The sequence below is a fragment of the Sceloporus occidentalis genome, unplaced genomic scaffold (genome assembly GCF_023333645.1).
Source record: "Sceloporus occidentalis isolate IW3139 unplaced genomic scaffold, rSceOcc1.0.p SCAF_4, whole genome shotgun sequence".
NCBI classification, from domain to species: Eukaryota; Metazoa; Chordata; class Lepidosauria; order Squamata; family Phrynosomatidae; genus Sceloporus; species Sceloporus occidentalis.
In genome coordinates this window covers 70,404,859-70,514,213 of record NW_028316984.1, presented here as the reverse complement: position 1 = coordinate 70,514,213, position 109,355 = coordinate 70,404,859, and the positions used below count along the sequence as shown (strand labels likewise).

Below are 109,355 nucleotides of genomic sequence, written 5' to 3'. Positions count from 1 at the left end.
TCAGCAACAGTATGTACCTGTTAGACCATTTTTAAATTAAAAAAAATCTTCTGCCCCACTATCTTTTTCTAGAATCAACAAATCTCAGAGCCTAGCCCCAACTCTCCAGCTTTCATGGGTCATCTTCAAGTGGGAGGCAAGAGTGCAAATTTTCCAATTTTGGTGTGCTTAGCTCTGGGTAAGAGGGTAGAGATGCGTGCAAATCTCCAGCTCACCTAACAGAGCAGAAGCTTACCACAATTTTATAAGGATTGCTTTGTTGCTGGAACTTGCAAAGATTCCCCAGTGGGGTCCAGTTCTAAGAAGACACTGATGTTCTAGCTTCACAGTCATGCACCAAACCAAAGCACCTATACCTGTCTACTTGCAATGCCAGGTTGCCTCAGCAATGGATCAATTCAACAGTCCAAATTGCTGTAGCTCTTAGACTGAGGGAAATTGAAAGAGAGCCGCAGGCCTCAGTTGTACTAAACTCTACACAGTAGCTGAGTTACAGTTTAACTCCCACCTGGAAGAAGGGGCCAACAGGTGAAGCGTGTAGGCTGGAGAAAGCAACCATCTCCACGAGAGGAAAACCATTACTTGGCATGCTACATAAATTGACATTCTTCTCTCAATGAGAGCTTACAACCTGTGACACACAAAAAATTCAGGTGGTCAATGACATGTCTAAGGCATGACAGTGCACAATATGTCCTCTAACTAATCCAAATTGATGGGAGTACGGATCCCTGCTTTCCATTTTCTTTTTCAATAATGTTCTGGGAAAGATTTGGACCAGAAAACAGTACAGAGTAATTGGGCTGTCAAACTGAGTCAACACAATCACCTTGGTCTACTAATCAGTTGTGCTAGGATTTAAAATAATTTAGTTAGCTAGTATTGTCAGATTACAACTCTGTGAATGCGTATTTGAAGGCAAGTCCCACTAAACAAAAGAGACTGAGCAACAACAACAAAAAAAACCTTTGGGACAAACTGCATTTCAGTTTATTTCAATGGAGCTAGGTCAGAGCTTAAAAGTAATAAGTTACATATAGGTATGTAACAAATATCATAAGCCAAGATCCTAGATCAACTACTTGGTTAAGTATACTCAACACAGTGGTTTTTGGTGGGGTTTTCAGGCTATTTGGCCATGTTCTTGAAGAGTTTATTCCTGATGTTTCACCATCATCTGTGGCTGGCATCTTCTCAGAAATAAACTCTTCTAGAACATGGCCACATAGCCTGAAAATCCCACAAAAAACTATGAATGCTGGCTATGGATGCTGACTTCACATTAACACAGTGGCATCACTGGGTGGGGGTGCGGACCGCACCAGGTCACATCCCTGAGGAGGGATAACACTTGGTTGGTCCTCCTCTCCCTTCGGTGCAGGAGGGGTGAACTGTGAACAGTGGCAGGCTGTCTCCTTGGGGAGGAAGCCTGAGGACAGAGCAGCAGGAGAGGTGAACATGCACTCTTCCCTCCACACCAAGTAGCACCCTAGCTAGTGATGCCACTGACTTAACACAGGGCTTATTCAACAAGGAAAAAAAATCCTTGGAACTACTGAAACGTTCCAGGGGTTTTACCTGCATATTCATGACTGTGCATCCAAACTCTTTCTTGAAATATCTTGAAACTCGCCTCCCACCCGACGTCTTCCTCCTCCACCCCCCCAACTGATCCATGCATCACATTTAGACTCAGGCCGTGTTTCAGAAATTGATTTTCACCAATTTCACTGAGCCCTTTTTAATTATTACATAAGCAGTATTGTCAAAGTGTTAAAGGGCTTCAGCAATATTGCACTAGTTGAGTGTTAGGATCATTTTCTTTTATTGCTAGCATTCCTCTTTCCCTTGCTCAATCTCTGTTGAATGTGGATCCTAGAGACAGTGGTGCCCTTAGTGTTGTTATCACCTGATGCAGATGCCTGGTGGTGCTGCTGGTGGGGGGTGCTAGTTGCCCAAATGTCCACCGAGGGCTGCTGCTGGTGGGTAAGAGAGCTGAGGCATCAGGGAAGGATGGGCAAGCTTAGTTGAGCAAGCCAAGGCAATAGGAAAGGAGGGGTGAGCATGCAAGCACCCCTCTTCTTTCTTGTTACCTTGGTTCAGTAGGCCCAAGGCAGTGGGGAAGGTGGGAGGTGTGTGTGAGTCCTTCATTTTCTGCTACTTTGGCTCTTTGAGGGCCATGACAACAGAGAAGTGGCAGGTCCTGGCAGCAGCACTGTACCACCACAAATCCACAGTGGGAGGAGGAATCAACCAGGTGTCACCTCTCCTCTGAGGTGTCACCTAGTGTGATCCATACCCCCCACACCTGCCTGCAGTGATGCCTCTGCCTGGAAACAATCGCTATGTTTCTTGATGGTGGCCATGCTAACTAGTTCTGGTGTAACACAAATAGATAGTCAGGGAGAGGTATATTTCATTTGGGAAAATACTGGGTTAATTTAAATTGAGCTGAGGAATGAGACTGAAAAGTCCTTGCTAATATCAGGAATTCCAGGCGAATATTTTGGGATGGGGAAAATAGCAGCAATAGCAGCTTTATTTATATACTGCTTCATACTGCCTGAACAGTCTCTAAAAATGTTGTGTAGATCAAAATTAAATTGGTTTTTACAGGAGCAAAATCTGGGACTTTCAGAGTGTTCTCTTGTCTGGAAAGGTTATAAGTAGCATCTCTGACTTCCCAGTCTGTCTTACCAATGCAAGCAATGGAGGTCTGTTGTGCCCATTAGGGCACTGCTGACTGATGTTTCCACCTGCCTCCCACTAGTGAGCTCTGGTGCAGCAATCAGAAATGGAATCCCTGCTGCAATTCCTCCTGACACCTGAGATTGCTAGAGGGAGGGGGTAGAAATGTCAATATTTTGCTCCCAAATCAATCGTTGCTCACAGTGGCTGATGCCCAGTAAAGCATGATTGGGGGACTTTTATGATCATGGCAATAGTACCACAATCATGAATACACAAGGACTATGAATATGAATCACCTACAGATGTATAACTATAAGTTTCTAATCTATAATTGCCAACAACTGAATTCTAATCAATTACTTCTAAAGCATTACTTTTTTGTTAATCATACCATATTAATATTACATTTACAAAATATTGTAAACCAAGTGTGAATGAAATCACTTTGTGTCATAAGCAGCATGTTCTATTTACTTTGTAGTCAATTTAAAGGAAGCTCTAGGCATTCTGAGTGAATTTATTTCACCTTTATGACATTATCTTATCAGTCCTAAGATTCCCCCCCGCCATGAGTAATTTAATAGTTACAAAGAGTAAAAAGTAATGGAAGAAATAAAACTGCAGTTAACAGTTTAAAACACTGCAATTAGTTACATTTTTGTAAGACAGTGACTAGCAATGGGAAAAATAACTTTTAAAAACTTAATATTGTAAGCTAGTTTATAGACCAGTAGGTTGAATCAGTAAGACAATGTAGACGAGCAAAGGCATTACAGGATGAATCTCCCTTATCCAGAATTCTGAAAATTCTGAAATCCAAAATATTCCCAAACCCTAATACTTTTTTGAAAAATGGCTGAGATAATGACACCCTTTTTTCTGATGGTTCAATGTGCACAAACTTTGTTTCATACACAAAATTATTTTTTAAAATGTTGTATAAAATTACCTTCAAACTATGTGGACAAGATGTATATGAAACATAAATGAATTTTGTATTTAGACTAGGGTTCCATCTCCAAGATATCTCATTGTGTGTGCGTGTGTGTGTGTATGCAAATACAACTATTCAAAAATCCAAAAATATCCAAAATCCAAAACACTTTTGGGCCTAAGCATCTTGGGTAAGGGAGATTCAACCTGTAATATCAGGCATCATACTCTCCAGCTGTTCCAATTCGACAGGGATTGTGCAAATTAATCTTCTGTCATCTCACTTTTTCAGCTGTTTTAAAGTATCTCAGGTTCTCTTTCATCCTCCCAGTTTTGCTAGCTGAAAACTGAGTCCAAAGTGCAAAAGTAGTTTGTACTCAACTGACCCTGGGGAAGATGACAGGACAGGGCAGCATTTTACCCTTCTCTGTAGACACGGGAAAAAGGAAACTTTTGTAGCCAGCCCCTTCACTAATAATTTTTGTCACCGTGATGATGCTCTGTTGCTGCTTGGCCTCATGTGTCCCAGTTTTCATTTGTGAAATGTTGGAGGGTATGAGGGCATATAGAGCATAATGTTCTGAATATGTAGCTCTAAGTTGCCTCACACAAAGCATCAGTCAAGCCTTGGTGGTGCTGCCATGGTCATTTACTGGCCAGGAGAGAGTCAGCAAGGCAGTGCCTAACGTCAGTTCTGAAACAGTATGTAGAATTTGAATTGCCATTCTCACATGCCTATGGCATACATATGTCTGTCTTTGGCTTCCACTCCACCAAAGCATCTAAGGAATTAGACTAAAGTCTATGAAAGCTCATGCTGCCAACTTCTTTCTTTCAGTTAGTCTCAAAGTTGTTACAAGATCTCTCTACGTACTGATTGTACAGACTAACATGGGCATATCTTTGCAGTTCTGAATGTGAAGGAAGAAAAGTGAGGACACTGTCTCAGATCTCCAGCAATTTCCTTTCTCTCCCCACCCAACCCCTGGGCTACAGAACTGCCCCAGGAAGTGCACTATCTGGCGACTTTCCCTTCCTTCTCTTCCCACTGGCCAGTAAAGAGCTGTGGCATTGCCCCCAGGGCTTGACAGATGCCTTGGGCAGAGAGATTGGATGGCAGACAAGGAGTTAATAAATAACTCCTTGCGGTGGCATCACTGAGGTTGGTGTGCACAGGTGGAATTGCCTTGCCCTTCCTCCCCATGCCACCTGCCCACTCAGACCACTGCAAAGAGGGTGGCACAGCAGCCTCTAGAATGCCCATTCAAGGTCTGGCATGGAATCCTCCCCCCCCCCACCCGAAGGCCTTCAAAGTCCAGTAGGTCCACTCCTAGAGCAGCCACAAAAGACTTTGAAGGCACCCCAACCCCCCGCCCTGGAAAGGCCTTCAGAGTCTGGTGAGACTGTTCAGAGACCAGTCACACCAGACCCTGAAGGCATTACTCTCCCCAGGAGCCACTGCTGAAAGGGATGACAATGAGGCCTCCAAAAGGCCCATTTAGGGTGCAGTCTGTGGTGTCACCAAGTGCGGTCTGAACCCGCACACACACACCCTGAACTCCCTGCACTCTCCTAATGATGTCTCTGATTTCTTGCACACTATGCCAAAACATACATAGGTCCATGTAATTCTACATTATGTGCATCTATGGTACCAACAAGATTCACTTGTAGGCTGGAATGCAAAATAATGCCCTAAATGTGCACTAGAACTGGCATGGTGTACTCATTTGAGCTAGGATTCCAGGGGACCAGATTCACATCCCTGCTCAGTCATGGAAACCCATTGTGTGACCTTGGGCAAGGCACTCTGTACATACAGCTGGTACCTACTGGAGCTCTGTCCAGTCATACAGAGCTTCCTCTTCCTGTATCACCTTCATATGCCATCTGAGCCACATCCTGCTTTATGTGGTCTCCTCTTCAGGAGAGGTAAGTAACACTCTTTCCACAACTCTCAGTCTCTGTATCCAATTTCCATACCTCCATGACAGTCAGTTGTACAGCATGTCTGTTTGAGTTAACTGTTGTGTGTTTGGTTGTACTCTTGCATTTTTCTAAAATAAAAGGCTTCTTTTTGCACCAAATCTCGAGTTCTCTTACAGTTAATATCAGTATGCACAGGTCAAAATGACCCTAAGGTTACCCAGTCTCTTGCAAGCATCCTTTGAGCAAAGCAATTGTCCAAATCTTAAAGACACTGACACTGTTGGTAGGGACCCCCCAGTCTCCCCTCCTTTTATGGTAACAATCTGCTTCTGACCTCTGCTGTAGAGCACCTAAGGTCTTCCCTTTCCCCATGAAGCCTGCATTACACCATGACTTGTATCTCTGCTCAAAAGGCAGGCTCCTATGTGATGCATTGGCTAGATAAGTCATTTCATGGAAACCAAGACAGTTATTATTCATCTTTATAGTATAGCCATAGGCAGCTAAGCACCTCTGTGGATGGTACACTAGAGCTTCATTTACTGTTTTATAGGAGAATTTCTTCAACTGTTGCCATAGATAGGCCAGGTGCAAATATAAATCACCTGCCTCAATGTACCTATATAAAAATCTTTAATGGTGTGTTACATTCCCATAAAAGTCAGCACTTCTTAAGAAAACTTTTACATGTTCCCTAAGCAGTTTGCTTAAGAATGAATGATGGGTTATTTATTTATTTTTTTATGGCATCTGGGTCAGAAGACAATGTTCAAGTAAGTTTTTCACAAGGCAATAGCACCGCATGAACCGTGGCAGTCAATATCCAACACAAATACAGTTTCAAGCACCTCAGATGATCTTTTTATTTGTTCTGAGTCTAGAATACATTGACCTATAAACATTCCTGGAAATATCAACTTCCCAGAATTCTGCCCAGTTCATCACTTTGCTTATACATGTGCTCTGCTCTTTTCAGCTGAAGGAGGACATTACAGCAGCCTTTCCAAACCTGGTGCAGTTTATCATTGTGAGACTCTGCTGTCTCTCATTCACATTCAGTAATCAACATGCTGACTGGGGATGAAGGAAACTGTAATTCAACAGGCAACAAGTTGGGAAAAACCATTCTAAAGGCAGTCATTTCTTATTCATTTATATGTTGGGATGTAATGTAGAAGATGGAGCCAGCTTGTTTTCTGCTGCTCAAGAGATTAGAATACAAACCAGTGGATTCAAATTACAAGAAAAGAGCCTCCACCTCAACAGTCTGTTGTTGTTGTGTACATTCAAGCTGTTTCTGACTTATAGAAAGATCTTTTTTATTGCAAGAGCTATTTGACAGTAAAATTTACTGCCATGGAGGATGGTGGACTCTCCATCTTTGGAGATCTTTCCGCAGATGTTGGATACAGATCTTTCAGGTGTGCTTTAGCTGTGCATGGCAGGGAGGTAAACTGGATGGTCCTTGAGATCTTTTTCAGCTCTATGATTCTAAGATGAATTGCATTTATGTCAAGCAGATGATGCGCTCCTTCTTCTCTCTGCACTTTATCCTCACAACAATCCAATGAGGTAGGTCAGGCAGACGGAGCGAGCGAGGGAGGGAGGGAGCAAGATAGATTGGCCCAAGGTTACCCACTTAATTCATGGCTTATTGGGGGCTTGAACCTGGATCCCCTGAATTTCAGCCCAGCAGTTTGATCATTGTGACAACATCATCAACAAGTTTTCCTGAACCATAATCTAAGATCTAAAGGACCTTGCCTTCCTCCTGCTTTTTTCCCTTCTGTTTTGTTGTTCATACATGCTCAGTAAGGAATTCTGGAGGCAGCTGCTGCTTACCTAGCCTGTTGTAGACAAGCCCACATGGCTAGAGTAAGATCTATTAGAACATAATCCATTTTTTTCCAGCCCAAGATTTATTATATTATTTACTACAGAAATGCTCCTGCAACCCAACACTTATTGCCTATGTCTTTCAAGCCCTCTGTCACCATCCTCCTAATACTGATGCTGGGTAAAAAAAAATCCAGCTAGACATCTAGAGAACAAGGAGAAAAGTGAGAGGGACCAGACAGTCATAAAAGACTTCATAAGAAGGAGCTTCTTTGTCCGAGGCTTTGAGAAATGAGGTTTGCCTGCAGTCATAATCCCTCTTACTGGTCTACATACAGTAGTAACTGCAAAATTTATTATGAATGAAGGAGGGAGCAATATGACTATGGGCTGCATTTTGATTGATGACTGAGCAAAGGTATATAAATCCTTAATAATTTTGATATCTTCGTCATCCATTTTACAGTTAAGTAAATCTTCTGTGGTGATTAATTTTCTCCTTTTAACTCTGCAGCTGTAATCCTGCTTTATCATGTTCTTCCTGAACTTTCACCATATGTTTTTCCTCCTCTTTGCTCTATCCTGCTAGTAATATGGCACTATTTGCATATATTCAATTATTATTGGCGTTTCTTCCCCTTCTTCTGAATCTAATGCCAATTTCCACATATGTTTTACATATAAATTACACAGAACAAGTCATAAGATGAATCCCTATCTGAGACTCTTGTTGATTGGAAACCATACTATTTGTCCATATTCTGTGCTAATTGTGGTTTCTTGTCCAGAGTGTAGGTAATTCAATCAAATGTTGTGGCACTCCCAACTGTTTTAGAGCAATCCTTAGTTTTTCATTCTCTATATAAGCAGGTCTCTTGTGCTTGTTTGGGCTATGTGCTAAGAGCATGTAGTTATCATATACATTATGTGCCTTGTGTCCTTATTTAGGCATACATACATAAATGTATATACTGTCCATCTAGTCACTAGAAGGATAACTTCACTGTGTATGAATGGGAATTTTTTGCCCTGAGACCTTCCAAAGACTGCAGAAGCTGTCCAAAATATCTGGAATATAGAAGCTCCAGAAATCCTACAAGCATTTTTGAACAATGTGGCTTGGAATTCTCTATGAGAGTTATAAATGTGTAATCTAGAGTTGTGCAGTCATAACTCTTACATATTCACAATCCCTACATAGAATCTAGTTTGGGAGACGCACTGGGACCATGAAAATCCCCCAATCTCCATTTAGCATCTAGCTAAAGACACTGCCACATGAGTGCTGTTATCTCCACAATTGCCTTTGTTAATGAAAATGGAAACATACCAGTTTGATAAAAGCCATTATTGCACCTCTCCACAATAGCACAACTGGGGCTATTTCTGCCATCACACTCTCTTCTGCATTCCCTCTTAACCCTAAAGTTTTGTCTATATCCTACCCAGTGTGCCTTTTGGGATTTATTTATTTATTTATTTTGCTTTTTAACAAAATTCCAGAGTTATGCTAACGTGAATTTAGTTTAAAAAGAAAAGAAATAGAAAAAATAAAATAAAGGAAAGGCAATCAGCTTGCTTGGGAATAGCAAGGCAGAGTAGGGACTCAGGGAGAAGAAGAAACACTGACTTCATGTGACTGCCAATATTGGAACTGCCATTGCAGTGATATTTTGCACCTGAGGATTAATGAGACAGCAGCACAACTGGGAATTTATTGATGTGTTTGCCTCATCAGTGAAAAGAAATCTGCTAACAATTCTTTAGAGACACAGCAGCTATGGGTCAGAGGTGACATTATCCAATATATATTACCAAAGGTGCCATTTTCCCACTGTAAAAGTTGTCTGTAGGAATCTTCTGAAGGTCCCGCTGACCCCTTCACATGAGCAATCTCTGGTACTAGTTGTGACAGGGACCCTGCTTCTGCCTGTTGCACTGGAGATTGCTCGTGAGAGAAGATGGAAACAGCAGTCAGATGCTTCCCAAGTGATAGATAAGAAGACACCACTTGATCACAGTGGCTGCTTTCTAATTTGTGGAGACTTGAAGGACTCAGGCCAGGATCCATAAATCCCATACAGGATTCCTGCTGACTTTAAAAAAAAAACTTTAAAGAATACATGGGGCCCTTTCCCTATTGAAAAGGTAAATGGAGATGCCTGGAGGTTTCCATGAGAGGCAATTCACCATTTTTATTTTCCTCCCCACCCTCCACCCCAAAAGCATTCCTGAAATGTCTAGAGACAGTCACAAAAAACAACCTCACAGCCCCACATGCAGTCTGAATGCTACAGTTTGCACATCCCAATTTTAGTCTTTATTGCAATAAAAAGCAATGAAATGACAAATTATAATAGAAACAGATTGATAATTTAAATACAACATTGAATCAAAACAAAAGGAAAATACCTACCTAAACAACAAGTGCTTGGCCATGCAGGAAAATATATTTAAGAAGCACATCACCTTAATACCTCAGGGCAAGAAATTTCAAAGGTTTGGTACAACCAGTGAAAAGGACATTCTTCTTGTACTAATGCACCACATCTGGAGCACAAAAAAGCCAAAGCCTATCCTTCAGATATTAGGTCCTCTTTGTTTCTTGGAACAAATTGCTTCTTGCTATTGATACTTAAAACCTTGAACAATTCAGGATCCAGTTATCTGAAGGACCAAACATACCGAAACAATCCATGCCTTCAGACTGTGTTCCGAAGCCTTGCCTAGAGGCCAAATAACAAAAGTTAATTCTGTTGGTTGATACTAGGGACAGGATCTCTCCAAGAGTGGCCCCACATCAGCAAAACTCTCTCTTATAGCATAGATGTATTTGTTGTTGTTAGCTACCTTGGAGTCAGCCTTGACTCATGGTGACCCTGTGAATAAGATGTCTCTAAGCTCCTGTATCCTCCACCTCTCTGCTCAGGTCCTGCAGGTTCAGGTCTATGGTCTTCCTAACTGAGTCTATCCATTTGGCATGGGGTTTTCTTCTTTTTCTACTATCCTGTACCTTCCCCAGTATCGTCGTCTTTTCCAGTGAGTCGTGCCTTCTCATGATGTGACTGACGTATGACAGTCCCAGTTTTATCATCTTGGCTTCCAAGGAGAGTTCAAGCTTGATTTGTTCTAGGATCCAATTGTTTGCCATTTTGGCAGTCCACTGTATCCGCAGCACTCTTCTCCAGCACCACTTCGTTTATATCAGTTCTTCAAGTAGGATACATTATAAACTTTTTAAAAATTTTATTTAAATATTCATAAAATAAAACAAACAATAATCACATAGACAGAATACTGAATAGGACATTCATCTTAAACATAACAACATATATAAACTCAAACATATATACAACATTAAAATCAAGCAAAAACTTCCTATCCTTTACTGTGACTGTTTGTTTTATAGCCAGTAATAATACTTGGGGGGGGGGGGGATAAATTTGACCTTCTATAAAATCTGAACGTTTTGAAGTATGATGTGTAAATAAAACTATATATTTTAACTGTGCTGCTATTTTTTGTTTTCATTTGGACTTTTCCTATCTCTTTTTTTAAAAAATTCCAGTCTTATGTGTTTTAGGTAAATTAACTTGGAAGGCCTTTGGCATATTTATATCATTTTCATAAAGTAGTTCATTTCCAAAGTTTTGTGTCTGCCTTTGGTTTTCCAGCAAAAGAATACCATTCTGCCTACAGGCCTAGGTTTCCAATGAGTGTTATCTAAGATTTGCATCTCACGTTCATGACCATTGGCAGTTTATCACTAAGATAATTTTTAGAAGAGAAACTTAATTCAAATTTGTATTTGTTTGTAGATGTACTGAAATACTTATGCAAATTCCATGCATGTGCACTCATAAATCTATCTCTCAGCTTTTGCATTGTTGAGCACATGCTTCTTACTTTTCTCTCAGAGTTCATAAAACAGTTTTACAACAGGGTATTTGGAAGTTCATTGTGCTTTTCAGCCTCCATGATGCACTTTCCAAACAAAGACACTATCGTTAACATTTTTAACAATTATGATTTTATTTGCTTGTCATTTGTAGATGAAATTTGACAAAAGGTGCTCTTTACAGAATCAGTTATAATTCACAGTTTGGAGTACCATAGAGCTCAGTCTCAGGCAGAGTACATTAGGAGAGGCAAGGCAGAATAGATCCAGTCAGCAATTGATTCCTGAATGGATGCCAGCTATTGTCTTTTTTTGTACGGTGCATCTACACTACAGAAATACAGTGGTCCCTCTAGATTCACAGGGGATACATTCTGGGGGTCCCAGTGAATCTGAAATTTCACAAATATTCAAGTCCCATTGTCCCCAATTGTGTCATTTGGGACAATGGAATGACTATTTGTGAAATTCCCTCCCACCCTTACTGGCATCTTCCCCCTGGCCCTGGGGACTGTAATAGGAGTCCAGGCCACCAGGGCTTGTAATTGGTCCAGCAGCCATCAGGACTCTCTTTCCCAGCAGCAGTCAGGGCCCAGTGTGCACATGCCTCACCCCCTCCATCGTAGCCAATGGGCATGCAAAAAGTCAATTGGCTGCAGTGGAGGGGTGAGGTGTGTGCACACCGGGCCCCAAGTGCTGCTGGGAAAGAGAGTCCTGATGGCTACCGGGGCCAATTACAAGCCCTGGAGGCCCAGTTTCCAATTAAAGTCCCCAGCGCCGGGGGGGAAGATGCTAGTAAGAGAGGGAGGGGGGACGGAGGTAGTCACCGCCTTGACTTCATGAATGACCAAAACAACAAGTGCCAAGGCCGCAAATCTGTAATGCACTTTGACCTCATTTTAAGTGTTGTAGTTCCATTTTATGGATTTCTAGGGTTTGTAGTTTTACAAGGTCTTTAGCCTTCTCTGCCAGTGGCTAATACCACACAAAACTACAAATCCCATGATTCTGTAGGATGAAGCCATGGCAGTTAAAGTGGTGTCAAACGGCACTATTTCTACAGTGTTGATGCATCCAGAATCACAACTGGCATCCATCACATTGAGACAGATTGTATCTAACAGTCATGGCAAGAGAGTATCTCACTATAGCTTTTTACAACTGATCAAACAAGGCTTTGCACTCAAAAGTTAATGGCATGTTGGCAAGGGCCAAATGGTAATTAGCTACTTTGGGGAAGTACTATTGCTTTAATTTCCCAGGCAAGCAAGTGATGCTCAGAATTCTACAAAAAAGGCTTTCAGCATATAAGAAAGCAAGAAAGGCCAGATGTCCATGCTGGGTTTAGGAAAGCAAGGGGCACAAAGGATTATATTACAAACATATGGGCCTGTACAGACAGGCCAAAATAAAGCTGTTTTGGGTCACTTTGGAGGTATGCTATTTAAATGACACACACATCTTAAGAGGCCAGAAGCTGCGCCAAAGCTATGCTGGAGTCCTTAGGAATGGAGCATGGCTTTGGGGCAGCTTCCAGCCTCTTAGAATGCATGCATCATTTAAACAGCCTACCTCCAAAGTGGCCCAAACCAGCTTTATTTTGGCCTTTCTGTGTGGGCTCATATGTTGAATAATGGAACACACCAAAGAAATTCAAAACAAAATCAGCCTGCACTTTATAGATTATAGCAAAGCATCTGTTTGTATAGATTATGAAAAACTATGTATAGATTATGAAAAACTAAAGAAATAGGTGTGCCAGAACATTTTATTTTCCGGAAGCTTAAACTATACTCAGGAAAAGAGGCTGCTATAACGGCAGAATACAGAGAAATAGAATGGTTTCCAATTTTCAAGGGGATTAGGCAAGCCCACATTTTATCATCCTGTCTGTTTAATTTATATGATGAATATATCATATGCAAAGCACAATTAGAATCAGGGGAAGGAGGTGTGAAAATTGAAGGAAAGAACACCAACAATTTAAGATATATAGAGATAACACCATAGAATTAGCAGAAAATAGCAAAGACTTGGAACATGTCCTGAAGAAAGTCAAGGAAGAAAATGCAAAGGTAGGTTTACAGCTGGGCATTAAGAAAATGAAAATAATGACAAGAGGTGATTTACATAACTTTAGAGTAAACCAGGCGTTCTCAACCTTTTCGACTCACAGAGCCCTTTTTAGAATCAATTTCTATGGTGGAGCCCCTAAGAGGCCTACTCTGTCTTACAAGTTAATGGTTTTCTTATTTTGATTCTTCTTTTTGTTTCTTATTCTGTGGTTTCATTCAATATTTATTTCTTTCATTTTCCTAGAGCAGCTGGTGAGCACCTGGGAAGTACATGTGGAGCCCTAAGGGCTCTGTGGAGCACAGGTTTGGAACTGCTGGAGTAGACAATGATGACACTGAAATAGTTCAAGTTTTTCCATACTCTGCCTCTGTAATTAATCAGAATGGAGCCTATAGAAGAATACTAGGACTTAGAAGGGCAGCTATGAAGGAACTAAACAAGATTCTAAAAGTGTAAAGATATATAATTAGACACTAAAGTTAGAATTGTCAATGTCATGATATTTCCCATTTCTATTGGTTGAAAAAGCTGAACATTAAAGAAAGCTGATAGGAAGAAAATCAACTCATTTCAGATGTTGTGTTGGAGAAGGATTCTACAGATACTGTGGGCTCCTAAAAAAACCCAAATAAATGGGTCCTAGAGCAAATCCAGCCTGAACTTTCCTTAGAAGACAAGATGACTAAACAGTGACTGTCTTAATTTGGCCGTATCATGAGAGGACATGACTCACTAAAAATACCATGATGTTTGGTAAGATAGAAGGCAGTAAGAAAAGAGGAAGACTGCATTCCAGATGAATAGATTCAATCAAATAAGCCACAGCCCTGAGTCTGCCAGAGATTTAGAGGTCTCTCTGTTCCTAAGGTCACCATACCTCAAGGTCAACTTGACAGCAGTTGTCAACAAACCCTGGATCCACATGTGATTGAATCATATGAGATGGTAGAACTTATAATTACATTTGGGGCCACTGTGTTTTCAGAAAAGCAACTTCTTGTTTCAGTCTAAAAAGATTACTGTCACTGCTGCTGCTGCTGCTGCTGCTATTTGATTTATGCATTGTGTCCAATGGACACTTTCTTTAAAAGAGACAATAGTTCTTTTCAGCCAGCAACCCATCATGAAAAAGCAACAAAGGCAGGTTTATTATGCTCATGGGCCCAACCCTGGCCCATTACATATTCATCCCAGCATTTGGAAAGTTACTTTTAAGTAATTGGTAACTGTTACATTAGAAAGGGCCAAAGGTACTTAGTTAGTTACTATTATTGAATCAACTTTCAAAATATCTTTACATGCCTATTTCAAAAAAGTAACTAAAACAGTTGCTTTAGAGGCCTTTCAAAAAATCTGCCCAGAATACCTTGCAAATGCCCTCAGGCCCTGGGGATGAATTCCCTAGGGCAAGGCTAGTCTCTGGAGACACCACTAAGCTAAGGAGGACTGTAAAGCTTGGCAGTGTTCTATCTCATTCATCTTCTGAATATTCCTAGTCACAGCAGGCAGAACCAAACAATGCATGGCAAACAGAGGTGGGCAGCCTAAACCCCTTTAGAAGTTTTTTCCTCTAACTCTCATCAACTATAAGTAGTGAAGAGGGATGGGAGTTGCATCCAAAAACATCTAGAAGGTCACAGCTGCAATGACCTAGAACCCTACATGGCAGTGGTTCTCAGGCTTTGGTCCTTCATGTGTTTCAGACTTCAGCAACCAGAAGCTCCAGTAAATTGTTCAAGGATTCCATGAGCAGAAAGCCAAAATATTTGTAGGATCAAAGTTTAAGAATCACTGCTATATAGCATGTCTGTGGCTGGGCTCCCACTTAACCATACTGTCCAGCTGTCCTGACTTTGCAGGGCAAACTCTGAAGTCCAGTGCTGCTACAGACTGGAATGGTATAGCCCAGTAGATTGGCCCCATCAGATTTGTCTTCCTTTGTTTCAGCTTGTAGCCATTTATAAACATAGAAATGGCTTTTCTTGAACAGCAGTCTTTCTAAATCCCTGCCATATTCCCCCTTATGACCACCCCCTCTTTCTCAACACTCTCTTTCTCCCAAGAGCATACCATGTTTTCAAATTAGTAATTATGTTTGTAAAGGAACTGGTCCCATCCAGCTGACTCTGGTTAAAATACAACTTTCCAATCAGAGCCATCAGCCTTTTACAGGTTAAGCTGAAGGGAAATGATCCTTGAAAATGTCATTATATGAAAATTATTATAGTGCTTCCCAGTTCTCCAAAGAGAGACAAAAAGTAGAAATTACTTCTAGACAACCTTGTCCTCCATCCTGAAATGCTTCACCATGGTGAGATTAATCAATGTGTTTGGACGTCACCTATCTTAAAATGTCAAAAGAGAATGATTTCCTACCAGAAATATAGTCAGAAGTGTTGAAAGTGGAATGGCTGCTGAGATTCATATACATTCATAACAAAAGATGAGACATAAATCCTAGGGATTCCCTTGCTGAAATGATAAGATTTCAAGTGAAAAATGCTCTATTAACTTTTTCAAATGCTTATGTAAATATCTAACTGTGGAATTTTTAAATCAGGAAGAGAAACTTGCCATGTACATTACCACCAACTGGGCAAACACACACTCCATTGGGAACCCCCCCCCCCCCAAAAAAAAACCCTCTTTAGTATTTGTGTAAAACCAGTTATTCAACAGCTTTCATAAAGAATTGGATTTGGGTTCAACAGATGAATGAGATCAAAATCCTCAATTGTTAACATTCTGGAGAATTACTGACTGTAAACATATGATGGCTAACATAAACATACAATGGCCAATGGAGTGCACCAAGGAATTTCAAAAGAAAATCAGCATATGCTTTATAGACTATAGCAAAGCCTTTGACTGCATAGATCATGAAAGGCCATGGAACGTTCTTAAAGACATGGGAGTGCCAACACATCTGATAGCCTTGATGAGGAATCTGTACTCAGGACAAGAGGATACTGTCAAAACAGAATAAGGAGAAACAGGATAGTTCCTAATTGGCAAAGGAGTCAGTCAAGACTGCATCTAATCACCTTACCTGTTCAACTCATATGCAGAACATATTGCAAGAAAAGCAGGCTTGGCCACAGAAGAAGGAGGAGTGAAAATGGAAGGAAGGAATAACAACAATCTGAGATATGCTGATGACACTATAACATTAGCAGAAAGCCTCACCGACCTTGAACTACTAAGGAAAATCAAAGAAGAAAGTGCAAAGGCAGGCTTGCTGTTGAACATAAAGAAAACAAAAATAATGACCACGGAGAACCTACACAGATTCGACCTAGACAATGAGGAAATAGAAATAGTAAAAGAGTTCTCATATCTGGGATCAAACATTGATAGGAACAGAGACTGAAGCCAGCAAATCAGAAGAAGATTAAGAATGGGGAGGGCAGCTATGAAAGAACTAGAAAATATCTCAAAATGCAAAGCACAAAAGTTAAAATCATACAAGTCATTGTGTTTCCCACTACCATGTAATAGGAAACACAGCTGGACAGTTAAGAAAGAAGCTAGGAAGAAAATCAATTCATTTGAGATGTGGTTCTGGAGAAGAGTACTGAGGATTCAGTGGACAGCCAAAAGGACAAACAAATGGGTCCTAAAGCAGAGCAAGCCAGAAATCTCCCTGGAAGCCAAGTTGACAAAACTAAGGCTGTCATATTCTGCACACATCACAAGCAAGGCATGAATCACTGGGAAAACAATAATGCTAGGAAAGGTGGCGGGAAATAGAAAGAGAGGAAGGCCACATGCTAGATAGATGGACTCTATTAAAGAGATCACAAGTATGGGTTTACAGAAGTTGAAGAGAGGCAGGGGGTCTTGCAGATGTCCCATCAGTAGGGTTACCATGGGTCAAGATTGATGCGAAGGCAGTTAACAACAACAACAACAAAAGAATTACTGAAGATGTCAGTGCCCTGCCCTATTCTTCATTGGAAGGCCAGATGTACAGACCATAGAAAAGACCCAGTTCACACCCAGAGGACTATCAATCAGTCTGTACAACATGCAGATAGAAGTAGTCAATGAGCAGTATGCTGTGGAAGAGGAAACTTAAATGGCCAGGTTTGCTAGAAAAATGAGTCTTGAAACTGGAGAAAGCAATGCTTTCAGGAAATTTTTTCCAAGGAAAGGGAGGAGACAAAGAGAGACAAGATGTGTGACAAAAAAAGGTAAGTGATACAGAGTTCGTGAAGCTGGCACAGGATACAATAGGTGACCATGGTAATGACACATAGTGTCATAATAATACTATGAAAATCTGTCAGCTTTACAATCTTTTTCCTACTTTTGAACATGAAGGAAAGTTATCTTGAAATTATAGGAGAGGGCAATATAGCAAGAGAGGATCATCTGTAACTGTTTCATATACACAATTGCTTCTTTGGACTTCATCACACAGGCCATAAAGTAGAATGTTAACAGGATAAAAGCATCTTTGACCAGTGCTTATCACACAACATTGTGTCCATCCTGCTGCTGCTTTGCATTCCATTTTTTTACTGTATTTCATCTTTTCATTGATGGGGAAAACCCATCAATAGGCTCTTAATCTCACTGCTATTCCATTACTGCCTTCATGCTGTAGTTGCACTTCTCAAGCAGTCACATGGTGTGAGTGGGTGTGATCCTGCTTCTCTCTTTCCCCCTTGATTTTTTTGTGTCCTTCAACACTATCCCAAAGCTGGCTGCTGAATGCACATTCACATAGCAGCCAAGTTCAGGAAGTGGTTGGAAGCCACTACTGCTTGTTCCCTTCCCCTCGAAGTGTGGTGCTTTTGTGTGAATATGTACCCAGCTGCCTTGTGCTTCAGAGGTGGGGAGAAGCAGTGATTGCAGCTGGTTGCAGAAGGTGGTGTTTGGTAGTGCAGAAAATAGATCACACAATCATGGTTGCCAAAGCACTATCATGGAGGAAAATGTGATATGAAATGATGCCAAACTGGTACGCTTCTTTTCTTAGGCTAGCACAGTTGTGGCAGGATAGCAGGTTAGTATGATAAAGTCCTTGGTCACAATTTTGACACAATTATTATGATCATAAGCCTCCCTCCCAACCAGCATTCCCAAGCATGAGCTACATGGGGAGAAGGAGGTTGCTTCTGCCAGCAGTCAGAGCATGGGTGAATTATGCTTCTATCAGGTTTGGAGGAAATGAACCAGGAGAGGTTACTTAGAAGTTACTTAGTATACTTAACTAAGTAGCAGATAGAGAATAAAGGCTGCCTTAATAGCCTTTATAACAGGGGTGGGCAACTATGGCCATCCAGATGTTTTTGGAACCTCATCTCCCATAGTTGCTCACCACTGGCTTTGTTGGCTAAGGCTGAGGGAAGCTGTGGGGGGGGGGAACCTGCCAACATCTGGAGACCAAAGTTGCCTAGCACTCCTATACAAATAGGACTTATGCATAAGCAAAGGCTCTGGCAATGGATATACACTTGGCAGAGTGCCATGGAAAGAAATAGCAATGGGATTCTGTGATTTGAAATGATGGGCAATCATAATATCTTAGTACTATGTTCACAATGAAGAACACAAAGCCTGCCATATTTGAGTATATAACGTATTACACAGTATTATGCGGAAGCATCCTAAACTTGTGAAGTCAGAGCTGTTAGCCAAATAACAAAACCTGTTACCAAGCAACAGGTTGTTCCATTGTAGAATTGTCCAGTGCTAAGAAAGTACACATTGTCCCCGTTCTCACCATAAAATCTTTGTAGCTGACACTCAGCGGGCCCTGCCTTTAACACCCATGTACTTGGAAAGCTAATGCCAGTTTTCAAACTCTGTTTTCATAGATCAAGAAAATTACACTTTGATAGAATAATTTGGTTTGTAAATCAGTATGGATTAGTTATGCTTGTATGTGTGGAATCTGCAACACAGTTTTGGATGCAATGGACAGGGCCCTCAATTAGGGCCTGCGGGGGGGAGGGTACTCCTGCATGGCAGAAGAGGGCCTTTCCCCACTCAGGAGACATTTCCACTGTAGCAATAATACAGTCTGACAGCACTTTAATTGCTGTAGCACCATCCTATGGAATCCTGGGATTTATAGTTTTACCAAGTCTTTAGCCATCTCTGCCAAAGAGTGCTTGTGCTTCACCAAACTACAGATCCCAGAATTCTGTAGGATGGAGCCATGGCAGTTAAAGTGGTGTTAAACTGCATTATTTCTACAGTTCAGATGCACCCTCAGAACTATGAATGACCAGTACTTAAGGAGCCACACAACCACTTTCTTAATCCATAATGTTAAGCGCAGTAACACTCATAGGAATTCTATTCTGTCCATCTAAACTCAAGTTCATCAGGAGAGCAAAAGGGTTCTAGGCTCAGACATTGGAAATATTCTCAGGGGGGACTACAACTCCCAGAATGACCCAGTCACCACTATGGGGTTTGTAGTCCAAAAATGTAATTTTTCAAGCTCTCGTTCTAAGACCACTGCCTTCACCATAGCAAAGTGGAAGGTGGGATGCTACTAACCAGTCTCAGGAATAGTGTCCCCTCTTTAGGTAGAAACAGATTTCTGTATGCAGCCGCATTCATTCCCCCTTGCCCTAACAGCAAGCTCTTGTGAATGTCAAGAACAATCCAGGCTTGGGGATTATGCCAAAGTGACATAGAAGTTGCATTAGCAGTTGGATGTGTTAGTGAAACTGGTTTGTAACATTAACAAACAAATTACAAAACCAAATATTTTTAACACTCCAAGACTCAAATGTTAAAGATTTGCTTCTTCCAATTCATATTGAAAGTCTTGCAAAAGAGGAGGGATCCAGTGAGGAATCAACTATTCTCTCTCTCCAACCTGCAATGCAAACTCCTCTTTCCTAACCAGATCACCCTCTACCTGACTGTGTAACAGCCCTCTAACAGAGCTGTGTCTGTTCAGTAGACTGTCCAAAGCTAGCCTGCTATCAGGAATAAACTCTTCTAGAACATGGACACATAGCCCGAAAAACCCACAAAATGGATGCCGACCATGAAAGTCTTTGACTTTACACTAGCCTGCTATCCTCATGTGTCTTACCCCATTGCTAGTGTTGAAGTAAATTCACCTGATAGTGTGGTCAGCTACTATGCGTGGAATAGAGACATCTTGCACTTCACCTACCTTTGAAAGGCCATTCCCAAGACATTTGCTGCCTGAAGCAAAAAAACACAATGGTCCCCCTTTCCCATTCCATGGACAAAAATGGATGAGATTAGTTGTTGAATCTTATTTCAACTCTGCTGACAGAATAGCACTTTCCACTGAACCCAAGGACAATAGGCTAACTCAGGGTGCATCCACACGGTAGCAATAAGGTAGTTTGACACCAGATTAAGTGTTGTAGTGCCATCCTGTGGAATCCTGGGATTTGCAATTTTATAAGGTCTTTAGCCTTCTCAGCCAAAGAGTTTTGGGGCTCACAAAACTACAAATCCCAGGATACTGTAGGACAGAGCCAGGGCAGTGAAAGTGATATCAAACTGCATTATTTCTACAGTATAGATGCACCCTAAGATTGTGCAGAGCAAGCCTCATGGTACACAGAGTTCTGTCTTTCCACATTGTCTTCTTGCTCCCCTCAACCAGCAGTCCCATGAGTAGATGCTTCACTCCAATGGATGGTAGGGCTGTCCCTTTACTTTTTGATTCTACCTCTGTATGTTGCTGGGAGCCAGCCTGTGAAGTCAGCAAATTCAAGATAAATTGCTTCCCCATTAAGTTGTCCTGGAGGACCATTTGAAAACAATACAAGGAAACATTTATGTACTGAGACAGATTTCCACGTTAAAGCTGTGATGCAGTTCTCTTCACACACTGTGTATCCCAGACAAATGTTCTTATTAAATCTACTGTCACTGATTGTGAAGGAAATTGTGAGAACAAATAAACACCCTGGCAGCAGAAGCTGGCACCTTCTTGTGGGTAGACATGTTTTTCCTTGGCCACACTTCAGCATCTGATATGCCAAGACTGCAAGATGCCAACATTTATTAAGGAGTTCCCACACAGACTCTGGCAATCAGACAAGCTTCTTATTTCATAACCAACAAAAACTCTCAGCTGTAGCTAAAAGACAGAAAGTTTATCTATAGCAAATCATTATAGAAATATGATACTGTTTTAACCCTAACAGCTTCATCTTACAGAATTCTGGAATATGTAATTTAGAGATTTACTTTTGCAGAAGTGCATTACAGTTCTTTAGAATTTCAAGTTCATATCCCAGCATTCTATAGGATGGAGCCACGGCAGCTAAAGTCACACCATGGAAACGTGTGGCTTCCAGGCCTCAGTAATAGTGAATCCACTCTGGCTTATAGTCTGATGTCAAGCTATAACTATTTTAGATGCATTCAAAGTCTCTTTCTCCCTCAGCTGTTCTGGCAGGGCCTGGAACATGGGATTTTTTTGTAGTGGTTTGAGCACTGAATTATGACTAGGGATCAGGATTCAATTCCCTGTTAGCCATAGAAAACTACTGGGTGACCTTGGGCAAGTCACACACTCTCACTCCCAGAAAACCCCATGATAGGGTCACCTTAGGGTCACTATAAATCACAAATGACTTGAAGGCAAACAAGAACACCAAAACAAAAAAGTTTACTGTACTCAAGAAAAGTTGTTTGCAGACATAATCCCTAACGCCTGAATGACATGAAGACATGAACCTCCTCTTTCTTTTTCCTTTTCTTTTTTGAGACATTTTAAATTGGATTTTTCATAACATTAATCTTTTTAATGAAACTCAGTTCATTGTTGTTATACGTATATTAAACAAGTGTCTTGTCATGGACAGTGGCACTACCAGTGCAACTCTACTTCTGCAAGCTTGAACCAAATGTGAACACTGAGCATTATCCAATCACTTCTGCTGAAAAAATCCAGCCATTTTCACAAGAAAGCTACTCATGCAAAAAACACCAACAGCATTCCAAGCCTTTTTTTTTTTTTTGCATTATTCACTAGTATTTTTTTTTAAAGGTTAAAATTGTGTTCTTCCTTTTTTGTTTTCATCTTCTATTTCTCTGCATTGATTTGATTCTTATAGTAGTTCTCATCTTCTCAGAACACAAGTTGCATTCAGGATTCTGACCCTACTTCTGTCACCTTTTACTTTTGCTTCTTGACTTTTCTTATCTGCTTGTTTCATTTGCCATCCATTTCAAAATGTTGGCCTTGATAATTAATTCAGTCACTATCCTACTTCATGTCTTGATCCTAGGCCAAATTTTCCTGTAATCTTTAATTTGGCTTTTTTCCCTGCTTTGCATTTCAGTCACCTGTTATTAACAAGAGGTTCTCTTTTGGAGTGTGATCAGTTTCCTCCTGAACTCCAGCACAGAATCTTTCAATTTCTTCTCCTTCTGGCTTTGTAGTTGGAACATAAATTTGCATTATGGTTATACTGATGGATTTTCCCTTCTTACTGATTTGATTCAGTGAGACTTCATATTTTAACTTTTGACTGCTCTTGCTACATCTCTCCTCACTATTAATTCCATCCCATTTGTTCTTAGATTGTCATTTTCTGATACTGCATAATTATCTAACTCAAAAGGTCCCATTCCTGTCCACTTTAGTTCACTCAAATATGTAACTAAGGGCCCAAACAGACAGGCCAAAATAAAGCTGCTTCGGGTCACTTTGGAGGTATGCTGTTTAAATGACACATGCATCTTAAGAGGCCAGAAGCTGCACCAAAGCTGCACTCCAGTCCTTAAGACTGGAGCATGGCTTTGACATGGCTTCTAGCCTCTTAGGATGCATGCAGCATTTAAACAGCATACCTCCAAAGTGACCCGAAGCAGCTTTATTTTGGCCTGTCTGCTGTGGCCCTAAGTAAGCAATATAGAACATCAGTGAACATCCTTAAACCTATATAAAGAGATTTACTGTAGTGGGAAACCAATAGCATAAAATGTAAGACCAGGACTAGTACAATATAGGAATAAGCATCTCAAGGCTAGCACCAAATTTCAGTGTACACATGTGTATAGTGTTAGTGTTACTACTGCCTCCCTACCACTGGTAGCACCCACCACCCTGCCAGATTAACACAAAGACAAGTCATTCTTTCCCCAGTGTGTGCCAGCAATGCTTTGCTGTGTGGCTTCCTGTCCCATTAAACTATCCCCACATGCAATGCATGGAGCAGAGAAGAAAACCAAGATGGTTTCCACTCAGAGTGCTGCACACACCCAGTGGGGGCTTGTTGGAAAAGGCAATCATCAGGCTGCAACTCTTCAGAAGAGCAGCTAAGTTGAAGCTCAGTTCCTTGCCAGCTGGTCATTGTGCTTGGGGCAATCTAAGACCATGGGAGGCCAGTGTGGAGTGGAATGGAGCCAAATGCTGACTTGGCTCCTTCTGAAAAGCACCTCTGGATGCAAAGCTGGAAGAGTTTGAGTGGGCCCTTTTGTGCCTATGGCCTCAACTGACACCATCCCTGAGGAATCTCTTGATCTGTCAACAAATTGAAAGTATTTCTGAGATGCAATCTCTTTTCAGGTGCCTATTTTTAAAAATGTATTTTGTTCTTTGCAACACTGGAAATTACACTGCAGACTAGCAAGTTTTCCCACACTTGTTCCATTGTTCTTTAACCATACAAGTCCTTTCAGTGATAATTTATGGCCAGAGGAGGAGGGGCCAGCCTGCTAAAGAAACCCTCTCCATACCACTAACTAAGGACAGAAACAACAAAATGCAGGCATCTTACTAACATCTCCAATTTTTCTCCTGTTTGGTATGTAACATCTTGCCTGATGAAGAAGCCAGTGGAGCTTCGAAAGCTTGCAACAAGTATATTGTGCATTTCGGTTGACCACTGGTATCACTGTTTGGTGGATTTTTGTTTAGATGTATTGAATGGCCAATACAGCTATCCCTGCATGTTTCTTGGTGGAAGTGTTTGAAAGTGTGAGAGTGGAAAGTATAGAATGCCAATAAGCTGTATCATGCTGAAAGCCACAATAGTGATAACTGAATAGTCATATAAACATATTTTAGAAAGGCAAGAGTTTATATTATTTTGATTTTATATTAGAGGTAACTTCTTTATAGAATTTTACCATTTTACCCACAATAGCTAGGCATCTTGTCTGAGATCCTTTTGCCCACATGCAAATGACACTTCTACACCAGAATGAGGCCAATTAGTGTTTGCAAGAGAGTGCTGATGCCTGGTAGCATCCAGCTGTCATTTGTCCATATGTTGGAAGGATTTCTGTCCAAGTATCAGTTGCTCTCTTCTGAGTTTGAAAAGTTTGGGGCACATTTTTGTGAACAAGAAAGAAAGCCACCAAGCTCTACAGAGTTGGCTTCTAAGGATCTTGAGTTGGATGTGATCCTTCTGCTTTTTAATATCCATTGACATAAAAAAAAACACTCTTTTTATGGAGAAGGCTGTAGTTCCAAAACTATTTTTAAGCCATTTTTTTCCAATTTCTGGGGCTTAGTGCCATTCTCTCTCTCCCACATATATTTTATATATGCAGCCACTGTAAAGAAAAAAAATGTCCCCATCAAGAATCTAAGATCATCTGAACTGTGTGACAATGGATTAAAATGTTCACAAAGAGTTTCATAAAATATATTCATATTTCATATTATTATTTCATATTATTCAAGGTATCAGACCCCTACTCTCTTTTTCATCTGACCACTCTGTTGCCCACAGTACAGACAAGATGGGTATGGGACTAGTGCAGGCTAAGTAGCTTTTTATCTGTGGGGCTCCACAGACCGGCTTGAAAGGCTGGCCTGGGGGCAGAGTTGGAGCATTGCATCCAGATTACACACACCCTGAGTCCGCCCCCAGGGCACCATGATGCCACACACTGCTCCACAGGGTGTGCAGTGTCATGGTGCTCCTCCAGCACTCTGTCCATACACTGCAGTGCTGAAGAAGCATCATATAGCCACGCTGCCATGGCTATGGTGCCCTTTTAAGGGTGCAAATTGAGGTTGCAGCATGCGGTCACCGCAACTCTGATCCAGCTAGGAAAGCGGCGGCATCCTGCCACCCCTTTGGGGTGGCGTGTTGAGCCCCTATGTTAATTTTCTTTTATCTTAGGCAGGTCATATGCTCTCAACCCCAGGGGAAGGCATTGGCAAGCCTCCGCTGAACAAAACTTGCCAAGAAAACCCCATGACAAGTTTGTCTTAGGATCACCATAAGTTGGAAATTACTTGAAGGCAAACAGCAACAACAACCCTCCAAAGAGTCTTTTCAGGGCAGCACAGGTGGATGCATAGGGGGAGAACAGATTAAAAGTCCCCTTGGTGAACATACTTTCCTTTATAAACATCCACATTAGGGTCTTTAAAAAGTTGTTTCAGATCACTTGTGAAACCAATATTTGGCCTAAGCTACTGAGTGGTTTTAACAAGTAAATGCTGTGTTTCTTGCACCAGGTTAAGGGAGAGATCAGTTTATTAAACAATGGAGTGCTCATTTAGAAACACCTAAAGAGGGGAAAGGGTAACACTGAAGATTTAAATAAATCTCAAGGGGGCTTAAAACATTTATATAAATACAAGGTTACTTCCTTCAGTAATTTCTGTGGAAGAAAAAATTCAGCTCTAAATAACCAGTGCACAAATGCAAACTGGAATTTTGACAGCTCCACTTCTCCTTCCCACCCTCAGTTTTGTTCCAGCAGCTGAAGAAACTGAATTTCATATGACTGAGCATATGACCACCTTGTAATGAGAGAGATGAAGAGGTTTCAATGAACAGACCTACCCGAACTAATCATAATTTGCCATAGACTAACTTTGAAACTGGGTCACTTCCTTCCTCGTTTAACTTGGACTTCTCTACCTTATGTAAGTCAATATTGTTTTTTCATACTACTCTGCTGGCATCCTGCCACCTTCTGCCACTGGTTGGGAGATGTGATCCAGATGTGCGTTGAAATTACTACTATCTCCTGAACCTGTGTCTAAGAGCAACTCCTGAAGTTCACAGGCAAGAGACAAGCTGACACAGTATTCTGGAAAAAGGCTAAAGACGCTGTTTCTAACAATTATAGCAGAACATGCCTCTGGATTACCAGTGGCATCAATAAGAGGGTGCAGTGGGTGTGGGCCACACCAGGTGACACTCTAACGGGGGATGACACCACTGCTCCTCAAACATCTGCCTTTGGACAGAAACAGGCTGTAACATCCGAGTTGCCGCACAAGATGACACCAAACTTAGTCGCACCACTGTGGATTACTGATAATTACTAAAGTCTGTTGTACAATCCATGCTACTAGGTATCTCATTTGTTATAATTTCCCATGTGTCTCATGTTGCTTTCATGTAATGTTTTCACCACATTATATTTTTCCATACTTCAACCATCAGATACGAGGGCAGAATTAATCAACCATGTTGTCAGGTTGACTAGCCTGACAGTGGTAACTGGCCTTAAATGGCCTTGATGTAAGAATGGATATATCTCTGTATTACAGTAGATCAGGGATGGGGAACCAGTGATTCTCCAGATGTTGTCATACAAACAACCAAAAGCCAAGGACTGGCATCAGTTGGATGTACACATCTCTCATAGTTTATCTATACTGGCCAACAGTCCAGGGCCAGACTGGACGATTAGGCGCCAGACTAGCCCCCGATCAGTCATGATGGTGGCCATGCACACTCAGCCAATGCAATGGCACCAACATAGGTGAATACCATATTGGCTCTGCTGGCCTGTTCCCTGTGGAGCTGTCCTCATTGCTTCCTCACCAGCAGTTGCTCCTTGGAACGACTGCCCAGAATGTCATCAATTCTATTGATGGTAGAATGGGGAACCTGTGGTATCAATGAGAGGAGAGAGGAGAGCCCCCATCCGAATTACATGGCTAGACATCTCCATAAAACATCCCAGCCAACAATCTAGGCCCGCTCCCACCAATAGATCACATGACTGGGCAACCCACAGTCTGTGATCTACTCTGCCCCCATTCCTAGATCACATTGCTTGATGACTCACACACATTCCTAGATTGCATGGCTGGATAACTCAAGGAGTTGTCATAGCCAGCAATCTACACACACACACACACACACACACACACACACACAGACAGAGAGAGAGGGAGAGAGGCTGGCTGTGAGGCATCCAACTATGCAATCTAAGAGTAGGGGTGGGGCTAGATCATTGACTGTGATGGCTCCTGGAGGCTTCCAGCCATACAGTCTAGGACAGGGGATCCCTCTACCCAGTCCTTGTTGATCACACAGGTGCTCCATTCTACCCTCAGTAGAAGTGGCAGTGAGCTGAGCAGCCCTTCCATGGAGTTCCTGTTGTGAGGAGGCAGAGGCAGCAATGGCTCCATGGACAGGCCACTGTTCAGTTTGGGGAAGTGAAGTGGCACAGCTCTTGATCTGCAGGCAAATGGCTTAGACTGAATCGGGCGGATCCAGCTGTCCACATGCCAAAACCTCATGCTCACCCTGGGGTTTCAGGGAAACTCTAGGGCTTTCCCCAGCTTTACTTTCTCTGAAGCAAAGCCAAGAAAACAGTGAAAGCCCATAGTACTTCCCCAGATGTTGCTGTACATTGTGAAGCACTGTGCACTGGATTTGGGGTGTGTTGGGTTTTTTTGCTGGTATAGACAAACCCAGCATCTCTATAGCTATGTCTCCTGATGCTAGCTTCCCCACAGACATCATGTTGTTAGCTGCACAGCTCCCCCTCAATGTTGCCCTTTCCAGATGATCAGAGAGTGAGGCAGTCAGTGGCAATACATCAAGCTACTTTTCTTTAGCTGGATGCTCTGTGACAGGGGGTCATTGGGATGTCCCTACAGGTGATGTTCTTGTAGTGTGTCTAGTTAAAGGAAAATGGTGGGATGCATCATGGCTGATCCTCTTGTATCACCAAAAATGGCCATATGGGGGTGGAACCTGCACAATTTACAAGGTGGGTTTGAGAAAGCTTTTTTATTCCTTGCAGAATTCAGAATGCACAACGAGTGAAAATATCAGTTGCAGTGTCATAAAGCAGATTGAGGACATCATGGCTTACTAACAGAATGCTAGCCAAAGGTTGGGAAAGTTATTTTGGACTCAAACTCCCTGAATCCCCAGTTGGAAGAGTAACTTTTATAAACTGTAAATACAACCACATCATCACTGGCCACGCTAAGTGTAACTCTGCTGTAGATGACCTCCAGAATGAATGCCTGCAGTGCAGCACTTGGCCCTCAGGGCCAAATGAATTGGGCTGCAAAATGCACCTTTGCTTTAAACATACACATTTTTTAAAAATGCAGATAGCAGCTGCTGGGGCTAATAAGTATTGGGATCACAAAATGTAGGAAGGAGGGGAAATATTGCCCTTTCCATCAGTTCTGATGAAAACTGCTCCTCTGAAGCAGCAGTTTACATGGGATGGAATTTCCCCATTGGCAACTTTGCATATTTACATTTGGAGAAAATTCCACCCATTCCATCATGGGATCGTGGTCATTACTGTAAGCACAATCCCCTTGATGTTGCACTTTGCATTTTGTTTTACATTTGCATGGTAAATGCAAAAATACATGTCACATCACATCCAGATGGGCATCCAGATACTCTGTAGAACTATGGGTCAAAAATAGTATGGGATGGAGCGATTTTGAATAAGAGAGTTGAGGGTATGTCATCTGCAGCTCAAAGAAAGCAGATATATAGGCAGTGTATAGAGGGCTATGTGAATTTAAATTTGGTGAGCCAACACTTGCCTGATAGTTAATTTCTTCATAGAAGCAATCATTACAAAGACATAATGTGTCTCTGTGATCTTCATTTCTAAGAACATACATGTCTATATATTTTATTGCTTTTAGCCATAGGCCATTGCAAATACAGGAACCTATACTCTTTCTTTGCAGTGCCTTAAATGTCTTCCTTCTTTTAAGTGGGGAAGCACAATAATATCACCTTCTGCTTTTTTTTAATGCTAATTTTATTCACATTAGGCTTTAAGAAATAATATAATGACAAGGCAGCTAGCAAGCAAATAGGAACGATTAAATTCACAGACACAAAAGGAGGCTCCCACTTTACCAGAAGAGTGAGACAAGTTTGTTTGCCTAAAAGTTCATAAAGTTAACACAAATGCTACAATGGGGCTCTTGCTTTTTATGGCTCCAGTCCTTGGTGGTTTATTACATCAAATACCTTCATATCCACCCTTGTCCAAAAATATCCCACTTCAAGCCTGAGCTTGTAAAACTAGTAAACAAAATATGTCAGGCACCCACCAGGTCAAAACACTGGGTCAGCTACATTTTAAAAGAAGACAGAGACAGTTTACATTTGGAGAGCAATGAGAACAAAATGTGCAGATTAAATAACTTGCTAAGCAAAAAAATGTACCTTAGGCAATTGGTGTTCTATCCTGCTCCGCCACCCTTCAGGTGAACAATGAATTAAATTATGTGCTGCCAGCAAAAGAGGGGGGGATCTGATGTAATTTCCCATTTAGGAACAGGACAGAATGAAGGGTGGTAAAATGGATTATAAATCAAGTGGGAATTTAGGAAAATTTAAAGGCAATGCTTTCAGGCACCTGTCAAATAACTGAATGCTAGCATGTTGGACTGCACTCTGGAGACTATGGTTCAAATCCTAGCTCAGCCATGGACACCCACTGGGTGGCCTTGGGCCAGCCACACTCTCTCAGCCTCAGGGGAAGGCAGTGGCAAACCTCTTTGGAACAAATCATGCCAAGAAAACCCCATGATTGGATCACCTTATGGTCGCCATAAGACAGAAATGACATGAAGGCACACAGGAACAAAAAGTTTTTCAAGGTTTCTTTTTAATAACAGCCTGGAAAATTCCGAGTTATTTATTTCTTTATTTGGCAACCAAATCACTGTGGGGTTGTATTAGGGAGCTGAAATTGATTTCTGTGAAACTGGTATACCACAGGTGATGAGAAGTTAGGGATTCCTCCTCCCTCCCACTTATAATTAAGATATTGTACATTCATTTTTTAAAAAGACAAAAACAAAATTCATTTTATAAAAATAACATCTGTAGTATTTCCTTACCCACCCCCATTCTTTTGGAGGTGGAGAGAGGAGAAACAGGTGGATACATGGGGGGGGGGGGGGGGAATACCTCAGAAAATGTCCAGGAGTTTATGCTGGAAAAAGAGGCTATAATTCCAAACATGCTTTTTTGTTTTGAACCTAACCATGAATTCTCTAAGGGCCCATGTCCATAGGCAAAATAAAACAGTTATCTCCTAGTTTTCACAGTGAGCTGTCCAAGTGATATATGAGATGGTTGGAGCCAAAACCAGGCCTTTTCATCACCTCAAACTTTAATCCAGAAGACAAAAAATGGAGAGGGATGATAAACATTAGTCCCTCCCCTCTAGAATGATGCGATTCAGATCCGTCGTTCCCACTTGTTGAACAGTTCAGAATCAATTCTTTTCAAAGGAAGTGCTAGGAAATTAGTGTCTGGAAAAACCGGGTTTGTTTGGCATTTGCCTTGCTTTATTGCCACAGAAATCTATCAAAGAACCGGTTTCAAATAGGAACGATGGCCATATACCCCAATCAGCAATTCACTTTAAATCATAGTGGGAACATGCCTTCAGTTCAGAATATAAAATCCAGATCTTTTCATGTACATGTGGACAACACTCCATAGTGACAGAGGCTGGGGTAAGGAGTTTAGAAATATATATACTCACATACATGGGAGAGGGAGGAAACTGGAGTGGCTATGACCATGTGGCTGCACATATTACAATTTACAGGACCAGGGCAAGTTCAAAAAGGGGGACCTGTGAATGAACAGTTCTCACAAACTCACCTCAGTGTGTGTAAATAAGCCTGTGATAATAAGGGTAACCCAAAGATAAACAGGATTTTCATGTCCTTGTAGACACAACATGAGACTTAATAAATGAGTACACTCACTCTGGCTTTAGGCAATATCTTTCCACTTGCCTTAGTCCCTCAACAATCATAGTTAAAACCAAACTTATCACCTCATCACCATCCCCACATATTTTGCATTTCTATGCTATTCATACACTCTATTTATAAAGGTCCTTCCTGGGCAGTCCATGCATCTGACGAAGTAGACCAAGGAGTTTATCGCACTGCGTTCTGAGACCGTTCTCATCACGTGATGAGAACGGAACGCATTTGAGTATACCGCACGTATGTGTTCCAATCGGGTTCTCAGAACGCTTAAATGTGTTCCAAATGTGTTCCAGGAGGGTACAGATATGAATGTGTTCCCAGAGAGCTGAAACGTGATGAGAACGTTCCAACAGAAGTGTGTGCGATATTCTTATGTGTTCTCAAATCCGTTCTCGCATTCCTCTGTCTCCTGATTGGCTGAAAGAATGACAGGCAGGGAGGGAGGCAGGCAGGCGAGCGACTGCAGTGAGGGAAGCTGTGTGTGTGTGAGGGAGGGAAGGGAGGAAAGTTGGGACAAGTGAGAGAAGAGGAAAGAAGGGAAAGAGAGAGAAAGAGAGAGGGAAACAGGGGGGCCAGAGCAGAGAGCTAGAGGCTGCTTCTGCGGGGGCCTCTAGTGTCATGTCCAGCGGGGCTCCTGTGCTGGCAGCCTGCAGGAGGCAAGGATGGCAGGAATGCCCAGGACCTTCTCCTCCTTCCCTCCAGGAAGGAACCCACAAAAGCTCCTCTGTTTGGAGCAACACACAAAAGCAAGCAAACAACTCCCAGAATTCCATAGCAAAGAGCCAGACAAGAATTAAAGCGGGGAGGGAAGCTCACAGGCCCCACCTGGAATATTGTGTCCAGTTCTGGGCACCACAATTCAAAAAGGAGCGTGTCCAAAGGAGGGCGACTAAAATGGTGAAAGGTCTGGAAACCATGCCCTACAAGGAACGACTTAGGGAGCTGGGGATGTTTAGCCTGGAGAAGAGAAGATTAAGAGGTGATATGATAGCCCTGTTTAAATATTTGAAGGGATGTCACATTGATGAGGGAGCAAGCTTGTTTTCTGCTGCTCCAGAGACTAGGACCCGGAGCAATGGATGCAAGCTCCAGGAAAAGAGATCCCACTTCAATATTAGGAGGAACTTCCTGAGAGTAAGGGCTGTTTGACAGTGGAACACACTCTTTCCTCAGAGTGTAGTGGAGTCTCCTTCCTTGGAGGTCTTTAAGCAGAGGCTGGATGGCCATCTGTTGGGGATGCTTTGATTGTGATTTCCTGCATGGCAGAATGGGGTTGGACTGGATGGCCCTTGTGGTCTCTTCCAACTCTACAATTCTATGATTCTATGAAGGCACACATTACATGCGCACACACACAGGAGGCAAAAGGCTGACAAGCAGCTAAAATGGGGAATTGGGATGACAGCAGAGGACTCTTCTTTTCTAACCGGTTTAAAGAGCTGCTATGGCTGCCGGGGCTCTGCCCTTGGCCCAGTCCCCTCCCTGGCAACTTGCTTTTCTTCGGCTTGAAGAGACCTGCATGGAGCTCCTCCTTCTTCCCAGCCTTGCAAAGGAGGTTTGGGATGTAACTTGCATCCCCATTTCTCTTTCTCCCTGCCTTCCTCCCGATCCCTCCTTCTTCCCTCCCTTCCCTCCCTCCTCCTTTCCCCCCCCTCTCTCTCACACACACCCCTTCCCTCACTGCAGTCGCTCGCCTGCCTGCTTCAATGCCTCCCTGCCTGTCATTCTTTCAGCCAATCAGGAGACGGAGGCGGCCTTGGTGGAATATGTTCTCGGAACGGTTTCAGGAATCGCTGTGCGGTAAAATGCAGTTCTGATCACGTTTTGATCACGTTCTAGTTTACTAATGCAGTAATATCTGTTCCAGGAACGTTCTCATCACGTGATGATAGGAACGTTCTCAGAACACAGTGCGATAATCTCCCAAGTCTATGAAAGCTTATGCTACAACTTCTTTTGCACAGTTAACCTCAAGATCCCTCTGTACACATGGTTAGAATCAGCTGTCTGACTATGAATCTTATAGAGTCCACAGAGATCATGATCTGTTTCTGTTCTTGGTATAAAAAAGTAGAACTAACATGGATCAGACCATAAGTACCATACATCTAAGAGAAATTAACTTGGTGTCTCCAGGCAGTTTTGTAAGAAGGGCCTGAACATAATAGACTTCAGTATTCCAGGGTTGTACATTGTAGTATGAAGTTTTTCTGTTAAGGATTCCAGCCAACCAGCAATGCTCTGTCCTAGGATTCCTTTCTCTTTTCCCTTTCTGTTGGTTCCCTCTCATTTCCCATAGTCAGTTAGCGATCTACAACTCTGTGCATTGCTCACTCTGTATTGAGCTAATCAATTTTCCCCACATCTAACCCTCTTTAAAGCTTATCTCAAGGCTATTCATACTTCTGCAAACCTTTGGACTTCTGCTGAGTCTTCTGGAATTTTCTTGTTTGCACATGGATGGAGCCATTGTAGCCATCTACAAAAATGGTCACAATGAAAATGTAGCATTTGCACATATGCACACATGTATACATATTTTCTTTCTTTACTTTTTACTACCGCACCATCTTAGACAATGTCCAACACCTTCTTATAAATAATGACAGGGACAAATTCTCTCCAATGACACACCAATGGATAGATCAACATTCACCTCTTTTCTTTCTCTACTGTAATAGTTCTAATGCACATCCAAATTTTAATAGTTTCTTGTTTTTCCTGATGTACGTAAAAAAGGAAGCATTCATCAGGCAGAGTGGATAAGAAACAAATATGCTCTAACCAGCCACAGTGAATGAACTTCACAGTAAGCAAGCACGGAATTGAATTGTTAGTCGTGCAAAGTTGTTAAATTCTGAGAAATCAAAGCTTGGGAAAGTTACTTTTACATAACTAAATCCACTTGTTAGTTTCAACTAGAATAAGACTACAGTTTACATATGTGCTGATTTATCAGGCACCCATTGATACAATGAGTCTACTCTAGTTGAGACAAGGAGCTGGATTTAGGCCTGAGAGTGCCAGTTGCTGACTTCCATGTCAGTGAAGCTGTATACAGTGGGCTCTCCACAATAGCTGGGGTTAGGGGCACAGGATCCCATGAAAGTGGAAGAACCACCAATAAAAAGCCACTTTTTTAACTTAAGAGAACACCCCTCTAGGAATCTCTAGGTCCTCCAGTACAACTCTATAATTGACATCCACTGACGATGGTAGAATTGTGCTGGAGAACTACAAATGCCTAGAGAAATATTTTCTCTAGGAATCTGTAGGTCCTCCAGAGTCACGTTGGAGGACCTAGAGATTCCTAGGGAGAGCATATTACTCAAATCCACAAATAAGCAAATCCACAAATGTGGAGGCACAACCGTATTTGCTCCAGGTTTTAGCCTTTAAGGGAGCACTCCACAGCGGTGAACCCAACCCCTCAACTTGCATTTAGCCCCCTTAGATAGCTTCTTCAGAGTTTAAAGCCACACTGACATACCCTCCAACATTTCACAGATGAAAACTGGGATACATGTGATGAAGCAAAACAGGGTGTGGTCAAGATGATAAAAATTATTAGTGGGTAAGCATAAACCAGCAGGGGTTTGCTTTCACCTGAGCCTCCTGGGAGGGACAAGATTCTTCCCCCTCCTCTCCCCTCCCCATTGCTGAGTTAACTGAGTGCAAACTACTTTTGGATTTTGAACTCAGTTTGCAGCAACAGAAGTAAGCTGAGGATAAAGGGGGAAAGTGGGATCAGGAGGAAAACTGTGAAATTTTAAAAGCCTTGCTCCTCCTGAACTGAACATGACTTTTGTGCAGAGGTGAGGAGAGCCATACAGTATGTGGGGAGCAGGGGGAGACCCATTCGTCTCTCCTGATTCTGAAGGTCTATCACTGGAAGTTTCCTCTTATGAAGTACTATCATCTGTTACTCTGCTTTGTGCCTGAAATGATCTTATTGAGCTTACTTTTTATAATCTATGTCTTACTTTTTTATAATGTATAGAGTTCCCATCACCTTTTGCCTTTGATTTTGTAAATAGTGAGATATAATGAAATTGCCTCAAGGAATCATTGCAAAGGTGATTTCCTTAAGTGTTTTGTAGTTTTCACAACAGATTTCCTCATACTCTGGTCCAGCCTCACCCAAAGCTTGTGCCTATTTTTTCTCCTTGTAATATAAAAGGCAGCTATAAATAAGATGTGTGTGTGTGTGTGTGTGTGTGTGTGTGTGTGTGTGTGTGTGTGTTTTAATAAGCAGAAGCCAGGGTCAGCATTTCAAGCATTTGTGGGTAAGATTCAAGAGCTGGTGTGCGGAAAGATTTAAGACATACTGTAACGGCCTACTTTTGATCTGATACAAACCAGCACATGTTAAGTGGATCTGTTGTAGTTCCCCTTTTTATATCTCAGTGTCATTTGGGACAGAGGTGCTCCCAATGAGTAAGCTCTGGTCTGACAAGAAAGAACATTTCCAAAATGGCAGCCCTAGCAGCAGTAGTTTGGTCCAGTTACTTTGACACACATCTCTGCAAATGTTCATGGCGTAAATGGCAACAGCCTGTCTATGGCAAAAAGAAAAAAGGTAGGAAGGAAGGAAAAGAAAGGAAAAACGATGAGAAGATAAGAAGAATTTTACTATCAAGATATCAAACAGCACACACACAGAGATCCATTCACTCAATGGGAATTCCCCTTGCTTTACGCTCTCGTGTACCCCAAATCTATCCAAGGGTCTCTCAACCTTCTAAAGCAGACTTGGGAGTGGAGGGTTTTCTCCAGACATGGCAATCTATTTCATCATTGGTGTTTGTTTGTTTTTTCCCATTGGAGGAAGGATATCATTGAGTACATTATATACCAAATGTGTCTGGTTCCTCCAGAATAGTTGCATTCAGGCAAAGGGAGAGGTGGTGGTAGCACCAAGAAGTAAGTGATAACAGACAGATGGCAAAAAGAAAAAGGTGGTGTAACAGCGGTGGGAGAAGGAGCCTGCTATCTGTACCAATAGCAGTGGGGTTGGGGCAGAGCAGTCCACAGAACCAAGGCAGCATACAAAGGATGGCTTGGACAATCACTTGTCCTATGGTCCAAGCTGTCATACTACCTTTACTATAGATAGTCCTGTCTCAAAGCCATTTATTTGAAAAGAAGTTGGCATGGATCTGACACTCTCTTCCTCTCCCTTGCAAGCCCAAAGAAAGTCCAAATAATTTTCCTGGCCTATCTTTGCATGGTACCTGCTGAAAGCAAAAAAACTTAATATCCCAATAGCTTGTGGTTTACACATTCTTACTATTCAGCACACATAGCCTTCCTCTGTTTCACTAGAGAGGCACCTAGGCTCAATGCCACTCATTTGGTGTATGGGTTGTCCCAGATCATGAGGGGTGCTGACTGTGCATTTTGGCCTTTGTCATCACCTCAAGTGACCCAAGAGTAAGACCTTGAAAGCAGGACACACTCTTCTGTGGTCACTCACTGCTCACAAAATTAACCCTCCCCCCCAAAAAAGAAGATAAGCTGTCTGCTATTATTGATCTTTTAATTGATTAACCCCTCTTAAGCTTTTTGAATTCATTCTCCCCAATACCACACAGGTATCAAAGGTACAGTTCTATCCTCCTTTGTAACTAAATAAGGCTGATATAAGGGTAGTAGCCAACAGGGTCAGACTATTTCAGTAGCTATTTCAGTGACAGACCTTTTTTTTCCAAGGGCAACTGTTGAAGGTATGGTGGGCACATGGTTCCCCAAGGAGCCTGAGGGGGCACACAAATGACCCTTTTATTTGGATTGATTTCTTCTTCTTCTTCTTCTTCTTCTTCTTAAATACCTCTAATGCCTCAGGTTTGGAAGCCATTCCTTTCTTCAGTGGGAATGACCAGAAGGTCATTTCCAAGTCACTTCTTGTTAGAAAAAAATTCTCTCTTAAGCCTCATGAATTGTCCCTCATGCAGCCCACAGGATGTGAAAGGCATTTTTTTCCAGAAAGAATTTTTTTTTAAATGGCAGGAGGGCTGGGTTGCTGCATATAGTGTGCATGTCACCCTTTCCCCACCCCTGCCTTAGTGGAACTGGGAGATAATCTGCATTTCTAGTCCACTCCCAGAGTTTTGGAGCTGCTGGTGTGTTGTATAGAAGTTTGCCTAGCTGTTTGGCACTAGTATGCTGTTGGCTTTAAGTAATGGTCCTTCCATGAAAAAAAAAACCACTCATGATTCCTCACATTTTCTTTGAACAGAACCATTTTAATACTCCCCCCCCACATTCAGCTCAAATGAAGCAAGCTGTTGACAGGCCCAATCAGCTGTCCATCAGCCCCATCCAATGCTCAAGAAGGCTGAGAGCTGTAGTCCAAATCATAGAGAAGACACCAGATGGGAGAATACAGTTTTGTTTTCTTTTTCTTTTGGGATGGTGTATTTGTATGTGAATTGTTACAAATATATATAGATTGGGGTTACTAATCGTTGACTGCAATCATGTACAGCTCAGTAACAGGTCTGAATGCGGATCTCATCTAGATGGAGCAATATAGCATCCCCCAACTTACTAAACAGCCTCTGAAGCATGTACACACACACACATCCACACTTCTTGTGGAGCAGGCACAACCACACAATCGCAGGTGCTTTTTTTGGGGTATGGGGAAAGCTTGCACGCTCTTCTCAGAGCCAATGGGATGCTGTAGTTAAGGATGTTAGATTTGGACTTGGGAAATCCAAATACTAATCCTAAAACATGAAATTCCCTGGGTGATCCTAGACCTAGTCAACTCTTTCTCAGCCTGACCAATTTAACAGAGTTGTACAATCTGCCCTCCATAGCCACAGGTTTTTTAAATCCAGATTCAACTATCCGTGGCCTGAAAATATTCCCAAAAACGTATGTATGAATTCCCAAAAAATAAACCTTGCTTTTGTCATTTTATATTAGGGACACCATTCCACTGTATCATTGTGTATAATGGGATGAGCATTCACAAATTTTGGCATCCACAGGGGGTCCTGGAACCAAACCCCAGCAGATACCACTGTAGTTGTTGTGAGGATAACAATGTGGAGAGGAGTCTCCTCACAGTAGGAAAGGTGGGATACAAAGATAACAAATATTTTGTGACATTTTGCTTGGCCTAATAAAGGCATTGCCCTGCTGTGGATGAGCCAACACAAGCTATCTTCACTATTTACAGAGCTGTACAGCTTGATCCTAAATGAAAAGCTACATTGTTTTATTATAAGCTGGAAAATCAATTTTTAAAACCTAGTTTCCATGCTGTGAGGGTTTAAAAGGGATTAGTGGAACACTCTGACCAAGTTTTTCTAACCTCAGCCTTTGCCTTTTCTCAATTTATGAAGGATTCTCCTCCCCCCTTCAAGTTAGCCAGCATTAATCCAGTTATAGCTATTGACTGGTTGATTTCTAATGTACCTTTTCTTAAATCCTCTATCAAAGAGGGATTGGCAAAAGCTTTGAATTAAACTAATTTACATCCTGAACCATATCTAAATCATCCTGGTTGTGCCAAAAAAAAGCTGACAAGGTATGCTGGGGTAGGGGTTCTGCCAAAAACAGGGTTTTGTAGCTTGACAGAACCATACTGTTCAGTGTGGTTACTGAAAAATATCTTGTCCCAGTGAGCTTTTCCAGCGGTGCTGTAAATTTTATGGTAAGTTATGTGTGTATAAAATGTATGGCTCCTCTGAGCCAAGAAGAGATTCAGAAATCAGAAAAATCTATAGTCTCAAGTGAGAGAAATAACAGGATGAAATATGCCTCAAAATGTAGCCCTTTCCCTTATTTTTGAATGTAGCCTCCCCTCTAAGCAATGTTCAGAGGATTGTGCTCTCATTTTCATCAACTGAATACTGACTTACATTTGGAGAGGAGGAAGCATGTGGCTCTTGAAATGCTGTCAGACTACAACCCCCAGCAGCCACAGCCAGCATAGCCAATAGTGAGGAATGCCAGGAGTTGCAGTCCAACAACATCTGAAGAGCCACATGGCTCCCATCCAACTTAAATAGGTAACCTATTTACTTCAACAACAAAAAACAACAAGAAGTATTTCTTACAAATGAGTTTATTTGCATTTTTACTGAAGCACAGAGTCTAAATACAGCAGTGTCTTTTCTTCAGTACAACAGTAGAATGGCCAGTGCAAAATATGCATTTTAAAAAAATCTTTATATACTGTATAAACAAAAAAAGTCTGGCAGTATTACTCACAACTCTTATGCTTTGGCCTCCCCTTCCTTTCACCCTTCATTTAAGCCACAATTTAAATGGCTGTTGTGTTATATAGGCGAACTCCCATAGCCCTTTTGAAAGACAGAAAAACCCACCCACCCCAATCAACTGAAGATTTTTTTAAAAAAAAATTAAAACAGAATTTAAAAGTCTCCCCTTAAGAAAAAAAGTAGAATAAAAAAACCCAAAACACACCAGAGAATATACATTCAATGTACATAAACAAGAAAGACATTAAAGTTGCATTTCCTGAGACACAAGCACACTGAAAAGTATTACATCCCACCATCTTTTTTGTGCATACTGAAGACTTGAGTCCCAGGGCAAGGTTTACTCCTATTCTCCCTGACTACAGCAACAGTGAAACAGACCACTGGCATGCTGGCAAACAGTATTCTCCTGCATATGTCTTAAGTCACTGAAGGTCTAATGCCAGCATCACCTAATCAGTTTCTGTCATCTTCCTTCATAGGACAAAAAGAATTCAGGCTCAGCAGCTGAGAGGTACAGATCAGTCAGAACAATATGTTTCATTACAGACAAAGAAGGCTTAGCATTTGTTAACTTGAGATACGAAGTTATTTTTAAGAAAAGAACTTCATTTTTAAAAAATTTGCTATAAAACCTATAATCAGCTTTTTTAAAGGATTAAAAGGAAGGATTATTGTTAACCAAGAGCACAGTATTTACGTTTCTGTGAAATGCATCACCAAGCAGTTATCAATGTGCTAAAGGTAATTTTGAACCATTAATTATATTCCACAGTGATATCTGTATCCAATTTCAGCTGTTCAAGGAGTGCAAAAGTTAGATATTTTCCTTCACTCTGCGAGCCAGATACAGGCAAGAAGAAACAGATTGAAACTGCAACCTAAAGAGTTATATGCTCTGTTGCACATGAAGATCTGGCCATCTGCACCTTCTCTACAGAGGTTCAATTTTGGAATCCAAGGCAGCAGCACAGTCCTTCAAACGAATTGTTGTGAGTTGGTTAACCTGTTGGGCATTGTGTGCCCAAGTTCTAATCCAGTGAATGGCACTGTAGTTAAAACCCCAAGTGCTGGAGCTGGGTACCCAGCCATGGGAGATTAATGTGTATTTCTCTTCTATATGCACAGTTCCTGATCCACCAAGGCATTTTTGTACAGAAGCCTGCTTCTGCACACCCACTGCTCCCCTAGGATCAGGGTGCAAGTGTCCAGTTTATATACACTGTCAATGCATGACTTGCACTGTGTCTGTCCAGTTTAACATTACTTTCAACACAACTAAAAACAACAACAACATAAAGACTCTATATTGTTTAAATGTCTGTTCAGTGGCAAATCAGGAAATGATGAGAGTTATGACAAGGCACTTAAGATTAGCAAAACAGATTTCAGTTTACTACAGAGGCAGATGTCTTGAGTTTCTGAGCAGAAAAAATAAATCCATGTTTTATCAGGCCTAGTTCGTGCATTCCAATTACTTAGGGAGGTGGGTTCTGAGTAAAATAAAATTCCACATACTGCCGGTGGATTAGAGAATGAATGAAAATTACTCAAATATCCAAACAAGTGAAAAGCAAAGAGTATTTACTTCCAAAGTTTGCTTCCATACCCAGACTTTACTTTCCATATTGTGGAGTGCACGATTGCGAAGTACAGAAGCACGTTAACACCTTCATCCTACTTTTTTAAGTATTCCTTTGACAATCCATGAGATAGAAATGACAAATCCTATTCACAGCAATGTTGAAAAACAACCTCTAAAAGTATGTTATGTCTTGCTTTCAAACTGGGACTGTGGAGTTGGCCACACTGGCAAAGTAGGCAGCTTCAAAATGACTTGAAGCCTAGCTGTCTAGATGACGTATGATGTGAAACTGAGTGGAAACCAACACAAAGCTGTGCTCTAGGGCTAAAACTGGAGCAAAAAGAAGTTCCAGTTCTCCACCTCAATGTGGAAGATGTGCATCACTGCACATGCTATAAACAGCATGGCATGAGTGCATGAATGCAGGAAGGCCAAGGTGGTGTAGGGAAGCAGTCTGGACCATGTGCTCTGAGACCAGTGAGCTGCAGCTGCTGAAACCATTGATCACCTTACTTTTTTTTATTTAGCATACAGTGGCCAGCTATACCACTGACCCATCGCACCATTGAGCTGTCACACACTCCTTGATGCAAAAGTATGACAAACATGACAGGTCATCAATAATGCAATGGATGTAATTAAAAAATATACACAAACCAGACAGTCCACCAGGGATGTATGGGGTCATGAGGTGGAAAGGGGCATGTATGGGGAGGAGACTTCAATTTTTGCTTTGCCAATGTGTCAGTGGACACACCAATGCACTGTATGGGCAGTACATCACTTGTGCAACTGTGTGGCTGGTCACAATGGGTATCCAACGGGATGGCAACTGGGAAGGTGGAGGTAATTCTGGTCTGGAATGGTGTGTTCCTGTAATGGTGTGCATGCTTGGGGGGGAGGCAAAAAAAATCAAAGATGCAGCTTGACCCTGCATGGTGTGGACTGCCCATGGGTGTTCAAGCCTGCCTTGGGAGTGGGCCATGTGGATAGCAGGATTTCCAATCAGTTGGGGGAAAACCAGCATTGGCCCGCTTTTTCCTTTCTGTCTGCTCAGCATGTATAGTCCCTACCCTGACTTTGCAGAAATTGAGCAGAGCAGTTGATGACACAAACTCTTGGCAATCTCATTCAAAGGGTCACCATAAGTCAATGTTGACTGGATGGCAAATAACAGCAACACAAACATCTGTGATATGTATTAAAAGTAAACAAGTGATAGCTGAAAAGGGATAGGAGTTGTTTCCCTTAAATGAACAGAAAATATCCATTATACAAGCGGAAACAGGATAACTACTATTATTTTGGGAATCTTAGAGTACCCTGTATTTCTATGATGACACATATATTTCCAGCTCAGGGAGGGGTGTGAGGAAAATCTTGCCAAATCTCCTCAACTTTCTTCCCACAGCAATAGTGTTACTTTGATATCTTTGGGGGGGAGGGAGGAGCCACTAACAGAATGATGAGAGGAAAGAAATAAAGACTTGGTGGGCACAGGCATGGTATACGTCTAAGGCACAGAGGTACAGTTTCCTGACCAAATCTGGTAACTTTTCTGCCATACAAGTGAACACAACCAATTCATATCTATAGCAGTAACCACAGTTCTTGGGCATATCATTGGAGGAAGGATAGCATACACCTACCCACGCCCCCACATACATTCTATTCTCTTCCCAAGTTAAATCTTTTGCTATGTTCCATGGGACAATAACAATGTGGGACACAGCAGGGGGGAAAACAATTGTCCACCTTCTGCCACTAAAGCCAGCTCTTTATTTTGCTAATAGAACCAAATGGGAACTGCTAAGTTTTTGGAGCAAAGCAAGAGCTATGATTAGAAACACATTTCAGTTGAGGACCAAGCTTGAGTTCATCATGCCCTGTTTTTACTCTGAAGTCCTAAACCTGGGTGGGAAAAATTTAATTTTAATGAACAAACAAGGAATATTTATCTCTTTTTTCATGATATTTTGAACAATGAACTAAAGTGTCCTATAGTCAATAAGTCCTAAAAGGAAGGAGAAAAAGATGGAATATTAGAAGTGGGCAAGCAGGTGGAGGGAGGGGAAGGGGAGGAGTAAGGAGACCAAAAACATTTTCTAGTCTTCAGCATTCTGAAATCCACACACTTTACATTTTCTGGTTAGGGTGTTCAGTTAAAAGGAGCATTTTATTCAATTGAGTTTCCCATCTTTCCAGTCTGAGTTGCAGAGACGTAGGTGAGGCATCACAGTCTAAAGCTGTTCATAGTCCCATGACACAGAAAGATGGGTCATTTCAGAATGACATGGTAGCCATCATTACTTTCAGCTGCAAAGAAAAAAAGAAAAACTTTTGTCAGTATTTGTAGACCTTTCACGTACTCTACTCACACATTGCTGCCACACTGGAGAATTAATGCAGTTTGACAGCACTTTAACTGTCATGGCTCCATCTTGAGGAATCCTGGGAACTGTTGCACCAGAGCTCTCATAGCCTACCTATGATAACAAATCCATTCTGAACAAGAATCAAAGTTCTCCTTATTCATTTCTCCTTCATCCTGATGCAGCCTAAACCAGCTAGGAACCATTATGTACACGAATGCATGTGCACACATTTCACTAGATCAACCATCTTCCAGAATTGCTGTACTACAATGCCCAGAATCCCCAATATAGGAAATTCTGGGAGTTGTAGTTCAACACACAATAAAAGAAAATATAGCTCTGTGGCAGAGCACATGCTTTAGATGCAGAAGATCCCAATTTCAAATCCTGGCATCTCCTGGAGGAATCTTGCCTAAGACCATAGAGTGATGGTGCCAATCAATGTCAACAACACAGATGGGACAAGTCAATGGTCTCATTCACTATAAAGCAGCCTTTCCACATCTGTAAAGTACAAGGTTGGGAAAGTTTCCCTGGGTGGACAAGAAACTACACATAAAATTGGTTACTGAAAGCGCAGTCCTTCTCCTTGATTTATCTGCTGGGTGTGCACTAAGATGGAGCCCTCTTTAAAGGGAAGGGGGAACATTGCTGATTTTTTATCCTCTTATTCTAGCTAAAAGAGACATTGTTTAAATAACAACTATAGGAGCAATATATGTAAATATACCTTTTAATGTAGAGATGACAAAACAAGATTCATCTTGAAAGTTTTGAACCATCTGGAAAAAGAGACAAATCGAAGAGATCTTTTAAAAAGAGATTCTCCTTTAGCAAATCTATATTTTCTTATTAGGCTTCATTTGATAAAACGTCATTACTCTGAAAGGTAAAGAAAAACTGTCAGTTACAGAGAGATTAGTTGTAAAGAGGCCAATGGGACTATTAGGAAGGAAGGCTTCCATTTAACAATCAAGGGGACATTCTAATATGATATTTTGCCATCATAGAGTGTTTCCTAAAGTAAATCCTGCAGGATCATGCTTGCAATGTCTTTGTCTACAAACAGCAGATTTATGGAGTAGTTTCCTGAAGTTGAAAGGATAAAATATAAAGCATAAAAATATTTTTGGGGTGCTGGTGGATTTGAGGAGATTCTGGGCACTGTAGTCCAGCAAGTCTTCATTTGTCTCATGCTCTAGCTCACTAGGAGCATGTTATATACTATACTAGCAAGAAATGCACTCGTCATACCACTCATTATTACAACTTATTTCAGTAATACATGCTTAAATTATGAAATATAGCATATGGGGTCTTTAATGTTCCAATGGCTTCTCAAATCCATTAAGTTTGGAAATTAAAAATGATCATTTCCCTGAAGGGTTCCAGAAAAAAATCCATGCATAAGAAAAACAAGAAAAGGGCAGTGTCTTGGGCTTCTTTTTTAAAAAAAATAAAATAAATAAAAACAAACAATGAGGGCTTTTCTTCATCTGCAGAAATATCCACTTTCAGAAAAGTATCTTTATGATTCCATTCTAAGACTCATCCTATGGCTGTAAAAACCTCATGTGACAGCCTTCTTGTACAGACGCTTACTGACCAGAGTTTGAGCATGTCTGTTTTAGACCTCAACTGTAAAAGAAAGATCAATTGCAATCAATATTCTGATTTCTGATGTTACTTAGTGATTACTCTGGCCCTAGAACAGGTGTATATTCCAGATACCTTGGAGCTATTTCTACAAAAGTGGCAGGTTACAAATGCTTTCGTAAATAAGAAAAGCAGCTATTTAATACATCAGAATATTTCAACAAGTCTCAAGAGTGGTAGAGATCATAAGACACAGTCCCTGTAGTCTTCAGTTTTGAAGATTAAACTTCGTTCTCCATAACAGTGCTCTTAAACATTAAGTTTTACTTCCTGAATCATTTTCAAACACTGAACTACCCACCAAAATTGAGGTCAATTCTGCCCTCTTGTACACAGAGGGAGGGGGGGAGAGAGAGGGAGTACATGTCTAATGATGCATGAAGAACATCCATTTGGTCCCTCTTGTTTGCATCACTTTTGCTGCCTTGCCACTAAAACACAAAAATTAGGCAGTCACAGTTGTTAATTAGTAACCTATGTATTTAATGAAGGGGCCTCCTTGCATCAAAGCTGGTTGTGGTAATTCCCCTTTTCTAGAGGCTGCCTCCCAGCATTTCATGGATATTTAAACGTTGAAAGTTTCAGATTCATTGGGGTGAAAAAGCCGAGAGACTTTCAGAATAAAAATGTCTGGCTTAATTTAAAGCCTTACTAGCACTCCCTTTCCCCTTGACTTTAACCTTTCTCCAGAGGTCATATGTACTGAATTCAATTATTCCATAGTATCTAACAAATTCATTAAGGAAAGACCATAAATTCTAGGTATGAATATATGGAACATGATAAAGAATGAGATATTTTGGGGAAAATGTTTGGAAGGATGTATAGGCCCAAAATGAAGTTCTGCATCTAATGGATTATAAAAACTAAAAAAAAACACACCTCATCTCTGTCAAAATATTGTATTACGCTATATAGTGTTTTAGCCTATACACAAGATCCCAGACATTCTTCCTTCCACCTTACAACCAGTGAAAGAGTTATGCAAAGTCCCTCATTTCATAACAGAACATCCACATAAAAATCCATGGCTTGGCACCTCAAGCTTTCTTCATTTCAGCAATATATTGGAAGGTGAAGGGTAGTTTTACTGCTGTTACTATTACCAAATGGAAGTCAAAAATCTCTTTTGTTCTACTGCAAATCCCTCAGAGGCCTACCAGCAGATCTTTCTTGTATGTATATGTGCTTTCAAAGTCTCCTGTCAACTTATGGCAACCTCATGAATTTCATAGGGTTTCTTAGGAAAGGAATACTCAGAGGTGGTTTTGCCAGTTCCTTCTTCTGAAATATAGCCTACAGCACCTGATACTCCTTGGTGGTCCCCATCCAAGTACTAACCAGAGCTCACCCTACCTAGCCTCCAAGATCAATCAAGATCTGGTGCTTTTAGGGCTTGCCACTGCTTTAAAGTGCCTTCCAATACTCACATTACATGTGTATGTTTTAAAAATAAAAGAGAGAGAGCTGGTATGGGGCAGTATTTGGAGTTGGACTAGGACTCTGGGAGAGGAGTTTGATCCCCACTCATGCATGGAAACCCACTGGTCAAGTAACACCCACTCAGTCCAAGAGGAAGGCAATGGCAAACCTGCTCGGAATGACTCTTGTCAAGAAAACCCTAGAATGGTGAACTCTAAAGAATATAACAATATGGCTTTAAGCCACCTCTCAATTTATGGTGACCTCATGAATTTCATAGGGCTTACCTTTACAAGGAATACTCAGAGGTAGTTTCTCATCACTTTCCTCTGAAGATAGCCTACAGAGACTGCTATTCTCTGCCAGCTTCCCTTCCAAGTAATAACCAGGCCTGACCCTGCTTAGCATTCAAGATCAAAAATGACTTCATGCCTACAGGATTTTTAAGCCATGTTTTCAAGGTAGGAGAGATTACCATAGGAGAGACTAATATAAAAGAACAGAAACAAAAAAGTGATAGGAACCATAAAGACAGAGGCTTTACTTTAGAGAGGAGGAACTGTTCATGGTGCTGAAGTCTCTCCACAGAAAATCATACCCAACAAACCCTTTTCACTAAATACCCTAAAGGCATCAAATGTTGTCTGATCTTGGAAGCCAAGAAGAGTCAGCCCTGTTAGTACTTGGATGGCAGACCATCAATGCATACCATGTGCTGTAGGATATGTTTCAGAGGAAGGAACTTACAAAACTGCCTGAGTATTCCTTGCCTATGAAAACCCTATGAAATTGATGGGGTCACCATAAGTCAACAGGCAACTTGAAGGCACACAGACACACAAACCAAGCATAAGCTCTACAACAGCCAGTTTCAAACATTATAGAGGCTAAGATTTGGAAACAGTCATGCGGGAAGGAGGACCAGGAGATAGGTAAGATATGGGTTTTCTTTTCCAACCAGCCATAAACCTAGTCTCAGCTATAACAACAACAACAACAACAACAACAACAACAACAACCTGGCTTTTTCTCAGTCCAGGACTCGAGGCAATTTACAACCGTTAAAACAAACACAGTTAAAACTCACTGCATATATATATAAAAAGTTCACTCCTCCTATTACATGCCAATAAACAATAACCTGTCATACAGAAGTGTAAATAGACTGTGTGGTGTAGTGGTTTGAGTGCTAGACTAGGAAGAACTCTGGGAGACTAGGGTTCATCTCATCTTTGGAAACTCACTGGTTCACATGCCCTCTGCCTCAGAGTAAAGCAATGGCAAAACCCCTCTGAACCAATCTTGTCAAGAAAACCATGTGATAGTGTTGTCATAAGTCAGAAACAATTTGAAGGCACATCTCAAGAACAACAAGAGTGTAAAAATATTAAGTTAATAATGAATGTGAAACATTTCTACAGGTTCTGGAGTGCTATCAAATGCTATGAATAAAAGACAAAATTAATAGTAAACAATTTTCACTGTCTAATTTTTTGGAAAAAATACTATTGTTGTCTTTAGTTTTCATTAAACAAAATATTACTGTCACTTTATATGCTATCTTGAGTGTTAGTGGAAAGGCTTATAATATATTTTAACTTAAACTGTATACTTAATTTTAAATAATTTAACCAGCTTAATTTAAATAGTGTAGTCTAGTATTTATACTGTCAAGTCCAGACAGCTAAATGTTCATCTCGTTGGGCACAGTTTGATGTTAACACCTTCCCTCACCCATATATTCACACTAAATATCCCTTCTTTGAAGAAGGAGTGTACACATGCATAACCCTCTCCATGGATAAACAGTGACTACCTGGGCAGAGTTTGCATGATATAATAGTTTGAGAACTAGATTATGATTGTGGAGCCTGGAGAATCTCCCACTTAGCCATGGAAGCCCACTGGGTAACCTTGGGCAAGTCATGCTCTCTCAACCTCAGAGGAAGACAAAGGCAAATCCCCTCTAAATAAATCTTGCTAAGAAAACCCCATGAAAGGTTTGCCTTAGGGCCAAAAATGACTTGAAGGCACACAACAACAAGAAGCTGACAGAAGTTTAAATCTGGACTCTGCTTTAAATCAAGAGCCCCTGCTCCCCCCCCCCCATTTGTTTCTTGGCTATGGCACCTGTTAAGGCACCTGCTTCTCTCCCATTCTAGTAAAGAGCTACAAAACTTAGTTTTGACATAAGTGTTTGTCTCACTGCAGACCCAACATGCTTTAGTGACAAAATAATCTGTTAAAACAAAAAGAAACAAGAAAACATCTATTCCTACATTCTCTTTCTGTCTCTCCAATCCCTTTCTATTGTATAGAATTATACAAATTATATAAATTGCAAAAAAAAGCCATTTTTTTCAAGTTGAGAGTTCCCATATTTAATGAGAGAGAAAGAGAAACCTTGAAAGGATCACACAATCCACAGTGAGAGGATGACTCTATAAACGTAATATTAAGACAGCCATACTGAACACCAAAATACAGTGCGCCTGCACCATACGCGGGCTTGCCATACATGGATTTGAGCTTGTACGTATGGCAAGTCCAGGAGGACAAAATGGTGCGAGTGTTGCAGGAGCATGCTGCCATAGAAACCAATGGGATTTGAGCATTTTCCCCCCATATGTGGGGTGTGTGTCCAGAATGGATCCCCCATGTACAGGAAGGGCCCACTGTATGTATGAGTGTATTCTACATTCATAGGTAACACTGTAGTGAAATACTAGTGGAACACTAGATGTATTCCAGTAAAATTCTTACCTCGTTGCTCACTAATACATGGATTCCTGTAGGTCCCTGTCGGTAGATCCTGTTTATCTGTTGTGGGGAAATACTGTACAAGTTTGCAATTTTCTCCATTAATTCCAGTGTTGTCAGTTCTTCTAAGAAGATAGCATGGTATACTGCAATGGTATTGGGTAAAAAGACATCTTTAGACTTACACCTTAGGATCTGCATGTATTCAAGACATAAACTTAAGCAAACATAAACAGATCATATTCACTCTTTGTCTTTGTTTTTATGCACACCAGGAAACGTAGACTAAAAGATAAAAGGTTCCTGTACTTAACCAGAGGTTAAATTAACCTTTTGCTTTAAGATGACACTGATAATAGAGAAAGAGAACCTTTCAGATTACTTTAGTATTTCAATTATATTTTTAATTTGCAATCAATGTGTTAATATCCAAAGAAGTGATTTTACTGCTTATTCTAACACAATCCTAACATCAGGTCATGTGCAAAAAATACCCTAAATAATTTCTTTCCTCCTATGCTGTTTCGTGTCAGTTCTCACTGCCAGATGTAGGCTTACTCATCAACAATGGTATGAAGGCATTTTCAACCTAACCTGAATGAATCTATAGCTTTTACACCTTGAAATAAATGTGCATCAGTTTAAGGCAATGAATAAACACACCAGGGTTCTTTAAAATGTTCAAGTCCACAAAGCATGTGAGTGGCCTCTACTTTTACATAACGTAGGCAGGAGGGGAGCTAAACCTATCCTTTCTCTATCTGCAGTTGGATGTTTTTAAGACTAGGCTAAGTGAAAGGAGAGTGATGTTAAACATCAGAGCATGATGAGATAAGATAAAAAATGTAACAGGTTTCAATTCCCATTCCCACATATTCATTTTGAGTAAAAGCCAAAAACAAATAGTCACCCCCTACCCAATCAAGATGCATTTTTGTGCATCTTTGATACAGGGGAGGGGATACATTTTGAAACTGATTGTGTTAAAGTGGTACACAAGGCTTGCAAACTCTGCCAAAAGGACAAGACACTTACTACACAGATTGCCATCCCCATTCTCTCGTTTTTGGTGAAGATGAGATCGATTTTGCTCAGGTTCTTGACAGACATAAATGGTCATCTTAGGCCTTACATTCCTATAGGCAAAACAAGATTCTGTCTTCAATATTGGCACTGTGATCAGGGACATAGCCGGGGGGTGGGGGTTCTTGGGGTACAGACCCCCCCTTCCATTAGATAAAATGAATGGTGTGTGCTGCCACGCCGCCGCACCCAAGCCCCATTATAATGGTGGCACTTAGTCTGGACCCCCCCCTTCCCAAAATCCTGGCTACGTCCCTGCTGTGATCCTCATTAAACCATGGAAACCCACTAGGTGACCTTGGACAAGTCACAATCTCTCAGCTCCAGGGAATGGCAAAGACAAACCCCCTCTGAACAAATCTTGCAAAGAAAACCCCGTGATAGGTTCACCTTAGGGTCACCATATATCAGAAATGACTTGAAAGCACACAACAACAACAAAGTAGGCACATAACACCACAACCTTGCATTAGTAGTAACAATGTTGCTATACAAAAGTACAACTAGTATGAATTACTTTTTTAAAGCAGGAAGCCAATGAGAAGATTTAGAAAGGCTTCTCCTGAATATAAAAAGAGATTGGGGGCACCAAACTTTGGCAGAATTGTACCCATCCCCTCTAGGGGACATGTTTGGCCAAAAAACAACAACACATTTTTGAAAAAAGAGGAGGGTAACTTGAAGGGATGGTCATGAGGCCCTCAAAAATACCCTTTGGTAAGTTGCATTTGATCTACAATCCTGGAAGAAAGAGGGATTAATTTACCACCCTGAGTTGATAACAAGTATAATAATTATTTACAAATTTCCACAAGTACAACAAGGCATTTAAGAATCTTAATATTATATGAGATTTTACCGAGTTGAAGGAGCAATAGCTAGTACTGCCATCACTACCAACAGGAACTGATACAAACCTTCCTTTAATGGCATTAAAAAGTCGAATGCCATCAGCTGGACCACAGATCTGAACAAAGTCTTCTTTGGACATCTTCAGTAAGTCAGCACCTACATATTTTAAGCAAAGATGGTTTTTGCCCCAAAAGTAAGGTTTAAACATCTCTATACAGAAACAAATTGCACATGTTTATTAAGTTAGGTTCAAATTAGAAATCAGAATGGAAAACACGCAAGCAAAGAATTGAAAAGAAATTCTGTTCAAATCTGAAGCATGTACAGGGAAGTAAAAGGAGTGGAGTCTGGAAGGATGCAGTCAAAGCCATGGGCCAAATACAAATTGGTTTTCAACAATATGGATAATTTGGGCTCATAGTAACTAAAGAGGAAAGTAATTTAGGAATCTTTTACAGACTTTGTGGATATCATCTTCTGAACATAACTGAAAACAAAGGGTTAAAATGGTATCTGAGAACATGGTATCTGGGAACATGTTATTTAGAAATTGAAAGTACTGTCTTCTCCTGCTGAGGACACTGCTGCACTGTTAAGACCTCGAGTCCTTTCACACTACCAAATGTGAAATAGTCCCTAGACTGCCAATTCTTGAGGCCTGAGGATTGTCAGTCTAGGGAGAAATTTCTCAGCCAGAGAACTCCTCTAGTGCCTCTAATCAAACTACAAATACCAGGATTCCACAGGATGCACCCATAAAAGTTAAAGTGGGATCATGATACTATCATCACACTACAATGTTGTAACGCTATGATTCCACTTTAACTGCTATGGGTACCTCCTTTGGAATCCTGGGATCTGCAATTTATGGAGAGCCATAAATTGCAAATCCGAGGATTCCAAAGGAGAGCTCTTTGGCCCCACTAAACTACAAACCCCAGAATTTCACAGAAGCCAGCCATAGCAGTTAAAGTGGAATAATAGTGCTATAACAGTGCAATGTGATAACCTCTTCTAATTGTATGTTAAAAAGGACTCCCAGACTGAAACAACCAGGGAAAATCCAAGTGAGTTGTGTTTCACAAGATGGTCCTGTACTGCAAGACAAACACAGCTGAGTTTACCTTTGCTTTAGAAAATTTCTAAATTCCTAAGCCAGATTGTTTTATTCCAACCTAAGATTATACCAGCAAGTACCACATGAAGAACTTCTATAGTCCACATATTATACTCCAACTGTATTTTAAACTGATCTCTCAAGTAAGCAGCTTTCTCACATGTAGAGATGTTGCTGCTCAAGTAACAGAAATATGTTCAGCACACTCACAAGAGCACAACTCTGTAGGAAATTCACTTTGTGATATTAAAGTGATTTCACAACAGAACCATTTACATGTGAATTATTCAGCCAATAGGTAAACTCCCACCCCCTTTTAATCACATAAAGGCACAAGATGGCCCATATTAAACACACATACCTGAGAAACTTGAAAAGAGTCTACAGAACTGAGAAAACCTATTTCGATGAAGCCACTGCTGAGCATCTTGAATAGAAGCAGAGGGAAGGAGATGCTACATTGCAAAAAGAATAAGAGGGTCTTGAAATGAACTGTTCACCAGTGTCCTAAAAAAGAAAAGCACCACATTAACATGATCTCAAATACTTACGTCATTGCTGGGAGGCAGGAGCTCCACCTGATCAGTTGGAGAACTGTTGCTAAAAATTGTACAGAGTTGGGAAAGAAAAAAGGATTTTTAAGTCTCTTATCAGTAATGTTGGCCAGCCCAGCCCAGCCCACTATCCACTTTGGTCTGAGGTCTAATACAAGTTTTCTAGGAGTTTGTTCTGTTAATCTCAATTAAAAATCAGCAGCTATTACTACATTTAAATTTGACTTCTCAAGAATATGTATCTTATTATTCAACTGAGTATGTGTCAGGTTAAAAACTATACCATCAGTGCTTCGTCGATAACAGATAATGCAGATAAGGTTTTACGTGCTAGTGATTCCATTAGAAAAAATCGATCTGCTCTTACTATAAATCAGTGCTCATGGAAATCTAATTTACCCTTTCTTTTAATTGGTAGACACAGATTTTGAGTGGGCCTTTTGTGAGTGGTAGAAAAAAAATTCAGTGCAGAAATGTCTGCATTCATGTACTCGCCTAATTTGTAATAATCTTTTATTTTATTTAAATGTGGGACATGTTTGATCACATTTAGAAAACTATCATAAAATCCCTTGGATCTGGTATTATGAATCAGAAGAACATGCATGGGGAGCCTAGCTTACCTCCCCCCCTCCATAAAAAAGGCCTGCTAGATTTGATCCACATGCTCATTTCCCCATCCCAGTCCTCCTGCCTAAAGAGGTTAATTTGGGTGTACAGATAGAGAAACATGTTTACTGATTTAGAGAAAATAATTTACTTCAGTTTTTAAAAAAATAGGTACAGACAGAAAACTGTCCTACAGCTAGTCCTTTGTTATTCTTGACTAATTTTAGGATTTACATCTAAAGCCCAAGTATCGCAATGCCTGGACAAGAACTGAAAAAATCCAGGTTCAAATTCTCACCAGCCATGAAGCCTTCACTGGGAGACTTTAGGCTAGTTGCTATCTCACAGATCAACTTCTCTGACCTACATTTTGGAAGGCTAAAGTAGAGAAAGGAGGAAGCAGTATGTGCTAACTCCAGTTTTCTGAAGGACAAACAGAGCATGCCCATACTAAAATAAAGAAAACTATTTTCTCCTACTCCTGCGCATCCAACAGTAGACACCTCTCCTTATACAAGAACCTTTTGAATGTCTAAGTCGGAGTTGGGCAAATGCACAGCTGCTTAGAGACAGGCCTTGCAGTATCAGTACCTAAACATTAAGCTTGGCCTGAATGAGAGGTTAACCTTTCTAATCTTCTGTGCTCAGAAGCATTTAAAAAAAAAAAAAAAAGCTCATACAAAACAGAAAACTAGGGCTTTGCTGCCGGCTGGAAAGATAAAAAATATTTATCACATACCCATCTCCAAGGCTGAAACTGTTTGGAGAGCTGTTGTAACTTGGAGATGGAGCGTTGTTCACTTGATAAGGCACATCTGGCCACGGGGAACACTGTTTAAACAAAACCAAATTAGGAACACTGGGAAGTGTCTGTTCTGAAAGAGAAAAACTGCAGTCTGCTTCTCTTTCAAAATTAGTTTTTATTGCAACATCAAGAGCAACAATGGAATCATTTATTATCCCTAATTAGCTCTGATTCAGGCATTTTTCTATTTCTCCAAGCAGAAGGACATACAAATGTCCAAGATACTGCTCAAGCATTAAGAAGCAAGGAATTAAACTAAAACTCTTCATCTCCAACATGCTAACACTAGGTATGCAGAAAAATAGATACAGTCATCTGTGTGGCTAAATGTAAATATTCTAGTTCAGTGTGACTGTAATAATGCTTTTGGGCTGTGGCTTCTGTGTCAGTAAACTGAAAAGTGTTAAAATCCAAATCCAATAAATAAAAAGAGAGACAAATGACAAGGGACTGCAGAACCTCTATGAAAAAAACCCACCAGGTTATACAAATGCTGTATCAAATACAATGTGTTATAATTCATTTTAAGTTCAAATTATTTTGGACACACAGTCATGCTTATCAAAGGAAAGTAAACACAGTACAGAGGTTTTGGAAGAGCTGACACATGTCTATCAAACCTCTTTCAAAACAAAACCTTTTTCTTACTCTTCATTAGAGCAGTCTGAATGAAGGGCAAACCCACATAATTCAGATTTCTTATACTGGCAGTAATCAGACTTACAGCTGTATAAATAACCTTTTAAAAAGCACAGGGACATTCTACAAAATATTTCTCCTGGGTGACATCCAACACTGCACAAGCAGACTGCCACTCACAACAGGAGTTCACCTCCTTGCCCCTGAAGCTCCCCTTTGCTATCCAATTCTGACCAGAGGTTCCTGCAGCATCTGGGCATGCATGCAAGGACCTGTGGAGTGGGAAAAGAGGATCTGTTTAGCAAAAGGTGTCTGCTCAGATGGATTTCAATTTCCGTTTGGGGCTAAAAAAAACCAGAAGATAGGTAAATCTGTGATACTCTCAGCAAATACAAGTCCTAGCAAATATTTAACTCTTTGTTAACAAGGACCATATGATTTCCAGCTTTAAGGTGCTAAAGGTCATTCCTGTCAAAAGCAGGCTACTCTAATCTGACAATCCCTTAAAATCGGGTCACTTTCCATGCAAAGGCCTCATTGCCCTGACCTGTTGGGACAGATTATATGACAACTGTCTAAACTATATATGCAAATATTAAAGGCTTCATGAATGAAGCAACAAGGATGTTTCTGCCCCTCTTTAAACAAATATGCATTTACACTAGGAGTGGGCAACTGCAATGTATATGAGCTACACTAATTTTATGCCAAACACAGACTTCTGAAGAAAGGCCTCAAAAGATGAGGCTTACATGGGAGGAGAATCTCTTTGAAGTATTGTATACAATTGCCTTCAGGCTGTGTGTATAAGGTGCATATGAAACAAAGGAATTTTGTGTTTAGACTTGGGTCCCATCTTCAAGATTATGTACATATATGCAAATACAGATATTCCAAAATCCCCCCCCCCAAAAAAAACCCTGAAATCCAAAACACCTCTGGTCCCAAGCATTTTGGATAAGGGAGACTCAACCCATACTTCCAAAAACTACCCCAGCTGTTGATTTTCTTCTTCAGTGTAGAGTACAAGATTTGGACATGAAAAACCAAATTTCAGTTATTCACAATATGAAAAAAAGCTCATTGTGCAATTACAGAACTTAAGGGTGTAATGGTTTTGAAAACATTTATATTGGTCACATCTGAAAACCACTAACGTTAAGACACACACCTGCACACTCAGAGAGTCTATACAATTCAAAATAAAACATTTTCATCTTCCTGAATTTAACATGAAATATTTTTGTTTGGCTGAAATGTTGATCTTCATTGCCATGTTGCCTCCAGTCAATCAAAGCCAATGTCACTGTAGCTGTAGAACAACTGTACCTCTGTGAGAATGGTGGTGTCATAGGAAGGCTGATATTTCTCCCTTTCCTGAGTGGTTTTCTTCTCCATTTTTTCTCTGTCTGTTTTCTGTTTCCTATCTGCTCCTTTAGGCTAGAAAACCACATAAAATATAGTTTAGCTTAGCCAAGGATTGATGAATGGAGAGTCCAGATGTTTCTGTTGGTATCTGAACAAAAGCAACATTGAAGCATAATTTAACGGATATTCTTCACTGAGAAGAAGGGTACATTCTCCATATTTGCTATGGCGTGCGTGCATGCATGCATGCATGTTTCTGTAGAGTACCCTCCATTGATACTGGCATCAATAACACATCTTATTCAAGTTGAGCAGTGTGTAATCATTAGGATCTGTTGCTTAATCACTGTATTATGTCTGCATCCTAGAACAATTAAGTTCTCTACGACATATGCATGTATATACAGAACTTTTTGTTGTAGGCTCTTAACAAACCTTCAAGAATCATCGAAAGTGACTTACAGAAATCCATCTATTGAACCATTATATATATATATATATATATATATATATATATATATAGGCTTAACTTCATAATATACAAAACAGCATCTCCCAGTATGCAAGTCTCTGTTACAAGTCAAGTAATATATAATATATTTGATAAAAACATGGTCTGTCTTCTTTCAAAGAAACGTAACCTACTACTTTAATCACTAATGCCTTATTGGACAAATTGTGTGAGGCGTAATTTAGATGCTATAATCATGTAAATCACTATTTTTCTATACAATTAATTTATTATATTTTTATACATATTTTTCTCTGATGACCTCAGTGTGGATCATCTCTTTAGAAGCTTCACTGATATCCTGAGGAGGTTTAGGATGATAGAATAACTGGCCCAGAAATCTTTGTGGCCAAGCAAGTATTGAAGCTGAGATCTCCCTGGTCCAAGTCAACCATCTCACTCCCTTTGCACTGTATGTTTTAGTGTCTGAAAGCAACTTGGTCTGGTTATGACCTTTAAAGCCTTACATGGCTTGGATCCAGACTATCTGAAAGACCAGTCTCCCAATGAGTCTTCCTGAGCTTTAAGATCTGTGGGGAAAGGCTTCCTCTTGGTCCCACCACCATCACATGTGTGTTTGGTGAGGACATGGGATACACACTTCTAGGTGGCTGCTCCCAAGTTGTAGTGCTTCCTTCCTCAGGAGGCCTGGTTGGCCCTCTCCCTGCGGTCTTTCTATTGTCAGGTAAAGATCTTTGTATTAAGGGACGTATTTGATTTTTAATGTGTTGCAGCAGTTGGAGCTTTTAATGGGGAAGGGTTGTGTTTCTGTTTTACTGTGTTTTGAATGTGTTTTTAAAATTGCTTTCAATTTGTATTTTTTTAACTTTTTAAAACAGAAGCCTGGTTTGATTGTATTTTAACTTTTGTATTAATAGTCTTTTTAGTTGTACTGTCCTTTTAAATGGTTGTGAGCTGCTTTGAATCTTGTGCTAAGAGAAAGGTGGGATATAAATTAAACGAACAAACGAAGAATGCTAATGAAAACAGATAATATTTCCAGCACACCAGATTATAAATTTCTGTATTTCATTTTATATACCATAGCATATTTACATTAAAACCAGCTGACTCTCACATTTATAGTGAGTGGGAAATAGTAGCCTTCTTCCCAAGGATATTCCCAAATTGAAAGAAGTATTATGTGGGTGGTGGTGAACTTAGATTTGACACATAATAGATTGTACTCTGTCTAAACTTTTTTTTATCTCTATGGACAATTATATATCCTTTCTGAATAAAAGGCTCCATTTGTAAAGGAGCAATTTAGTTTGCCATTACAGTGGGCCCTTGGTATCCACTTGGGTTTGGAACCAGGACCCTCCCATGGATACCAACATCTGTAGACACTCAGGTCCCAATATATACTGGAATCGTAAAATGGCATCCCTTTAGTACTTGTTATTTTCACTGAATAAAAAGGAGAATTTGGGGGGGGGGAATCTATGTAAATTAAAATTGCATTAATCCTTCTTTTTCTAATAGTATGCAGTTTTCTTCATATATAATAATAATAATAATAATAATAATAATAATAATAAAATTTTATTTATATACCGCCTTTCCAGAGATCAAGGCGATTTCACAACACAACACATATAACAATAAAAACCATTAAAAACATCATAAAAACAAATCATACAGTAAACAGTCTCACGCTAGCTCAACAATGCTGCTGAGAGGAGAGAGGAAGGGAGTACATCAGGGGTCATCAGGGGTCAGGGTATGCCTGCTGGAATAGGTGTGTTTTTAACCCCTTTTTCAATTGTTCCAGCGAGGCGGCCAAGCGGAGCTCAACGGGAAGCGAGTTCCAGAGCTTGGGGGCCGAGGTAGAAAAGGCTCTCTGCGTGGTGGTGACATATCTAGCCTCTGGAACCCTTAGCAATTGCTTCCTGGCAGACCTGAGTGTGCGGGGCAGATTGTATGGAGAGAGGCGGTCCTCCAAGTACCCTGGGCCCAAGCCATTTAGGGCTTTATAGGTAATAACCAACACCTTGTATTGCGCACAGAAGCGAATAGGCAGCCAGTGAAGGTCTTTAAGGACCGGTGTTATATGACTGGTCCTGGAAGTACCAGTGACCAGTCTTGCCGCCATATTCTGCACCAATTGCAGCTTCCGGGTATGGTACAAGGGTTGCCCCATGTAGAGCGCATTGCAGAAATCCAACAGAGAGGTTACCAGAGCATGTACTACCGTTTCAAGGTCCCCCCGGCCCAGGTAGGGTCGCAGCTGGCGTATCAGCCTAAGCTGATAACAGGTGCTCCTGACCGTCGCATCCACCTGAGATGTAAGGCGGAGTGACGAGTCAAGGAGCACCCCCAGACTGCATACTGAGTCCTTCACGGGAAGCGTGACCCCGTTCAGAACAGGTGGAACCACCGCCATCCCCCGGCCAGGGGAGCCTATCACAAGTACTTCCGTTTTCTCTGGATTCAGGCTGAGTCTGTTTTCCCTCATCCAGCCCATTACTGACTCCAGACAGGCAACGACAGGAGAGATGCCATCCTTGGTCACTGAATCAGTCGGAGACATAGAGAAGACTATTTGGGTGTCATCAGCGTACTGATAACCCCGCGCCCCATGCCTCCGGATGATCTCTCCCAGCGGTTTCATGTAAATGTTAAAAAGCATGGGGGACAGAATGGCTCCTTGAGGGATCCCAGATGTAAGGGCCCTCTTGTCGGAGCACACGTCCCCCAGCTGCACCATCTGGAATCTCCCAGAGAGATAGGATCGGAACCACTGGAGCGCAGTGCCCCCGATTCCCATCTCCCCCAGGTGCTCCAGAAGGATACCATGGTCAATGGTATCGAATGGTATATCCTCTACTGTTTCCATTCTAGAACCGCAAAGTAAGCACAAAACTTCACATGTAGCTGGGATTGCTGTTCCAAAGTATAAAAAAAAACATTTCTGAAAGTCACATTAGTCTCCTTACTTTAAACACTTTGATCTGGCAGCTTGCAGAATGCAAGTGTTCTGTATATTCCCCATTCTCATTCTGTTTGAATGTGTCCATTTGTATCCGGAAAGGTACCCCTTTTTCTCCACCATGTTTTCTTGGAGTAAATTCTGTGCTGATGCAGTGTACCTAGTCAAAAGGAAAGTGTATAGGATATTAAGAAGACAATGTTTAAGGGTGGTTTTGTTTTCTATAAAAGAGCCAGAGGAAATAAAAAGTCCTCTAACTATACTTAAGAAATTGGTGTCAACCAGATAGAAATGTATGATCCCTCTCGGTAGTTCAGAAGAGGGCCAAATATAGTCCATAGCCCATATGAGAGCCCCACCCATGAAGGGCCATTCACCACAGTATCACCCATTCAGTTTAAAAAAAAAAACCTGTACAAGAGCCAGCATGGTGCAGTGGTTTGAGTATTGGACTAGAATATAGGGAGACCAGGGTTCAAATCCCCACTTGGTCATGGAAACTCACTGGGTGATCTTGGCTAAGTCACATTCTCTCATCCTCAGAGGAAGGTAAGGGTAACCCCCTCTGAACCTGTGATAGGTTCGGCTTAGTGTTGCTATAAGTCAGAAACGCCTTGAAGGCATGCAACAGCAAAGACCTCTCACACCTTTTGGGGATATGGTGTTGTAGTCCAATGTACCTGGAGAGCATCATATTGCCCTCTACAATATAATTCAATCTATGTATATTTCCATTGATCCCTTCAAAATGTATAATCACTGCAGAATTCAATTTTCATTTTTAATTATATGTAATGATTTTATTCCTGTTCCTGTTGTCCTTCAATAAAGTATACTCGTACTAGCTATGGGAACATAAAACCATAATCCTAACCAAAGGATGATTTCATTCAAAAGAATCACAAAGTATTTACTTGTGGAATATTTCTTTCTTTACCTGAATGAATGCAGATGCTCTCTTAGATGGATCCCACAAAAATTCAACTGTATTCAGCTGCGTTGGGCTGGCTCTGGGGTCTAAGATACCAACAGACAGTGGGATATCTGTAGAAGAAAACCCCTAAAATTTTAAAAAAATTAAAATTGAAGAGCAGAAACATTGCAATGTAATCATCAGATTCATCTGAAAAGCCACCCAAACAGAGACACTATTGATTTTATGTTGTAAAAGATTCAACTATTGTTTTCCTCATCTTGCTCTCACTGCCACTGAAATGACCTCTTCCATGTTTTTCACTTAGAACCAGAATGGATGTGCTGACATGTAAGCTGATTTTGCTTTCCTGAAAGGTGGGATATAAATTTATTATACAAACAAATAAACTAACATTTGCTTCTCATAGAACAAAATAGGCAAGAACTGTTACTTCATCTGTGAAGAAGTCAACCTATCCAATAGCAAGATGTATGACCACACTGAATGCCTACAAATAATGTAGGCATAGGTCATACTCTTGTGCAGGAAAGGATACCACAATGAAATGTTCTCACCTATGTCAAGGATGCGATCTCCAGGCCGACTCCATCTCCATCCTTCCAGCTGCTGGTGTTCTGTATACTGCAAACGACGGTCATGGAAAACCACACGAATTATGCTCTTTTGAGAGAAGAGAAGAGGACAAAGCTAATCAAGTGAGTCAGGTGCATTTTTGAATGCAGACAAGCATCACCTCTAACATAAAAGCAAGGAAAGTCTTGTAGCATTCTGCATTAATTCAAGATAATATCACTCTCTACAACCATCTTTTATATATCAACTGTTCTGTAAGAAGAATTGAAAACTTGAAGATCTTAATCTACTAAGGGAAATCTACAGATAGTACAGGTTAGCCGATCTGGTCAATACCTGGGAAACTTCTACTGAAAATACAATGATGATCAATGGAAATGTGAGTAACAAAAGCCAGATCTATAATCAGGAGTTTAAGGGCAGGGAGAAAACAAATAGCCTCATATCTACTGAGATCTTCAAAACATAAAAGCAAACAGCATTTGCAGCATGCATTACAATTTTTGCAACAATTCTCTTCATTTAAAGACATTTAACAAGAGCATTTATTAAGGGAAAAGACAGTAGAAATCAGAAGCAGTAATAGGACCTAAACAAAAAGGAGGAAGGTTAAGGAAGATAGAATTCCAGAATAATCAATCTCAGAAATGATTTACATATTATGAAATATACCTGTCAGATGCACCTTAAAAGTTAACTGAATTTTGTGGCCTTTATCAATCATATGAATGGTGGAATATGAGGTTCCTTACAGGTATCTTCTAAGGGTGCATCTACACTATAGCAACAATGCAGTTTGACACCACTCTAAGTGCTGTAGTTCCAGCCTATGGAATGCTGAGGTTTGTAGTTTCACATGGTCTTTAGGTTTCTTTGTGAAAAACTGCTGGTGCCTCATAAAATTACAAATCCCAGGATTCTGTAGGATGGTGCCATAATAGTTAAAGTGCATAAAGCCTACATAGAGCAGGAAATCTGGAAAACCAATGGCTCCTTGGGTTGCCAAGTTCTGCTGTTAGATCAAAGGAATTCAGGACACAAATCACTCCATCCCAAGTCCTGTCCTCACTGTTTCATTCTCTTCCAACAGTATGTCCACCTATATCAGTATGCAGCACCAGGAAAAAAATCTCCTTACCTTTACATATTTTGTGTTTAAATCTTGAAACTCTCCCAATTTCCTATTCTCAAGTAGACGGATTTCATAAGACTGACCTAGGAGTTCAAGGAAACATTTCCAAGATGTTTAAGCATGTTGCTGCAAGAACAGAAAGAGACAGTTGCTTGGGAGGGTTATTTCCCCCACCCTTTTCTTTTGTAAACCAAAAAGATTCTCCCAATAAGCAGTCAGATAGTATTCCAACCTCTTCTTTGAGAAAGATGTGAGGCTTTTCTTAAATCAGTTTGGAAATTCAGTGAGCTCAGAACCACTTTTACAAGACAGTAAGATTCAGTAACACAGAGGGATTTAATTTTGAGTAGTTATGTCTAAGACTCCATTGCTAGCATCTTTAACAAACAGGAATTTTAAAACAACATCAGAGAAACTTGTCTTCTTTAAAATGGCTTAAAATAAATCATGTCTATCAGGTCCTCTGGAGAAATGAATCACTGCCCTAAAACATATTCTTCACACAAGGCTAAGGCCCTGTCTGCCAAATAACCCAGTTTCCCTATATCCACTCAGCAGGGAGACCTGATGATGCAGGGTCCAACCCCCAAATCTGATGCAAACAGTCCAGATAACATCTGGGCCATTTGCCGCCAAACCCAGGGTATAACATAGCTAGCAAGAAGTTTAAAAACTCACCAATTGCTCAGATCTTCCCGGAAGACCTGGAGCCCTCTGTTCTGGTGCCGGGCATCTATTTGCATGGGATCCCACTGTGCTGCCTAGCACAGCTGCAACAGGTTACTTCGCTCTAACCTCAAAACAAGGCATCCAGCCATGTGACTGAGGCTGGGCACTGCAGCAGTAGCCACACTGGGTGGCACAGTGGGACACCCATGTGAACAAGCACGCAGCATCAGAATGAAGGACTATGGTAACAGTGGGGAAACTGGGGCAGCTTCAGGGCCAGAATACTCAGGGTTGCCCCCAGAGTAACATGGCCAGTGCAGACAGGACCTATGAAAGAGGGATTGTAATGACAGACTTTGGTCTATGTCTTGAACTTTTGCTTTATTTACTAACTTCCATGAGATCCCACAGGTGATCACTAAAACTACATAGTTCTTGCAACACCTTCAAACACACAACATGAGAATAAGTGGGTGTGTTTTTGTTAACTAGCAGTGTCTAAGGAACAGTGGATCCATTGATTGTAGAAATATATCTGAACATTTGTTCTGTTACAGGTTTTTCAGATGTTAATTAGTAACATAACTGGATCTGGTCAATATCCTTTCAAGTTGGCACAAATGGTATAGTTAAAAGCCTTGAATACAAAGCCTTGCACGTATTGATCCCATTTTTCAAAAACTGGTAAGCTAAACCTGCCAGCAGCAATTACCACACATCTCTCCATATATATGAACCTTATGAGCTATATAAATCTTTTTATTTTGAATACAGTAAAAGTTTGTTTAGTAACTAAATGTTAGGAACAAGAGCAAAATTATAAACATAATAAAATGAAGGAACAGTTACACAGAAACGGGTTTTTCAAGTTCCTTTTGAAACCGTCTTCCCTCCTTGCACAAGAATTCGGATCAATGTATAACAAGGCAATCTAAAATGATAATCAGTTACATTCTGGTTTGACCAGTGGTGTGGCTGATTCTCCAAAGAAAGTGATAGAGCTGATACATTTCCCTCCAACAGAGAAAAGAAAAATGCTACATTTCTGGAATTCAGCGCAGAGGCAATAGATTTATTTTGACAGCTTAAATACTGTACAGGCCTTATATTAATGTTCTAGAAACAGGATGTAATAGTTGGCATTAGCTCTGGTTTAACAGAATTCTGAGGTAAGATAGCACTCTCTTTATTAAAATAAAATAAATTTTATAAAATGAGAAACAAAACAGTAATAATTAGAGTTACTCCTCTGTTTAAACATCAATTAGTTAGTAGGAATGCATAGATACAGTCACTTTTAAATGGAAATCCACATGATCTTTCTCATAAAATTTATATAGAATAATTTATTGTGCTTGATTTCACTTACTATGAAGAACATTAAAGACACCTCACTACATTAACACTTTAGGGTTTGTTCAAGATCTTTTAACGTGATGAGCTCAATGATAATTAAATTTCATTTTCCCACAGAAAAAAGGCCAAGGCTTTTCACCTAATTGTACAACAAACAAGAGGGGTTACAACAACTTAGTAAATACAACCCACTCATACATTTTCACTTGAAAAAACTCCTAAAGAAATATATTTTTCTTCTGAACTTAAGGAGGCTAATACTGTGGTCCTATTATTAACTCCATTTTAAAATATGTGTAAGTGTGTACAGTGGGCCCTTGTTATACACTGGGGTTTGGTTCCAAGATCCCCTGTGGATAACAAAATCCATTGATGCTCAAGTCCCATTAAATATAATGACATAGCAAAATGGTGTCCCTTATAAAAAATGGAAAATCAAAGTTTGATATTTGAAATTTATATTACTTTTTGAACATTTTCAAACCGTGGATGCTTGAATCCATGTATAAAAATCCCTGTATAAGAAGGGCTGACTGTATATATACATTGGCAATTAGGACTATACCTTCAACACATAGAATCACAGAGTTGGAAGAGACCTCAAGGGCCATCTAGTCCAACCACCTGCCATGCAGGAATACACAATCAAAGCAGTCACAACAGATTGCCATCCAGCCTCTGTTTATAAACCCCCAAAGAGACTCCACCACAGCATTCCACAATGCATTCACTTAGCAAGGTGACTTTCTGTACTTAAAGTAGAAACTGTCCAAAGACAACTGGACTGCTTAAGATCAAATGTGATACTGCTGTTAATATACTGGTATATGGAAAGAGGAAATTTTAGTTTACAGCTAATGCAATTTTCAAAAAAAAAAAAAAAAAGCAAACAGCAAACAGCATGTATCTCCAGAAAGAAATATAACATTTTTGGAGGCATAGCCAACCCCAAAGCATTGCAGAAACTCTGTCCACTGAAAGCCCCCAAATGAAATGTAAGCTCCAGTTCACAAATACCATAATAGTCCTTTTGTCATGTTTTAATAGCTAAATTCTGCACCCACAAGAACAGCTTTAAGTTTAGCTACAAAGCTACAGATTAAGTTTTTTATGGGTTTTTCAGGCTATGTGGCCATTTTCTTCCTGATGTTTCACCAGCATCTGTGGCTGGCATCTTCAGAGAATGCTTGCCTGGAAAAAGTAGATACACACACACACACACACACACACACACTGTGTGAGCCTGGGAATGCAGGAGTGATTTGCATGTGTCTTGTTCTGTGCTGATGGCAGGCCTCAGGCTGGGAGGCTAATGCAAAAGAGGATTAGTGTCTGCTAATTGGTGATCATTATCTGCTGGGAAAGCCCCAGACTCTGAAAGTGAACAAAATTTGGCTACCAGTCCTGAGGAATAGCAAAATAAGGACTCAGCAAATGCAAATGGGAAACCACTCAGAGTCAGGGGCTTTCCCAGCAGATAATGATCACCAGTTAGCAGACATTAATCCTCTTTTGCATTAGCCTCCCAGCCTGAGGCCTGCCATCAGCAACAGAACAATACACATGCAAATCACTCCTGCATTCCCAGGCTCACACAGTATGTGTATGTATGTATGTATGTATATATATATCCACTTTTTCCAGGCAAGTATTCTCTGAAGATGCTAGCCACAGATGCTGGCAAAACGTCAGGAAGAAAATCTTCTAGAACATGGCCACATAGCCTGAAAAACCCACAAAAAACTATGGATGCCAGCCATGAAAGCCTTCGACTTCACTACAGATTAAGTCTCCCTTAACCAAAATTCTGAAATCTGAACTACTCCAAAGACCAAAACATTTTCCATGGGTGGCTGAGATAGTGATACTTTTGCTTTCTGATGGTTCAATGTACACAAACTTTGTTTCATACACAAAATTGTGAAAAAATGTTGTGTAAAGTTACCTTTTGGTTTTGTGTATCAGGTATATATGAAACATAAATTAATGTTGTGTTTAGACTTGGGTCTCATCTCCAAGATTATGTATATATATGAAAATACAGGCATTCCAAAATCCAAAAAAATCTGAAATCCAAAATACTTTCCCCCCCAAGAATTTTGGATAACCTGTATTGTTGGGAAGGTGAGGCAGAAGATATCTGCTACCATCAAGCAGCAGCAAGCTATCGTTTGTATGTTAAAGAGTTACTGCATTTTTACCAGTGCAGAAACCAATTCATAACTCTTACACTCATATCCTATTTCTGGGCTTCCCACAGACATTTTGTTGATCCTGCTGAAAATACAATGCTAGACTAGATAAGCCCCTTGGTCTGATATATCATGGCTCTTCTTGTGTTCATAAGAAGGATCCCTATTTGATTTGCATGGCCTGAGGGCATCTCATCCAGCAAGTATGGATGGAATCAATCCCTTGGAGATATTTCTTCCCCCTGCAATATATACTGACTTGAATTTCAAGATGAGAGTAAGATATAAAATATTCTACATAAATATATAGCAATCAGAATGATTCCATTTCTTGGCATGTCTCATGATTTCCCATTGGCCACTGTAGTTAAGACTGACATTTCAGGACAAATGGGAGATCACTTTCTTCTTAAACCCCCTCTCCCAGCACATACATTCAGACATTCCCATACATGAGTGAAATTTTTACTGTGGATTCCCATGGGGTTGTGGCAGCAGGACTATCTGCTATTGTTGTGGTTCAGGCAACATGGTCAGCTGTCAAATGCAGCAACAACTACTATTAGACAAACAAGTTACACCTCTTTGTTAAAGGAATATCTTATCTCTCTGTTGGCCCGTATGTTTCAGATTAGAATATCAGGCAAATTTACCTTTCTGCTACAACAGGTGAATGATAATCCAGGGAGGAATCTTAACTCTAGACGTTCATCTGGTCTCTTATCTAAGAAAGACTTCTCAAATATTGCTAATATGCATTATCTGACTCAATCTAATAATTAAGTCTTGTTTAGCCTTTTTTCAACACAGTCACAGTGAGTTTTTGTGTAAGGGCTTCAGGCCAATATGACAATTAACTACGGTATGTTTCATTCTTAATACTCTGGCAGCTAGAGGCATTGCATTCTTTTAATAGCAACCCAGGGACTTTCTCAGTATTTCACATAGATTAGCAGAGGCTAAAAATAAGATATACCCACACTCAAACCTTTACAAATCAATGCAAATACCAGGAATTGGGAATATAATGGTAGAACTATTAGGTGTGAGTTACATTTTAGTTTACCAGATGTTGCTGAGATAATACACATATGAACTAGGCATTTAATCACATGACCATTAGTAGTGTGACAGCAAAGGGTCAACTGTCCTTGCCTTTCAACCATGTGATGAGCTAAAAGACAGTGTTCTTAAAACTTTCTATCTTCAGTAAACCCTTTTCAGATTATCTCATCTCCCTGAATTTCTGTCACTGACACTCAGGGCTTCTCTACATGGGTGATTTACCACAAATTCCCCTCATGCTTGCTGCATCCTGTTTACATTATGGAGGGCCAAAACACCAAGGGTGCTCTGAGGTCAGAAAGAGGTGCACAGCATTGATAGCATGCCTGGGTGCCCCGTTCTGACTCCATCAGCAGCACTGGGCAATGAACAGGGACCCATCATTTGTTGCAAGAGCTGAAAACCTACAGCTAAAGAGAAAAGGTGGGGGCTGGGAGGAGTTGAGACCAGAATACTCTGGAGACACCCCAGAGTATTCTGACAAGTGAAGACGGAGCATCACTGTACAGCAGGGGTAGGCAACCTTTTTGAGCCGGGAGCCAGGTTGCTGTCCCTCAGACAACTGGGGGGGGGGGGCGAAGCCAAAAAATAAATAATTAAATATTTTTTTAAAAAAAAAATTAAATAAATAAACCGGGGCAAATGTACGACAAAATTTTCAAATGGAGGACACTTTTTTAAAAAAATGGAGGACACGCAAAAAATTTGCTGATTTTTAAATTTTTTAAAATATAAATGCATGTTTCTGAGGCTTCTATAGACAATTGCCCCCCTTGCCCGCCGCTTGCCCCCCTCCTCCTGATAGGTCAAAGGCCCCACGCCCTCACGCGAGAGGCCAAAGGCTCCGGCGGCAATCGGCGGCAGGACCGGGCTGGGGCCGGTCCCAAGGCCTTGCCGGGCCACATCCGGCCCGCGGGCCGCATGTTGCCTACCCCTGCTGTACAGCCAGGGAAACTCAGTGCATGGTATTATTAATAAATAAAGTAACAACAACTTCATTTATACCATGTCTTTCCCCCGAAACTTTGACCCAAGGCAGCTTACAAATTAAAACAAATACAATGTAGTTAAGATAAATGGCTATGGGGTCCAGATTATGGTTTACAGTTCATTTATGAGAGAACTGGCAGGGCTTTACAGATCAATGTGAATACAAAGTCTACTTGGAAATGCACAGCACACTCTCCAGTATGCACAGCTGCATACTGAAGATGTAAGAACCATAACTGCAAACTGGCTGTTTTAAGGAAACATCTATCGCTATCACTGCCTATAGTTCACCAAGAATGAGCTTATTAAGATCCAGAGAGGTCCCCCGCACATTGGACAAAAGTCATTAAGCAAGGTAATTCTGCAGCCCCATAACCTTAAAGCTGCCAAATGAGTTGAAGGATTATGAACTCTTTTTAGTCCACAAAGTAACTTTTCCAAATAAAGAAAATTATATAGCAACTGATTCTGCCATGGAAGGAGACAATGGCAGAAGGCACCAGAGTGTGCTTTCTGACGCACATTCTACCACAGAACTCTAGCCCCACTTTCTACTGATTACTTTATTGTATGATGCCTCAAAATTTTATTTTAAATATTTATTTATATCTTGATGTTAGGACTGTGTCTTCATTTGGGAGCAGCATATTCCTGGAGTAACAGACATTTACATGGTACTACTAAGCAGGCTGTAATGTATGCAATACTGTTCTGGTGTGTGTGCGTGTGTGTTTTTAAAGGTTATAAAACCAGCTCAGTTCACAATGTTCCTAGATTCCATGATGTGAAGCAATTCCACCTGTCTTTAAAAGAAGTTTTATGAGTCCTTTGCGCTTAGTAAGGCTATTTTCTGTCGCAATTAAAAGCCACATAAATGTAAGAGCACTACACTGGAACATTTAGGACAAAAGAGCTGCCTGCCAACAATTTTGAGGGGGGGGGGGGTTGTGAGAGGATGACAAATCAAACATTTGAAAGCTGTGTCATACGATAGGAAGTCAGGCTTCTACACGTGCTGCTGCTCAGATATCCATCCAATATTGGAACTGCAAAGGAAGGCAGGGGTTGTCCTGGTATTTTTCTTCAGCAACCCACCGTAGCCACCATTCCACTCTGAACATACCCAGTCTTGTCTGATTTCAGAAACTAAAGGCACATCCAAATGGCCTGAAAAGTCCCAGATTTTATTCCTGTTCTTTCTAATTATATACAAGGTTAAAGTAAACTGACCTGGGTTGCTGGTATACAAACTCTCCTAATCATATTGGAAACTAACAGAAAATATTCTGGAATAAACAAAATGATTATGCATCTCCAAAATAAAACTGGAAAGAGCAAGGAACAAAATCTGGGACTTTTTGGTGTTTTTAATCAGTCTGGATTCACCCGAATTGGGGTCCAGTCCTGCTTAGTAAAGGTAAAGATAGTCCCTTGACATAAATGTCTAGTCATAACTGCCTGTAGGGGGTGGTGCTCATCTCTGTTACTAAGCCGAAGAGCCAGCTTTGTCCGAAAATGACTCTGGTGGTCATGTGGCTGTTACCTTCCCACCAAATGCTGTTACCTTCCCACCAAAGTAGTACCTATTTATCTACTTGCATTTGCATGCTTTCAAACTGCTAGACTGGCAGACGCTGGGACTAGTGACAGGAGCTCACCCCCTCATGCAGCACTTGGGCCTCGAAATGCCAACCTTCCAATCTTCCAATCATCAGAATTGGTGCCTTAACCACTAAGCCACCACATCCCTTGATTAGTACTTGAATGGAAAACCACTGGAAGATAGCAGGGAACCCCCAATAAGACCAGGTAAGAATCATGCCTGAAATCATAGAGCTCAAAGTGGCTGCTCATCAGAGTGGCAATACTCAGCTAGATAGGCTAATGCATCTGGCTCAATATAAGCAGTATAAGGATCCTAAGTAGCATTCTTCCTTGTTTTCATCTCCAGGATTGGGAGGAAGGCTAGCAGTCAGGCTGCTCCTACTTCACCAGGTAGTGCTTGGAACATCTTGGCTGTGCAAAGACAAAACCTTCTTTTGCTTTCCAGAAACCTTGAGATAGTGGGTACACAGACTATAGAAATAATGCAGTTTGACACCACCTTTACTGCCATGGCTCCATGCTACAGAATCCTGGGATTTGTAGTTTTGGGAGGCACCCAGCACCCTTTAGCAGAGATGGCTAAAGATTTTATAAAACTACAAATCCCAGGATTCCATAGGATGGCCCTACAGCACTTAAACTGGTGTCAAGCTGCCTTATATCTATGATGTAGATGCATAAAGTGGTTGTGTGTTATGGTTTCTTTTTTAGCTGCTGCTATTCCTAAATTGTGCTGTATTCCTAAATTGTGCTGTATTCCTAAATTGTGCTGTATGCTAGAAAGCATGGACTGGTAAACTGTGGAACTCCAGATGTTGCTAGACTTCAACTTCCATCAGCTCTAATCAGCATATCCAATGGTAAGGGATGATAGGAAATGACATTCAACACCACCTAGGTTTTTAATTAAATGTGTTATAAGCAACTAGAATAGTAATTACAGAATAAGTAGGATATAATTGTTTTTTAAAGACTCTGAAAAATCATTTCCACCTAAATTAGTTGACTAAAACAGATCAGCTGGGGAGAGTTGCTGTTGCTGCTGCTGCTGTTGTTTTTACCAGAAATGGAATTCTATGTGAAAGGGCTACTAGCTCAGAAGCATCCTCTTCCTAAATTGTTAATTAAGTGGTTCTCACCTTCTCAATTTATACCTTCTAAATTTAGAACAACCTTCTAAATTCGTACCAAATCTTAGGCCTGGGACAGACGGGTCCTTTGTGGCATGGTGGCGGCACAACTAGGGTTAGGGATCGCATGGCAACCGCACAGTTCCTAACCCTAACACGTACTAGTGGTGCTATAATGGCAGCGCCCGGTGTACATGGGCACCACCATTATGACATAATGGACACATAGTGTCCACACATCACACAGCGCTAGTTACGTCACGAGTGCACCATTGGCGCACTCACGACATAACTATGGCAGCGGAAAAGGAACCCAGTTTTTCTAGGTTCTTTTTCCTCCGGGGTGAAGCCGCGCGGTTTGGCGGCTGCGGCTTCCCTCTGGAGGAAATTAGGCCACCACCAACCTGGATTTACCAACAGGTATATACCGGGCCATAGTATTCATTTTAAGACATTTCCTTATGATTACTTTAGAATGGCCATTTTTAAAATAGTTTCTAACAACCAGTTTGTTTCTTTTGGAAAGTGGCTGGATTGAGATTTAAGCACTAAACTGTTACAAAGAAATAACTGTTTGAGAGTCCTCAAAACAAAGGGCCTTTTGAATTGAATACAAAGTTCCATGGCTTTAAGGGGCACTTGTGTTTTAAGATTTCTAATATAATGCATTTTTTCTCCAGTATAATGTGGTGTTTTTTCCAGTCAGTGTGTTTTAAATATGACTCGGGACCCAGTCACACTTATGATTTTGGACCAACAAGATCCAGGGTCTCCTCGGCAATGCCACCCTGAATCAGTCGGACTAGTCGTTCTCACTATGTTTGCTATGATCCATTTTTTTGTTGCCCGTTCACACTTGTGGTCTGAACAGGCCCCCTTCCCCACTCGGTGGGTCAGTGCTGAAAGGCTCCGGGAGGTGGGTGATCTGTGGGAGGGCTTGTTGTTGTTGTTGTTGTGTACCTTTAAGTTATTTCCAACTTGGGCGACCCTAAGACAAACCTATAATGGGGTTTTCTTGACAAGCTTCTTCAGAAGGAGTTTGCCATTGCCATCCTCTGAGGCTGAGACAGTGCGGCTGTGGTCAGGGGGGCCAGGAGAAAGAGGAGGAAGAAGGAAAACCAGAGAAAGGAGGAAGAGGAATGTAGTGACAGTGGTCAGAGGGGCAAGAGGAAGAAGAGGAAGGAGGAAGGCCAGAGAGAGGAGGAAGAGGGATGCAGCAGCAACAGTTAGGGGGGAAGGAGGAAGAGGAGGAAGGCCAGAGAGAGGAGGAAGAGGGAGGTGGAGGCAGTGGTCAGGTGGGCTAGGAGGAAGAGGAGGGAGGAGGAAGGCCAGGGAGAGGAGGAAGAGGGATGCAGTACCAGCAGTCAGGGGGCAGGAGGAAGGAAGAAATGGTCCTGACGATCCAGATCAATTCAGTATTGCATTCTCACTACCGAAGATCTGGATCGTTGCAAGACCCAAAAAAGGAAGCAGTAAGGGAACCAGTACCAAATAAACAGGGTTAAATGGGTATTTTTGAGCCCCTCCCCCCACAAACTGCACCGAGTGCAGTCATGACCAACATGAACTCCAACAAAATAACCCAGGTTTCACACTGGGTTATTTCATAGTGTGAATGGGCCCTTGGTTTGTGATTAAACCTGACGTAGCTAAGTGCTTCTACATGGCACCCTCCAGTGGCTGTTAAATGACTATGTTATACCCCCCCCCCCCCCGCCACCAACCTACAAAACCAGGTGAGTCCTGTGGAAAGGGGGATGCTGCAGAGGTGCAGCTGGGTCAAACTTTACATTCTGTATCCCATGCTACATTTAAATCACATAGTATTTCTCAAGCACTGTACAGATATTGAAAGGCAATATGAGCCTCTCTCCACAATTTAACATACATGAGACAAAGGTGAAAGGAATGGGAAGAAAGGAGGAAAGCAAACACATGAGCAGCTACTTCTCCAGAAGCAAAAGGTCCAAAACACACTGCAGAAATAATCCAGTTTGAGGCTGCTTAAACAGCCCTGGCTCATTGTTATGGAATTCTGGGAACTGGAGTTCTGTTAGACATTTAGCCTTCTCAGTCAGAGAGCTCTGGTGCCACAACAAACTACAATTTCCAGGATTCCCTCGCACTGAGCCAGGGCAGTTCAAGCGGTCTAAAACTGGATTATTTCTGCAGTATGTTTTGGACCATAGTAAGAAGCAGGCTAGCCTCCTCTCTGGATGATCCTTCTAGGGGACAGAAAATTTAGTGTACTCTGCCCTTCAAGGACAGCTAAGGGCTAGGGTGCTGCTTCTTGTGGGAGACCTTCTCCATTGCTAATGCTTTAATGGTCAATGAAAAGTGTCCAACCTGGCCTTCTGCTTGCCATGGTGTCCTTGCTTCCCTTTATTAGCATTGTTTCACTGATTCTTAAATCACTCTGATTAAAACTTGGGAAAAGTTACTTTTTAGACTATGGTGGTGTCTGTATGGGCCAAAGTACTCCAGGAGCAGCACAGTGGGGTGCACTGTAAACAGTTACCTGTTGTCACTCCAGAAGACTCCAGAAGAACTGGAGGAAAAAGTGAGTTTTTCATAGAATCATAGAATCATAGAATCGTAGAGTTGGAAGAGACCACTAGGGCCATCCAGTCCAACCCCCTGCCATGCAGGAAATCCAAATCAAAGCATCCCTGACAGATGGCCATCCAGCCTCTGTTTAAAGACCTCCAAGGAAGGAGACTCTATCACCTTCCGAGGAAGTGCATTCCACTGTCGAACAGCCCTTACTGTCAGGAAGTTCCTCCTAATGTTGAGGTGGAATCTCTTTTCCTGCAGCTTGCATCCATTGCTCCGGGTCCTAGTCTCTGGAGCAGCAGTAAACAAGCTTGCTCCCTCCTCAATATGACATCCTTTCAAATATTTAAACAGGGCTATCATATCACCTCTTAACCTTCTCTTCTCCAGGCTAAACATCCCCAGCTTCCTAAGTCGTTCCTCAATAGGACATGGTTTCCAGACTCTTTACCATTTTAGTCGCCCTCCTTTGGACACGCTCCAGTTTCTCAATGTCCTTTTTGAATTCTGGCACCCAGAACTGGACACAATATTCCAGGTGGGGCCTGACCAGAGCAGAATATAGTGGCACTATTACTTCCCTTGATCTAGACACTATGCTTCTATTGATGCAGCCTAAAATCGCATTGGCCTTGTTAGCTGCCGCATCGCACTGTTGACTCATGTTCAACTTGTGGTCTACTTGGACTCCTAGATCCCTTTCACATGTTGTCTCCTTAAGCCAGGTGTCCCCCATCCTATATCTGTGCATTTCATTTTTTCGCCCTAAGTACAGTACCTTACATTTCTCCCTGTTGAGGTACAAATGACAGAAACTGAACCCAGGACTAAACAGGTCTAAGTTCAGTTCAACCAGCTGTTTTTTAGGTTATTCTGGAATACTGCTGGTTGGCCTTTGTGACCTGGCTCTGGCAATACTTCTATTGCTGTTAACTCCAGCTGGCAGTGGGAACTACTGCAATGCTGACATGTCACTAAGTTGGTTTCTCCATGGCTGTGTGTTAGCAGTGGTGGTGCAGTGGTTTTATTAGTACGTAGGCCATAGATTAATTCAGCTGCATGGTTCTAAAAATAACTCTAATTATTGTGGAAGGGTTCATTAAAATCATGTTGTAGAATGGCACATATTCCACTTCTGAAATGTGGTTGTGTATAAAACAGCCAGTGTAGTATAGTGGTTTGAGCACTGGACTATGGCTCTGGAGACATCCTGGCTTGGGCATGGAAACCCACTGGATGACCCTGGGCAAGTCACAGTCTCTCAACCTCAGAGGATAGCAATGGCAACCTCCCTCTGAGGAAAATTGCAAAGAAAACCCCATGACCCCCTTAGGGTTGCCAACCCTATCATGGAGTTTTCTTGGAAAGATTTGTTCAGAGGAGGTTTTCCTTTGCCTCTGTCTGAGGCTGACAGCATGAGTTGCCCAGTGGGCTTCCATGGTTGAGCAGGGATTCGGACTCTGGTCGCCAGAATAGTAATCCACTGGTTAAATCACTACACCATGCTGGCTCTCTCTAAAATGATTTGTTGTGGCTAATATTAACTGTGGCCTATTTGAGACAACTGAACTTGAAACCATGAGTTATGAAGCTGATGTTTTTAAGCAACATTGTTAGCATTAACCACAGTTTCAGATCTGAACAGACTAAAGTATGGTTAACAGAAACCTGGAAGCAAGTACAGTGCGCTTGTATCATACACAGGTGTGCCTTACACGGCTTTCAGCATATGCGGAAAGACACACTGGAAAAAGGAATGGCATGCTCGTGGTGCGCATGCGCTGCCGTGCCACCGCATGCACAAGCCCCATTCATTTAAATGGAGCTCAAGCACAGGTGGAATTCCCTTTACACAGGGGTCCAGAATGGATTCCCGCATAAAGGAAGGGCAGACTGTATTTCTAATCACCTCCTTGTAGCTATGCCAGCAGAAAGGAAGAGGAGTGAGATGGCCAGATCTTTATTACATCTGTAAGTAAAAATCCAGCATTATTCAACAAAAAGTTGAATAATGTTATCACTCAGACCTTTTTCTGGGCTACTGAAGGCCAGGGAATGATGTGAAATACATAGTTTCAGAGCTTAGCAACTGCTCTTCTCAGCCATATGGCTGGAGATGTAAATCTCCATCCTTCCTAGGTTCAAGTACCCCAACCCCAGGACCCTCTCAAAGAAAATCTATCTGTTCACATCCCAATTACCTCTTCCCTGTCTAAATGACTACCTAATGCCATTGTGACAACATTAATACAGTTTTAATCTTATACCACACACCCACAATACCTTGGAGAGATGGAAGATTGTTTATTTACCATCCTAGTACAATAATTTCTTCTTCCTCTGTAGGCTGGTGTTAAAACATTAATCCACAGCAATTTCTGTGCAGTTCAACAAGCCCATGTTATGTATACCAGCCTAGCTTGTCTGGGTTTACTACTACCACAGATTATTTTTCAAATTTCTACTACATAATTAAAGCATTATTTCTAGAAGAGGTTTGTGATAGTACGCAGTGGAGTCTGGAGAGGGAAGGAAGAGTGGGATAGGAAATGCAAGTGTTTCCATAATTGTTTGCAACCTCTGATATGTCCCCCCCCACCACATTAGCAAGGTGAAACACACAAGGTGATCTCACTTGGAAATATGTATCATAACATAACATTTAAAAATGTGAAATTTCTACTCCAGAAGTTGCATTTACTTGCATTTCCTGTTCCTTTTGTATTATGTAATGCAACAATGTAATATACATAAAAAGAGGTTTAAAACACCCATTTAATTCTACGAAGTACAAAAGGAAAAACTACACATAGCCTAACAAAAACTACAACTAACAGAATAACACAGAAAATATTTACATGACATCTTAACAGTTAGTAGTTATAAGATTGCTCTTCACCGTTAGATGACATATCTCTTTGTAAGACAGTTAAAACTCAAATTAAGAAAACTGTATGATCTCTCCACACTATACAGTCTTATCCCATTTTCACCTTCCAACAAGATGTACACTGCAATGTCAAAGGCTTTCACAGCCAGCATCCATGTTTTTTTGTGGGTTTTTCAGGCTATGTAGCCATGTTCAGGAAGAGTTTATTCCTGACGTTTCGCCAGCATCTGTGGCTGGCATCTCTGAAGATATACAGAAGATGCCAACCACAGATGCTGGCAAAACATCAGGAATAAACTCTTCCAGAACACAGCCACAGAGCCTTAAAAAAACCTACAAAAAACATGTACACTATTCTGAAACTCTAAAGTAAGTGGAGACTCAGATTCATATATTCCTAAATCTTAAATTTAGCATTCTGTATAGTGAAGATTTTTTTGTAGATTTTGTAAACTAGAACATGAAAATATTTGGATATCGAACACAAACCAAAGACAATCTACAATATCTTTCTATTCTGTTCTTCACTCTCGTTAGAACAGATTACTGAGGAATTACCAGAAGCTGAAATCAACAGTAATGTAATATTTCTCCTCAGAATCATGCTTTGTTGATTGAAGTCAAATCTAGACTTCCCACAGAAATATTAACTGGTTACACAATGTAGAAATATAGAGAACCCTTCTCACCCACAGGACTTTGGTGTTTTGTTTTTTTTTTTGGGGGGGGGGGCACAGATGGTAAAAAATACAGTCATGCCTGCACATCCATGCGCACGTCAGCATGATTGAATAATATGTTCTATGGTGATCTGAGGGCTGTCAAATCTGTAGAACACCTGACCACTACTATAAAAGGTCTACTGCATTTTAGTTTTAGTAGTATTAACACTTGTAGTTCCTTCTTTCTTAGCAAGCTGAGAACAGAATGTGTTAAATTTCTATGGTTTCCTATCCATGAACTGCCCACATGACTTTGAAAATTCCTGGATCAAATAGGTCCTAAGGCATGCTGCAGCTAATCTTAGGAGCAGGGGAAATAACAATTGCTTATTTAGTTCTGTATTAGTCTTACCTTGGTTGAGATAGGTCAGGGTCTCTTCATGAAGTTTCACAGCAGGCGATGTAGCCGCACAAAGCACATATTGAAATGGAGGGAGCTTTGTATCATTCTCAGGGGAGAGCTGAGGCTCTTCTTGTTTAAAGATCGGCAGTGCGAGGACATCACTGAAATAATACAATATATACCCAGTTATCAATAGGATGTTGTTCCACACTATATCAACAGTACTATAACTAGATTGAAGTAATGATCTGCCTGACTTATATCCCATGAGTATACTTCCTGGATTACCAGGAAGGCAGTATTAATACAAGCATGCAGAATTCAGACTAAATTAAGGAGATAGGACAGGTATGTGCAAATATAAATCAAGAGAGAAAATGCATCTCTTTTAACAACATCAATCCATATTAGCACCTTTACACAGTATTTGTATATAGGAGGTCTTTAAACAGAGGCTGGATGGCCATCTGTCGGGGATGCTTTGATTGAGAGTTCCTGCATGAAAGGGGTTTGACTAGATGGCCCTTGGGGTCTCTTCCAACTCAACAATCTTCCAACTCTACAATCCTATGATTCTATTTCATTGGTATGCATTCAAACGTTTGGAAACAAAATCCAACATGTTATTCCGACAACATGAAATGCTTAAGACAAAATGTTTGAGAGGTAATCCACACACACTTCATGACAGGAAAGATGTATTTGAGTAGAGTATTTTCCCTAGTAAACCTTTTAGTAGAAGAAGTTTTGACAGGAACTTATATTTTACCAAGAAATGATGAAAAATGAATGAAGCAGTAAGGGTTACTTTTACTCATATCTCTTCCCAAGCATTGCACTGAACCCATTCAGCTGTCCTTGGCACATAAACATAAACACAAACCCAAAACTTCTTCAGATTTACCACCTTCCTCATACCTAGCCCTTCCCATCTAGAAACATGAACATCTTGTCTCAATTTGTCCTCCCAGAAACTACCCCTTCCCAGAAACTGTTTCTAGTCTCAGAAGATTCACTCCAAACTCCAAACAATTCATGAACATTCCTGTGTATAATGTATGTTTAATGATGCATATTTTAACCTTGTTATAATTTTATGATGGTTAAATTTCATTTTAACTTTTGTATCTTGTGAATTTGTAAGTAGGTATTTTTTTAATTTGTTGTAAGCCACTTTTGAGTCCCAAACTGGGAAAATGTGGGATAGAAGTAATAATAATATCTTGTCTCACATACACAAGGCATGGGTGTATGTGTGCACATGTTTATTTACATCTGTGTGTGGTGGGGGGGGAGACTTAATTGTTTGGGTTTACTATGAAGAACAAGGAGTGTCCTCTGGCTTGGACTAAATGGCCCTTTTTAAAGATTGTCAATTTTACAACCTAAATCAATCTCTATTACTATCAGATTACTGATCTGTATGCCAGCAAGGCCATCAAAGTGGCCTTAAAATTTGTTCCCTTTTGAGAACATGTTATGTCAATAGAGTTGGCAGCTGAAGACAGGTCAAATGCATGACATGAAAACAGAGGGCCTTCAATAATTTTACTTAGCCATATTGGAGAGATGATGAAATCAGTTTAAAAGAAACACTTATTCTTATATACTTTCAGGTGTCAAAGATGTCATTTTGTGTAATACAAAATGAACTAGCATGAAGGAGTTTAAGGAAATCAATGGGGCTGATTGGTATTGGATGAGTCAATATGAAAGGTAAGAAAACTACACAGAGGAAAGCACTGAAGCAGCAAAAGCTCACACATCAAGATAATAGAGGAAGTAAAGGTCCTTTCTTTCTATAGAAATTCTGTCTTGGTGGGCAGTAAACCAGAGTCACTTCATGCTAAAGCTAGCTCTTCTTGGAGGACAATGATCAAAGAAACCAGCATGGGAGAAAAAAAAGAGGCTTTCCAAGCCCACTAAACAAAATGTTCTTGTTTGATAATAAGCACATTAGACATTCTTCACTAAAAGAGTTTGATGTTGTATTTTATGGATAATAGAGCTAAAAAGCACAACTATTGAGTATGGAAAGGCAGAGAAATACACAAGAAGAACCCTTCTGAATCAGACCAATGAATCAGAAAGTAGGGAAAGCCCAAAGGAAAAACATGAATGCAATAGCACACATACACACATGCTCAGACACACATGATCGGTAGCTGCCACTGATAGCCATTTATGCCAATGTGTTCCTGATAGTACTGTGAACATAAAGGTAAAGGTAAAGGTATTCCCCGTTGACAAGGCTGTCAAGTCGTGTCCAACCATAGGGGGTGGTGCTCATCTCTGTTACTAAGCTGAAGAGCCAGCATTGTAGAGACTACTCTGTGATCATGTAGCCAGCATGAGTGCACAGAACGCTGTTACCTTCTCACCAAAGTGGTGCCTATTGTACTTGTATTTGCATGCTTTCAAACTGCTAGGTTGGCATAACCTGGGACTAGTGATGGGAGCTCCCCCCATCATGCAGCACCCAGGCCTCAAACTGCCAACCTGCCGATCTTGCAATCAACAGAGTCTTAGTCACCTGAGCCACTGCAGTCACAGCAATGCAGCCATGGAGATTGCAATCTGCAATGGAAAGCTGATTTGTGGAAGGCATAGTGCTTAACTGCTTTGCATCCTCTTCCATCCAACTTGATGAGCTTTTGGAAAGGGGTAGGGAAGAGACCAGAAAAGTCCCATTGCCAATTTCAAATTCTAAAGCTGGATTTCATAAAAGAAAAGAAAAACGGATGAGAAAAACTACATTTGCCTGAGTTTTACAAACTTGTTCCTTAGAAACATGATAGTATTGCTCTTATAATGTATTTTTTTCTACAAGGCAGAAGGTTGTTGCCCTAGAGTTCATGAACCCCAATGGGACTGTAGATGCATTCAAGAGGATCCATGAACTAAGTGCAAAAGTGATGTTTCCCTCTTGGATTTCCTTCCTGGTACTTTGAATTTTTCTTGTCACATAAATTTTAAGGCAAAACATCAGTCTTTTCAAATGCTGGTTATAATGTTGGTTGTAATGGTGTTGTTGTTGTCGTTGTTTTCATTACAGACTCGTCTATGTGAAGGCAATCAATTGCCAATGAAATTTAAAATAAATTGTAAACAAAAGTTGTGTGTTTTATGTGTATTTTTCTAGGCAGGGGTCTACAGATTAAAGGATTTCAGAATAGCAACCTGTCTGTCTGGGGTTTTTACATGTATAAATGAATGCTAGTAGTGAGTACCTCAAAGCAGCAATAATTCTTAGTGTAAAAATGTAAATGCTTTAAATAGCTAGTCTGCCATAGTGGCTAGATATGTGTATGGGAAGTCCCCAGTCCATGTCCCACTTTAATTCTTTAAGTCAAGTTCATATTCATCAGCCTCGGATGTTCAATATGGAAATACAGTCAGCCCTACACTTCCCAAGAATTACTTCCTAAATTTCACTCTATTGTTTAAAATCCAGTCTACTAATTCTATGGAGGGTTGTGACCAAACTGTTAAAAGACATACTGTGTTGTGGCAAGATGGTGGTCCAAGCTCCCGTTCTCCTTCATGTCTGGCCGTTGCTGCCTGCAGCAATCCAAGACCCTAGGGACAATCAGGAGTTACGTGGGTTTCTCCTTACTGGTTTCTCCTTACTGGGATGGAGCTTCTTGCTAGCTCTGGAGCCCTAGAGCCAGCTTATACTGTAACTGCAGTATGTGTTACTTCTTCACCTGCACAGCTATTTAGTGTCCTGGAAGTCAATTCCAAGTATTATTATAACTAGAGAGGCACCTTGATGTAGTGGTTTGGTTGGATGACTACAACTACAATTCTGGAGATCAGAGTTCAAATCCTTGCACAGCCATGGAAACCCACCTTGGAGAAGTCACACACTCTTAACCTCAGAGGAAGGCAAAGGCAACATTCGTTTGAATAAATCCTGTCAAGAAAACCCCATGAAAGGGTTACTTTGGAGTCACCATAACTTGGAAATCACTTAGGCACACAACAATCACATTATTACTACTACCAACATTTCAACAGCAACAACTGTTATGAACATGTTAGTCTGTTTTGTTCATTATGGACACATTCTTCCCTTTCTTTTACCAAACAAACTAAATAAACAGTGAGAAGCCAATGGCTAAAGTGTTGTGGCTTAGAAGAGTATTATAGCCAGGGCATGCCTAACTGGGTGAGTGGGTGTATAAACTTTTGTCCTGAAGCTAGAGTAGACCGCCCAACCAACCCTTATATAAATCAGAGAATCAGAGAATTGGAAGAGATCATACAGAGCATACATGCAGGAATACACAATCAAAGCACTCCTTACAGAAGCCCTGGTGGTGTAGTGGTTAAATGCTGGTAGTTCAGCCACAAGGTTGTGAGTTCGATCCCAGGACTCCAAGGGTGGCTCAGTCTTCCATCCTTTTGTAAGCCAGTAAAATGAATGCCCAGCTTGTTGGGGGCAATTGGCTACAGACTGTAAACAGCTTAGAGTGCTGAGTTCACTGATAAGCAGTATAGAAATGTAAATGCTATTGCTATTACAGAAGTATTCCAGGTGAGGCCTGACTAAAGCAGACTAGACTGCCACTATTACTTCCCTCACTCTAGGCCAGTGATGTCCAAACTCTGCCCCTCCAGGTGTTTTGGACTTCAGCTCCCAGCATCCCAGACCATTGGCCAAGGTGGCTGAGGCTTCTGGGAGCTGAAGTCCTAAGACACCTGGAGGGCCAGAGTTTGGACATTGCTTCTCTAGGCACTACACTCCTATTGATGCAACCTAGAATCACATTGGCTTTTTTAACTACCACGTCACACTGTTGACTCACATTTAGCGTGTGGTCTACTAGGACTCCTAGATCCCTTTCACATTTACTGTTGTCATGTCAAGTGTCCCCCATCAGGTATCTACGTATTTCCCTTTTTTTCTGCCTAAGTGTAGTATCTTACATTTCTCCCTGTTGAAATTCATTTTGTTAGTTCTGGCCAGCTTTCTAATCTGTTAAAGTCATTTTAATTCTAATCATGCCCTCTAGGGTATTAGCTACCCCTCCTAAGTTGGTGTCATCCTCAAATTTGATAAACATGATCCCCTACTCCATCATCCGAAGTGCTGAATAGAACTGAATCTCATTAACTCAATAGATGTACAGTGCTTCATTCAGTCAAGTGCATTTAGACTACTATTTTTCTGCCTAGCCTACCTCACAGGATTATTGTAAGGACAAACAGGAGAGATCAGATGCACTTCCCTGGGCTTCTTGGAAGAACAGGAAAATCCATATATGATGAAACAAAGCCATCTGCCGTTTATCACAGTATGTTTACTTTAAAATTATCCTGAGGTCAGGTGTTTATTAATTTATCAAACACTTGAGTACTTTCTTCTTCTTCTTCTTCTTCTTCTTCTTCTTCTTCTTCTTCCTCCTCCTCCTCCTCCTCCTCCTCCTCCTCCTCCTCCTCCCTTGGGGAAGATAACTTAAGATAATGGATCAGAGGTTTTCTAATACTAATCTCTTGACCAGGTCCTATGAAAAACCATTAGCATGTCTTAAAACCAGCACTCCAGAGGAACACCTGTCTTTGAATGCCTCGGGGCTAAACAGAGAAGGTTGCTCTAGCAAAGGGTGAAACACCCCTCCCTCCCCCAGGGCATCCTTCTACTCCTATTTGCATCCCTTTTGTGAGTAACATTTGAAGTATGCTATTCCCTTTTGTTTCAGAAATGTTTCAGTTTCTATCCCTGCCCTATGGGGAAGGGTTGTTAATTACACAACTTGAAATTGCTCAACTCTCCATCTCAAAAGAGTATCTACAGTAGGCAAAGGACAAAGCAGGGTGAACAGGAATAAGAAAAACTTCAAGGAATACGAGCCCTGTAGCATCTAAAATGAATTCATCTGAATCCTTACAATTCAGTTCAGGACAGCAGCCTAGACAAACCTGGGTGCCGCCACACCCACACCACTTACTTGCAACTTGGATGTTCGCTTGTTCAAAGTAATATAATTTTCACAATCCTCCTCACAATTCTTAAATGATTCCACATAACCCAGTTGAAATAATGTATTTCATATTTACAGAGTCACTTGGGTAATTTCACCTGATCTTGACTGGAAAAAAATGCTTTTGACTCATTTCCAATTATAGGCAAAGCAAAACTCCCTGTTTTTCCACACTGGGGTCCATACACAGTAGGGCAAAGGAAGGGTTATGTCCATAGGTCATTCTCCTCTGAAAGTTACCCTTGGAAAAAAATGTCCAGCCTCATATGCAATGACCCATTGGATTCTGAAATTTTTCCCTCTCATTTTCAGGGGGAAAAAAGTTAAATCGTATAGACACCACTATGAATGTAAATTTACACAACTTCCTTAATTTCACAGAAACATATAGGATTATAGGGACTAATGATCCATATCAAAGAATATATCTTAAACCATGGTTGCAGGACTTGTGGTCCTCCAGAAGTTGTTTCTTTCACTCCCATCAGCACCAGCCTGGATTGTCAAAATCCAGAGATGGAAGTTGGGAGTTCACAATATTTGGAGGCTCACACATTCCCCATTCCTATCACAGTCCAAAAAAAAAAAAGTAGAATTAAACATATGGTACAAATCCACAGAAAGAGAAAATCAATACCAGTCCTGCAAGATCAACACATCACTTACAATTTGGTTTTTTTTTTAAGACCCACCCTGTGACAATAAGACAGCTCTGATGCTCAGTCTGCTAGAACCAGAATGAGAATTACCGAGGGCAGGGAACCGTCTAATTAAAAAGATTGTATGTACAGCACTGTGTAAATTTACAGTGCTTCATAAATAAAGGTTAATAATAATAATAATAATAATAATAATAATAATAATAATAAATTAAAAGATAAAGAATATTAGCATTCACTTAAACATTAATCTTTGAGTAGCACCACTGGCAAAATATTGCATAATCTATTCAACACAACTATTTAAAGAATCTGGAAAGTTTTTTTTTTTTACATAAGGTAATCTACAATTCCACTTCTAATGATTACCAAGCTCTTGATTCTCCACTCAACCTTCTTTCCCAAAAGAACACTTTTTTCATCTTCCACCCCCTGTGCTTTTCCTCACTCCCTCATAACTTAATTTAATTATTTCAAACATTTGTCTAATGTCTCTCAGATCACCAGTGAAAGTTAAAGAGTGACTAGCAGTGTAATCTCAGAAGTAAACTACGTTAGTTCAGTGTGGCTTACTCACACTGTAGGGGAGTACAAGAGAGCAGCCTCAGTGTCTTAAGGGACTGAAAGAGGAAAATACTTTGTGCACTACGAAGAAACACAATTTAATAATAAAGATTACGACCGTAAACTGTAAACGTATTGTACCCATGTGTATATTGTAGGCCTACTAGCAGTAGCAGAGGATATTGGACCCAAAACTGGTAGACAGAGGCAGAAATGCAGAAACCAGCTACACAGGCAGCTATAGCAAAATACAATTACAATTAATTAATGAGGGCCAGTGTGGAGTGGTGATTTAAGCATTAGACAAGGACACTGGGAGACCAAGGTTCAAATCCCAGCTCGGCCATGGAAATCCACTGGGTGATCTTGGGCAAGTCACACTCTCTCAGGCTTTGAGGATGGCAATGGCAAACCCCCCCTGAAGAAACATGTCAAGAAAACCCTATAATAAGGTTGACCTTAGGCCGCCATAAATTGGAAATGACTTTGAAGGCATACGACAACTACAACAACACAATATTGTCAAACTATCAAAGAACAGCAGCAAAGGAGAAAGTGCAGCTGGTAGTGCTCTCTTATGGTATACACAAGGAAGCAAGAGCCATGGCAGGTCTCCTTGTCCCTAAGACTGTACTTCAGCAGTGGTTATTGGAATATCCATGCTTGACTCCTATTAAGGCACTTACCACCACTCCCTAATTTGCCAGGGAAAGACCTGAGTAGCAAATACATTCAGGACACATTTGAACCTGCATTAGCATGTCATTAGCTGCATTCAATGATTTGGCTCCCTCTACTAGCCCATGGGGATAAGATGACTGCCTCCTAATCCTGACAGGTCCTAACTTGTTCTAACTTGATAGAGAATTCAATTCATGAACACATACCTTAATTGGATTAGGCTCTACTAGCTGCAATTCAAATCTCAGGTTGTAGCCAGGTTACATGTCCTCCAGCTACTAAGAAATGCTGCCCAATTTGGCTTCTACTGACTTTTTATCTAGAACACCTCCTAAAACCTTGACTTTAGCCAAGTTCCTCCTTACTTCTTTTTCATGCCTCCCAAGGAACTTGTGACAGATCTGCCTAAATGCTGGGTTATATATTTTCATAATAATAAGTCATTGGCCATCTGTTGGAGATGCTTTAATTGTGAGTTACTGCATGGCTGGGGGGTTGGACTGGATGGCCCTTGTGGTCTCTTCCAACTCTATGATTCTATGTTTCTAAGTTCAATCAACCATTGTTGCTTGCTCAACTCAGCACCACCACATGCAACTAGGGGTTTGCATATCCATCTGGCTGTGCCTTATCCAGGAAAATCTACAATCTTTTTCTTTCTGACTGGTCTGGATAAAGAGGCATACTGTGTATTTTGAAATAGCATGACAAAAATAACAGCATTAAATCAAGTCCTTCCTAATTATGTATGTGTATAGCTTTCTATTGGAAAGGTTTAGAATGTAGGTCTTCCAGTGGATGTTACATTACCCACTCCCTTTTTTGCTTAAAGACATTGCAACTGGTGTGGAAATAAAGCAGGAAAAAGCTGGATTAATCAAGCACAGTAAAGCAAGTGAATAAAAGGACCTAGTCATCACTGAAGTGGAAGGGGGAGGTTACATAGATCCTTAGATAACTGGTGCCTTCCTCATTTTCAAGATTATTTACTAGTGCTTTGCCAGATATTTAACATTTCTACAAAGCCGCTTCACATCTTCCCAGACTTCTTCATAACTAGGCTGATTTAAGGAGTTATGCATCTTATAATGTGGACTCTAGTCTACAAAAGCCTATGCCAATAAATGTGTTATTAAGATGATACAAGATGGGTATTCCAAAATTTCTAGAGGGTGCAGCTGTTACTTTGTGGCAGCAAACACAAAATCCTGTGGCACTTTGAAGGCAGCAAAGAGCCAGCATGGTATAGTGATTTAGATGCTGGACTAGACTTCCTGGAGACAAGGGTCTGAATCATTGTTTAGCCCATGGAGAGATACTGTGGACTTTTTCACATGGGGGAAGGAACCCCAATCCCAAAAGAAGAAAAAGTGAGTGACTTTGGGCAAATCACACTCTCTCAACCTCAAAGGAAAGCAATGGTGAACACCCTCAAATCTTGCCAAAAATCCCTCATGACAGGGTTGCCATAAATCAGAAAAAAACTTGAAGGCACATAACAACAATGAAAGACAATGCATTTATTACCAAGCAAAAACGAATCATGCTAGTTTGCAACAAAAGTTACAAAACCTACAATCAGGCAATACCTTTATTAGGACCAATTTAATGTACAGAGAAATCATTTAAAATCTCTAAAACCATCTAGATGTTACAAAATTACCTCTCCCAATAGTCCAAAGTATAAATCTACATGGCAACTAGCACAGCCTAGCATCCATGTCCACAACTTGCACAGACTGATTTGGAATTCTGAAATCCAAAATATTCCAAAATCCAAATTTGTCCAATGAGTGGCTGAGATAGTGACCCCCTTTGCTTTCTGATGGTTCGGTGTACACAAATTTTGTTTCATGCACAAAATTATTTTAAAGTATTGTGTACAAAATTATCTTCAGTCTATGCATATAAGGTGTATACAAAACATAAATGAATTTCATGTTTAGACTTGAATCTCATCCCCAAAATATCTCATTACATATATGCACTATTCTGAAATCCAAAATCCAAAGTACGTCTGGTCCCAAGCATTTCAGATAAGGGAGACACAACCTGTATTTCTTTCCATTTTAAAATGGAATGTGGATCATGACTTCAACATCACATCAAACCTTCTCTCCTCTAATTTCTCCCACTCAGATACATCTCCTACAATGAGGAGATCTGACATTTCTCAAAGTTTGCCACAATTTTGTGCATATCTGCCTCACAGAGCTATTGAATGAAGTTTACTGTGTGGCAGTAAAGTCCACATCAGATGCATTATTGTGAGGTACGGGAATACATAAATTTTATGTGGTCAGTAATATGTTTCATTTCAGCAAATTTAGTATAAAACTTAATTCATCTGAAAAAGCTAATGCTGTTCCACAAAAGCCTATACCACAGAAAAATTTTCTTCCTGGGAGAAAACTCCATTGCGTAGATATGAAGCCATTAACTCCAAGTATGGACTGTATCCTTTCCACCACCAGAACATGCATCAGACAAAGAAATATGAGAATTGTGTCCTTATATACTTTTAAATGCTATATCTGTGCATGCACACTATACCAATCTCCCTATTAAATGCCTCCCCATCCTTAAAACAGCAGATTAAGGAGACCACTTCATCACCACCAGGCATTCTTAACAGAGAAGCATAAGGGTATAATAAATATCCACAGAGCAATCTGAGGTTCACCCTGCAGCTCCCAGACCTTTTTTAATTATGTATCCTAACTGGCATCACCACCTAGAAAGCATTCAAAAACCCCAAGGTGAGTGTAGGTAAAATAGGTAAGATAGAGAGGTAGTGTAGTGGTTTGAGTATAGGACACCCTGCAGGCCAGGGTTCAACTTCTGGCTCACTGGGTGACCTGGGGCAAGTCACACTCTCTCAACCTCAGGGGAAGGCAACGGCAAAACGCCTCTGAACAAATCTTGCCAAGAAAACCCCATGACCTTAGGGTTGCCATAAGTCTGAAGTGACTTGAAGGCACACAACAACAACAACAAAGGTAAAATATCATCCCCACTGCAATATTCTTTCCCAAGCTTTATAAAATCACTTCCATTCAGATCCCTGAATTGAGATCACCAGCTATCAGTGGTTTGACATGTTGCATCTAACACTAGAGAATCTAACGCAAGAAAGAAGGCATGCCTGCATGGGACAGATGTGAACGGAGCCCGCTTGTTCAAATGCAGAGAGCTTTCCAACTTCCCAAATAGTGTGGGTCCAACCTAAGAGTGCCACACACCCAAAGCATTTCCACAACATCACAAGTTTCTTCCAAGGGCACAAGTGAACAGTCAACCCCAAGACATACCCACTTGGTCCTTTTTCTCCTCCTCCTCCTCCTCCTCCTCCTCCTCCTCCTCCTCCTCCTCCTCTCTCACTCTCTCTCCCTGCCACCTACTAGAAAATGTAAGTTCCTTAGAATCATAGAATCACAGAGTTGGAAGAGACCGCAAGGACTACCCAGTCCAACCCCCTGCCATGCAGGAAGGCACAGTCAAAACTCCTTGGGAGCTGGGACTTTCTCCTTGTTGTTTGTTGCACTCTGCAAGGAATGCTTTCCGCATGGCTGGAGTGCCAAACCCAGATGGAGAGCTCCATAAGAAACCTGTCACTGTTCCTCCCTGCTGCCAGGTGCATTCTTACTATCTGCACCCTCTTCTTTCAGGGCCCCCACCAAACCACCTTTAAAAAGCCTCTTCTTCCAGATATGCTGACCTGGGAGTGAGAGCCCCATTAAAACCAGACTCTCCACCCTTGGACTAGGACTCAGGAGACTAGGGTTCGAATCCCTGTTCGGCCACTGGGGGACCTTGAGCAAGTCACACTCTCTCAGCCTCAGTGGAAGGCCATGGCAAACCTCCTCTGAACCAAGCTTCCCAAGAAAACCCCAAGATAGGTTCACTGCCTTAGGGTCGCCATAAGTCAAAAAGGACTTGGGCTCCAGGGCTCTAGGAGACCCTTGGCACACTCCTTCCAAGGCTGGAGAGGCCAAACTCCACACTGAGAAGATCCCTAAAAAGAAGCCTCCACTTCTTGGGGGGGGGGGGGGGGTGACCAGATGTCCTCACTGCAAAGGAGGACAAGGCTCCTCAAAATGGAGGACAGCCAGGAAGAAGAATGGAGGACATGGCCAAAGACAAGCTCACGACATTCCTAGAAAGAGAAACTCACGCTTCTAATAAGTCCTGCTCCAAAGGGAGGTCATTCTGGACTCTCCATTCTGGAGAGAAGGTGGAAATGGAGGACAATGCCAAATGAAAGCTCTAAATACACACACGAAATGGAGGACCTTTTGGGAATCCCTCCTGGACAGAAGGTGGAAATGGAGGAGAGGACCAAATAAACGATCAACACAGACACATCTCCACGCTTTTTGGCCAAGCTCAAAAAGGAGGCCAGCTGGGAATCCCTCCTGGAGAGAAGGTGGAGCTGGAGGACAGGTACGTATTCTGTATCTGCCTCGAAGTGCTGCTGCCAAGGGAGGACCATTTGGGACGGAGTCCCTCCTGAAGCGAAGGGGGCTGGAGGGAGAGGGAGGGCTCTCCCGCTGCTCCTTGGCTACTCACCGGAGGTAGCTGCCTGTGGAGTGCTGGTTGTAATGCTCGGGCTGCGTGTGCCAAAACAGCATCTTCTTCTTCTCCCTTCTCTCCTTCTCCTGCTGCTGCTGCTGCTGCTGCTCCTCTCTCTGCCTTCTCTCCCTGCTGAGCCCCAGGAAAGGCGGAGGGAGTCCTGCTGAGGAGGCGAGGAGGCTGGAGGGACTGAGGGAGCAGGGCTGGAGGGCAGAGAGGGACTGGAGGGCTGGCGCTGCTCCGCGCCCTTTTATGGGCCAGCCCCGCCTGGGCCGCCTCCTCCTCCTCCTCAGCCCCCAAGAAGAGCAGGAGCAGGAGCAGGCCCAGGAGACTCCCCAGCAAGGGAGCTCCCTGCTGCTTTTGCCAGGTTCAGGATGATGGAGGACCTTGTTTGGACTCTCTGCTGGGCAAGAGGTGGAGGTGGAGGACAGGGCCAACCAAGAGCTCCAAACAAATGTCAACTCATGCCTCTGTACCATCTTCCAAAGAAAAGGCGTTTGGGAATTCCTCCTGTGGGCTGAAGGTGCAAATGGAGGACAGGACCAAATAAGAGCTCCAAACACTCAAATATATTTATGCTTCTTAGTCTGGCTCCAAATGGAGAACTTTCTGGAATCCTTCCTAGACAGAAGGTGGAAATGGAGGGCAGGACCAAATAAGAGCTCTAGACACTCATAAGTGATATCAGCTCATGCTTCTTGACCATGTTCCAAGGGGAAGACGTTTTGGAATTCCTCCTGTGGGCTGAAGGTGCAAATGGAGGACAGGACCAAAGAAGAGCTCCAAACACTCATATGCCATGCTTCTTAGTCTGACTCCAAATGGAGAACATTTTGGAATCTCTCCTTGACAGAAGGTAGAAACAGAGGACAGGACCAAATAAGGACTCCAAACACCCATACAAATAGCAATTCATGCTTCTTTACCATGTTCAAAAGGGAAGACATTTTGAAATTTCTCCTGGACCAAAGGCGGGAATGGAGGACATTACAAAATAAAAGCACAAAATACACACACACACACACACACTTGTACTTCCTAGCCATGCTCCAAATGGAGACCATTGAAGGAAACAATTGAAGACATGACAGAATAAAAACTAAAAACATGAACAGAAATGTCAATCCCTGCTTCTTAGTCATGCTCAAAATGGAGGACCTTTTGGAATGCCTCCTGGAGAGAAGGCTGAAATGTAGGACATGTCCTGGAAAAGGAGGATGCCTGGTCACCCTGGGAGAGGCTCACCTCACAGAAAGGTAGTGAGGCCACATGCTCCCGGAGAAAGAGTTCTCTTTCACCCCTACCTTCCATTGGGGTCTCTGTAATGTTTCAGTGTGTTATTGTTGTTGTGTGCCTTCTAGTCATTTCTTGGTGATCCTAAGGTTTTCTTGGCACGTTTCTTTAGAGTGGGTTTGCCATTGCCATCCTCTGAGGCTGAGAGAGTGTGACTTATTCAAGGATTTCCAAGGCCAAGCTGGGAATCAAACCTTAGTCTCCCGAGTGATAGTCCAACGCTAAAACCACTATGCCACACTGGCTCAGTATAAATAAAACGTATTTGGAAGATATCTCTGGAGAGGAAGAAAGAAGACACAGTCTGGACATTTTGTGTCAACATTAATGCAATGACAAAGGAAATCAACTTCAAGCTTTATTTGTGCAATGAAATAAAAGCCCAAAGAGCGGTTCTGGATAAAATTCAAGAATGTGATTTGCCCAAGGTCACCCTATGACTTTCCATGGCTGAACTGGGATTTGAACCCTGGCCTCCAGAGTCCCAGCCCAATGCTCAAACCACTACACCACGGTGGCTCATTTTCAGTGTGTTACTATTCATATTCATGCTCAAAATGGGGGGTTATTTTGGAATTCCTCTTGAAAAGAAGGTTGAAATGTAGGACATGTCCCAGAAAAGAAGGACATCTGATCACCCTGCTGTTCAGTTTATTGCTATTCGTATTATTCTACAAAATGGTTTCAAAAAGTTCTTTTCTTCCTGAGTCCTTTTACATGGTCAGTGAGGTTGACAAAGTAATGCCCTCAAGTAGGGTTGCCATAACTGTCCACTAAAACCAGGGACAAAATGTGGAACAAATTCTAGACCAAACTTTAGGACAACAGCAGGACAAAAAGCCCAAAATGTAGGACATTTAAGAAAAATGGAGGACCTTAAATGTCCTACGTTTTGGGCTGAGTTTTGTCCTGCAGTTGTCCTACAGTTTGGTCTAGAATTTATCCTACATTTTTTCCCTGGTTTTAGTGGACAATTATGGCAACCCTACCCTCAGGCCACATGCCACCCTCCCAAAGGCCCTTGAAATTTCCAAACTTGAGGGACCAACCTCTTTTGGACTAAAAAGAGTGCATGGGCACAAGTGCCTTTGGAGAACCCTAAAAAGAGCCAGTGTGGTGTGAGGGTTAGGGTGTGGACGGTTATGGTGGAGACCTAGTTTGAAATCCCCATTCAGCCAATAATTGGGTGACAGAAAAATGTCAGATCCTTACCAAACTGCAAATCTCAAAATTACATAAGAAGAAGCAATGGCAGTTAAAGTGGTACCAAACTGCTATAATCATGCCACATGGATACTGTGTGAATTTCTACAAGCACTGCCATCTTCTTTCCGTCAAAGACTTTGGCCTTTAATGCAACACTGCAGAAGTACACTGACTGAAGGTTGGTGCTTGTGGGGGAAAGAGGGATCTTTAGCTAGGGTCTTCTCAAACATGCTCCCCGGGCTGAGTCAACCATTATTTTGCCCTAGGTCACCACAGGAAAGAATAGCAACAACTAACACAACCAGCCAGTATTGCCCATAGCTCTATTGCCCATTTCCACCAACTAAACCCTTTGAAGCCCACAGGCAGAAGCCATTGCAGGGCTCTTGACCCTTTCACATTTGGAGCCAGCCCTGAAACTTTGAAAAATGGGCAACAGATTGAAGATTGAGCAGCATCTTCATCAGCAATTATAAGGGAGAAATCAAGAGTTATGTTTGTCACTCTGAAGTGTAGGAGGATAACAGAGGAGTAGGAACAGAACTCAGAGGGTGATTCTAAGGTTGAAGTGAAAAGTCCAAGGACAGACTTATATAACAGTCTCTGTGGGGGAATGTCCAGAGGGATGCAAAACTTTGTGGGTGTGGAAATTATTATTATTATTATTATTATTATTATTATTATTATTATTAATATGCTGCCTCTCCCGTAGGATCAAGTTGGCTTACAGCATCGGGTAAGCACAATATAAAATACAAGATGAGAAGACAAGTTCAGTTTTAACTATGGTCACAGGGGGACAAGGCAGGAGGAAGGATGTTGCTTAAAGCCAAGGTGAGTGGGTAAATGAGTATTGGGATGTAGTGTGGGATCCAAAAAGAAGACAGGATGAACTGGCCAAGAGAGACCCCATGAGGCTTGGGGGCTAGCTAATGTTATAATATGTGTAGTATAATAGGGAAACCATTGTCTCTGCTCAACCCACTGTTGGTGGACTGCAGTTTGTTGATATATTCCAGTTCTGCTGTTTCTCTTTCCTATCTTCCTTTGCAGTTCTTTCGTTCAAGAATGACTACCAGTATTCTGAGGTCCAAGATGGAATGCCCAAGAAGACTGAAGTGTTCTGGAACCAGTTTATGTGTATTCCCATTCTTAATGTCTGATTTATGTCCATTTATCCTCTGGCACAGGGACTGGCCAGTTTTCCCAGTGCAGAGTGCTGAAGGGCATTGCTGACATAGTATGGCATAAATCATACTGGACAATGAGCAAGTGAAAGTCCCTCTAATGTTCTGGGTGATGTCATTAGGTCCTGTGATGACATATCCTGATTAGAAGTATGGGTTTGTGGCAAGGCTAGTTTCTACCCATGCCCACATCTCTGTTATGTGTCCTCCTGTAGATAAGTAACTGTTTGAGGTTTGGAGGCTGTCTGTAGGTGAGTAAAGGCCTGTCACCAAGAATCCTTGAAAGGGCAGCATTACTGTCCAAAACAGGCTGTCGTTCATTGATGACCTCAGTTTCTGTGCAAAACACTTTGATCAGCAAACTGCTCACACCTCTTGGAAGAGCAACTGCTTATGCTTCCATACTGAGGCCATGTTTTCCTAGAGGACTCCTCCCACTTTTTCTTATGTAGAAACAGGATGAGTGATATTTTGTTGTGCTGGTACACTGATTCCTAAGTGGTCTCTTGAGGGTTGTGCTGAGTAGGTAAAGCAACAATACACAGGAGATTTGTTCATTGTTTTGAAACTTGAGATCACAGTGCCCTCCATCATCAAGACACCCCAGACACTCATAAGGATCCCACATTTCTAATCAGATGCAAAGAAGGAAGTGGTTTTTAGATAGTCCAAGTGTTGCAGAGAGCTATCTCAGTGAGGCCACTTTGTCCCACTGTTCTCTTCTGCAGTTCCCTAGTGGTCTTCTGCAGCACAAGCAAGTAGTAGTGACAGAACATCTCTCCCCAGGGAGGGTTTTTCTTCTGCCAAGCAAGTCTAGCCGTGTAATGCATCAGACATCAAGCGTAACTAAACAATGGAAGTGCTGACCTGCTTTTTCATGTAAGATTGCAACCTCAGAAAAAAGCATTGTGCTTTTCCTTTCAACAACATGTTGTGAAAAAGAAATATTTAGACAATGGATAAATGTTGTGTTTTTAGAATGCTAGAAAGACAGCACATGGTGGAAAATATGGATGCCAGATTTCATTTGCTGTCTTCAAGCTAGTTATTATCTTGATTTGCAATGTAAATACAATGTTTACATTTACAAATTCTCAACAGTGGTTACAGGAGTTGGCACAACTCACAAGAAAAAAAATAAAGAAGGAGAACAACCAGTCTTATTGCCTTTAGCGCTTTCTTTCTCTGAAGATTTCTCTAATGCTATGACTAAAATTAATGTAGGGCAGAAACAGAAAATTATAAATGGGCACATGATGTGAGTGAAGGTCAAAAATACTGAAGAGATGCATGCTGCTAATTTGCGCTGTCTCTCGTCTCTTGACTTCTTGATGCAGGACGTTAAATAGGAAAATACTCTGTTCCTTACAGGATCAAGAGCCCAGTCCAAGAGGCCCTCTTTAGCTGTACTGAAGCAAACGTGAACTTGGGATAAAGAGCTGATGTGTTTGTAACAAGGTGACTGCCAATCAGCCAATCGGAGGGCAGATGCCCTGAGCCAATCAGGTGCTAGGGGAGGAATTTGAACATTCCGCTTGGCAGTTGAGCTGACAGTTGGGGTGAGAATGTTGGTGGGTGAGGTTTAGAGTCTTGAAGAGGGAGGACTAGGGTCCAGGGATTCCTGAGGGAATAGTTAGTGAGGGTTCCCGGGACAGAGAAAGATGGTTAGGGGTAGAGTCTGAGTAGAAAAAGGCTCCCTACCATTATACTGCCGGGGCTCTAGGAAAGAGAGTGGCTGGAGTATAACATCCTGTGGGATAGTGTTAGCCTTGGTGGCTGAGTTAGGTGATTGAAGAATACTGGGGAAGAGTGAAGTAACAGTAGCATAATAAAAGAATACGAATGTAACTAAGTAACCTGTGCCTGAACTAACCTTTATATAATATCATTTAGTTCAAGGAAAATATGTTAAAACCTTTTGTTTAATAAAGTTATTATTTTGGTTTACCTAAAGGCTTGTCCGTCATATATATTATATCCACGCTACTAAGTTAGATCATAAGGTGAACCTACCCCATAGGAAAGGGGGATCCTTACATAAATTGGTTGGCAGCGGTGGGATAACCAAAGTCCCAGGCGCTTGCCGTTATAGAAAAAAGGATTGCGGTTGGAGTAATCGTTACAGTGTTTTGCACAGGATGAAAATGGTTTTGAATTTACACCTGGATTTTATAATTTTAAATATGGAAGGTCAAACTTCCTCTCTTTCTTACTTCCAACATCCCTGAATGTTTGCTCCATGTAATTATAAAGTATGGTGTAGTTGTTTCAGTGTTGGTCTAGGACTATTTTTTAAAATATATTTTTTATTAATAAAACGTAGATAATTATAAACATAATCATGAAAACAGAAGCTTATACAGTCAGCCCTTCTTATACATGGATTTTTATACACAGATTCAAGCATCCACTGTTTGAAAATGTTCAAAAAAAGTATAGATTTCAAATATCAAACCATGATTTTCCATTTTTTATAAGGGACACCATTTTGCTATGTCATTATATTTAATGAGACTTGAGCATACACAGATTTTGTTATACACGGAACCAAATCCCAGCGTATAACAAGGGTCCACTGGGTCCACTGTATACCTGTATGTACAACAGTTGTTGATACAGTCACCCATCTGTTTTCACAGGGATCCATTTCACCCCCCCCCCCATGAGAACAGAAAATTGCTGATATTGGAGTGCCTATTGACTCCAATGGGGGTGTGCTCCTGCATGCCCCCCCCCCACTCCAAGTCAGCAAAAATGGAGTGATGACTGTACTTTGCTTTTAATTTTTGCATGATATAAAATTAAAATACATTTTAAACATTTTAGATTTTAATCCACTTCCCTTCTGATTTTTCAAAGATTTTTTTCTTTAAGGTTTAAGTTCAAAACAAATTCATAAGTAGGAAATAACTTGTACAAACATGTAAATTGAAGAGAAAGAACTTTTGGTTTAAGAGGGAAGAAATGCCTTAAACTCAACTACGCAAGATTGGGAAATATGATTTGGTCATTGTATTAAGGAATATTACTGGGCTAAATCGTGTCTCAGTACCTCCGTAGGAAGTCATTGTGTTGTGTGGGTTCTGTCAGGGTTAGTGTGGTCTATGTATTAGTTTTAATGTGTTAGTAAGTAGATTTGTGAGTATATAAGGTTTTGTATTGTATTGTAATTGTTACAGATGTTATATGTTGTTATATCTATTTCTTTTCTTTTAATATATACATGGTATAAAATTCAATAAGGATTATAAAAAAAATAAGGCTCCATATCATTGTATTTTGTGCTACTAAGATTTTGTTGCCCCTCTGTCTATCTGTCATGTAATTTTGCTATTCTATCATGTAAATTTTGCTATTAAAATACAGTGCACCCACGTTATACGCGGGCACATTTTATGCGGATTCCAGCATATGCTAGAAGCCGCTGCAGAAGTGAGAGAGGCACGCGCTGGAAGGAAACAATGGCGTGTGCTCCCGCGGCGTGCACCCCACGCGCCACCGCCGTGCCTCCGCAGGCACGAGCCCCATTCATTTGAATGGGGTTTGAGCATCTGCGTTTTTCCTTTACGTGGGGGGATCCGGAACGGATCCCCCGCGTAAGGGAAGGGCGGACTGCATTCTTTACTTTTCCTAAGTTATATTTTTGTTCCATTTTTTTAATCTCCCATTTTATTTGTCAATTAATTTCTTTAATTTCTTCTCATTCAATTCAGTTATGTCCTTTCCACTTCTTTTCCCAGTATTTACTGACTAAACCCCAATCTTCTCTCACCTCTTTTTTCCCTAGCATAATTATTTGCTGGAATTAAAACTCAGCCAAATCCTCAAGGTCTAGCAAATTCCTCACTTGCCTGGAAGACAATTTCATTGTCCAAAAGGTGGAAGAGGCAACAAGGGGGTCAGCTATTTTAGATCTGATCCTAACCAACAAGGATGATTTGGTTAATGGGGTACAAGTGGTGGGATCCTTAGGTGGAAGTGAACATGTTCTCCTGGAGTTTGTTATACAGTGGAAAGGAGAAGCCAGGCATAGTCAAACATGCATTCTAGACTTTAGGATTTCAATAAACTTACAGAAGTATTGAGGGTGATCCCGTGGTCAGAAAGAGAAGGGAGTTCAAGACAGATGGGAGTTTCTCAAAAGAGAGATACTGAAAGCACACTTTCAAACAGATCCAGTGAGAAAGAAAAATGGGAGGTGTCTCAAGAAACCAGGATGGATGACAAAGGAACTTTCAACTGAGCTAAGTTTTAAACGGAACATGTATAAGAAATGGAAAAGGGGGAAATCACAAAAAAGGAATTCAAAGAAATAGCAGGCATGTGTAGGGGTAAAATCAGAAAAGCTAAAGCGCAGAATGAACTCAGGCTTGCTAGAGAGGTTAAGAACAATAAAAAGGGCTTTTTTGGATATGTCCGCAGGAAAAGGAAGAAGAAGGAAACGGTAGGGCCACTGCGTGGAGAAGATGGCAAAATGCTAACAGAAGACAGAGAAAAGGCAGAATTACTCAACACCTTCTTTGCCTCAGTCTTCTCAGAAAAGGCAAAGGGTGCTCAACCTGAGGATAATGGAGCAGAGGACAGAATAGGGGACTTTCAGCACAGAATAAGTAAAGAGACAGTTGAGGAACACCTTGTTAATCTAAATGAATTTTAGTCTCCGGGACCAGATGAACTACATCCAAGGGTACTAAAAGAACTGGCAAATGTAATATCGGAGCCATTGGCAATAATCTTTGAGAACTCCTGGAGAACAGGAGAAGTCCCAGCAGACTGGAGCAGGGCAAACATTGTCCCCATCTTCAAAAAGGGGAAAATAAAGGATCCCAACAATTATCATCCAGTTAGTCTGACATCTATACCAGGAAAGATTCTACAGCAGATAATTAAACAGAGAGTCTGTGGACATCTAGAAAGCAATGCCATAATCACAAAAAGTCAACACGGGTTTCAGAGAAAGAAGTCATGCCAGACAAATCTGATATCTTTCTTTGATAAAATTACAAGCTCGGTAGATGAAGGGAATGCTGTGGATATAGTATATCTTGATTTCAGTAAGGCCAATGCAATTTTAGGCTGCATCAATAAAAGTATAGTCTCTAGATCAAGAGAAGTAATAGTGCCACTATATTCTGCTTTGGTCAGGCCCCACCTGGAATATTGTGTCCAGTTCTGGGCACCACAATTCAAAAAGGACATTGAGAAACTGGAGTGTGTCCAAAGAAGGGCGACTAAAATGGTGAAGGGTCTGGAAACCATGCCCTATGAGGAACGACTTAGGGAGCTGGGAATGTTTAGCCTGGAGAAAAGAAGGTTAAGGGGTGATATGATAGCCCTGTTTAAATATTTGAATAAACTGGGAATAAGTTTATTTACTAAAACATGTTGAACCCTTATCTGTCCAACTGAATGGACTGAATAAAAAATACCTGTTGAGCTCAGGTATAAAAGAGTGTATCAGAATGGTGCAATCTGGGTTGTTTGAAATCTTCCTAAATAAAAAATAGTATGTCTTTTCATAGCACAGCTATGTCTTTGAAATCTACCTGTGATCCTGAAAAACGCAGCTGTTTTAGCTCAAGTCTGTTTTGTTGCATAACTTCAAATAATAGAAGTTCCAATAGTTTGCCTTGAACTATGTCCCTTAGCCCAAATTCAACAAAAATCTGATGGACTCGCTGAGCTGCAGATGGGTTTTTATCATATCTCTAAGAAAACACTGATATTGTTCCAGAAAACAGACTGTAACACCCAATCCCTAAGAATCCCTGGCAGTGGTCCCATTCACCTGGTGAGAGCAGGACAGAGAACTCTGTGTTGGCACCTTTGAGTTTGCTTTGGCTGGCTTAACGTGCAAAGAAAAAATTCATGTCTATAATAAAATGTCACATTACTTGGAAGATCTGTGGGAAGAAAAAAAATCCTATCACATCTCACAATTACATGGCAAGATGGTGACAAGCAGTACTCTGGAATTTCACTGAAATGGGCTACCACTTTTCAAAGCTGTACCACTTAGGAAGTAAATGTTGATATTACATAAGTGATTTCACAGAAGTGATTCTGTTGTCTAAACATACTGTATACCCATGCCTTCCTAAGCTGGTAGAAGCTGTATATTTTTATTATGCTATCTTTTTTTTTTCTTTTAGCATTTAATTTAGCCATTAATGCTTATATAATAACTGCTAATTCTGGAGATAAGCTAAATCATCCAAATTACAATTTTATGCATGGCAAGCACACCCATTTATTTGCCTTCACCACTCTCCCCAAAACCTTTTCACTTCCAGCTGCCTGTGAATAGACTACTGTATTCAAAAACATACACTTAACACACAAGGCAGACAGAGAAAGAGAGAGAGAAAGCACATGTATTTTATTATACTCAAATCATTTTCTTTCACAGTGTTTGTAGGTGTCCATGGGCACTAGCATAGTAACTAACACTAATACTCTGGATGGTTGACTTAGCATTCCTGCATTTTTATGAGTCTTGTGAGGAATTTAATCTTGTATCATTTTAATTTGTTAACTGACAAGCACTTCATAATACTAAACACAAATATCTAAGCTAATGTTTAGTACCTGCACAAACTGAAAGTAGACAAGTAGGCTCACAGAGCCTTGGGCTGATCTCATTTTGTATAAGATTGATTTGTGACTTATGTCCTGCTTCTGTTCCAAGGAAAGTAACAAAATTGTACTGAACAAACCACCCCATACTACCAACCCCAATATCCCTGAAGGGCTCACGGTTTAGACAATGAAATGCAAACATTTAAAAAAAACACGCACACATAAAACCTTTTATTTAAAAATGGCACTGCAGGCCAAGGAGGGTAGGGTTGCCATCCCTGAGGACCTCCAAACCGGGAAAATGTAGGTCCCTGGCAAAAAAAAAAGGTCCTACATTTTTAAACCTTGTCCAAGGCCTCGCTGGGGCCTGGGAGACAGCATCTCCCAAGCCCCAGCAAGTCCCCAGAGGACTCCGCGATCGCGGAGCCGCATCCAGGGCCTGGCTGGGGCCTGGGAGACAGCCTCTACTAAGCCCCAGCCAGGCCTCGGAGGACTCCGCGATTGCGGAGCCGCCTCCAGAGCCTCGCTGGGGGGGGAATCCCAGGGGCGGGGCCAAACCAGGGCGGGACTGTGTGGACCTGCCCCAAACCGGGAAAGTCCCGCCCCCAGGTGGGATATGGCAACCCTAACGGAGGGCATAGTGAGGATAAGAAGGAGATGATGGGATCTCTGTCTATCAGCTCTGAGCACTGCTCCAGTGACCAGGAACTGGGTACTCCCCTTCCTCCAGCGTCTGCTTACTGAGTTTCCACTATTAGTCAGGCTTCTTATTTAACTTTTGTCCCCTTGTCCTGACCAGTACCCCCAGAACCAGGGGTCTGTTTGGGAGATGGGCTGGGTACAGAGACATTGTTGTTTCCATGAAGAAATGTTAAACTTCTTGATATTTGTGCAAGAAGGACAGGTTGGAGATCTGCAACTTTAGTTCTTCATGTGGTGATCTATGAACTCACACAAATGGGTTATCCTGCACCTGTACAGTGCATCTTTTGGAGTGATCTAAAGCATTTTAAAGAGTATGGGTGGTAACCCTGACCACCTGTGCTAACCCTATATAAGGGGCTCCCGGCAAAGCCTTCCTGTTTCATAGGATGCCAGTGCAGCCATCCATGTGAACTAGCAAGACACAACGATGGGAGGATAGGTTGGGCTATGTGAGTTCACAGATGACCACTCGGAGAATGACAGGTACAGACATGCAACTTGTCCTTCTTCTTCATGGTCACCATGACTCACACAAATGGGGAACTAGAAAACTACAACAAGGCAGGAGTGGCAGTGCAATCAAACTTTACTGAAAAACATCTGTAAAGTAAACCAATTCCAGTTCTACATGGACACAATAACAAAGTGCAATTTGAAAACAGACTGTGTATCTACAGTCAGTCCCAGGTGGAGGACATTGTGCATTACATGCTAATTTGTCCTCTGAATAGCAATCCTAGAGGGAGGTTCCTAACACCCTTGCTGACAAATGGAAGTGGCAACTCTCTTGAAGATTTGGTTCAGTTTCTTTTGAGTGATATCAGTGACTATAGCCTGAAACAGACAGGCCAAATAACGCATTTTCTCATCACACTCAGGGTGTAGCTTTTAGATGACACACACCTCAAACATGGCAGGAAACATTGCTGCCACCACATTTTCAGAAGAGAACCAGGACAAAAAGGAGCAAAAAAATAAGCTCCTTTTCAGCGGTCTGGATTGGGGCCAGGTGCATGCAGTTGCCATAGCTCTGGTGCAGCCCATTTGTTTCGGGCCAATGTAACACACAAAGTGACTCTTTTTGCTTTGGCTGCAAAAAAGATTAGGAAAATAGAGCTAAATAAAATTGCCATAAATTGCCATGGGGCCTCAAAGTATTAATCTGATTTTTATGATGGCAATGTACAGGTTTACCAATAACTAGAAAGTTTTTTATCTTATATCAGCAATAATTTAAATGTTTTGTGTATTTTGAAAAGCTTTTTGTCATGGCCTTTAGCTATCACAATAAATGATTTGATTTGATAAAGTCAACAAGCATAATAATAATAATAATAATAATAATAATAATAATAATTTTCATTTATATTTCCCACCTCTCCCTGCAGATCGAGGCAAGAATACAACAATAGAAATAATATTACAAGATAAAAAACTACAATTTCATATAAAATACACTCAATAAAACAGTCAAACCACTATCAATACAATACATAGACTAAACCATCATTTAAAATACATATCTTTACAAATAGAGGTGGGATATTTCTAACTCTCTTATAACAGTGGATAGGCCTGCTGAAAGAGATCCATCTTAAGTGCCTTCTTTAAAGGCATCTAAGCTGGTAATGAAACAGATCTCCTCTGGCAAGCCATTCCATAATTTAGGAACTACGGCAGTAAATGCCCTGTGGGAAGTTGTTGTTAACCTGTTGTTTACATACTCTAATAAGTTCTTCCCAGTTGTTCTGAAAGTGTGGGGCGGATTGTGCAGGGAGAGGCATTCTTTCAAGTAACTCGGGCCCAAGCCATGTAGGGCTTTAAAGGTAATAACCAACACTTTGTACTGTGCCTGGAAGCTAATCAGTAGCTAGTGAAGAGATTTTAATACTAGTGTTATGTGGTCTGATCTAGATGTTCCAGTGACCAGTCTGGCTGCTGCATTTTGCACCGTTTGAAGCTTCCCAACTTGGTACATAGGTAGTCCCATGTAGAGCACATTACAGAAATCTAAATGAGAGATTACCAGTGCATGTACCACTGCTTCCAGGTCCTTTTGGTCCAGGTAGGGATGCAGTTGGCATATCAACCGAAGTTGGCACCATGTACTCCTGGCCATCATATCCACATGGGATGATAATTGTAAGGATGGGTCCAGGAGTACTCCCAAACTGCGAACTTTGTCCTTTAAGGGAAGTGTGACCCTGTCCAGGACTAGTTGACAAAATTCCGTCCCTGGATTTGGGGTACCTATCGCAAGTACTTCTGTTTTCTCTGGATTCAGTTTCTCCTCATCCAGTCCATTACCGACCCAAGGCAAGCATCCAGAGGAGAGATGCCATCCTTAGTCACTGCAACAGTCAGAGGCATAGAGAAACATATTTGGGTGTCACCAGCGTACCATATCTCTGGATGATCTCTCCCAGCGGCTTCATGTAAATGTTAAACAGCATGGGGGATAGAATGGTGCCTTGAGGGATGCCAGATGTCAGCTCTCTCTTGGAAGAGCAACTGTCCCCCAGCCTCACGATCTGGAATCTGCCCAAGAGGTAGGAGTGGAGCCACTGGAGCGCAGTGCTCTCAATACCTAACTCTCTCAGGCATTCCAGAAGGATACCATGGTCTATGGCAGGGGTTGGCAACCCCCAGCCCATGGGCCGGATGCGGCCCGGCGAGGCCTTGGGACCGGCGGCAGAACCTCTCGTGTGGGGCCTTTGGCCTGTCGCGTGAGGGCGTGGGGCCTTTGGCCTCTCACGCGAGCAGCCTTTGGCCCCGCGCCCTCGCGCGAGAGGCCAAGGGCCCCACACGAGAGGACAAGGGCTGCTCGCGTGAGAGGCCAAAGGCCCCACGCCGGTGGCAATCGGCGGCAGGACCTCTTGCGCGAGCCTTTGGGGGGCAAGGGGGAGCAAGCGGGGGCAAGGGGGGCAAGCAGCAGGCAAGGGGGAGCAAGCAGGGGCAAGGGGGCAAGCGGCAGGCAAGGGGGAGCAAGCGGGGGCAAGGGGCGGAAGGGGAAGCAAGTGGGGGCAAGGGGGGCAAGCAGCAGGCAAGGGGGAGCAAGTGGGGGCAAGGGGGGAAAGCAGTGGGTAAGGGGGAGCAAGCGGGGGCAAGGGGGGGCAAGGGGGGCAATTGTCTATAAAAGCCTCAGAAACATACATTTATATTAACATTTGTTAAAAAATCAGCAAATTTTTTCACGTGTCCTCTATTTTTTATAAAAAGTGTACTCCATTTGAAAATTTTGTCCTACATTTGTCCCGGTTTATTTATTTATTTAATTTTTTTAAAAAAATATTTAATTATTTATTTTTTGGCTTCGGCCCCCCAGTTGTCTGAGGGACAGCAACCCGGCCCCCAGCTCAAAAAGGTTTCCTACCCCTGGTCTATGGTATCAAAGGCCATTGAGATATTCAAGAGCACCAACAGGGTCACACTTACCCTGTTGATGCCCAGACGGAGATCATTGACTAAGGCGACCATGGCCGTCTCAACTCCATATCCCGCCCTGAAGCCGATTTGAAAAGGATCCAGATAATTGGCTTCATCCAAGACAGCTTGGAATTGGGAGGTAACTGCCCTCTTGATCACTTTGCCCAAGAAAGGTAAGAGAGAAACTCGTCTATAATTGTTTCTTGCCAGGGGACCTAGGAAGAGTTTTTTAAAAAGTGGTCTTACTACTGCTTGTTTTAATTTAGATGGAAATATTCCCTCCCAAAAGGATGCATTCATTATAAATTGTAATAATATTTTCATTGCATCCCCTCCCTGAGCAGTCAACCATGATGGGCAAGGATCGAGAGGGTATATCGACTTCCTTACATTTCCAAGGAGCTTGTCCACTTCATCAGTATTTGCAAGCTCAGAATGATCCAGTTTAATACAGTCCACAGAGTCACTGGACACCTCTCTTACTGTTTCTGTCATAATGCCAGTGTCTAGATCAATCCTATCTGAGAGATTGTATCTGCAAAGAAGTCATTAAAACATCACAGCAGGCCTTAATTAGTTCCAGTAAAGAGTTCAGGGTGGGAGGCAGTTGAGTTAGCTCTTTAACCATCCTGAAAAGCTCTGCTGGATGAGATCCTGTGGACACAATATGTACAGCATAGAAAGAGTTCTTTACTGCATCTATTGCCACTCCATAGGAATCCAACATGTTCTTATGGCATGTCTTCTCAGATAAATGCTGATGTTTCCACCAGCGGCACTCTAGTCATTGTGCAGCCTGCTTCATTTGATGCAGATTTTCTGTGAACCATATTTTTTTATTTGAAGCGGGCTGGAAAGGAGGCTCGGGAGTGATAGTGTCTATGGCCCTGGTAAGATCGTTATTCCGGGTATCAACCAAGGCTTCGACAGAATCACTGTCGTTCCCAATCATAAATCCTTCTAGAGCTTCCTGGAACCTTTTGGGTTCCATCAGCTTTTGAGGGCAGACCATTTTAATAGGTCCTCCACCCCCGAGAGGGCTGTAGGTATTAGCCTTCAGTCCCACTTTGACCAGAAAGTGATCCGTCCATGACAGGGCAGAGATCTGAACTCCTTCTGCCTACAGATATTCCTGATCCGTACTAAATACCACATTTAATGTATTACCAGCACAAAGTGTTGGACCTGAGACTATTTGGGACATGGCTGTCATGGAGGTCATGAACTCCTGAGCTGCACCTGTCAGATCTGATAAGCCGGCCTCGAAGGGGATGTTGAGGTCCCTCAGGACCAAAAGCCTGGAAGATTCCAACATCAGCTCTGAGACCAGCTGTGTCAGCTCGGCCAGGGAGTCTGTTAGACAATGGGGTGGATGGTATACTAACAAAATCCCTAGACTGTCCCTAGCCTTCAGGGTCAGGTAAATACACTCGATGAGCTCTGTTTTCCAGACAGGTCTCCTGGTCATTGTGATGGTACATTTATGGACCAAGGCTACTCCTCCCTCTCGCCCACTTTCCCTGACCTGCTCCTTGACAGTAAACCCGGCTAGGAGAGCCTTAGCCCAGGTCACACTACCATCCTCCACTGGCCAGGTTTCTGTAAAACAAGCCAGGTCGGCATTCTCCTCCTCTAATAAATCATAGATTATGTGAGATTTGTTCCTCACCGACCTGGCATTATAAAGGAGCAGGGAGAGGGTCTGTGGTATGATTGGGACGACCCTTGGTTCTTTTGGGCTAACAGGGTAAGTGGAAGACGGGATAGATTTCAAGCATTGATCTAGTCTTCCCTCAAATTTCATGCCCACCCTGTTAACACTATATCTTCCGTTGCCCCACACTACTCCAATTGGCACACCATAGCTAGAGTCTACACTCTTATAATTTTCTCCATCTGTGGTTTTAATTCCCTTCCCATTCCCACCTTCCTCCATTAACAGATGTGATCATAGTAATACCAGTATGTAAAAAATCTGACTTAGTAGTTGATTCCCAGTTTGACTTCTGGTTCCTAATTGAACCATTTCCAGAGGGGAAAGGGTCTTACAATTGGCTTGATGGTAATTATTTTCTGCCTTTCAACAACTGATCTGCTGGATATAGTTCTAATTCAATACCAGTATACTCCAAGAAGGTGGTGGAGGTGATGATTATCTCTATCTCCACTTCTTCTTCTGCTACAATAAACCTTCCAATCAATTCAGGATAGATATAAATCCACAGCAAAGTGGGTGTGTTCTGGCGCTGGTGCTGGCGCTGGCGCTGGCACTTGGGCTTCTGGCGGGCCGGCTTTGAAGGTGCCATTCCCCCCGGCACCTCCCCCTTCTTCCCTACGGAGCTGGCACTGTGCTCTGCAGTGCAGTGGGTGTGTTCTGGCGCTGACCCCAGCCTCACCACAGCTGTGCTGCCTTGACAGTCAGGGAGGTGGTGGAGGTGGTGGAAAAGGAGCCTCGTTCCAGTTCCTTTTCCATAAGCACAGCAACTCCCTACTCCAACATGTCATACTACAAGAATGACAGAATTAATGCAGTTTTGAAGCAAGAGAGAATCCCTGAAACAGTAAAACACAGTAATGAGAAAAGGTTGGATTTAAATGCAGTCAGCAATATGGTACAGAAGTTGTATTCAACAGTAAGGAAATAAGGCTGGATTCAAAATTTACCATATGGTTAAGAGAAAACATTTAACCAGTACAATCGGTTAAGGAATGAACACAATACAGCTTTTCCTAACACAGTATCAGCTTGAGACTTCGGGTCCATGCTATAATGTGAAATAAATGTCATAGGCTGGGACCAAGTAGCTGATCACTAAAGCACAGGGTGTCCCACAGGGTGCTATTCTGTCCCCGATGTTATTTAACATCTATATGAAGCCACTGGGTGAGATCATTCGGGGTTATGGAGCTCGGTGTTATCAGTACACTGATGACACCCAAATCTATTTCTCCATGTCTTGTTCATTGGCCTTGAATTCTGATGGCGTCTCCTCTCTCAATGAATGTCTTTGGGCAGTAATGGGCTGGATGAGGAAAAAACAGATTGATGCTGAATCCAGACAAAATGGAAGCGCTCACGGTAGCGTCCCCAAAACCAAGAATTGGGCTGCAACCTCCAGTCCTGGACAGGGTCACACTCTCCGTCAAGGACTGCATTCGCAGTCTGGGGGTGCTCCTTGACTCGTCGCTCCTGATGTCAAACCAGGTAAATGTGACAGTCAGGAGCGCCTGTTATCAGCTTCTGCTGATACGCCAGCTGCGCCCTTTTCTGGAAGTAAGGGATCTTGAGACTGTTGTGCACGTGCTGGTAACCTCACGTCTAGACTTCTGTAATGCGCTCTACATGGGGCTACCCTCGTGCTTGGTCCGGAAACTGCAACTAGTACAGAATATGGCAGCCAGAGTAATTTCTGGAACATCCAGGAGGGACCATATTACCCCGGTTCTAAAGTCCCTCCACTGGCTGCCCATTAGCTTCCAGACCCAGTACAAGGTGTTGGTTATCACCTTTAAAGCCCTAAATGGCTTGGGTCCAAACTATCTTCGGGACCTACAATCTCCCCAGCAATCCTCCCTGCGCACTCCGCTCCTCTGGGAGAGGCCTACTTCAGCCACACCTCCCAGAGGGCATTTTCCATCGTTGTTCCCAGACTGTCTACTGACATCCTTAGACAGCTTTAAAAAGGCTGTTAAGACGAATCTCTTCTGGCAGGCCTTCCCAGAATAGAGAACCCGGCCTTAGAAAAACATCTGGGAAAGATACTGCTGCTCCCACTGATTGTTTGCTGGTGTGATGTTGTTGACCTTCTGGTCAGCTTTTAACTTGTATGTATGTTTGTTTGTTGTTGTTTTGTTCTGTTTTTTTTTAAATATTGCATTGGATTTAATACTTTTTTAAGGAGGGGAGGGTACCAGGGATTTTATATCTTTTGTATTTTTAACTTTGTTAGCCACCCCGATTGTTCTCAGAGGGGCGGGATACAAATAAAATTTATTATTATTATTATTATTATTATTATTATTATTATTATTAAAACATCAGCCAGGAAAGCATGGGAAGTGGGAACTGCCCTGGTAAAGTGGGCTCAAACCTGAGTCAGAGGGTCCTTTCAAGCACTGGTGGAAAACTAATCTGTTTTTAGGAACCCTGGAGCTTCATATGATGAAGAATGCAGGAACAACAGGAGAGTTTGAAATGGAAGGCAGTGAAACAGTGCCTCTTCCATAGTCCCATCACAAAGAAAATAACTAGCGCAGAGAGAGGTAAGCTTCTGAAGATATTTATTTATTTATTTATTTATTTATTTATTTTATTTAGGTATTTATACCCCGCCCTTCAGCCCTAATGGTTCTCAGGGCGGCTTACAATATTATTTTTAATCAGACAGTTCCCTGCCCTCAGGCTTACAATCTAAAAGACACGAAACAAAAGGAGAAGGGAATGGTGGAGGGAAAGGGGATGAGGTCCAGTGGTTCTTCTCTCCCTCTAAGGCCTGGACCAAGGCAGATGGATTG

The 109,355-nt window shown here is 41.5% G+C and overlaps 1 protein-coding gene across 1 annotated transcript; it reads right to left on the bottom strand.

Moving 5' to 3' along the window:
• Positions 1 to 39,429: 39,429 nt before the first annotated feature.
• Positions 39,430 to 107,146, bottom strand: LOC149313979 (transcription factor CP2-like protein 1). The gene is made up of 16 exons (XM_089523049.1): positions 106,960 to 107,146; positions 106,510 to 106,513; positions 77,991 to 78,142; positions 62,473 to 62,549; positions 61,316 to 61,421; positions 60,762 to 60,868; positions 59,832 to 59,984; positions 56,343 to 56,453; positions 54,309 to 54,400; positions 52,958 to 53,006; positions 52,768 to 52,861; positions 51,355 to 51,445; positions 50,390 to 50,490; positions 49,358 to 49,500; positions 44,247 to 44,298; positions 39,430 to 43,457 (listed from the first exon to the last, which is right to left on the bottom strand). The coding sequence occupies exons 1-16, from the start codon at positions 107,144 to 107,146 to the stop codon at positions 43,420 to 43,422; spliced, it is 1,557 nt and encodes a 518-aa protein (XP_089379175.1). The 3' UTR covers positions 39,430 to 43,419.
• Positions 107,147 to 109,355: the final 2,209 nt, after the last annotated feature.

Excerpts from the sequence above, each read along its gene's own strand:
- LOC149313979 (XM_089523049.1), bottom strand. The coding sequence starts at position 107,146 with ATGGCACCTTCAAAGCCGGCCCGCCAGAAGCCCAAGTGCCAGCGCCAG. Across the intron at positions 61,422-62,472 it reads TAAACACAAAATATGTAAAG|AGCATAATTCGTGTGGTTTT; the intron begins GTAAGGAGATTT and ends TTCTCTCAAAAG. Across the intron at positions 59,985-60,761 it reads GAGCATCTGCATTCATTCAG|GTACACTGCATCAGCACAGA; the intron begins GTAAAGAAAGAA and ends CCTTTTGACTAG.